Source organism: Pecten maximus, chromosome 8 (assembly GCF_902652985.1).
Source record: "Pecten maximus chromosome 8, xPecMax1.1, whole genome shotgun sequence".
NCBI lineage: Eukaryota > Metazoa > Mollusca > Bivalvia > Pectinida > Pectinidae > Pecten > Pecten maximus.
The window spans coordinates 6,627,779-6,771,957 of NC_047022.1; the positions used below are offsets into that span (position 1 = coordinate 6,627,779).

At 36.4% G+C, this 144,179-nt stretch overlaps 4 protein-coding genes across 4 annotated transcripts; all 4 read right to left on the reverse strand.

The window, feature by feature from the left end:
- Positions 1–25,311: 25,311 nt before the first annotated feature.
- LOC117332966 (protein PXR1-like) lies at positions 25,312–25,698 on the reverse strand. The gene has a single exon (XM_033892056.1). The coding sequence runs from the start codon at positions 25,696–25,698 to the stop codon at positions 25,312–25,314; it is 387 nt and encodes a 128-aa protein (XP_033747947.1).
- Positions 25,699–41,835: 16,137 nt separating this feature from the next.
- Positions 41,836–96,939, reverse strand: LOC117333730 (G-protein coupled receptor 161-like). Its single transcript, XM_033893154.1, has 2 exons — positions 94,205–96,939; positions 41,836–45,955 (listed from the first exon to the last, which is right to left on the reverse strand). Exon 1 carries the CDS (start codon positions 95,716–95,718, stop codon positions 94,216–94,218), a length of 1,503 nt encoding a protein of 500 aa, XP_033749045.1. The 5' UTR covers positions 95,719–96,939; the 3' UTR covers positions 41,836–45,955; positions 94,205–94,215.
- Positions 96,940–111,973: 15,034 nt separating this feature from the next.
- On the reverse strand, positions 111,974–135,748 carry LOC117333729 (sterile alpha and TIR motif-containing protein 1-like). The gene is made up of 9 exons (XM_033893152.1): positions 135,661–135,748; positions 125,476–127,334; positions 123,540–123,716; positions 122,883–123,007; positions 118,927–119,162; positions 116,079–116,202; positions 115,515–115,704; positions 113,961–114,082; positions 111,974–113,414 (listed from the first exon to the last, which is right to left on the reverse strand). The coding sequence occupies exons 2-9, from the start codon at positions 127,129–127,131 to the stop codon at positions 113,234–113,236; spliced, it is 2,811 nt and encodes a 936-aa protein (XP_033749043.1). The 5' UTR covers positions 127,132–127,334; positions 135,661–135,748; the 3' UTR covers positions 111,974–113,233.
- A 1,424-nt stretch (positions 135,749–137,172) lies between these two features.
- On the reverse strand, positions 137,173–139,977 carry LOC117332971. Its single transcript, XM_033892061.1, has 2 exons — positions 139,651–139,977; positions 137,173–139,069 (listed from the first exon to the last, which is right to left on the reverse strand). Exons 1-2 carry the CDS (start codon positions 139,975–139,977, stop codon positions 137,537–137,539), a joined length of 1,860 nt encoding a protein of 619 aa, XP_033747952.1. The 3' UTR covers positions 137,173–137,536.
- Between the last annotated feature and the right edge of the window lie 4,202 nt (positions 139,978–144,179).

Here is a 144,179-nt window from a genome sequence, read left to right on the forward strand (position 1 = left end):
TGAGGTCGGTTTCAGTTTCGTATGGTGGCTGATTTCTATGATTAGCGGGGCGAATTAATTAATTCGCCCAGCTGATCAGCGACCTCACATTTTCGTTATGTCGCGTTGAGTTGTGGCGTCTGCTGCGCCATAACGATCGGGGGCGAAAAGACGAAGATAATCGTTCTGACGGGGCGCCAAACCGAAACAACGAAAAGGCAGAAATCAGCCACCGAACTTTCGCGTTATCATTAGGGAGAAAATACAAATATACGAATCGGCTTTCTCAAGCATTCACACACACACACCACCGCATGCATGTATTTCGCACACATGGGAGTTCGTCCTTAAATTTCCATAGCTAATGATAGAAGGTTAATCAATACCACACCAGATCCGATAATATTGCGATAATCGATTAATCTTTGATAATGCGCTACAATGAGTGGGCCGCGAAAATTAATTAATTGACAGTATCCTCCTAATTTAAGTGAGAAATACTCCTTTTTACACCTTTGTGGAATACATTCTATGGCAATTTACATACAGCTACTTAATCCAGGGAGCTTTTGCAACTTAGCATGTCACATCGCCTGCTTTTCGTCCTATACACGGACTATTTTTTGTGACACAGCTTTAAACAGATTAGCGAAGAGATTAAACTCGGCAACAATACTTGTTTAAAATAATATACAAGTGTACAGACAACTTTTATAATATACACAATCGTAATTTTATGGAATATTTTGACTGTTATAAACGTTGAAAATAACATTCCTGCTAAATATGTACATTTACAGAAACAAAACAAAAACTGTAAACATAAACAGAGAGACTGAATACCGACATATAGTAACGAAACCTTAATTCTGATAAAACAGCGTCAAAATACGAATACAAGATTGATCGATTTGCATTCAGATCCTTGAAAAGTACAATGAAATTTAAGACCGGGTGTTTCAGAGATGGAACGTCTTTTGTCATATCGACGATAAACGCTAAACAACTTAACCATAAGGGCACTACTAAGTCGGCAAATCGATGGCAGAAATAGGCCACCATACACTACAGACTCCTCCTACTTACAACTCGATTGGACCTTCTGGGCTGCCGTATCATCCCGTCGTGCACGATCGCTATCTCCTTACCACAATATACGGACTTCTCCTTTTAGTGTTTTGTTTATAGTTATTACCAAGTCTTGTCATTAGCCGACTGGGACACAAACACACGTCAAGCTTTGTCAGCTTAACAAAGTCAGAAACACATATGAACTTGCGTATATTTACAGAATTAGGATTTCCTTTAAGAATGATTTAATGCATTATTTCTATAAAGTTGATGTAAACAATGATATACAGGTTGACACAAATATGTTGCAACAAAAATAGAGCATTTGCTCAGCAATTATATTTTTTAACATTTTAAGCTAACAATACTTGGTGAGAAAAAGGGGCCCCTGGAGGTAATTCCTATGTATAGGCTTTTCAGTGGAACATGTGTACTATTAATAAATCTCGGCCGCTGAGAGAATCTATTTCGGCTACTGCCCGTGACAGCATGTCGGCTGCAGTTGTTGAAAAGTGACATGCTAATCTGTTTAAGAGAAATGGACTCGAGACCTCTGTTAACCTTATCCGGGTAGTAGCTCAGACAAGAGGTCCATAGGTCCTGTATTATACGCAACATATTGACTGATATATATTTCTATTGACTACAAATATCCCCTAACTGCGCATTTATCAGATACGTCATCATAAATGACGTCATGCACAGTAAATCATTATTTCTACAGTCTATACAGGGTATAGGCCGTCGACACGTGACATCGATCACTCAAATCTACTATGATATCACTCATAAAACTACTTTGATACTAGAGTGAACATCACTCACACAAAACTGCTATCATACAAGAGTGAACATCCCTCACACAAAACTACTATGATACTCGAGTGAACATCACTCACACAAAACTACTATGATACAAGAGTGAACATCACTCACACAAAACTGCTATCATACAAGAGTGAACATCACTCACACAAATCTACTATGATACTAGAGTGAACATCACTCGCACAAAACTGCTTTGATACAAGAGTGAACATCACTCACACAAAACTACTATGACACTAGAGTGAACATCACTCACACAAAACTACTTTGATACTAGAGTGAACATCACTCACACAAAACTACTTTGATACTAGAGTGAACATCACTCACACAAAACTACTATGATACAAGAGTGAACATCACTCACACAAAACTACTTTGATACTAGAGTGAGCATAACTCACACAAAACTACTATGACACTAGAGCGAGCATCACTCTCACAAAACTACTGATACTAGAGTGAACATCACTCACACAGAACTACTTTGATACTAGAGTGAACATCCCTCAGACAAAACTACTTTGATACTAGAGTGAACATCACTCACACAAATCTACTATGATACTAGAGTGAAAATCACTAACACAAAACTACTTTGATACTAGAGTGAACATCACACACACAAAACTACTGATACTAGAGTGAACATCACTCACACAAAACTACTTTGATACTAGAGTGAACATCACTCTCACAAAACTACTATGATACTAGAGTTAACATCACTCACACAAATCTACTATGATACTAGAGTTAACATCCCTCACACAAATCTACTATGATACTAGAGTGAACATCACTCACACAAAACTACTTTGATACTAGAATGAACATCACTCAGACAAATCTACTATGAAACTAGAGTAAACATCACTCACACAAAACTACTATGATACTAGAGTGAACATCACTCACACAAAACTACTTTGATACAAGAATGAACATCATCACTCACACAAAACTACTACTTTGATACTAGACTGAACATCACTCACACAAAACTACTATGATACTAGAGTGAACATCTCTTACGCAAAACTATTTTGATACTAGAGTGAACATCCCTCACACAAATCTACTTTGATACTAGAGTGAACATCCCCCACACAAAACTACTTTGATACAAGAATGAACATCCCTCACGCAAAACTACTTTGATACTAGAGTGAACATCCCTCACACAAAACTACTATGATACTAGAGTGAACATCCCTCACACAAAACTACTTTGATACTAGAGTGAACATCACTCACACAAAACTACTATGATACTAGAGTGAACATCACTCACACAAAACTACTATGATACTAGAGTGAACATCACTCACACAAAACTACTTTGATACTAGAGTGAACATCACTCACACAAAACTACTTTGATACTAGAGTGAACATCACACACACAAAACTACTATGATACTAGAGTTAACATCACTCACACAAATCTACTATGATACTAGAGTTAACATCCCTCACACAAATCTACTATGATACTAGAGTGAACATCACTCACACAAAACTACTTTGATACTAGAGTGAACATCATTCACACAAAACTACTTTGTTACTAGAGTTAACATCCCTCACACAAATCTACTATGATACTAGAGTGAACGTCACTCACACAAAACTACTATGATACTAGAGTGAACATCACTCACACAAAACTACTATGATAATAGAGTGAACATCACTCACACAAATCAACTATGATACTAGAGTGAACATCACTCACACAAAACTACTTTGATACTAGAGTGAACATCACTCACACAAAACTACTTTGATATTAGAGTGAACATCACTCATACAAAACTGCTTTGATACAAGAGTGAACATCACTCACACAAAACTACTTTGATACTAGAGTGAACATCACTCACACAAATCTACTTTGATACTAGAGTGAACATCCCTCACACAAAACTACTTTGATACTAGAGTGAACATCACACACACAAAACTACTTTGATACTAGAGTGAACATCACTCACACAAAACTACTTTGATACTAGAATGAACATCACTCACACAAAACTACTTTGATACTAGAGTGAACATCACTCACACAAAATTACTATGATACTAGAGTGAACATCCCTCACACAAAACTACTTTGATACTAGAGTGAACATCACTTTCACAAAACTAGTATGAACGAGTTTTAGGAAGACGAACTTTTCGTTGAAGCCGTCGCCATGGATACCCGGAAAAATGTGGTCATGTGTATTATGAAAATCCTTTATCGTGTTTGCAGCAATAAGCACGGTACCATAAAGCGATGTTCCAAAATGGCAACCGTCTTCACAAAATAACAACTTTATATTTGCAAATTATTGTTTTGTTTGTTTTTTGGGGATTTTGATCCACAACAAATACAAATTGAAACATATTATTCCTCCACAATTAGTTCCATTTTACATAGAAATAATCTCTGTAATTTATAAGCAGATAAAGAATTTTTTTTGTTGTTTTTACCAAACAATCTTTACCAGATTTGTGAAGCTGAGTGGCCGAGTGGTTAAGGTGTCCCGACACTTTAACGCTAGCCTTCCACCTCTGGGTTGCGAGTTCGAAACCTACGTGGGGCAGTTACCAGGTACTGACTGTAGGCCGGTGGTTTTTCTCCGGGTACTCCGGCTTTCCTCCACCTCCAAACTGGCACGTCCTTAAATGACCCTGGCTGTTAATAGGACGTTAAACAAAAAAAAAAACAAAACAAAAATTGTGAAGCTTCACTGTCCCACTATCTTGGAAACAAGCAGCACGATTCAAAACGTTGGGCCGGCGTTACCGCTACGAACTCGATAAAGGAGCAGATTCCTGATTATGTAATTATGATTCTTATCCCCGTGTTGGTGTTTGAGTCGTACTTTGAAAGTTTATCAGCATGAACAAATAAAAAAAAAAAAAACTAGTCTTCAGTATAAAGTGAAGCAAATGTTGGCGAAATTGTCTTGATAATATCGAACGAAACTTTGTTGTTGTTATTGTTTGTTTGTTTGTTTGTTTAGTTGTTGTTGTTTGTTGTTTTTTTTTTTTTTTTGCTTTTGCTTTTGTTTAAAATTTAGATTGATTTCAAAATGACAATGCTAATCAATTACAGGTTGTGAAGATGTCGCGAGATATTTTGTGAGTATTCATAAGTGTACAAGAGGCAATATATATTGTAGCCACCAAATGAAAAGAAAGTTGGCAAAATAGTAGCAAAATAATAAATATGGCGATCTGCCAGCTTCCTGTTTGCAAAAAGGGGGGTCGTCTCGACGGCAGAAAACATCCGACTTTTGGAAAATGTTGTTGACTCTGAATTCAAGGCTGTGAATCACATGAACTAAATCGAATGATTTGAACGTGACGAATTGGCGGAACACTGTTTCGGGACAAATTTGAATTGTATAATGCCACTCCAGACCTACGCTTGTATTTTTACGTAAAAATACATTTTAAGACTTATTCATAACACGTGACACATTGACAAAGGAAGGAGGAGAGGACCGACTCGGAACAAGGCTGATCCACATACGGCCACTCAAGGCAGGTGGGCTGAGATGGATCTAAATTAGGCGTCTCAAGAGAACATGTGACATTTCAGACCGGATGACCCAAAATGTCAAGACTAAAATCTAGACTTCAATTTCAATACCATGTGACAGATAATATATATATCAATAAATGTAGACATAGGTAATGCTTTGTGTGGGAAGTATTCGAGTCTTATCAGCAATTTCTCTATTTAGGATTCTGTAATTTTTGCAAATTCTATCAATATGTCATCAAAAATAAAATTGAAAGACTGGGACAAGATTAATTTTGTCACATTGTACATTATCTTGCTTTAAACCAAAATCACTAATAATTGAAAACAGCAGATTGGCGTATATATGTATTTTAATTTTGTCAGTATCAGGGGTCACGAATTAAACTCGAAAAGAATCAGAAACATTTTGACATAAACCAGAATTCGTGGGATCTCGAGTTTAGTCATGAAAAGAGACAGGTTTGAATAACGCGACAATACACTGCAATTGTAACCGTACATGTTCTCAGCAAAATTAAAGTCATTTTCCTAATTCACGGTTTTCGTTCTATGACAACTGGCATTTAATGGAGACCAATGTTGTGGCGAGGGCTTTTGCAATGGATAATACGATACAACTGTATGGCTAATAGCTTTACTACCAACACCGCTTAATGGATAATAGAATTATTTTGGACACGGAGATACATTAGAAAGAATCGAGAACACCATGTTCTTGCGTTGTTATATCTTTTTTTTTTCTTTTTTTTTTACGAAATCGCCAAGATCTGTCTTCCGTGTGTGAAACACCACACCAAGTTCGATGAACTGACAAGGCGAAAGGCCGGTCCTTCTTTATCGATTGAGGTGGAAGATTTATGGAGTTGAATTCCTGCCACAGGCAATTGTGTTACTTAAAATAGATTATGCATTGTTAGACACTTGATCTCTATAACAGAGCTCCGCCGACGAGACTCCGTATTGACGGAATCTGGTGAACCGCTTCTGATTCGTGAACATCCGTACGTCTGGTTTTGGTGCATGATGATCAACTAGACACTGACTTGACCTTTGACCTTCCCAGCGAGTAGCATGGTGGCTGATTTCAGCAACGTTGTGTTGTCGCAATGGCGGAGGCGCCAAAGTGACATTATACGTCAATGCGACAACGCGACAAGACCGAAATCTAGGCATATAATAACTGTATTGATTTCTTATTCAAAGTACATGTACAGTTTGATAAAGTCAGGTATGATGAAACAAACTTTATTTATTTAACGGTTTTACGTCTGCGATTACGACATTTCGGCCTTTCAGCTGACGAGCTATTAGCCGAACAGCCAACTTACACTTATTCAAGTGGACAACACGGCAAAAGCCAAAGGGCGGAACTGATTTTTTCCCCCCGATCTTACGTTTAATTTAGGAATTCAGTCATTGATCCTACAACGATACGTAACACCTTCATTTCCTTATATTGGAGTTTCGATACGTAATATCCGCAGACAGTTTTTAAGTTTTAGTTTAAAATGATTTTGCATAACGAGATAACTGATCCAAATTCATAGACCCCTCTATCGTGTAGCTACTAGATTTGCGAATCAAACATTTACAGGATGTAGAAGTAGTTGTGAAAATATATCTTTAATTAACATTGTTAGAATTTAAAAAATCACTTGACATATGGAAAATCTGCAGATGATTTTGTTGTGTATGTTTTAGTATTTCCCCCCAATTTATATTTTTTTTTTTTATATTTTTATAAAATTTTAAAATTATCTTTCCACTTGTACGATTAGAATCGTACTACGAAGTTCATGGTTTTGCGGTGTCAATCAGCTGTTGAAGATTACAACAGACATTTAAACCATAAGTAATAAACATATGTATTCCAGATGCTGCATCTCTGACAAAAACTAATTACGATGGATTGAAAACAACAAAAGGCTGTTGTATATTTTAAATCGAAAATTAAAAGACAAAAAATCACCAAAAAAGTTATATGTACATAAATAAGATATGTATATATAAATGTATATACATGTACATGTATTTTAGACAATAACAGCACACGGACATTTCATTAGTTTGATTGCAAGTCAAACTGCATACCCTAATCTATTTTCCGTCAAATTATTAATAGTGTTTTAACTCAACACAAGCCTCACAGTAAAGGCAAATACAAGTTGGATTTTCAATTGGAGTTTTGTACTCACAAGCAGTCTGAAACAACAATTTTCAGTCTTGATAACACGAATATTCCATTTGCGACTAGGTATGACGGAAAGAAATCCCTACCTTTTCCTTAGTCCGTGTTTCCTCTGGCCCTTGCACCAGATTTGGGCATTCTGACAGATATCTCTATCAGGACTACAGGAAACTTGGAATCCTGACTTCGCCAATATGGCGTCTTGTTTCTGTGAAACACCAACATTTTGATTCAAATTCAAATAGTTTATCAGAGAGTCGTCGACATAAAACAATTTTGTTTTCACAACGTGGCATCTACATGATTGAGGTCACCCTGAGTAGAGTAACGAGAAACTGTAAAATATGAAGAAGCAAAAAATAATTGATTTATTATTAGATTCATAATATAAGCTTCTACGTTTATCTATAAATTGTTTTGGCACTATCCGTACTTATATCAGGATTCTGGCGTATAAAACATAATTTATCGGTATTACAGAGTGTAGTAACATTTTTGTTAAAATTTCCGGTTCTCTGGTATTAACACCGCTTCTAAATTTAGAACACAGAATCAATGTTAAATTGATGCTTGAACATTTGACATGCCCCTAGCTTAATTCGATCGGATTTTTCTGACATCTGAATTTCTAGCTATATGCTAAAATATAATTTGTTAATAAAATTGTCTACGTTTCAATTTAACAATTCAATTGCCTTCTTTGGAAAGTTATTGCCCTGTAATTTTCGCACGATTACTTTCAAAAGAAAGCAGTTTAAGACTAAGATTTCCGTTTTAATTTTTTTTAAGGATTAACTTTAATATGTATTTTTTTTATATTATGGAGGAATAACACAAAAAAAGCGGTGTGTGAGTACTCGTTTTTTTTTTTATAAATCCATATCATGAAATATATTTTCATATCAATCCTTTTAATTGAATCTATACCCTGCACAAAATAAATTATTTGATGAACTCTTTTCTCTTACAAATTATTACGCTGCTCCATCCGCCAATCAAATGCGACGTTATAAACGGCAACGTAATTTTTTACGCTATGGATAATATAAATTTCTAAGCCAATGAAAATGCTTGTTACAAACAAGATTGAATTATATTTTCCTATATCGAACCTGTATTCAATATTATCGCATTCCGAATTTAAATTTCCCAAGGTCAATGGGACCTGATCTTTTGACGTCACGATCACAGTCGACGTTCCCAGCGAAACTATTAAACGTGAATAAATCAACTCAACGGAGCAAACATATTAACCAAGTATACATGAACTCGATGGAACAATATTATTAAACAAGTATTTATCAATTCGACGGAGTAAAATGATTAAACAAGTATTCATCAACTTATAAACAGCATACATACTCAAAAAACGTAAACCTCATGTTATACGTGGCTCCCAATATTGATTCCCGGATACTCTATCGTGTCCTCAAATTACTCTGATCTTAACGTGCAAAGATACTGATTTATTGCTACTGAATGGATGAATGTTATTTGGTATATTTTGTCTGAATGAATTGGTGTTTACGATCCCGTCTGAACAAACATGGATTTTTCATTCAGTGCTTTCCGCTAGAGATTATATTCCAGGGGCAATGGAGAATCTTTTACTATCCAAATCACTTAGCTCAACTAGAAATCAAAATCCCCAGGCACTGGACTTCTCTGTCAATATACCTAATATAGAATCAAAATAAGTTACTGGATTGGCGCGTAAAGCGACCCTTTTCCAGAAATTTTGTGATTTCGACACCATCGTTCATGATATATTACTGGAAATCGTCTAGATCGAAAGATTTTACTTATCTTCTTGAATTCGGTTAACATCTTCTCGCGAAATCTTCAAAACATCAGAAAGCGGTGAAATTTTAGCTGTTCGGAAAACAGATGTCTAGCGCAGGAATCAAAAATAAAATATTGATAAGTACATGTATGTGTTATCAGCGACGATATTACGGGGTAAATATCTTTTCATTTTGGACACCATAGCTCAGATTTCAGGCTGGTCAGGTTTTAAAGGATTGGAGGCCATCTTGACAAACTTTCGTTAAATGTGTACTGATTGGCTTTTTAAATTCAGAAGTAATTGATACGATTTTTGGGTATAGATACTAGACACATTTGATGAATCTCGGTCAAAAACAACAACGTGAAAATACATTGTGCAATGACGAAGGTTTGAAGGCCCCGTGATCCAATTCACAGTCTAAGATTCCAACTTACAGCGAAGTATTCAACGTTTCGCTCCCGCGCAATTCCTTATACGGGTATATTGATCGAAGGCGACATACTAATTCCACTACTTGTAAACTCATATTGTTTTTGGAGCAGATGAGTTGGTGTATTTTCATGACACAGTTCCATGAACGCATAGAAGACAGATTGATAAACATGAAACCCTTGGTATTGAATGTGTATGGGAATTGGTTATCATATCATTTAACGGCTACTGGGGAAAATGTATTCAGTCGACTTTTGATAATCTGTCATCATTGATTGATTGCTGCATTACAACGATTCATAAAGAGTTGGTATTTTGCCGTCAGTAGGGAATGAACTTTCAACAGCCGAACTTAAGAAAACATTGGACAAGTCAAGAAGTTATCTAGCGTGCAGTCGAGAACATTTTGTTTCAGTCTCTAAAGTAGATATGACTTAGCTGAAGAGTTGCTCTTTGTTACGATATTGAGAGAACGACCTTTATATACTGTAAACTTACCTAATTTGGCGTACTAAAATTTTAGCGCAAAACCGAATTAAAATAATTAAACAGAGAGAACAATTAGTATCCAACAAATTCTTCAATATAAGGTTATGTTTATAGATAAACAACAATAAGCGCAATTATAATTTAGCGGAATGCTTCCAGCGCAAAAACGTTAAAATAAAATTACCACTAAAATTGGTACGTTTACAGTAACCCCCGTTGATTATATACGTCCTCCATAACATACTGTAGAACTTCGATCTGTGGTACAACATATTAACAATTTGGATAGGTGAGGAAATCCCTCCAGCCAAGGGGCCGCGGTGGCCGAGTGGTTAAGGTGTCCCGACACTTTATCACTAGCCCTCCACCTAAGGGTTGCGAGTTCGAAACCTACGTTGGGCAGTTGCCAGGTACTGACCGTAGGCCAGTGGTTTTTTTCCCCGGGTACTCCGGCTTTCCTCCACCTCCAAAACCTGGCACGTCCTTAAATGACCCTGGCTGTTAATAGGACGTTATTAAAAACAAACAAACCAAACCCTCCAGCCATAGTACATTGTCTTGAATCTACACTGTAGTCGAGAGGCGAAATATATGTCAATTCTTAATTCCAATGGATTATACATTATCTCATTATTAAAACATTGAGAGGTATGAATGACGTGCGTTGAATAAAGTTCATTGTACGTGAGGCCCTTACTTGAGGAATACATAGATTTAAACCCGTGAAAATAACAGTAAAACCTCGCTACCATTCTCTTCCCTCATTTATATACAGTAACACTTCTATATTATTTCACTCTTTTATATACAGTAATACCTTCGATATTATTTCCCTCGTTTATGTACCGTAACACCTCCGATATAATTTCACTCGTCTATGCACAGTCCCTCCTCTATATCATTTCCCTCGTCTATGCACAGTCCCTCCTCGATATCATTTCCCTTATTTATGCACAGTAACACCTCCAATATTATTTCCCTCGCCTATGTACATTCCCACCTCTATATCATTTCCCTTATTTATGTACAGTAACACTTTCGAAGTTATTTCCCTCGTTTATGTGCAGTATCACCACCGATATCATTTCCCTCGATCATGTACAACAACAACTCTGATATCATTTCCCTCGTCTATCTACAGTAACACCTTCGGTAGCATTTCCCTCGTTTATGTAGAGTAACACCTCCGATATCATTTCCCTCGTTGATGTACAGAAATGCCCCCGATATCATTTCCCCCGATTATGTGCAGTATCACCATCGATATCATTTCCCTCGATCATGTACAACAACAACTCTGATATTATTTCCCTCGTCTATCTACAGTAACACCTTCGGTAGCATTTCCCTCGTTTATGTAGAGTAACACCTCCGATATCATTTCCCTCGTTCATGTACAGTACAGTAACACCTCGATATCATTCCCTCGTTCATGTACAGTAACACCACCGATATCATTTCCCTCGTTCATGTACAGTACAGTAACACCACCGATATCATTCCCTCGTTTATGTACAGTAACACCTCGATATCATTCCCTCGTTTATGTACAGTAACACCTCGATATCATTTCCCTCGTTCATGTACAGTAACACCACCGATATCATTTCCCTCCTTCATGTACAGTACAGTAACACCTCGATGTCATTTCCCTCGTTCATGTACAGTACAGTAACACCTCCGATATAATTTCCCTCGTTCATGTACAGTAACACCTCCGATAGCATTTCCCTCGTTCATGTACAGTACAGTAACACCTCGATGTCATTTCCCTCGTTCATGTACAGTACAGTAAAACCTCCGATATCATTTCCCTCGTTCATGTACAGTACAGTAACACCTCGATGTCATTTCCCTCGTTCATGTACAGTACAGTAACACCTCCGATAGCATTTCCCTCGTTCATGTACAGTACAGTAACACCTCGATGTCATTTCCCTCGTTCATGTACAGTACAGTAACAACTCTGATATTATTTCCCTCGTTTATGTAGAGTAACACCTCCGATATCATTTCCCTCGTTCATGTACAGTAACACCTCGATGTCATTTCCCTCGTTCATGTACAGTACAGTAACACCTCCGATATAATTTCCCTCGTTCATGTACAGTAACACCTCCGATAGCATTTCCCTCGTTCATGTACAGTACAGTAACACCTCGATATCATTTCCCTCGTCTATCTACAGTAACACCTCCGATATCATTTCCCTCGTTCATGTACAGTAACACCTCGATATCATTTCCCTCGTTCATGTACAGTAACACCTCGATGTCATTTCCCTCGTTCATGTACAGTACAGTAATAACTCTGATATCATTTCCCTCGTTTATGTACAGTACAGTAACACCTCCGATATCATTTCCCTCGTTTATCTACAGTAACACCTCGATATCATTCCCTCGTTTTTGTAAAGTAACATCCCGGATATCATTTCCCTCGTTCATGTACAATAACCAAAACACCCCCAATATTTATTTCCCTCGTATATTTTCAGCAGCACTTCAATATCACGCCATTCGATTCATCACGTTTCTTTAAAACCAAGGTTAAACCGAACTATTCTAAGGTCACACATTGCTATTTTTCTGACATAATATGACACCCTTTACAACATTTGATTGGACAAGCGAGGGAGAACAAGCCGTACTTCAATGCTGATTGACATGTTGGTTTTAAATTACTGAAAACGATATCTGTCTGACAGCTGTATTTGACGGTTCAATTACACTTAATGTTTTATGCGTTCCCGCCAGACTTAGTACGCACAAACTTCGATCGCCACGAGGAAGATTTGTCTGTAAACTGGAACAGGCCCCGGGATGTTCTGTTTCAAATAATCTCGAGTTTTTTGTGTACGATGAAACCTTATTACCAGCTTAGCATGCTTTACAGCTAAACTGATTTAGCATGCTTTACAGCTAAACTGATTGCTTGAATTCAATGAAACACATTCAATAGATCGAAATTTGCGGAAGAGGGAAATAGCGAAACCATAAATTTGGACGTTGGTTCTGCGTATTATAAACGTCATAACCGCATAGGTACGGATTTTTCTTCTTCTTTTTACCCTATTCCTGGTAAAGAATTATGTTTCGTGTAAAGTTTCAGGGAATTTTATTTTTTTGATTATTTTTTGTTCGTGTGAACATGTATTAAAACAAACTCATATTGATATCAAAAGAGACAGATATTGGGACATGGCGTGTTTAAAATACCAATACTTTGTGCTAGAAATAACAGTGAAATCGATTTGGGGCAACATATTTTCGCACATAAGCTGCTGCTTGCGTGAAAATCATTCTGTGACCCGAAGCAAGGGTCGCCGGATGTGACGATACATCATAAAAGATGGTGATCGCTTCGCAAACATTAATTTCCGGTTACAAAAGAACGTAAGTCCATTGGTCGATTAACAGACCAATGAAATATGACGGTTTTCAAGTACGTCGGTAAATTACATACAATGGTCAATGTGTTAATCTCTCATTCTCTGTAACTCTTCACTTCTTTATACGATTTTGCTCCCAAAACGGTAACATTATTACATTTTTGTATTATTTTTGAAAAATTGATTATTTTTGTATATTTTGAAATGAAATCCATGCATTTGCATTAATCAACTTATTTTTCTAAGATAATCTCTGGTGGACAGCCATTGTGATTCACGGATCCATTGTAGTAGCTGGTGGCTAAATCACTTACCTTCACATGTAAGGCCCTGAACAGCACTATACAGAACAACCGCTCCACTTAAGGGGAAAATTAGTACATCAACATGATTTCAAAACCGTTTAAAAAAATACAACTAATACAAATAATTCTCCCTACCATTCCCTTCGTTAATGTTTCCATGCTAACTGTCTTTTGATAAACTTGATCTTATCTTATCTTAATGAAGAACAAAATTGCAGATTCAACATGATGGCAATGAATTATTAGTTGAAATCCGGACTTTATTTTTTTTTAGAATTTTCGCTTCCATCTTGTCCTACCATTTATCCTTTGAAGCTAACTACTCTCAAATAACCCAAAATTCTAGTTACACATGTATTAATGGCAATCAAAGATGCTCAATAACACTCTCCTAACATTGAAATGACCACTGGCCTGGACGCTTGACCGGGGTAGTCCTTGAGACATCAGTGTATAAAAATAAATCACCGCTTTATTTTATCGCGAGATTGTTCACGGTGTCGAGAACGAGGCTATAACAACGTGCGCTGCACATATAAAGTACACACAAGGCCGTTGTTTACATATCGAATATACGTGAACTGTGCCTATTTATGCTTTAATTTAAACATATTAGCTGAATATTAGCATAATAACTGAATAAAATAAACAAACATGTATCTTAGTACTTAATTTTAAAATGTAGAAGTATGCATACAACAAAGTATGGATAACATTTTAGATCGGTGAAATTGAAAATGTTCAAAAGTTAACCAGCAATCCAATAGACGTCCGGCAAAATCAGAGTTCGAGTCTGTTCCTTTTTCTTCTCTCGTTAAGTTCCAACGAATCATTTCCCTTCCTAAGGAAATACTCGGGTTTTGCCGATACGGTCCCTTTTACATTTCTTTTCGGCAGAAACTGCCTGTGTTTTCTCAGGCTCACGCATGCGGCGTTCCGCCATTTTGTATAGATTTATAACCCGCCCGTTGCATTATGGGACTATTTCGCATAGAAAATTGGTCTGTCGGACAAAGTAATTAATTTTGGGAATTTACCGGTAAACTTTCATCAAATACACATTTTCCTCCAGTTTTTGATTCGCAATAATTTGTTAGGTAAATATTAAGTCTGCAAACTGTAAAGAGCTCGAAATGTACACATTTCTTTGGAGTATGTGGCTTTAATAAACAAAATAATTAGTAAATGATCTGGTAATCTAGTCAACGGAATATTGACGATGAACTGAGGTCAACGAAAAGTCAGCTCGATGTCACTGGTCTTATGGGATGAACGTCTCAATATCAGCTCTCAGGATAATTTTCACCATCCAAACCTTTAAATTCAATTTTTCCATTGGTGAGTAATTCGTCACGCCGATGTCACGTGATCTTCTGTACACATAGGTGTCACGTGACTCACACAGACTATTTTAGTGTAACCTTCTATTAAAGCTTCAGAAAATATGTCAGAATTATTTCATTGAAAATCAAAGATGACATCTGTCAGACAATGAATAAAAAAAGAGAGCGAATTTCCATAATTTGTTGCCGAAAGCTTTCGTTCCTTCAATGAATAAAATCATATCAGTGATATTCCAAAAATAGTATCGCTGGTCGATTTATAGATAAATGAATACACAAAGGAAAAATGATTACTCGCAGGCGATAGAGAGGTTTATATGAGAATACTCTGCTATAAACACACATCGTACCACGAGGCATGGTGACCTCGTGAATAGCCCGTGCTCTCATGGGGTCATTAAATCAAATGAGGTCAAGGACGAACACTCGGTCCTCGATGGAAAAAGTATTCATCCCTTCGATATATCTAAATCGTCCATGAAAAGTCATGTTCTATCCCAACCACAACACTTTCCAATGTATTTATTCTAGTGTTGTGTTTCGCTCTCCTTGTCGAATAAGTCATGGATATATGTAGCCCGAGTTTCCTCTGACCCTGACACCATGTCTGGCGTAGGGCAAGAGCGCACTACCATATATGAAAACGTGGAATTCTCCGACACTTAGACCGAGTTTCCTCTGGCCCTGCACCAAACATGGTGTCAGGGCCAGAGGAAGCTCGGGCTATCCGATACCGTTTGGTGCCGCTAAGATTTTGGTACAAATCCAATAAAATCGCACGTGATATAACCCCTTCCTTACGATATATGGATAGACGAGATATATTTACCCCAAAACATCCAATTAGTTCCATATCGCTGTTTTGGTTCCGACCATATAGACCCTCGCGTAACGCTGGCCAAAATCTCACACTTGATTCAACGCCATATAAGGCATATTGCTTACTATGTAGGTCGCGGACATTCTAATCCGCTTATAATTAGTAAATAATGTATTTTTGCATCAACTATAACAGGTTTTGGGAAATAATAAACTTATAGTTTTTTTTTTTATTTACACTATGTCAAAAGAAAACAAGAAATATCTTTAAAAAAAGATAAACGGCATAGTTTTAATGCTGGTGGTTATAATGTAAAACTGCTGTTGCAATAAATTAACGAACTAATGCGTTTCAGAAATGATAATTAATCAGTTTGAATCCTTTTTGGTGATAATACGACTGTATTTGAATCATGAATAGGTTATCAATGTGTCGTTTAAAAAAAATACATCCACTTATTCAGCATGCATCAATCTTAACTTTGTTTCGTTTTTAATTGCATATCTGCATTTTGCATTTACCGTTACATTGACCAATCACATACTTTATCTTGACCAGTAACGCCACCTGTCGCGTCATATCCGGGGCCAAAAGAATAATAAACGGCTATGCCGAAAAAACAGAATAAAATATATTTGGTCTTTTCGAAACATTGCGTTCGATTTGGTTGATTAGTTGCACAGTGTGAAATCTTGACGAGAGTTCCGCGATGGTCTATTCAGGCGGAATAAAACCCCGATATGGGACTAATTGAATGTTTTGGGGTAAATAAATGTCTCATTTATCCATATTTGTAAGGTAGGTGTTATATCACGCCCGATTTTATTGGATTTTCACAAAATCTTTACGACATCAAAAGGTGTTGTAGAATATCACGTTTTCATATAGCACCGCGCTCTGGCCCAACACAGATATGGTGTCAGTCACGGCCAGAGGAAACTCAGGCTAGGATAGATCGGGCCGAATATAATACCGAGAAAGAGCCGAGGAAGCATTTTTGTGTAAGTGGTTTGGTTTTATCGCTGGGTGTTTCTTAGCACCTAATGGTAATTAAAGAAGTCTAAAATTAATGGAGGCACTCTCTTATAGTGCGATCATCATGTAATACCACAGCTAGACACGATTGAATAAAATGGTCACATTTTATCGACAACCCTGCGAACCAGTCCATATCACCAACTCGAAGCTGAATGGCGTGCAGTAATCAGTGAGTATGGTTATTTCAGAGACAAAATTGTTCGACTAAAGGCCAAAAGTGAGGCAGTGCGAAGGGAGACATTAGGAAGAAGAACGTTGGTTGAAGAAGAAAAAAGATACATCTCAGATTTAGTCGCCTCTTAGAATCATTTTCGTCAGTTAAATATTAGAATGTCAATCAGAGGTTTTCTTTTTGCTGGCATACAAGTACATACAGGAATTCGTAGTTTGATATTGAATTATAATAATGATGAAAAAAACGGAGTAACTTTTCGAAGCATTCATCGATCTACATGTAGATATGAAATCGACATTTCCGTAAAGTTAAGATATCCAACTATCTATATGCTGTTTTCGAGCTGTCATAGACCAATTGAAGTGAGGAAAATATTTCCCCCCGTTGTAACACGAAAATTTGAACCCACATGAATAGGGATTGGTGTGTTACAAGGAACAAAGGATATTTATAAAGATCCGAAACTAGCGGAAGTGACGTAGTGACGGAATTCAAACGCGAGGAAGCTATTCTGAAGATATGATTGAGTGTGTACAGGTGGGTGGAAGTCGTGCCTTTAACACAACTTGTATAAATATCTTTTATTTTAAAAATATTTTTAAAGCATCTTTCACAAATATCATATTCGATGCACGCGCTGCTCCTTGCATTCAACCGCAATTTCATTGCGTCAGCGAGATTCGTATCTATAGACTAATCGGTTTTAGTCACGGGAGCGCGCGCTTTAGGTCAATATCATAAAATAACGAAACGGACATTAAGGAGATAAGTAAACCATCAGTTTAGCTTCTTGATTAAATTTCCTGCGCGGTAACATGACGTAAAATTTGATAAAGTTGTTTACATGACTAAGAAACGAGAACTTCTCATCCAAACACTTACGTGTGAATTTGTACTAAAAACACCCAACGCACTTCAACGCAAACTTTAGGGACGGCTGTTTTATGAATTTACATGATAGAATGTTTTTTCTTTATTTAAAATACAACTAAAAGCAATATACATAGACTACAGGGATTTTTTTCATTATTTCGCTTTTGTTTCTTTTTATTTTCCTGTTTTATGAGGGGGTGGGGTGGAGCTTGGGAGGGGTGGGGCGTGGGAGGGGTGGGGTAGGGGGGGGGGACGTGGAAGTGTGGGGGAGGGGTGTTAGAGGATGTTGATTGAATAACAAACATGTATCTTCAAGATCTATAAGGTACTTAAACATGTATCTTCAAGTTTCTCCTGATGGAGATAAGGAGGGCATAATTGAGAACTAGTTCTTTCCAACAGAAAATTTTACGCACACATAAAATTCTGTCAAGCGACCAAATCACGCAGATATATATATAGATATAAATAAGAGTGTACCTGCGCAGTTATCGTGGGATATCTTTCTATTGTAAAGCATGATGTTTTTTTCTTTGTTTTGTTTGTTTGTTTTTGTTTTTGTTTTGATATTTTTTTTATTTTTTTTTTAACTTGTTTTTTTAATTTTTGTTTGTTTTTTTATTTGTTTGCTTTCACTTTCTCCAAAGCATTATGAAATGAAGGTCGTTTTTACCTTATCCTCACCTACTACTGACCGAGGCCACGCACAGAGATAGTATGAGCTAAAATATTGTAGTTCTTGCAATACCACTATAGATCACAATGGTCCGCTTGTACACTGTGTTTTGGCGACGGATTATGAAGGCGTTGCTTTAAGTCTGAAATTCAAATTGAAGACTATTTTATGAAATTGAATGTAAGAGAAAGAAAAATATTGTAAAATTCCGTACATCAATTTTGCATTTACCCGTAGAAGCGAGACGATGGGGTGGTAATCCTCGTAATTATCGAATTTGTCCTTTGTGTTCTAATGGTGTTAGTGACGCTTATCATTTTTTTATTTTTTAGTAATTATGAACTAGTATGCCAAATCAGAAAATACATTCTAAACTAGCGTTGTACATACCCTAATCAGAGAAAAATGAAAGGTTTAGTTTTTCGATATAATGTTCGTGCGCTTTCAAATGTTAGTAAATTTGTTGAAAGACTTGAAATAATTCCTAAGAGCGTATACGATTTGTTGTGTTCCGCTATTTGTAAAAAAAAAAAAAAAAAAAAAGCGCTTTTTATGTGTGACCTCTTGTAACACACATATTCTTGTTCTGAGTGAACAATAGAATCTGAAATCTGAAAAAATCTGCTTTAATTTAGACAAATTAGATAGGAATTTTACACAACTCATCCATGCACAAGGGGACATAAAGGCCATTTTTATTAATTGCTTGAATCGATTAACTTATTAGTTCGAACCTTTTTTAGAAATGTTTTTCCCGTCTGCAGTTGAAACAGAAACAGTAATCGAATAATTAACATTGTGTAAAACACTAATCATACAGTAAAAAAACAACAACAATCAAATGGCGTTTGGAAGTTAGAATATTCAGATTGCAACAAAGAAAGAATCGTTATATCGTAAGCAAGTATGGACTAGGGCAAACAGAAATACAAAGTAGATACATACAATGAAGCAGTATCGCTTTAATTTTTAATAGTCCCAAACCTTACGGAGAACGCTGCAAATGACAATACTGCAATCCCTCCATATACTGGTAAGTGTAAGACAAAATTTGTTTCATACCCCGATGAAACTAAAAAAAATGACATCAATGCTTAAATGCATGGATTAACCATCAATGTTTTATCTCATCAACTCTCATGCGGATTATTACTTAACTACAAAGAAATTGTTAAATTCCTAGTTTTGTCTGTATCCCATAAGCATTATACTGTTCATAGTTTACCTTATACAAGGGGATAAAACAACAATCTTCACTAATGAAAAAGAAAATAATATGGTGTATAATATATCAATATTGTATAATTGTTATCTTTCATGCTGATAATTAGCAGCTATACTACTTCTAATGTTATTTAACAGTTCCAAACCTTCATGAAGACAAGCCAAAACAGATCCAGATGACAACATACCCACAACTGATAAATCAGGGACATATGATACAGACAATACAGGCCAAGACCTAAGTTGGTTGGTTTGGTTTATTTTGTTTAACATCCAATTAACAGGTCATTTAAGGACGGCCTCCCGTGCGAGCGACATGCATGCGTGTGGTGAGTGCGTATGTGTGCTTTTGAGGCTGCGGTATGTTCGTGTTAAGTCTCCTTATGATAGGCCGGAAATTTTGCCGATTTATGGTGCTACCTCACTGAAGCATACTGCCGAAGACACCCAGCAGGACACCCCACCCGGTCACATTATACTGACAACAGGCGAACGAGTCGTCCAACTCCTAATATGCTGAGCGCTAAGCAGGAGTAGCAACTACCATTTTTTATGACTCTGGTATGTCTCGGCCAGGGGACAGAACCCAAAGCCTTCCTCACAGGGGCGAACGCTCAACTGAAGACCAAAAGTGAGGCATTGTCAAGGGAGACATTAGGAAGAAGAAAGTTGTTCAGAAAGAAGAGAAAAGATAAGATCCCAAATTTAGTCGCCTCTTACGATCATGCAATGGGGGCAGCAGGTACAATTCTTACGCCCTACCTGCAGGGCAGCAAGACCTAGGTGATGATGACACCGATATGTAAGTACATTAATTGAAGCATATACATGTACTAGATGATACAAAAATCTGTTTTGGTTCTCTACAAGCATTTGATGTATAAATATGGATATCTATAAATGTATGATATAGTTATATTCTAACAGACTATAACAGTGGAACATAAGGTTTCCCTTTTTGCAACTAGTTATATTAATCAGGATATTTTGCAATAAATCTCTAATCATTTACAAAGTTTATTGTTTTCAGTTCCTAATCAAGACCACAGCCGTGGTAAGTACTTGCAAGTCATTACGGTCATTTGTAATTAATAAAGACATAACCCATACAAATTGTGATTCTGTTTAGAACAATTTTTGCACGGAATGAAAGCCTCGATCCCTTGCACGTTGTTCATGCTGCCAACTCAGCAGCATGATATTACTAAATAAACAGATACTTGGTTAATTTAAAGCAGAATTCTCAAGCATGTACTCTATTGAATAAATGTATTCTGGTAAGAATATTATTCTGATTATAATTCTATAATTACAGTACTCTGTTCCAGGCGAGACAAGGAACAATGAGCCACTGAGGAAACGAAAAGGTGTGCGATTTATCCAGAGAACGCCGTCCAAAAATTCACTAAAGGCACAAGAAAGAGAAAAAGCAAGACTAAAGGGACAACTAAACAGACGAAGAAATGTTCTTTATAAGCAACTTGCCATGCTAGAAATGAACACTGAGTGAAAGGATTTTATATTGCTTAAATAAAACACTATGTATTTCCAATAATCTTTCCTTGTAAATACTTGTAAATTGTAAACACTAAAAATAAATGATCCCCCAGTTTTCATGTCTTTGACCAACAACATTTTTGGTAATTATACTTAACAAATAGATGTACATGTACAATAACAGTCAAAATTCGAAGATAAAACAGGCGATGAATACAAGTAAAATAGACCATTGACTATTCTTTAACATTTCAATTTTGAAAGCAATTGGTAAACTTATTGAAAGAAACTGGATAATTGGTATAAATACTTTCAAAAGTTTGAAGCCAGTTGGATAATTTTTTGTTTGATATACAAGGTATCTCAGAATAGATATCGTTCTTGATGTTGGTATGAAAATAATTTAATTTTGTATGAAACATGCATTTTCATTGGCTCAAATAATTTTGTTATACCTCCATAACAAAATGTTTGACGTTGCGAAATGTAACGTCATTTTTGATTGGCTGATGACGTTGCGTAATAATTTATCACAGAAAAGAGTTCGCCAAAGAAAGTGAAATATCTTGGTGTGTATAAGACGAAATTAAATTATAAGAATTAACATTAATTATTTTTTCTGTTATACAGTCATAACATAAAAAACTGGAGTGTACTCTCTTCATAAACCGCTTCGCGGTTTATTTAGAGTACACTCCAGTTTTTTCTGTTATGACTGTATAACAGAAAAAATAATTGATGTTAATCCTTAAATAAATCTTTTTAAACTTGTTATCTATATAGAGATCCTCATATTCAATTTGAGGCCCCCCAATACGTGCATAGCCTGCTCAAAACATGCTGATCTAATGAATACATTTAACCAAAGTTCTAAGTAGTCAATGACTCTTTTATTCATAAAATGATAATCAACAATCATATTTGTTTTGTAAATCCTAAATTTAATCATTCATATATCATGAAGTAAGGTATCAAATTGTTTCAATGTATTCAACTGATTGAAGCCGATATGGCAGCTGTAAGACCGTCACCCCCAAAAGTGAATGTCACAGTCTCAATCAGTATCGTGAATGGCCTCCACGTGCATTGATAACAGCTTGGCATCGTTGTCTGATTGACAAAATGAAATTCTGTATGGTGTTTTGTGGAATTCTATTTCATCCATCCACTATGTTTTGCTCCGGCTGTCCAAGGTTCTGTTGATGGCGTCTTGCCCTCATTTTCATATTCAAGAGGTCCCAAACATGTCCAATGGGATTACCAATCCGGACTTCGAGCTGGCAAAGGATGTTGTTGTTGGTCAACATTTGGTGGGAGGTCCTTGAGGCCTGGCAAGGGGCGTTGTCCTGGGCTAGAATCACAACGCAGTTGCCCCTGATATGCTGACCTGCAACTGGTTGTAAGACATCTGTTTGATACGAAGCCGTCGTTAAATTTCCTCCAATTTCGAACAATCTGCGTCTTTGCATGCATGGACATATCTCCCCAAATAATCACTGATTGCTTCCAATGTTGTCCCTCCGAATAACGCAGTTGGCATCATCCACTCACTTTTTCTTCTGTACCCTCCTTTGCGGCCATAAGCAGCTTGGAGAAGAATTTAACCTCGTCAACAAAAAGAACATTGACCCAGTCTGCTCTTTTGAATCGCAGATGACACCTTGCCAAAGCTAATCGAACAACACGATGTCTTTGAGTAAAAACAGGGCCTACCCTAGGACGCCGACATGACAAATTTGCCTCCTTAAACCGATTTCTCATTTTATTTATTTATAGTGTGCAAGTTTATTCATTATCAGCAAACGTTTATTTATCAAGTGACATAATTTTAACCAATAATAATTAAGACAATACACCAGTTTAATACCACGTGTGATGACGTAGACATTTAGAAGTTGCGGCGATGTAAAATAAAAGTTATCAGCAAATACTGAATTGATTATATGACAAAAGTATCATAATTAGCTTTGAGGTTGACAATCTTAATGATTCTCATTAAAATGAGTCTCATTGATTTGCAAAATATCAAGGACAACGGATGCTGGATCCAAAGATCTGTGGAAACTATGAATGTCAAGCAAACGCTACTCTCAATACCTTGACTTGACTCTCAATTCCTTCTTTTATAAATCATTAAAGAGCTATCTGATGTAATTCGGTTGAGGAATAGCTATCCATAATTACAGTAGACCAATTATTACACAATATTATATGTACATGTACACTAAATACATCACTTAAATTTCAAATCGCATTTTCACGTTTTTCTCGCTTTCTATTAACTACTAGATACTTAATTTTTCACATTAGACTCTATTGTCATTATGATACGATGTTGTGTTTTATCATGTCTATGCTGTTATATAACGTCAACCTATATATATATAGGTGTCAGATTTATATAAGTGTTTTGTAAGTGGTTTTGATGGCTGTAATCGCAGGATATGAATGCCTACGAAAGTTCCATCAATTTTAGATCACACAGGACACAACAGCCAGTTTCTTAATTTTGGGCAATTGTTGCACATAAACAAATATTTATTTACTACCGGCCGTATCACCTTCACACAAAGGATTAACCAGCATCATCTTTTTCTCATGTCTTCTACCATACATGTCTATGATTGATTCATAGTTCAGCTTGCCATCTCTATGGACGTGAAGCAACACCAGTGCATTAAGACTGTCCTTTCAAACTGTTGTTCGTTTTCCTGTTTTGGTGGGTTTCAAAGATGAATGTCCCCTCTGCACAGTTGCAGTCGATATTGGAACAAAAATGGACAACTTTAGCCTCAGAGACAGACTGATGTCACCACACCAGTTTAATGGTCTCAAAAGTCCGTTCAAATGATCCGCCGCCAATACTTAGTGCTATTGATCAACATGTTTTTTTGTGAAAGATGCTAATATTTATAGGGGCCCCCGATGGGTTTATCATAGTACTTGCATAAAAAAATATCTTGTTAACCGATAAACAAGTACATGTAGAGGACAAAGATGGTGATAATTCGTCTCTTATCAATGAATATGAAATATCGGTGCATATATTTATAGGATTTTTTCTTTCAAGTTTTGAAAAAAAAGTTACCCCCCCCCCCCCCCCCCCTTGAATCCGCCCACTGGTTGATGACGTTTATCAAGCTCTCTTGATTGCACACAGCAAAAACAGTTCATCACTGCAGTGGTTAGATTTCACCTGAAGATCTTGATGAGTTAATTCAAAGCTAGTCATCGCCCACGTAATAACATTTCGGAAAAATACAAACGTCTCGCGTATTATAGTGTTGTATACTGTGCAAAAACAACTTCCGGTGATTGACGGACACAAATTACGTAATACAGTACACTAGCATACAACAAAGTAGATAGATGCCGGATACTCGCGTGTTATTGACTCCATAAATCCATTAATACTTTCACTTACTATATAGGACAGTCCAGTCTAGTGTCCAGCTTGTCCAGGGAAATGCTTGTCTATAATAATCACTCTAAACAGGAACAATGATGATGTATATCGAAAGCGAGGCGATGTAACATCTCGCGCCCGGGTCCGGGTCACATTCTAGAACTAAAACTATAAACTTAATTTTTAATTTCAATAACGTTTTTTCCCCTAATATCGATCTTTAAACTTAGTTAAAAAGAAAATTTAATTTTCAGAGTTATGTCTTTCATTTGTCCCAACAGAACATTGTCTTTTTGTCCCTATGTAACTCTTTCTTTTGTCTTTGTCTTTCCTTTGTCCTCTCAGATCTTTGTCTTTCCTTTGTCCTCTCAGATCTTTGTCTTTCTTTTGTCTCCTCAGATTTTTATCTTTCCGTCGTCTCCTCAGATCTTTGACCTTCGTTTGTCTCTTTAGATCTTTGTCTTTCCTTTGTCTCCTCAGAATTTTATCTTTCCTTCGTCTCCTCAGATCTTTGTCTTTCGTTTGTCTCCTCAGATCTTTGTCTTTCCTTTGTCTCCTCAGATCTTTGACCTTCGTTTGTCTCTTTAGATCTTTGTCTTTCCTTTGTCTCCTCAGATTTTTATTTTTCATTTGTCTCCTCAGATCTTTGTCTTTCTTTTGTCTCCTCAGATCTTTGTCTTTCCTTTGTCTCCTCAGATCTTTGTCTTTTTGTCTCTATAGAACTTTTTATTTTGTCTCCTCAGATCTTTGTCTTTCCTTTGTCTCCTCAGATCTTTTTCTTTCTTTTGTCTCCTCATATCTTTGTCTTTCGTTTGTCTCCTCAGATCTTTGTCTTTCTTTTGTCTCCTCAGAGCTTTGTCTTTCCTTCGTATCCTCAGATCTTTGTCTTTCGTTTGTCTCCTCAGATCTTTGTCTTTCCTTCGTATCCTCAGATCTTTGTCTTTCGTTTGTCTCCTCAGATCTTTGTCTCTCCTTTGTCTCCTCAGATCTTTGTCTTTCCTTTGCCTCCTCAGATCTTTGTCTTTCGTTTGTCTCCTCAGATCTTTGTCTCTCCTTTGTCTCCTCAGATCTTTGTCTTTCCTTTGTCTCCTCAGATCTTTGTCTTTCTTTTGTCTCCTCATATCTTTGTCTTTCGTTTGTCTCCTCAGATCTTTGGTTTTCTTTTGTCTCCTCAGATCTATGTCTTTCGTTTGTCTCCTCAGATCTTTGTCTTTCCTTTGTCTCCTCAGATCTATGTCTTTCCTTCGTCTCCTCCGATCTATGTCTTTTTTTTGTCTCCTCGGATCTTTGTCTTTCCTTTGTCTCCTCAGATCTTTGTCTTTTTGTCTCTATAAAACTCTTTATTTTGTCTCCTCTGATCTTTGTCTTTCCTTCGCCCATTCAGACCTTTATCTTGATTTGTTTCCTTTATTCTCTGACACAGATATTATTCTTCCCGATGACATTCATTATTTCCCCTAGTGATTCCTCCCTTTTTGTCCTTTAAGCTATTCATCCTCTGAAATATATCGATTCCTTCCTTTATCTCCCGACATTTATCCCCCCAGAACTCCACAACACATGCTTCCGTTTCCACTTTGACCCTATTGCTGTCGTTTAATCTAGCGATACGTCATATTCAGATTTTGTTTTACCAAATCAAATATACTTTCATCTATTCTTCAGCTAATTCAAAAAAGTGCAGCCACAATATAATCAAATCAGAACAATCATTTGTTACACATAGGTTTTTTGTGTATTTTTTTGTATCTTTTTTTTTTTTTTTGTTCATTGTAGAAGCATAATACAATATCTGGTCAGTAATGAAATATCTACGTAATCTAATCTTCTCTCCCATCCCTACCGGATGAAATCAACAGCACAGACAGAAATATCAATAATCATCGATTCATTACCCGCCTAAATACCGTATAATTACCGAAGAAGTTTTCATCTTGTTGATAAAAATAGATTGGCTTTATCTCTTTGTGGTGAACAGGTAGTCAATAACCTTGTTTCTGTCGATGGTTGTTTAATGCACACGCGATTTTGACTGTTTGATAGATAATTCTCACGCTATCCCACGGTATATCACGTTTTCTCATGTTATCTCACGTTATATCACGCTATTTCACGTTCTCTCACGAAACTCACGCTAACTCGTGTAACCTCACGTTGTTTATCCCGATAAATAAGAAAAACGAAATAAGTATTTCATAACCCTCACTATCAACCAAGTTTTGCTTGGTCCTGTCTTTCTGGAGGAGGTGGGGGAGGGTTAAAACTAATAAGAACAAAACCGTTAGGTATCACATTCATATAAAGCAAAAAAAACAAACAAACAAACAAACTCGTACCTATATAAAACACGTGTATAAAAAACTTCGACAATACATATATTCACCTGCGAAAGAAACGCGATACTTTTTAAAATACGCATACTTTCTAAACATGTTCTTAACACGTGCAATCGCTCATCCGTAACGCACGGTCGATCGCATGGTTGTATTTAGCACTTTACAGTTGTGTGATCGCACAACTTTCCAAATACATCGTGCGCACATCGTGCAGACACCGTGCGCACATCGTGCAGATATCGTGCGCACAAATGTGCGATGTGCGATACAAACCGCACGACTGGGCGATGTAAACCGCACAGCTAACGATAGGTTTATTAATATTACGAAATAACTAGTTATACGAAAACATATATGAAAAAAATATAAATAATGATTTAAGATGGTCGCTATAATATATATACGTGCTACATAACAATTGTTTTCATTCATGGAACACATATGACCTGTTAGTTTTTGCCGTTAAAGTACCGTCCTTTTCTCTCGCAAGTATTCGTGGAACGTTGTGCGATCACACAACTGTTGTAAAAGTGACACTAAGGTCCATGTCAACATACGGTTAGCCATGTTGCATACTAACAATTAATCTAGTTACTTTTGTTTAATATCAACAGAATAAAGTGATTAATTGTCTTGTAAAATATCATTGGATTCGCTATTTGCATTGACTTTAATATTGAAATCTAAACCTAGTGCTCAGCGAATAAGAAAGCCCCTGGAGTGGTTATTTCTATCGACGAAATTGACATCGTGCCACGTCACCCTTTCAGGGACCAGGAACGCCCAATTGGTGAGTTGGAAGTCCGCGGTGCAGCCGACGTTGCAGGACGTTATTAGACATCGCAGTGGGCGTCCAGGAATGACGTCATTACGTCCGGACACTACAATGACGTAGTAAAGGAACAGATTCCATAAAGCCTGGAAGACTCCAGGAATTCTCAATACCAGGACCAGTTTTCTATGTCGTCCGACGTCTTCTACATAAAGCACGGCTGTTTCCAAGAGGCCTTATTGTGGACCAAGGTGGACATCGGGTCACAGACAGATAGTGATAGAAAAAGTAACGTCATTTTGCATCAAAGTCCAAGATAATTAATTGAGTTTTTGTTTTGATGTATAAGACATAAATAACAATGGCTTTATCAATTTATTTCTTATACGTTAGTCGGTATTTACTAAATCAAAGTAAAACGATATAAAACTCTTTCATTTAGTGTTTGTATTGTTGTTCACCATGCCGCAGAAAGTCAGTTTAATGCTGAAATGTTTTCTTTGGTCTCTTTAATGAATGTCCTTATAGCCATAATTGTAATGAAACTGAAAAAAGTTATAATTTTATGAATTTCATTTTTAAAACATGAAAGTATGACTATTCCATTCTGAGAATTTTTTTTAAAATTTAATTCAAAGATAGTTTATTGATAAACTGTACATGTAAATGACAAAGGGATAAGTCAGTGCGTTGTTTCCAGCATACTTCTCTCGTAAAAAAATGTCACCTGATGATAAGAAAATCTGTCATGAGGGCGTGATATAATTAGAATGGAGAATTCATAAGAAATAATGCATTTATATAATTTCATTAGAAATTAAAACATCTAAAAATAATTTGCCCATGTTAACATGTATTATCTTAAAAGGTTTCGGTGCTCGCAATGCCTAAAACGAAAGCTTGGAATGGATGTAAACAATTAGGAGAATTTTTTTTTAACTCAAAATAACAATATCAGAATACAAAATCGCATTCTCTGTAATTACCAAAGGTCTTTTAACATCCTGGCATTATCCGGAAAATCTCGAAAATCTCGCGCCGAACGATAAAGTCTGGATGTGAATAACGTAAGCTGTACGGATGAGTAACATAACACACACGTCGTGTGATTATGTGTAAAGATGTTAGCAAAATAGAAATTAAAAATAAAACCGGCTGTAGAGTTTTTTTTGCCCTAGACGAAACAAGAAAATCTACTTGCGGATGAAGCTGAGATATCACGTGTCATTGTGTTTAATTACCTTCCATGATAAAAGAGTTACAACCAAGGGAAATTATCTGCGGAGAATCCCAATTGTTGCAGCCGACACAGCTGGCAGGATTTAACTTCAAAGAAGCAGTCACCATCTCTCATGCCGTGCTGTATCTGAACCCTGTTTGAATTTTTACTCATATTTACACAGGAAAAAAAATATACACTGATATCTCGGCAGTAAATAAGTCATATTAAAATCATCGAGGCTCCCGAGCACAGCGCGGAATAATTTCCTAAGGATTATTTTCCACTGCGCTTGCGTGATCAAACATTAAATGGCAAGGGCTATCTTCTAGCGTCTAGCCTGTTTGATGTATATGTTCACACGGTTAGCATTGGCGTAAAATTCAGAACATGTTATTTCAATGTTTTAATTAATTATCGTGTTTAAATGGGTTTTTTTTCAGATTGTTCTATCCAATAAGGAGAGTGCTTAGACTAGACTTTGCGTGATAAACCCTTGTTACTTAAGTGATCGGACGGATGTTTCGCAGACCAATTTCGATACCTAAAGCAGACTATGCTGGCAATACATGCACGCGCACACAAACATTAACATGCTTTTAAGAGACAGAAATAAAATGAAGAGGCCACGTCAGCAAAATAGCATGAACTATTTGCCAAAATTAAGATTTCTCAACTTATCTCTCTGACCAACATACTATAGCTAAAAGTGAGTGCGTTTATGTTTTCCTGAAAATTACTCGTTATCTACAATATTGTTCTATTCTGCAAAGTTACAAGTATGTAGTTTGGCGCGTGATACATGTAGCTCAGTCGGTTAAAGCGCCACCCACGATATATCGGGTAATAATGGTACCCGTGTCGGTTTGTTTCTCGGGAAGCTGAGAAACGGGTCGGCCCTGCCTGTGATGTCGTGAATGTGTGATTAGGCGACTACCGTACATTGTTCAGTGAGGTAGTCACAAACTACTACAAGGACAGCCCGCCTTAAAACGGCCCTGGCTGTTCATGGGGCGATAAACCTAGCAAACAACCAAAATAGTATGTACCTACATGACAGGAAGTAATTTGACGAAAGACTGACGTTCTTCTTGAAGTAGGCGTTTTCAGACCCTACTACAATATATTATGAAATTAAAGTCGTTTAGCATGAAAAAAAAATGAAAGTAAACAAATTGATTTTTAATCTTAATATTTGAGTTTGGTGTGGTTCCTGTTTCTCTATCTAGACCAGAATGTGATGTGGTTCCTGTTGCCCTGTCTAGAACAGAATTTGATGTGGTTCCTGTTGCCCTGTCTAGAACAGAATTTGGTGCGGTTCCTGTTGCCCTGTCTAAAACAGAATTTGGTGCGGTTCCTGTTGCCCTGTCTAGAACAGAATTTGGTGCGGTTCCTGTTGCCCTGTCTAGAACAGAATTTGGTGCGGTTCCTGTTGCCCTGTCTAGAACAGAATTTGGTGTGGTTGCTGTTTCTCTATCTAGACCAGAATTTGAAGTGGCTCCTGTTTCTCTATCTAGATCAGAAATCGGCATTGTTTTCCCATCGTTTCATTTGACATACATTATCATGTACACCATTAATTGTTTATTTAATTTTGTCATTTTCGTCGAATCAGTCATTGAAGCCGTGGACGACGTGCTTACCACTAGGGATTGTTTCACTTTCTTCACTCTATTGAAACATAGGACTGTGTCGCTTGTATTTCCGGTTAAACGATCTTGAGTCCGGATATTTTCAACGTTTTTGAGCATTGTTAAACTAATCTGCTGGATTCTGCTTCCACATAAAAACGTACCCAAAAGAAATAAAAAATTGTCAGTTCCGACATATCACACATTAATCATTATTTCGTAAGATTTTTTTAAATTCTGACTGTTATGAAAGATCCAGTATAATAAAGTTTAATACCCTTTTTAATTTTGTAGGAGATGATGAATATGACTCAACACTATTTAATATAATCTCCTCTTTAACAAATGTATCCATGTATTATATCATATGTCCTGTACAATTTTGTATATATGTAATTATCTACACTTAATATGTTTACGAGAATAAAATCTTGTCATTGTCATTGGCAAAGTCGAGATGGACTTCAACAGTCGCCAACCCTCCACTTTTGCCTTTGTTTTTGTGTCACCTGCAAAACATGACGGACACTTTAGGATCATTTTGTCCGCCGACTGGCAACGGCGTCGGCGTCGGCGTCGCGTCGGCATCACATTTTAGTTGTTCAGACTTGTCTGGCTACCGTTTGCGACATCAATTTCTTGAATATAGTCATTTTCACATAAAAAAAAACTATCATATTGAATGGGGGGGGGGGGGGGGGGGGGGGCTAGGGAGGGATTTTTTTTTTTTTTTAATTTTTTTTTGTTTGGTTTTGTATTTTTGCATTAAAAATGTGGCTAAAATGTCAGAAATATACATAAATTAATTTTCTTCTTTTGAAGTCATACTGAATTTCTCAACCCCATAACTTTATAGCACCACGTGTGGTTTACTCGACAATATTTTGGTGAGGAATTAACTTTGGAATTCGTATCACTTTCTTTCATGATTATTTATGTGATAATTAGAACCATGCATTCGTATAAGTTGATATTGACCTTTAAGTTTAATTTAAGTCTATTTTTCAGTCCAGTGGCCGTGATGGCCTCGGTGGCCGAGTGGTTAATGTGTCCCGACACTTTATCAGCCCTAGCCCTTCAGCTCTGGGTTGCGAGTTGGAAACCTACGTGGGGCGGTTGCGTGGTACTGACCGTGTGCCGGTGGTTTTTCTCCGGGTACTCCGGCTTTCCTCCACCTCCAAAACCTGGCACGTCCTTAAATGACCCTGGCTGTTAATAAGACGTTAAACAAAAACAAACAGTCCTTTGTGAGAGAATACGGATTACCAGGACGAGCATACAATTCGTGCGATTTGGGATTTTGTAATTGAACCCCGGTCGATAATATGAGAGGTAAATTCAATTCAGTTTTATTCCAAATGTCTTACGGCCAATAGGTAGACATGGATACAAAACATACAAACTAAATACACGATTTGGAGAGTGATATCCCGTAATTAACGCATGATAATATACATTGTTATCACTTTCACCGTCGCGCATACAAACATATCATTCACGTTCGCTCACCCATGCAGAGACTGTCAGTCACTAAATACACGCGTAATCATAATAACAGTTATGCATATGCCAAATGTATATTTCATCAATAATTTTTAGATACACCAACATATATGCATTTGCATAAAATAATCACTCGTTTTCCACTCTGGCAAGTGCAGTTGACCACCCTAACCACATGTACTAGCCCCGTCGATCAATACACCCAATATAATCGGACATATCAACAGACGAGCCGAGTACACCCGTTCTTATGCCTAACAATACAAAATTGATTTACATTGGGCGAATGTGTTATATACAGCGGCATATTAGGGTCACTTCAGAAATGTACTTATCTTGTACGAACAACTTATTATCTTGTAGGTACAACTTATTATCTTGTACGTAAAACGTATTATCTTGTACGTACAGCTTATTATCTTGTTCGTACAGCTTATTATCTTGTTCGTACAGCTTATTATCTTGTACGTACAACTTATTATCTTGTACGTGCAACTTATCATCTTGTACGTACAACTTATTATCTTGTGCGTACAACTTAGTATCTTGTACGTACAGCTTAGTATCTTGTACGTACAGCTTAGTATCTTGTACGTACAGCTTAGTATCTTGTACGTACAGCTTAGTATCTTGTACGTACAACTTATTATCTTGTACGTACAGCTTAGTATCTTGTACGTACAACTTATTATCTTGTACGTACAGCTTATTATCTTGTACGTACAGCTTATTATCCTGTACGTACAGCTTAGTATCTTGTACGTACAGCTTAGTATCTTGTACGTACAGCTTATTATCTTGTACGAACAGCTTAGTATCTTGTACGTACAGCTTAGTATCTTGTACGTACAGCTTAGTATCTTGTACGTACAGCTTATTATCTTGTACGTACAGCTCACATATAAGTCATCTTTTTTATTTTTTCCGAAGCAATTTTTTTTTTTTTTCAATATATATATTTGTGATTTATTGGATTTTGGCGTTGACAGAAAATGATAAATCTCGGTATCCTATTACAAGAATCAATTCATAAATAATTGATATAAATGGATATTTGTCATAAGCAATTTTTCATTTAGTATGATACGAGAGAGAGAGAGAGAGATATGAGATACAACCAGTTTCCGCTCGAGACGTTGCTGAATTTTGCGTTATAAGGCCATGTCGACCCAAATAGTCCCACCAGACACCCGCGGTCTGTGGCTGGTCTGATTCGATTTTGTTCGATCGATGTTCATAATATGATACATGTACATGTAGCAAGAATAGATATTACTATCACAGAAGTAGATTCTCGGCGAGCGGTGCGCGAGGCTTTACGTTAAAGAGCGATCGGCTCATTAACCACGGTTAATACGAGTTGTATATATGTATTTCTATATATAAATCCATAAAAAGCTTTCTCCTATATTTCGCAGGGTCGCTATGATAGCATTCTTCCATAGAAATGATAAAAAAAACTTTATCTATTCAGAACCTCGGTACATTGCATCTTCCCTTTCAATGTGAGTAGTTAAGGTGTCCCGACACTTTATCACTAGCCCTCCACCTCTGGGTTGCGAGTTCGAAACCTACGTGGGGCAGTTGCCAGGTACTGACCGCAGGCCGGTGGTTTTTCTCCGGGTACTCCGGCTTTCCTCCACCTCCAAAACCTGGCACGTCCTTAAATGACCCTGGCTGTTAATAGGACGTTAAACAAAAACAAACCAAACCTTTCAATTTTAGCAGCTAGGACCCTGCAGTTCGGAACATCCGGGTTTTTTTCATTTTCTATATTGATGGAATGGATTTAGCCTTTTTCTCTCTCAGAGAATCAGCTGAGTTATTTGTGTCATTTTAACAGATAGTTTCAATAGGTGTTTTTGTATCTATACTTAATCAATCCAATGTTTTTGTCTTGCAACTCGAACTGGTATAATATACATGGAACATGTTTCGAAACTCACATCATCTATACGAAAAGTAATGTAAAAACGCTGGTCGATAGACTACATACCAGTAATACATTGAATATGGAAGTACAAATTATTTCTGGTAAAGCCGCCTCTGGCGATCAGGGGCAGTCCTTTTCATAAACTAAGACGTTGACAAATAAATTCCAGATTCGCATTAATGTCAAAAGTGTGTGTGATCGACGAACTCTCAAAGTAACAGTAGCTTTCCAAAATGACATACTTTTACCAAAAGGCATTATTGAACGTATAATTTGGACATCACATGGCATACATTCCCCATATTCTTTCTTTCTCTCTTTTTTCTTTCTTTCTTTAATTTTGTGTTAACATGTGTTTAAGGGGCCGCGGTGGCCGAGTGGTTAAGGTGCCCGACACTTTATCACTAGCCCTCCACCTCTGGGTTGCGAGTTCGAAACCTACGTGGGGCAGTTGCCAGGTACTGACCGTAGGCCGGTGGTTTTTCTCCGGGCACTCCGGCTTTCCTCCACCTTCAAAACCTGGCACGTCCTTAAATGATCCTGGCTGTTAATAGGACATTAAACAAAAACAAAACCAAAACCAAATATTAACATGTCTTATTTTCTTAAGAGTAGTAGCTATGCTTTCCGTCTTTTGAGTCATAACGGAAGTTATAAGGTACGCCGATGGTTTTCAAAATAGATGGTAATGCGTTAATGCATTGCGAGATTGACCAACATTTGGTTTGAGGCTTAATATTTTACCAGTATGTCATGTTTACAGAGAGTGCACATTGTTAAAAGATCATGATATTCATCGAAATCACATTTCACTAGATATACTCAGAAATACGCGATAGTAATTGGATGGAAACTAAATCACGTGGAATTACCGAAATACAACGGAAATACCCGACAAAAATGACAACATTTTGGGTTTGCCAAAAAGATGTAACACTTATACAGTAAATTAATACTATAATTTCATTCAATCAGAATCAAAAGGACATCCGGTATTTTCCGGTATTGTCCGGTAATATCCGGATCTTTTCGATATTATGTTTTAATTTACGTCATTATATCGGTATGATCCGGTATTTTCCGGAAAAGTCGATAGCTAATGTAGCCATGTGCCTTCTCATTCAATTATTTTATACATCCAACAGTGCTACTAATTCGCCGGATATGGGAATCTGAATTTAGTTATCTAAAAATTCCTGTTTAATAACAATTAGTAATGTATGGATACTCCAGCGTTCAAGTATTATTTTAGTGTTTAAGTCTTAATTCATCGATTTTTGTGCTGGAAGCTTTCCGCTAAATTATGATTGCACTAATTGTATTTTCTGTATATTTAAAGGCAAACAATCTGTATTTTGATATATTTCTGTATTTTTATTGTATTGCTAATAATCATGGTACGCCAGTTCGTCATTCCGCATATCTGTTTTGATTAGGTGATGCGCTAAAATTTTGACACGCCAACAATTCTTGAAGTTGAAACGGTTTTCGACTTTCTCAAAACACAAAACAGTTTCTAATGTTCCTTTTGAAATATAATCGTTTATTTGGAATGTTTCCAAAACCATGTAGCTCTGAATAGCGATACCAGGCATAATTTTGAATCGCATACTTTATAAAAAAAAATCGAAAAAGGACACCTTTTCCTTTTTTTTTCTTCGTACAGCTAAACATGCATGTCAAACTTGCAATTCTTAACACTATATATGTTTGTTTGTTGACGGCAGATTGGATTCAAAATACATCTCTCTCTCCCCCCCTCCCCCCCCCCCAACACACCCACACACACTCACCCCTCCCCACCACACCACACTTCATTCGACAAATAAAATCATTGGCATCGCCGCCAACATAACATCCATCACACCCTCGTTAAAAACTTCAATTAAAATTATTACTTTCTGAAGGAAAAATCATATGGAAATTAAGTCCAAACGAACTCTACGATCTCATAAACGAACAAGTCATACCTGGGAAACATATAAAAAATCTAAACCGAACTAAGAAGGATACAAGTTGAACAAAAAATACTTGAAGGTCACATACCATTTGATTTGATACAGAACATGTATAGACGTTTGGTAAAATGTTTTTCATGGAAAAATATTATCAAAGATGGAAATAAACCGAAATGAATTGAATACATAAAAAAAAAAAACAAAAAACCAAAAAAAAAAAACAAAAAAAAACAACAAAAAACCAAAAAAAAAACAAAAAAAAAACAAAAAAAAAAAAAAACAAAAAAAAAACCCCCCCCCCCCCCCCCCCCCCCCAAAAAAAAACACCACACACCACACACACTCACCCCTCACCCCCCCACACACACTTCTATTCTGACAATATAAAATCGATTGGTATTGTCGCCTATACAGTGAACATTCCTCACCCGCTCTGTGTTAAACTTGCAAAGTGTTAAAACTTTATTGACTTTCTGCGGGAAAAATCTATATGGAAATATAAATAGTATCCCTAAACCTGAATCTCCTAAGGGATGCATATTTCCGAAACTAAAACAGAATAGCCTTGAAAGGGTCACATGACCGATGTGTGATTTGATACAGTCATGTGATAGAGTTGGGTAAATATGTCTATTTCAGTGAAAGAAATGGACATTATCTATTAATGATGTGAAACAGTGTATGAAAACCCAGTGGAGTACACATCCTATTTTTCATATCCGCAGAAGAAGTGTTTATCGAACCGTTTGGAACCAATATTTTTTCTCCTGGTATTTATAGAAATGTCATTTTCTTTGGTATCGTTGACCGTAACGTCGCATAATTGATGAATGTACTGTTACTATCTCCTGTGAAAAAATGACCTTAATTCAGATGACAGCGGTCGAATTAGAAATGGTCGGCGTGTGAGATGTTTTCCCGATCTTGAAGAAACATTTCCACTGCTATTTTACGGATAAGAAAAGTAAATTCGAAATAAAATATTTACAAATGTAAAGAAATTGCGTAACATTTTTAAATCTTGAAGATTTCGACAGAAAGTACTACTAACTAAAAAAAAAATGATGAAAAAATGTATGCCACATAGGTGCACCAATATTCAATAACAATGAAAATCGATATAATGCTTGGGAAAAGCTCACAAATATGAATTTTATATGGATACTCAATAAAGCCACAAGACCAGGAGTTTCGGAATGATAAGCTAATGTTTGAGCTGGGAGACCTGTCATTTAAAATATTTAGTGGTTTTTCGTTTGCTTATTAATGAGAAATGATGTTTACTTTAAAAAACCTGTTATAAATAAGACATGAAAAGCAAAACAAACACAGAAAAAAATTTGAATTTAAAAAGTAAGCCTAAACGACATCATGACTGCAGCAAGCAGCAAATTAGATGAAATCCCCATTACCAGTTTTTTTTACACGCGTAGACATACCACAGTTTTTTTTTTATTCCAAGGATTATATATAATCTGCCCATCTCATTAGATAAAACTATCATGTATCTTTATTTTTCTTTTCTTTTTTCAAATTTGACTTAATATATATTCCGGTTGATGCAGTTTGCTTAAAGTCACAGGCGGAAACGATGTTATTTTTTGTTTTTTGTTTTGTTTTTTTTTGTTTTTAGTTCCAATGAAAACATACACATAAAAAAGGAATAGAAATTGACAAACATTGAAATATACTCAACAAATAAAAATGAATAATTAATTACCAAAGCGGATAAAATTTCGTCATTAGGGTAATATACCAAATTATGAAGATTTGAAACCGATTAGTCACATGACAGTCACGTGATCACGATCTAGTTGATTATTTTCAAACGTCAGTCAGTAAGGCGCTTGAGCCTTAAGCAGGATTACCATATCCGGTCAGAAACCGCAGTCGCGATAAGTCACTTAGGCTGTCGTGTTATTGGGTGATACTAAACCGTTCGGAAACGATAAAAAGAATATTGGATTAGGTCTCCGTGTTCTAAGATTTGTAACTTTCCCCCGTGACATTGTGATAAAAAAAGCCCAGGGAGAGGTTGAGGCGTGCGGTTGAAAACTGATCTCTAAGGCAAGGTTAAAAGGACGCTTAGAAGGTGAAACGGACGGACTTACCTAGTTACGTCCAGGACAGGCCCTGAGAGTAAACACAGCTTATTTCTCCGGAGACAGTCAAGGCAAATGATTCCGTTAACATGTGTGTTAGATTTTCCCTCGGATCAAGGTCATTTGTGAGTTTATCCGGGGGTCGGGATAACATCTGATCCTTGCGTATCCGAACGTCTCTGGAATCTCCAAGACTTACAAATTGATATTGCAACTTATATCATTAAACGTGAGTACTCGTCGACCGATATTGTTAATTAGGGATAATTTCGAACAAATTATTTTGGGAAGATCAAAACAACTTTTCCCGCGGGAGGGAATTACGGACATTTCGATGGAGCCATGGTGGCATATCGTGCCTGGAGTTGAAGTGAAGATTAATCTTGGGAAATGAAGGCCTTTTTTTCTTTTTCAAATACGAAAATGCGGCTAAGGAACCAGAGAATTTATCAACACAAAGACAATATCAGATTGAAATAAAGGCCGGATTCGACAGGAAATAAATATTTTGAAATCATAATCGGCCTTGTGTAATATTGGTTTTGCTATTGTCATGTTCCCATGAAACATATTTAAGAATAACAAAATTGTTTTTTTGAAGCCGAAATGTTCAGTCTGCTGTGTCGGAGACAGTTACTTTTCAAATAAAAAAACTATTTAAGGGCATAGCATACTGGATTCATTCCTTCCTGCTTTGATGTAAGAGTTATCTCCCTTTCGAATATATAGATAAATACATACGTATATATTTTGTCGTATTGCTGTCTGTGTGGTGTGAACCTGTTATATACGTTATGGTCAAACCTGGAATTTTTCTGTTGGACAAATATGATATTTGACCTATATTCATAAAGGTAAAATGTACCATCAACGCCGTATATTGCCTGTACACACATTTGTTCAAATAAGTAGGGCGAAAATAAATTTTGATGCTTTGTTTGTTGTTCAAAAATGGCTGACTTGTTTGTTCGAGGAAAAACTCACGGGAGAAGATAAATATAACACATCAGCGAAGATGCCCATATCAGTGCGTCGCGCAACCATGTTTTCGGGGATTTGAAGCTCACGCTTGGCTTCACACATTGCAACAGAATTCTATTGTCAGCGCATTAGCTATCATGGCCGCTTGAAACAAGAAGATTGGAAATAACACATAGAGAATATTTCACTTCTCGTAACACACGTTTCAGAATCTCAGCAATAAATCTTGTTCTTCCCATGTGTTCAATGCCTTTGGTATCTGTGTTTTACTGATGCGCGGATTTCCCGTCTAGACCACCATGCTGAGATATCACAGCCTAACAGGTCCCCTTAAACGAAGGTCTTGGCATTCTACAGCAATACCACACGTGACGTTGATGGTCACGTATTCTCGGAGATAATGGCGGGATTTTATTGGTTCAACACGTCGATAGGGTTAAGAATTGTTTGCTCGTGATGCAAGCATCATTTTTGAAAAAATCTATCCTCATAGCTTTTGTCTATCCTCTGATTATTGAGTTTGCATAGGAATGAAACACGAGAGCGTGTGTCTCTGTGAAAAAATATAGGAATGTCCATGCTAGAATTTATTATTTGTCTAGAATTGTTTTCCTTTCTTTAGGCAGAAAATGGTACAAAAACTATACCATCAAATGTGCCATAATAGGAACGAAGATTATTTATATTTACATTCAATTCTTGATCGCTAGATGCAATCTCATCGAGTAATGTTGCATTAATATTGCTCAATTTCAGAACAAATATTGACTTCTTATAGAAATAAAAAAAACGAAAAGAAAAAATAAATAAATAAAAAAAATAAATAAATAAAAAGAAAAAGAAACAATTCAAACTCGATAAATGGCTGATAAAATATTATCAAAGGGAATAGTACCAAGATTCTTTAGGGGGAAAATTAAGATATCCAATTCCGAAAAGGAATCATTATCGTCAACAAACACCATTTGAGAGTAGGAAAAAATAATCATCGTCATGATTATGAAATTAGAAGCAGTGACGTAGCAATGAAGCCTCAAAACATATAAACGTCAACATGGCAGAATTAATCATTCGTAATGGTATCTTGAAGACGTCTAAGTTCCTTCAGTCTTCATTGGCTATTTCAATAAAAACTCCCTCGACAGGAGAAAAGAATTGACATTGGCATTTTTGACATGTTCCCACCAAAGGTTATAGAAACTTGGGTAACCTTCAAGAAAAGAAAATTTCACAGAAGGAAAATATCACATAGCGGTTTCAAGAAACATTTTTAGAGTCTCTGATTTCAAATTCAGAGGGATTTACCGATCGACACTGTCATGTATTTTCTTACAATTTAAAGGTATTGCGCCATCGACAAATATAAAAATGAAGAACATTTTGAGTCCTAAAATGTAATGCTGTATAGTTGGTAATTTTTTTGCGGTTGATTTAATTTCGCTATATACGTGTGCTATTGAATACAGCGCGAAAATAAAAATCCAACGAATATAGATACATATTTATAATGTTATAGAAATATCTACAGCAGAAATTAAATTCCGGTAAAACAGGTCTGACTGGGTAATGTAACATTTCAACATTTTCCAGATTTTCCTATAAAAAATCCTAGTTATTGTCTCCAATTCAAATTGTCCGAAATATATACTGGTATATTGTGACGTCACACGCGTTATCAGACTACGGCATTGTTTGAACATATATTGCATGAGTAGATATACATTGTACGGTTTTTGTGATATAATAATCGTAATAACATTTATTTCGAAAGTTTGTATAATCAAAATTTGGTAAATCGAACTCCGATAATAACAATTCTATACAAAATATATTCGGACACTTTGAATACTCCAGATATCTCAATTTTTAAGACTCCATTGACTTTATACTCGTGATACATGTATCTCGATTATTACGACTTCGGTGACTTCAAACTCGGGATCTCGATTTTTTTGACTCCAGTGACGTCATGATCGGGATATCTCGATTATTACGACTTCGGTGACTTCATACTCGGGATACCCGATTATTACGACTGCAGTGACGTCATGATCGGGATATCTCGATTTATATGACTCCTCTGACTGCATAACCGAGAGATCTCGATTTCGGGGATTCCACTGATTCGTCTTAATGTATCATAACCAGAACACCTGTTAACAACGTCAGCATCCTGTTAAGATTTTGAAATTCGAAATTTCGCCTTCTCGAAAATAAATTTGTAAACTTTGCTTTTATTTTGGATGAAAACATTTCCAAATCAAGGAAAATGAAAAAGCGTCTTCAGAATAAATCCTGTGTTACATTTTTAATAACAACAACCACAATCATGTTTGTATAATGTAACAATAATTTATTTAAACTATCACGTGACTCCGATCACATGAACTAACGAGCCTTTTAACTACTAGCATTCATAAGTTAGTTAACAGTACAAGTGTTTAGTCACAAGTATACCACAACAGTGCATCATATATCATTATCATATTACAACGTCAAACAATTATCAAATATTCATCACAATTCATTATATCACATCTTGGTCACAACTTATTACAGTACACACCATTTAGTTATTGACAAAACCCCCACCCCTATAAGTCACGGTGGTTTCTCACAAACAAACCACCGCGTCGCTGAAGCAACACACATCACGGTGATTCGACCTTACATTTTATTATATCTATTCTAATATCTAATCTGATGCATTTATTTAGTAATCCTCTGGCAGTCGATACCTTTATCTTGGAACAAATAATTTAATAGCTCAAGAGAGAAAATCAAAAGAAACAAAAGTGCTCAATGAACGTGTACTCCTGTGATTAACACCAGCTATGTACCGGTCATCTTTACGATTTTGACCTTAATTAACATCAATTTGATCCGTGCCATTTCACAACTGATGACGATAAAAACTGGACACAACATGTACAGGTAGGCGATTTTTAACTACCATGTGAGTTAATATATGTCTTATCCTATATAATTCACAGTGAAAATAATGTTATTGAGATCAAAGCATTTAAGGTAACCTGAAAAAAAAGGTTCTTGATGATCCTTGTGCGTCCACAAACCATGCAACCAAGACTTATTGTACTACTGAAGCTATGTAAACGTGACTTATTGTCGTTCCGAAACCCATTGTAACGAGGCTTGTTGTCCTGGAGAAACCGTGCGAACGAGACGTATTGCCCCTGAGCGAGACTTGGTGTCCGTGAGAAACCATTCATTCGAGACTTATTGTCCTTGAGAAACCATGCAATAGAGACGTAATGTCCTTCAAAAACCGATTGCAACGAGACTTGCTGTCCTTGAGAAACCATGCCACCGAGATTGGCTTTCTTGAAAACCATGTGGACGAGAGGTGTAGTCTTTTAGAAACCATGTCACCAAGACTTATTGTCCTTGAGAAACCATGTGAACGGAGACTTATTGTCCTTCAGGAACCATGCAACCGAGACTTGCTGTTCTTGAGAAACAATGTGAACAAGGCCTAATGTCATTGAGAAACAGATTGTAACGAGGCTTGTTGTCCTTGAGAAACCAAGCAACCGAGACTTATAGTCTTTGAGAAACCATGCAACCAAGGCTATTATGTCTTTCAGATACCACGAGAACGAGACTTACTGTAAACGTGGTTATTTTCACGGGGGTTAAATTCGCGATTGATCCACCCATTTGTAGTTCGAGATAACGCAAATTGGTGCCAAATTATATGCGCGGGGTAGTTTTCACGATCGAAAGGACTCCGTGTAATAAGCGTGAATTTCCCCGTTTACAGTGAGAGACCGATTTAACGTGGCTTATTGTACTTCAGAAACCATGCAAGCGAGAATTATTGTCCTTAAGAAATCATGCGAACGCGACTTACTACCCTTAATGCCAACTAGAGTTATTCTCCTAGAAAATTCTTATAATCTCCACAGGCAATGAGATTTTATATCATTGAGAAACATTAGTCATGGGAAATAACAATGCCACAAAGATACTTACATCATCGTACACTTGCTTACATATTTTGATTATGGCAATATCACAATTTTGTAGCATCAAAAAATATTTCATCACGATTTAATAATTCAAAATTTGACAGTTGAAATAAAAGCGCAAAATTACAATGTTTATAGCTTGATGTGTTGTATGTACAGAAACTTTCATTTTTGATTCAAAGTTTCATTTTCAATCATCTTCGCTCAATTTCACAAATCATCCTACACATGTACGCACGATTAGTCTCATCACAACGCTTTACTGCTCATATACTTATCAAAAACATCATCAATTTGTATTACATTTTTAAAAATAACATTTTGATTTTATGTTAAAAATAACACATATATAATCTATTTTCACAGCCTTAATCATTTCATGATACGATATACACGTGAATGAAATATGTTCATTGAGAGGTGCCTCAGTGAAAAATAGCATAATGGTAAAATTGATACAAACTCAATATCTTTAGACCTCGATGAACACTTTTTATCATCAAATTCATTTTCAATTGTAACTGTAACATGACAAATATTACATCAATTTGAATGATTGAACATACGAAAACCATACAATTATCAGGTGGATTATGATATTTAGTTTACCTGTTGAAAGTGGACAGGGATGGATATCATATGAATTTAGGAGCCTGACAACTCTTAAAATCAACTTTAAAAACTTCTCCTGGTTAATAAGATATTTGAAATAAAAAATCGATTTGAGAGATTAAGTCTGTTCACTGAAGAACAGGAACTGCAAAACATATTTCGATGATTACACTTTTAACTAAATTCAATTATAAAATAATTAAAGTTCATATTATTAAAATTTCTGCGATTGAAAACTTAAAGTGCATGTGTACGGTTAAAACCTATTTTTTCATCAAAATCCCATATTATGTCGTTTTGATAAAGAGTTTAAATTCAGATAAGGCGTCAATTCTACTTCATTCGGTCGTACTTTGATAGTTTAAAAATAAGCATGCAGCGAATTTTAATCAAATTTTCTAATATTGAAGACAATTAAAATTACTGTAACGTGTTTTTACTTCGATAAAAAATGTTTTCAAGTTGGTTACCCTGCATAAAAAAGCAATAACAGATCTTGAGAACAGGATAGATGTCTTACATGCAAAATTAAATTCTCAAGAATAAAGTTTTTGAAGAAATCGCAAACCTACTGTAAATTACGACTAATTGCAGATAATAATGGATTTTATTTCATGCTTAAAACAATGCATTTGTGAATATTAATTCCACTGCGATTGGCTTGGTATCATATTTAGATAAGAGATAATGAAAAAGTTCAATAATCTTTGATTATTTCAACAACACAAAATCATTATTCCGGACCCGAAAACAATATGTACATTTTTGATTTCTTTTTTAAAAATTGTGTTGCTACGTTGTCATCCCCAAAGGGCTAGCTTTGAATCGAACTATTCATTTGCACCGTCATAGAGTCGGGATTTGTCTCCCTCTCCCCCGAAACAAATTCCAACTAACTAAGCATCCGGATAAATGAGTCCAGTTACCGGAATCGGTTTTAAAATTGTTTTGTTGTTGGATCAATTTCCTGTTACTCTCTGCCATACGCAGTACGATTGATGTTGTTAAAAAAAAGTTGTGTATTTGTGTGTTTATTGCAAAAGAGTACCCAATGAAAACATTCTGAGACGGACAATTTTGTCTTGAACATCTATTTTATCGCAATTAATTAAATAATTAAATTTAACATGATATTAAAATGCAACAACTATTGTTCAAAGTCACGTGCATAATGTATAAGAAAGCAAACATCCTTAAGTCTAAAAATATGGTATTTGTAAATTACAAAGAGTGTATGCTAGACGACCACAGTCAAGGGGGTTGTACGTATCAAAATATAACCGCAACGACATTATTTCTATAAAAGGCTGATATGACTTATTCACATCAAAGTAGATCACACCCTCTCTCATTCCTGTCACGCTCAGGGCCAGATATCTCATAGGGAAGCAGATGACAAAAATCAATTCCGGCGTCTGCTCAAAACTTATAGAAATCGATTTCCTGTCTCTGCTTATTCGAGGAGGATTACATATTGAATAGCTTCATGTATATCTTACGTAATTCATCATCGATCGACGTTCTGGTATCCTGAAGTTATGTGCCATTATGACGTCACATGTCATCGTGACGTCACATGTTATTGTGTTGTCATTGCCATTATGACGTGAGATACTTTCTGGCATCATAATTTATATCAGTGTTTATACATGATGCTCTTCTGGAGAGACGGTCCGGTTCCATATTCATTCAGCTTCCTACCAAGAACTGACTGTAGTTGTTCATTTCTGATCAAAGATGTGGAGAACCCCAACGCCCTCTAGTGGTCAGAGGTTGACTCAGATTTATGCATCCGCTTCTCTTTTCTGCTTCCTGTCGACTTCCGCTCTTGCACGTGCTCCCAAAATATATCTGAAAGAGACGAATACAGCCATTAGTAACACGGAAACTGTAATAATATTTTTTACTGTACATTTGAAATAAAACACAAATTGTTTGTGATGCCTACCTACGTATTGGCAGATATCTACAACCCCTCAAATTCTCGTCGCAAAGTGATAATCGAATGTCATTTAACGTACATCGTTGGAAAATGTGAGATAATCATTCATGGTTTTCCCGATATGCATTCTTTGTTTGAGCAAAACTTTATAAAATACTTCAATCAATTACGATCCCTTCGATTTTTATAAAACGTTTGAGACTGATGTAAGTTTTATAAGTACCTTAGGGTTCAATTTCATCATTTCGTTTGTATCATTTTATTTATTTTGCAGATGAATGATCTGATCTGTACCGTGACTCTGTCGATTAGATTTTACCACGAGATAACATATTATCTGATATAAGGAAAAAATCTAATCTAGGCTTTTGCTTTTATATTTTCTCATAGTTTTTGTGTGTACTTTTAAATGTGTCATCATTTCTTGCGTACATTTTATATATGTCATAGTTTCTTGTGTTCCTCGTGTCATTTATGTAACTAGATTCTTTTGAGATACCAATTTGGCTAAGTAGCATATATCCTTAACAGGAAATATCTCTAAAGATAATTTATCATGCAAACTGTACACGAATGCATTTCCTACAGGACGTTATTATATATCTATGTAGACTAGGGATTGGGGTTAATCAAGTACAGGCGATCACGAACGAACAGATGGGATAAATTCGAGACACACCTACAACATGAAATGTTTTCATAAATGAACAATTAGAATCCTTTATCCTAAATATACCCCCGGCCTGTTTACACTTGTCTATCTCTCTGGCTAGATCTAACTATCGTATGGATGTATTTTGTTTACTCTCAGCCGTCTGGTGAATAAGCAAGATAAATTTGTCGTTGATAGAGATGAGATACGGCACATGGGAAATACCGATCGTGAGTCAGCTAAAAAATGGGAAGCTGTTGACAGATCGTCGAATTATTTTACTAACAATCATTTGATTTAAACTCACAAATAGGATTTTTAACTGTCACAAATAACAGACGCTTTAAAATCTCGGACGTAAATGCCCTGTTTCAATTAACGCCCCCTCAGTAAGTTTACAAATACAGAAACTGTGGTCATATATGTCCACATATATATACCTGTTAAGTGGTGTCATTTTTAATTTTTATTTTTAGAAATCCCTCGCAATGATAATGCCAAATTTTGTGATATTTGTTATTTATAAAAATTGCTATATCATTATTTTATCTAATATAGCTAGTAAGTTTCAATACATACTGATATAATGGTCGTATGAGCGGCAGAATTCATAAAATTTTGTCAGAACATTTAATGACATTACATATTTCATGAAGACGTGAGCGGGATGGGTGTATTGCTCGCATAAACCCACACGCAAAGAGAAATTATCTGACCACTAAAATCTATTTCAGGTAAGTAAATCTCATTAGTATTCCAAATGCGATAGAACAATGTCTATTTCATCGATGGAAAAATTGTAATGAGCTTCCGAACACTTAACTTTATACCTTGACATTAGGCGTTTATATTTGGTTTCAGAGATAATAAGCTATAATTAGCGTTCATAACGAGCATGGTATCGGCTTAATCGAGATACGAAGAGATATGGGAAAGTGGAAGAAGGGACGGAGGATATCTATAGCAAGTAAATGAATTGATTATCGGTATCTGAATCACAGAATACCGATTCAATTTCATCCATTTTTCAAGGTACTTTATACGAGAAAAGATGCCATTATCGTTCACTTTGAAGATAAATTTTAATTTCGATAGTTTCAGCAATTAGGTGTAATTTGCAGAGACATTTGAACGACTTCAAAGTCGAATTTTGTGATTAAAGATTATGTTATTTTATACTGATTATTGTAAACTTTGATGTCTTATTAATTTTTGTTTTCCGTAACGTCGGTACTGAATGACTTGGTTCATTTTATTTTACAGCCAGGTTTGGAGGCGGAGGAAAGCCGGAGTACCCGGAAACACCACCGGCCTACGCTCAGTACCAGGTATCTGCGCCACGGGGGTTCGAACTCGTGACCCAGAGGTGGAGGGCTGGTGATAAAGTGTTGGGACACCTTAACCACTCGGCCATCGTGCCACACTTACTGTAGGACAGATGTTACTGTTTCGTTACGCCTTGAATTTCTATTTTATACTAACAATAATAATGTTTTCCTATCGTAAAAATCATTCCATTAAATTTGATATAGATGACGTATAAAATAAATAAATAAATGAAAAAAAAAATCACATTTCATTTTGTCGTTACTGTATGTCGAAAGTGTTGAAAATGGTTTTAAACGGCCTTGCCAATTTCCAATAGATGTACCCCCCCCCCCCCCCCCCCCTCCTTTTTTTTTATTAAGCGACATATGTGGGGGAAGCAGGAAAACATAACAAAATGAATAAATAAACACAAAATTGAAAATCAAACGAAATCTTAGTCCAGAAATGATAAATAAATAATGAAAAAAAAATCACTCATTTATTACGCTTAACATTTATTTTTGTTTGCTTACCAAGCAGGATTACTGTGTTTGGAGGTACGGGCCAATATCCTGTATGTACAACTCTCCTGCTAATTACATGGATGATTGATTTGTCAATCCAACGATCTAATTAATTTCACGATGCTGGATGAAGCAGAGTAGCGCGATAGGCTATCTGGTGACCCGGGACTTTTATTTACAGTGCAGAAAGGTCAAACGAAACGGGATCACGGGCGCCTTTATACAATCGTCCTGTAACGGCTATTTGTTAATTCTGGATTTAAGAATATTGATAATTTCTGATAAAGTATGAGATTGATATCGCTAATTGATTTAATGGGAAGCTGACGTATATGGGAATTTCAATATACCGAGTCGAATATAGGATTCGCTCTGCTTAAATAATCAGCCAATCAGCATGTCTCTCATCTAAAACGATTAGTCAATATCTTAGAATAATATATTTTTGAAACTCAAAGACAAGAGTTCCTCCCCCCTTCTGGACCACGCGTTTCGCTTATCTATGACGGTACCATGTGACACAAGACATTATATATATTATATATATTATCTGTGCTATACATATATATTTATATATAGTATATAAGAAATTTAAATCTGTCCTTGCGAAGGTAAATGTATTAAAAAAATAACAAAAAAACAGACTTTATATATATATAGACCGTGGGTTATGCATGTGCACCAAGTCCCTGTGTCACATATTTTGTATCTTTGTCGATAATGTTTAAAAAGTTAAAAAATCAACAAAGATTACCTTAATGCTAAATTATAACTTAAACACATTCGATATTTTATTTGAGGCTTTAACATTTTACAAAAGGCAAAAATTTTAATTTAAATCCAGAAATAGTCTAATATTAGTAATTATCGAATCTTGATGATGGGTGAAAAATGTTGTAATCCGCAGGAGTAGTCCCGGAAATCAAGCTGGATTGCGTAAACCTTATGGTTTAATTAATTCCATATTTTTTTTTGGATGCTTGGTAATTTTATAACAACAAAGGGATTTACATGAATTCTAATTATGCATTGCTTGGGAGATATGAAGACAGGAAAATAAAATCCTTTGTTTTTAATCTCTTCAGACAACAAAAACAAACTTTCCTAAGCAAATCAATAATGATGTTAGCTTCAAAAGGAGTTTACCTTCCCCAACTACGTTCACTACCTGAAGTTATGATTACGAGTTGAAGCAGATAGTTCTCAAGGGGGGAAATGAAATAATGTATAAAATATTAATATCCGATATCACCCTACTGAAATTACGCACAGTGCACAGGGACTTGTCACGAATTTCCAGTCCAAGGTCAATGTATTATATGGACCGTAGGTATGGTACTTGTACATCATGAGAGTGGTGGTGGTGGTGGTGGTGATGGTGATGATGATGATGATGATGTTTCCATCCTTGCTCTTTATTTCTAATTGAAGAAGAAGAAGAAGAAGAAGAAGAAGAAGAAGAAAAAGAAGATGAATGAACGATAATTATGTAGGGGCGATAATGTTTGTTGAATGTACAATACATATCCGTGTTTATCATTTCTAAGTAGTAATTAATAAATGTCCAATAAGTTAACAAACCTGAGGAATAAAACTGAATGGAATTGAAATTAATTTGAAGCTTGGATCACGTTGGCATTTTGTTTTTATATTTGAATCGTTTATGTTTGCATTTTCTGTACTTATTGCGCGAAGCCACATTATTAACAGCCACAACGAAAACATTTTCGCAATACATTTAGAGGATTATCCATACTTAGCGACTGGGTATGCAGCTTCGTCTTATTCCGTGATCAGATCGAGTCAAATCTCATAATTCCATTTACAATTCAAAACAGCACTAAGTAAACGACTGGTGGGATTTTCGTGTCATTTTGGTTTTCGTAAACAGCATGATTGCACTCTTCAATCTACATAAACCTTCTTACACCTGTAAATAGCATAAACGGATAAAATCTGTCGAAATTAATCATTAAGTTGCCATAAACAATGGAAAGTGCCCGGAAACTCATCGGCTTGGCTGCCGACAATCCATCGCTTTAGATGATGCATTTTATAGCACGCTTTTTCTCCGTCTGACATTTCTATCGACGTTTTTCTATTCTGCTAGACATTTCCAAAAATAAATCACTTTGAAAATTAATTCATGTTTTTTTCGTCTATAAGCTCAGAAACATATCAATATCGAACACACAATACATCATCACAGACCTACATGCTACACTAACGAATCCGTATATATGTATTTCAGTGTTTCAGTCAGTAGAGAGTTTCTCGAAAGAAACTATCAACGATAACATCATATCTTTCCCCGTACGGTGAAGAGATAAAGAGTCTATTCCACCAGGTCACGAACCCGTAAAATTACTATAAATAGATTGAAGCCGTCTATACGGGCAAACATTTGTCATAACATTGTGCTATAAATAGTCCAATGTTGTAGATTTCCCCAATCAAACGATGAATGCAATTTTAAATGTGACCTTTAAATTCGCTGTTAATTTTTTTTACATTTCTTTCTGGTCGATTACTTTACACAGATACATAATACGATGAATTAAAATTTGATTTAAGTTGTATCCTGCTGTTAGACGTTTCAGGTGTTAAAATCCAGATATAGGCATTATATTGAGGTGCTACTGTAAATAACGGAGGGCGTTATACAAAGGTTTTTTTCCGAATATGAACAAATGGCGTTATATCCAGATTTTACTGCATATGAATGAGTGGCAATATATCGATATATTACTGTATATAACCCAGGGGCATAATATCACAGTTTTACTGTATATAAACGAGGGGCGTTATATCAAGGTTTTACTGTATAAACGTGTGGCGTTATATCAAGGTTTACTATATATAAACGAGGGGTATTTATATAAAGGTTTTGCTGTATATAAACGAGGGACATGTATCACAGTTTTACTGTATATAAACAAGGGGCGTTATATCAAGGTTTTACTGTATATAAACGAGGGGCGTTATATCAAGGTTTACTGTATATAAACGAGGGGCATTATATCAATGTTTTACTGTATATAAACGAGGGGCGTTATATCAAGGTTTACTGTATATAAACGAGGGACATTATATCAAGGTTTTACTGTATATAAACGAGGGGCGTTATATCAAGGTTTACTGTGTATAAACGAGGGGCGTTATATCAAGGTTTACTGTATATAAACGAGGGGCGTTATATAAAGGTTTTATTACATATAAACGAGGGACATTGTATCACAGTTTTACTATATATAAACGAGGGGCGTTATATCAAGGTTTTACTGTATATAAACGAGGGGCATTATATCAAGGTTTTACTGTATATAAACTATGGTCGTTATATCAAGGTTTTACTGTATATAAACGTGTGGCGTTATATCAAGGTTTTACTGTATATAAACGAGGGGCGTTATATCAAGGTTTTACTGTATATAAACGAGGGGCATTATATCGAGGCTTTACTTTATAAACGAGGGGCGTTATATCAAGGTTTTACTGTATATAAACTATGGTCGTTATATCAAGGTTTTACTGTATATAAACGAGGGGCGTTATATCAAGGTTTTACTGTATATACGAATGGCGTTATATCAAGGTTTTACTGTATATAAACGAGATTTTAGTGTATAAAACCAGTGGCGTTGTACTGACTTATATACAGACATTTTAAATATATAAACGAGTGACGTTATATTGAGATAAATACAAACACATGATAATATTCGGATATCCTTTGTTGACCTCAATGTACAATGTGTTAGGAATGACTAACGGTACCGATACATTACGGGACTAAGGAGGTCAAAACACAAACACTAGTTCGTCACGAGATGTATACCATCATTGTTTTTATCTGTATCTAACAAATAATCTAAGGAGTTAGACCGTGCTAACTATTAGACCTCTTTTATGATGAAACATATCTTATCATTGCGCACAAGGAAAACTAAAATAACATAACATCACAGTTAGAAATACACCCTCCTCTCACCATACTATTGTATAATTTACCTATCGCCCGCTTTGCCACCTAAATCTGACCACCTCCCCAATTTTACCTTCCAAACCCAGATCACACCTCAATATCATCAAGTCTCATTTCTATCCGGACTAAATTCCAATGACCCTCTGCCCCTCCTGACCGTGGCCCGTACATTTCGTGTCCTACTGCTGCACCACCTCCAATGCGTACAGTCCCTTGTCCATTGTCCCCCGTCCTACCCATATCCTATGATTCCATCCCAACTCCCAGCAGCCGGATCCTCCCCATTGTCATTCCGACTGTATATCTTGACAACGGCGGGTCAAATCAATTCCCGAATACAGCCCTCCACAAGCCGGTTGTTTCCTGTGCAGAATCGATGGCATCACTTTCTTTATAAATCAAAGTTCCTATATAAATCAATCCTTCGAATACCAAGCCGGTATTCCTGGCAGAAGACGGAAATCGGGGCGACTGGCCTACAATTTATCACATGGACATCGACTGAAGAAATCAGCTATTGGAATGAGAACGCAAGAGATTTTTAGACGAAAAAAAAACATTATCTGTTACCAAAACTGATTATACGTATAAATTTATCAGGGACGTGATATCTACATTGTATACCCCTGTTTTTCTATAAATAGAACTTGTTATTGTTTTTGTTGTTGTTGTTGTTTATCACTTTCCCAAGAGACGACTAATGTGTTATTCCTATGGAATCAACATTTTATCGACTCGGACTCCTGGGGATCTCGTCTTCACAAGATATTAAATGTCAAACGGTGATTAACACGGCAAAGCCTTTCTTTTTCTGATGCAGTTCACTGAAGGTTGAAACAACGAGATATTTATCCATCAATATAACGTTTTATTAAAATTGTTCTTTATTTTTTATTTATTTCTGACGACTTCTGTTTTGTCAAATCCACAAATTTATCTCAATTCAATTTCAAGACTATCGTCAATGGTCTACAACTCCAACTTAAGACGCTTTCATTTTATCAATACAACTTATCATTATTATTGTTTTTATTCTTTATCTATTCTTGACGACTTTTGTTTTGTCAAATCCAAAAAATTTTCTCAATCAGTATTTCTTAATCAATTTAATCACAGGACTATCGTCAATGACCTACAACTCCAACTCAGGACGCTTTCATTTATGGCGTTCAAAGCGGTCGGGCCAAATAAGTAAATTGGTAAAATTAATTACGGACGGAAACAACTGATGAAATCTTTTTTATCACTAATATAGCTCTCCTATCTAGGCTTGACATCAAAATTGATGGGTTACGTTAATATATATAAATTGCTGCTCCACAATCAGTGTTTGAGAAAATGTTAACTTTAATAGTAGACAAACGGTCTGTTTTCATAGGGAAACAGTTAATTTGCATGTACGCTGATATGAGATGCATGGCAATATTTCGAAGCTAACATATTTACCTATTCAAACTATTTGATCACCAACAAATGCCTAAAAATCGCCTACATCAAGACCGTAATACCAATTCAAACCAAACTTAAGATGTCTGTCCTGTGGTAAGGAGCTCGCGGCGATTAAAACGTGATGTTTTCAAACTGAATGACGTCGCCAGTGAATTGGCGCGGACTATGTTAGGAGAAGCCTACTTGAGTGGCCAGAGTTGCTCCAACCTTTAATCAAAGGAGTATATATATAGCTATCTGTTACGCAATCAACGTTAGAAACGGCATCGGTAGCAGGGTGTTTATGTGTGGTTTCTAAGATCAAAATCGCTGAATTAGAAACAAGGTTGGAATTTTTTTTTCTCGATGTTTGCATGTAAAACGTACGCACTTGCACATCGGATCATTAACAAGATTGAGGACGATGGGTTCACGTGGCGTACCGCACGCTGTGAAAGAGTGATGGCGTTTGAGTGTCTTCGTCCAACCAAATTACAACTAGGCGAAGTAATTCTTCTTTCTCAGAATTTATTCAGAGGCGCAGTCCCCCGTGTATGGCGTCAAGGACATCAACTTAATATAGCCACTTTAAATTACGGCTGCCTATCTTGGAACCTAAGCCAGAAGGTAGAAAGGAACGGCAGATCAGACGAGAAAGGTCAGAGGTCAAGCGTTCAAACGCCGTTGAAATCATAAACAACACGCACGTAACACAAGTATACCTATTTGTGACGCATCTAATCAATAATAAAATGTGCCAGATACACAATGGGTTCTCGAACCTTTTATCGTATGTGTGTTGGATCGTCTGACTTGCATATCGTAGTTGTTTTCGTATTTTTTGTTCACACCCGGATATTCATGCAAAGCCACTCCGTCAACGTCAATGGGTTATATTATTAACACATTCAAGCTGTTTGTTTTCTTTATTAGAATTCAATTACATTACCAGAGAATGCCGGTTTGTTTAAGGGGCATCTAAACAGCAAATCCAGCCAAAACAGTTGATATTTTACAAGGCTATACATCCCTACTAGGGTGCAATTTAATAGAAATAACTTGATAACATTTTGATATGTATCATGTCAAACTGTGATCCTTGCTGTTGACATTCAATTTGTTCAGTAGTTCGTAAATTTCAACAAAACATGAGAAAAATGCATGTTTCAGGGGGACATAATTAACTCATATGTATCGCATTTATTGCGCAAAACAGTCATGTCGTTTTGCTCACTGGAGTCTTAAGCACAAAATAGGAGCATTGGTTTGGCTAGATTTGGCTTTATGATATGTATTAACACTGCTTGTATTTTGACCTTGAAATGCAAATGGCGGTTGTGAATAATATCAGACAATTATGGCGTATAAGAAGGTATTTCAAACGTCAAAAATGCTCTTATGAGATACTATAAAGAAGTCTAGACATGACGGGAAAACTGTTTTTAGGAAAAAATGTTCATCCGTTGAGTTTGGGGTAAAAGATAAATATTTCTGAAAAAGGCCCAAAACTCACCAGTTTGACAATTTGTCTTACAGTGGTCATTCTTACTATAATCAGATGCCTTAAAAGTATGATATAGGAGCATTTTTAATGGCTTAAATGCCTCCCTTTATGCCATATTTGTGTAATATCATCCACAGCCGCCATTTGCATTTCAAGGTCAAAACAAAATATGTGTTTATACCTACATAAAATAAAATCCGGTCAAACAGCAAACACATGAGCAATATAAAAAGATAGAATCATATGGAGTCCGATGCAAGGTTAAGACGTGTTCTAGAAGAGTAAGTGTATTCTTCTTGTAGTAAATAACCACTATTGAAGTCGAAATAAAGATGCGGACTTTATATGGCAAATTGCAGGGAATTCAATGAAGGTCACCTAAACCATTCCCTGGTATCCTTTAATGTCATATGAAAATTCGTGGTCTCTTCTGATAAAACTATCGTCACTGAAAGTCTTGCTGACTGAAATTTTGGCAACACTTTGACTTAATTTTCCCACTTTTGCGCACTAGCGAGCACCAATATTGCAAATAATGACATTTATTGAATTACGGTACCTTTACAACTTCCCATCAATATTTTGACATTTTTGGACCTATTTTGAGGTTTTGTCGGCCCTCTCATAGGTCTTATCACGATAGGCCCTTATCATTAACTTATGGTGCGATTTAATTCATCTTTGACGCGCTGTATCAAATTTTGCGTAAAAGGTGTTAATATCTTGTGCGACTTTGGTACTATTCTTAGATTATAAGCCAGCTAAACACCTTTGACATGCTTTCATATTGCGAATTTGCTATAAATAGTAACATTCTATGCCATATCCTTGTATTGTGTGAATTGATGTTTATTTTACCTGCTCAATAGTGACAGGCCGCCATTCATGACCAACATATGATCTCGCGAACTTTATGTGACCTTTGATTTGACCTTGTTAGTGTTTTACATAATCCGCGTGTCTCTCTAAACATATAGTACACAGTTTACACAACAAAAGGTAATTTATCTATACGATTATCGTAAACATTCAGTTAATTATTGATTAGCCTTCAGAGCCCCATAACCGTGCATAATATCCCTTCATTTGGGTCTTTCTGCCAGTACAAGGCATTCGCTATTGAATTATTCCAACCGACGATGTTACTAGTTTGACCTCCGTCTATCTATATACCAATGCTACATGTATATATATTGTTAGGATCAGGTACCTATATTGGTTTATACCGTCGTTATTACTTACTAGACCCTATCCAATGCTATATATATATATATATAGAGAGAGAGTATAGATCTGGAGAAATTCCCTATGCTCAGCTGTCGTATTTGTCCATTGAGTCGTAAATCAAGACATTTGTTCATACATCAAAACATGGAGTCGTTCACTAAAACATTGAGTCGTACATCAAAGCAATGAGTTGTTCATCAAAACATTGAGTCGTACATCAAAGCAATGAGTCGTTCATCAAATCATTGAGTCGTACATCAAATCATTGAGTCGTTCATCAAATCATTGAGTCGTACTTCAAGAAATTGAGTAGTACATCAAAACATTGAGTAGTACATCAACACACTGAGTCGTACATCAAAACACTGAGTCGTACATCAACACATTGAGTCGTTCATCAAATCATTGAGTCGTACATCAAAACACTGAGTCGTTCATCAAATCATTGAGTCGTACATCAAGACATTGAGTCGTCAATGTACCCGATCCCTTTCCTATTCACCTTCTCTCCGTAATTATATCGTGCGTGGTTGTACATAGGGCATCTGACACTCGTTGCCATATCATAAGGAGCTCAATAACTTGATATGCCGCATATCCAATTATTGAACGAGTTCAATAAATTTCATATGACACAGCTACGAGTGTAATATTATATTCATCACATAACTATTTTTATGAGAATATAAGCAAAAAACTTTCAATTTTTGTTTCTATATAAGACCGGCAAAATCCGGCTCGGATGGGACGTTTCCGCCTACCCAGTTAATCACGCGACGTCACATACTTATAATGACGTCACAATAGTGTTATTACACGTGTCTTACGATATTTATGACATGGCCGTATGACATGGCAGAACGGGCCAGTTATGTAATAAAGGATATTGTTTTATATTATGGAAACTCTGATATACACAACATTGGTCGCTAATGATATTCAAAACCAATCGCGACGTCATAGGTTTGGCTTAAATACAGAATAGTAATTTCCTGTGTCGCTTACATCCTTCAAAGTGCGATCTTGTAAATTAAATAAGCGATCAAAAGTATTACCAGATTTAATTGGACCAGTTATGAACGATGCGCATGATCAATAATGAAGCACGGGTTAAATATAGATATATTTATATATAGAAGCATATGCACGTGTAAACTGTTCTGACATTACCAGTATATTAAGGTGTTGTATTTTACGCCGACACCAGCGGCTCAATTTGAAAGGACAGCTTTGGCTATAAATGTCTAAATGGGGCTTCCCTCTGAATGCAGTACCTAATTCTGGTATGGAAGTGATAAATTTCTATTTCGGCTGTAGACGACTGTCAATTCAACTGTGATTATACGTCTAACGGGACTTTGACTTCCACAATAATAGGAGATAAGAATAGCAGGAAAGAAGGGTCTGTCTCATTCAATAAAATCTTATTGTATTCGTCAAGTTGAAAATGGATCGATGACGTAAGAATGACGTCATTGATAATCAAACAACACGGTCGCAAGCCACAACACCTGAACAGCATCGTGAACTAAAGATATGAAATCAGATTTCAGATTTATTTATTCACTCAGTCACGCTCATATTGTAAAAATAGAAAGGTAATTTTACAAAGAAGCAGCGTACAACATGTCTGGGCGCCATCTTGTATCTGATTATACAATTACAGTTATACAGTTATACAATTTCTATATATAGATATTAAATGAAATAAATACAAAATCATATTTTATGGAATAGATTAAGCTGTTGTAGTTCAGATGAAAAACTGACAAATCAATAACTCAAACAATAAGTTTTTTTCTAGAATGACAGGATGTTTAATTGCTACTGGAATCCAACACTAGATAAATCCAGATGGTTTAAATTGAGTATTAAGGTTCTTGTAAAACTTGATAAAACACTTCATAAAAACTCCTACATTTTCTAGAAATCTAAAAGCAATACACATTATGATACGAGCCTACAGATTACATATGGACAATATCACAAGATAATGCTGTAAAACAACTTATTTTCGCGGCTACTTAATTTCGCGTGTTCATGCCTAACGACTTTATTGCGGCAATTTAATTTCGCGATTTACTGTCATAAAAGGCCTACTGTACCTATGACTATAACTTTTTTCGCGGTGATTAATTTTCGCGAGTTTTAATCGACTGCGAAATACACAAAAAAATAATCGCACGCGAAAATAAGTTGGTTTACAGAAAGTCTTTCTTTAAAAATCTAGTAATTCGGAAAGCAGAATCACATATATCCGGGATCATTATACGGAATAAAATAGGTTGATTAATCATAATACAGCTTAATAACTTAGAGGGATCAGTTTTTCTGAGAAACGTTAGAATGATGCATGTATGGAAAGTGAAATATCTTCAGAAACATCAGCCTCTAACATAAGATAACTTAGGTCGTTGTAATACAGTCAAGAGGCCTTGCATGTTCAGAAAGTTAATATATGGATTACAAAATTTTCCTTTTAAGGGATGCCCATTCATATGCAAATTCGTGTATAATTCTGATTTCCAATTTGTCTCGTTACCATTTCCCATTGGAAACCAGGAAAAAGCTTAGAATGGTTTTTAAATGATAGAGGAATGGGTTGTCTGTGTTTAAAACTTTCCTTTGTTGGTGTTTGGCAGTGTTTTGTGTAGAAACATGAGCGGTATAATGCACCTAGCAGAGATAGTATATTTCAAAAAACCTGTTTAGCATTTATTGCATGTTTACAAGCCTGATTGAAATCGTGACGTGAATCCAGATAGCTATAAAATGCTAGTTAATCCTAAGATGTCACGCGCCCCTTAAAAGCATTTTGAAATTGTTAATGAAGAAGCGCGTGCATTAAATCTTTAATCTTTGTTATTAATAGATTTTCGACAATGTTGCATCTGCATACTAGTAAGTTAGGAAATTTCGATATTGTATTTTCTTCTTTAATATTGATTCGTTTTTCATTTTTGGCTATTTCTATCCGAATGGAAAATTCCAGCAATGCCAATCAAAATTTAATGACATAAGGATAAAGTGTTTTGAAAGTTGCAATACTAAAGCATACAATTACAAACCAGAAAGTCGTTTTAGATGAAAATTCTAACAGATTAAAGACAGATTATTCAGTTAAATATTGAAAATCTAGACATTGATGACGATCTCGCTCCAATCTCCTGAAAATTCCAATCAAGATATCCAACAAAAGACAGAAAGAATACATGATAATGCAAGTCAAGTTTGCCCATGATTATCATCAAGGGAACCGAAGTGATGAGGCTCAATTTTGGTTGTGAATCAGTGCTGTGTATCAATAGTGTTCGTAAGATCTACAAACAAGATATAAATCATGTTGAAACATTTACATTCCTCGGATGAGTGGTGATCAAATTCACACATAACCTAGGATGTATTTCATTTTATTTGGGGCCTTCCTTTCCTTCTGTAAATATCTGTGCTTCTTTTTTTTTCTTTCTATCATCGATGATTCTCGCTACGATTTTGTTTTGTTTACCTTAAATCCTCACTGGAAATCTTCTCGAACCTTAATTAGAATTACCACCGCGCTGTGTTGTCCTAAATTAGTTTTAATGCTTTGGATAAAAAATCTAAATTGTACCATGATAAGACATTTATTCTTTCGGTTTAGGCTGTAAACAGGATCTACCTAACAAGAGGCACAATGGACCTGATCATGTACATCTTGTACCTTCCGTTCGGTGAAAGATTTCAATATGCTAACCATTTATCCCAGTTTTGACTCCCGTGTGTCCAAGAAAGGTACAAGCCCAATTGTGATCACATACACGGCTTCTACTCACACGGGGATATCCCCTGTCAATTTCGGTTGAAATAAGTCGACTAGTTCTTGAGGAGAAGTATGAAATAAAATTTGGACGCCGAGACGAAGGATGTATTATATCGAATAAAGATCAATAAATAAATAAATAAATGACATTGCTAATCATTAAGAATAATAGCCAATGGACGTTCTTTTCCGATAAAAGGTGAAATCGCCATAGAAACTAGAAAACGTGTATTCTAAGAGGAACCTATAAATGCTGCCATGCTGTTATACACGACAGAAGGAATGGCATTGTTAGTCACAGTGGAAGAGTTAAAGACCGAATTAAATAAACCATCTCGTCGTGATGTTTGGCTCGCAAGCGTTCATAAATATGTATATTATTGTCTAAATGAGACATGAGTTCTCCCCGAAATGGTTACTCACTCAAAATCACGGCATTAGCATTGGCATCACAGATCGCCAAGGGTCATTTTAACGGAAACAGGTCCCGTATGCATACCAATACAGTTCGGCAAACACACACACACACACAAATCACACGAAACTCCACAGTTCGGCAACATCTAGGCGAATTTGCACTACTACGCTTTGAAACATGTTTGCCTCAAAATTAGACAAAATTAAAGAGAGTTCACAAAAATACGATTAACATGTAAAAAAAAATAAATGACATTTTGAAAACAAATACCTCATCAGCATTTGATTTCAAATACGAAATACTACACGACTGCTGCAATACCTATTTCAGTTAAGCAAAATGTCTAGCAGACGGCACAAGTCGGCATGCGGAGCTCATGTATAATTTGGGGATGTCTATTGATTGGAAGAGCTTTAGAATGAAGACTTGAGGCGGCAGATAATTAATGTAAGACCACCAATTACAAACATTACTTCTGCGCCTCCGTTAATTTGTTTATTCTCTAACTCCCTCAAGAACAAGAACCGTATGACCCTTCTATCCCACGGATGTTGTGATTTAATTAAAGATGCGACCCCCGTGTTAGTGTAAAGACAAAAACGAGTTAAAGATGCGACCCTCATGAAAGTGTAAAGACAAAAACGAATTAAAGATGCGACCACCCTGGAACAGATAATACAAAAGCTTATTTAGGTGTGACCCCATCGAGGCAGTAAAAGCGGCAAATGTTAAAGATGCAAACCCCGTGACATTTAAGCGAGAAAATAAGAAGTTATTTGACCATCTTGATATCAACAAATTCAAACTTATTCTTAAGATAAATAATATACTTAAGAAAACCGATTTCTCTTCTACATACAAAAGCGAAGGGAAATCAAACATATATTCGAAAATTATTGTACGTGTATATATAACAAAGTCATATAAACAGTTACTGAACCTTATGGAATATTAAGTGTTCATGAACCTGTTGTTATATATGTATGAAGTCAGCAGGATGAAATCGTTTCTATTATTAGATAATCATGTTTGAAACCGATATTTCGTGATGGAGTCATTACTTCAATTTGGCAGCTTACCAAACAAGCGAATATCTACTTTACTAGCAGTGGGGCTATTTTTAGACCTCTGCACCGAGTCAAAAACAGATGGACGTTTGTTAATTAGAAAGGTCTTCATTAAGCATCCAGAAACGCTCCACATAGCTCACTTCCAGTGAGTTAGATGGAGGTAGTTTAAATTTTACAGAGCTGTTATACTAATTAAGAATTCATTTTAAACAGCCTTCCCACAAAAATGTTTAAAGTCACGAACAGAACACATTCTAATTTTACTGAATTAGTTTCAGGCCAAACAGAGAAATATATTTGTTTTCTGTTTATCCCCATTACTGAGACCGTATGACCTAATTTTCCATTACACAATGTATTTAAAAGTTTTTTTTTTCATGCCGACAGACAATTTCGTTGGTGATTTATATATGAAAGAGGTACAACATGTCTAAATGGTTTATCTCTAAAAGTTTCGCCGGGTTTGAAATATGTAAAACATCTTTTTAAATCCCAATACAATTTACACAACACGCATACGTCTCGTTTGTGTTCGTTCCTTTTATTATGTGGAATCTGACATTGTATGCGGAAATGATTCCTTAACCTCCACACAAAATGTAAGTAGATCCCTTGAAAATGAAAATCGTAACGGATATGAACATTATCAAATTAATGAAATCACATTGTATCAGAAATATGTACTTGGCTAGCCTTTACCGAACATTCGGTACTGTATAGTTGACTATTTTCGCGGGTGATTTAATTTCGGAATATTCGCGGTCAATGAATATAACTCGAAAATAAGTAACAGCGAATATTTATATACCAACACAAATGTATACAAGAGTTTTCAACAACATACCATTTACGTGGTTTTATATTTCCGTGGTTGTGCGAAATTTGATACCGCGAAATACATGTAGTTCCTACTGCGGAAACCGCGAAACATTAGTTGAAGTATAATATTAGTCCAACTAAATAGTAAGACAGTCAGGAATCTCCTCATCGGTGGCAATGTCCTTGCTCTACCTTAAAGTTACAATCAAACCACATCGGATGTTCTTTATGCATAACCTCGGATGTGATAAATGTAGGAATATGTCAAGGAAGCATGTATTTTATTAGCCAGAAAACCATTTATTGCCGATTGGCGGAGAGGGGTAATACTGTCAGTGTAAATTTATCGAAATAATGGGTTTTTAAATTTCTATATGAGATAAACGATACTTTGTCTGTATTATCAATGCTTGCAGAAAAAAATAGTTCCCCACTTACAAAACATTCGAGGAGTTCCGAGTGCAAAAATTAATGAAGAGCATTTGTAATTAACCTGACCGGAAGTGAATACATTTCTGACGGGTGTGACCGAAATCTCTGAAGATACCAAATACTCCGTACATTTACTTGTTTATCAACTTCAGAATACCACCTTCTCACTTCAAAGAAGATATGATGTTTTTTTATATTCGTGTTATGGCGACTTAATTAAAGACATCAACAGCATCCAATCGTGATCATATGATACAGTAAATATATAACGATAAAGATGACGGATATTATCTAAAAGGATAATTACGTATATTCTAAAAAAACTATCACAGATAACTAATATCTTTATTGTTTTACCCTTACCGTTAAGGCCTTAGGATCCCCCGCTCGAGCCACCAGCATGTGCTAGATACGTACTCGATGAACCCTGAGTGTCCTATTCGTCGATTCACAGTGCATTTAGATTTGATTTTCTACTATTACGCGTGTGACACGTGGTTAAGACCATTCTCCAATCACATTAAGATACCAGTAAAGTACACATGATTTGTTTACGCTCTCTACATTCTATTTATATCTATTTTTAGGTATGTAGTTGAATCTGTATTTAATACGGTTTCTTACAGCATGATCCATCAATGGAGGTTAATTAAATTTGCAGATTAAAATATAAAAAGGAACGAAACGAAACGAAATAAAAAGAAATTGTGGAGAGATTCGCAAATAAACAGACAGAAATGCTTCTCCGATAATTCGGAGGGAACTGTTTAATAAAGAATGCTCTTCTTGTAACTTTGAATATTTGATTTCATCTTGCAGCCTGACCAAAACTTTGTGCAATACTTAAACCCAACGTTTGAATTGTACGGTACGGCCTCTAATGCGTTCGAGATGCATACATATATGTGATGAGTGTGTGTTTTAGGAGGTAACGTTTTTTTCTTAATATTTTCATTGTATCATGGATGAACAACGGGGATTGGGCACACGATTTACAACTTAACTGAAGCCCTTTCCCAACAACAGAACACAACACATACATATTTACACAAAATGACATAATAATTTAAATAAAGTGATTTCAATTAAATGGAAATTGGAGTTTAAAAACAGTAGGGATGGGATATTTATTAGTTTAAATGAAGGGAGAGAATGTGGAGGTTTCCTTCATTTACAATTTATTTCACAATTCTGAAATTCTCACAAGAAAGTTTTAAAGTATTGTTTTGAGACAGAGTGAGTGATCTTTCTCGACTCAGTTGACATTTGTGGACATAACACTATTCCATACTTTACGCTTACCCCTGTTTTGTCTCCTTGTGATAGCGCGGAACTGATGCTGACTTTATAGTGCAACCTCACTGAAGTATACTGCCGATATCCAGAAGGACACCCCACCCCTTTCATACTGGCAAAAGATGAACCTTATCGTTCATTGAAATACAAATTACGTCGTTGTTTGTTACGTTGCTTTTGATTGGTTATAAGGTTTGCGTAATAATTTCTTAAACGAAAGAGTCCGTTATATAAATTAAGAACTCGCCGGCTTGAGGTAGATTGAATTGAACGTATAAACCACAGGAATTTGGCACGAATAAAGAATTCAATATCCGTATTTAACTATGCATTATACGAACAGTGAAATTTAACGGAATCGGGCAGGAAATTCGTGTTAAGTTCACATGGTATAAGCTTTAATGATTTGAAAGTACTGAAAGCGAAACGTAACACATCAGTCTTCAAAATGCTTTGTGATGTATTTTAATATTACAATACATTTCAACATTATAATACCATAGTGTGAAAGAAATATTCAAATTTATATACATCAGCATTTCCAAGGATGAGTACGTATCTGCTTTCAGTTCTGTCTTACTTTTATCATGTTTGCGTTTGCAGTAAGTTTGCAGCTGTCGGCCATATTTTATGTCGATTACGAAGGATAAATGCTGATTTAAAGATTCTACCTCCTTCCCTCCCCTCCCAGTCTCCTCCCCCTCTTCTCCCAACATCAAATCTGACATGTACATCTGTCTACTCACGTGCTTTGCACGTCTAGGCAGACAGACTCGCCAGTTCATTGACGTTTGTTAAAATCCGGCGGCTATCTCGAGTGGTACGTGCTCAAGAAAATCCAATTGGGGGAGTTTAGCATGCAGATGACGATTCAGGAAGATAAAAGTCACGAGGTTTAAATCTGGTGGTAGCGATGGAGTAATTTTGCAACGAATTTAAATATTTCACTATTTGCATTATATTAATACTACGTCGTCAACTGTAAGGAATTTTAAAAGTGATATTCACCGCGTGACCTTTTATGACGTCATAACTTTTAAAACTTTCGAACGCCGACAAACTTTACCAGTACGTGATCGGTAGTACAAAATCTACGTTAAATGATTAAAATATAGATATATTCATTTCCTGGTTTAATGAAGTTGAGGGTATATGTGTTTGGGGGAGTTCTATGGGACGAGGAAGAAACTACGACTGCTGTTTGGCTGGCGTTGGGTGGGTAAGGCTACAAAGTGTTGAAGGGTTTACAAAAAAAAATTACAGATATATATGATGTGTAAGGCTAGCAAAGAGTATAGGAGCGAGAAGGGGTAGGATTGACGGCAGGGGCCGGGCAAGGGAACAAAATAAGAGATCAGGGTAAGAATGGCTAAGAACCCCTTTGTTGTGTAGAAAATTGTCCAGCTTAACTCTAACACACACCCTCCTCCTCCGGATTTCAAAAGTAAGATTTTATAGTTTCTATGAGATACGAGATGCAAGGGGATGTGGGATGGGGTATTGGGAAGGTGTTAAGTGGGGCTCAATAGGAGAGAGAAAGACGGGGTAAGAGGGCATTGCAGTCATGGGACTTGGGAAATGGGAAACCGAATGATAACCGTAGAAGGGGGAAGGGGGGGGGGGGGGGGGGGGGGGGCAGGAGGAGGAGTCTTTTCGCGGCTGTTAGCTGTTAAATAATTATAACACCATACATATATACACGTTATGACTGGGAGGCAAAAGCTATATTTGTCACACAAGTGTAGAGGTTACAGAGGGGGACTGTGGAGTTGGCGAGGGAGGGGGTATAAGAGAGTCTTCGTTTTATGTTAACGGCAGCTGTGATCCATAGCCATTAGGAGTTATTATTAGAAAGACAATTACTCTGAATGTGTTTCCGATATAGCGAGTAAAGTAGTGCACTGGTACATACGTTAGATGTACGGGGAGCTGGAGGGGGGAGGGGATGGGGGAGGGGGCGGAAACACGAAGAAATCATACGTAGTTTGCACTATGCACTTATTTACCTTTTTGGTCGACACATGGTGGGACCCAGGGTGAGGGGAACGATTGATTTTCAAACAACATGGAGTTGGCATTTTCCCATTGTAAGGAAGACGCATATATTTCTCTTAAAAAATGATTTTCGCATAAGCTTATTTTCACGAATAAAATGAGTAATGCTACAGTCTTATTTAACATTAATTCAACATTTGGTGAATTTATACTTCAAAATCAACTTGAACTAACGGTGTGCGGATGTATACTGTGGGATTATACTTAGTTCGCTTCCAGTTATTTTCGCGAAATAGAGCTTTACTACACTTACCAGGACATTACTCGCGTTCGACTTGATAAAATTGCTAAATGTCTTTCAATATATTATCAATGCATTTAATTTCTTTCTTGGACATTCCCAGAGATAAACATTTCAACATTAACACTGTAAGAACTCGATTACTGCTCTAGTCGAACCAGAATGACTTGTCGCGTTGACCTTTTCGCGGAATATTCAAAGTTGGTAGTTCCATTTGTGCACAGGTGTGTTAACAAACCAATATTGATTAGGAACACTACTGTGTCCAGCAGGGTGCTGTTTTGGACCATTCGTTTTTGTTACAATTTCATATTGACAACACACGGATTGTATCATTATTTTTGATGCATGGTTTACACATATTCAAGTAACTATGTGATCAATTATTCACATATTAACAGTTTTGTCGCCAAATCTATACCAGTATAAATACAAATGATGCAGCTAATGACAAGATTTGTTACATTATAAACAACTAACAGATATACATGTATATATACAAAGCACCTATTCCCCCTAAATGGCTATAGACTCGTCTGTATCTATATGCTAATCAAAGTTCAAAACGACAGGTCATTCTAGACGGACTATAGAAACGTGCTAGAAATGTTAGCACAAAAATGTTATGTAATCGGAAAAGATCGGAACTCTCCGTGAACTCATCGTGGAACAGCATGTCAAAACGTTATGGCGGAAATTACCGAACAGCTTTCCGATTAATATTTGGGCGCCTGACTGACCTTGTGATCAACTGTACTACTAAAACGTCGAATTTCACTGATACCGTCAGATTTGAATTCTGAAGTCTAAATACATGATTATAGCATGTGTTTATATCAAAAACATAATATGTATATCTGATATACACTAAATCGACGTGAATTGAGAGGAAACTCAAGCTATGCTATGTTTTTCGCTTAACGTTTACGTCATATCAATCAGAACACGGGCTTAGAAAGGGTATTGGGGTAACTCGAGAATATGCTATTGGGGTAACTCGAGATTATGATTTTTGGGTAACTCGAGAATATGCTATTGGAGTAGCTGGAGAATATGCTAATGGAGTAGCTCGAGAAAATTATATTGGGGTAACTCGGGAATATGCTTTTGGCGTAGCTCGCTAATATGCTATTGGGGTAACTCGAGAATATGCTATTTGAGTAACTTGATAATGTGCTATTTGGGTAACTCGAGAATATGCTATTGGGGTAACTCGAGAATATGCTATTTGGGTAACTCGAGAATATGCTATTGGGGTAACTCGAGAATATGCTATTGGGGTAACTCGAGAATATGCTATTAGGGTAACTCGAGAATATGCTATTGGGGTAACTCGAGAATGTGCTATTGGGGTAACTCAAGAATATGATTTTTGGGTAACTCGAGATTTTCTATAGACCGTGACACACTTTTTCTTCTATTGTCCCACAATGGTGTATCTTTTCGCCAAATGAAATCATCATGATGCATATAGCAACTGGCTTCATCGATATTCTCCAGGGGTGATTTTGGGTAAAAAGGCGATATGCGTCCCTGATATAGGTCGATCCTCTTATATGATGAAGTGAATGACTGGCTCTGAATTTTGTTGTCATTTCTCTGTAACCTTAAAGGGCATTCCTTCGTTTGAATAAAGTGTATGTCGCTAAATGAACCTTAATGGGACACATGTATTGTCCCCAAGTGATAAAAGTTATAATCTTTAAATTGATACAGCAGTTTTAATCTCTCAAGGGAAAAAAAAGTGGTTCAAATATAAGATCATAAAAATCCTCAATTCGACCCGAAGTATAACTAATTACCGCAAAGGCAGACGGTATTTGTGTGCGAAACCTCATTTTTCTATACATTTTGACGTAACTTTCATTACTGGTAGGCACAATAACTCCTTTAATCCTCATTCGGACATAGATTTTATCAATAGAAATTTTCCACGTTTCTGATGTCCGAACGAATGGGTGCCCCTTTAATAAATGCACCAGTTAAAGCAACAGAGTTTTTATCCGAGACCATCGAATAGCTACATTTACCATGACGCACCCCAGCTGTGTAGAATGGAAGTTTGCGTAACCTTGGAACGCCGACGATAAGGAATTGAGCGATTGATTGACAGTACGTAATCAATTTCATGTTATTATTTTCCAGATTAACAATAATGCAAAATTTGATAATAGTACTATAATGATATATATTTTATATCATGGTTATATTATCATAATAAATAATTTGATGACCATATATGGTCCTATTGTGATTTAACTTGCGATCATGGTTGGTATTGTTTACGCTAGTATCTTTTTTGACATATCATTTTGATAATTTAATCTTTCCGAAAATAAATATTCGAAGTTTTTTTTTATTATTTCCCCATGTTTTATTGTATATTCCCGCCAACTTTAACACTGATTTAGATATTGTGACTTTCAGAGAAATGGAAAAGAAAAACCTAGATTAAATTGTAAAAGTAATTGAGACAATCTATCCAGCCGTCTCTACCTTGTAATGCATAAATGAAGCAATCTGATTGGACACATGCTTTTGCAACACGACCCAATATAATACGAGGTACTTTTCCACATGAAAGAAAATAAATAAAAAAAAAAATTGATTTTACTATAAATATCTTTCTTGTATAGAAAACACGACAAAATGTATATATCTCACGGCTATCAGAACATACTATGACCTACATCTCTAAAAGTCACGCAAAAACAAACAACTTATCGGAGGGATCCGGAAGCTAGATACAAGATACTACACGTCCCAGGAATCAATCGGAACACCTCGCCTCCGTCTGCGAAAATGACGAGGAGTTCCGATTGCTCAGGAATGGATCTAAACCAATCGGAACCCCTCGCCATTTTCTCCGAAACTAGAAATTATTCGCAGGCGAGGTGTTCCGATTGGGATCTTAACCGGATGCAGTATATTAGTCAGCAAAAAATGCCGGACCGGAATCAATAATTACCTGCTCACTTATCGCGAAATTAACTATCATTAATTATTTCTCCTTCTGAGATTAAACCGGGCAATAACCTTTTATTCAGCTTGTCGAGTGGGCTTTTGTATCCATGATTTCATTAAGCGCAAAACATCAACTCCGAAATTCAGGGGGAAATTGAATTATTTTAACATGTTTTTTATTGTTATTCAATCGTACTATTTATTTGATGAACAAAATATATGTTATTAGGTTCGCCTTGAAATCCTGAAATAAAGCTAACAAGGAATTGATCGAAACTAGCCAGTGGGAACAATCAATAGACTGAAGCGTGTGTAACAGAGCTGGGTTACGAGGTAGGCCATCTCTGACCATTATGAAGTGGTATTTGTTAATAATTTATTTTCATCATTACATATTTGCTTCAGAGGAACTCGCCGCTACATTTTAAAACACGGCATCATACAGTACTATATACCAACCGGTCAGGCTCAATAAAGAACGGTTAGTTTCAAACATTTTTTTCCCAAAATTAGGTTTACTAAAATTCATTAGCATTGCATTTCCTTAGCCTATCTATGCTAATACTAATCTTACATTTTGTTTCAAAGATTGTTTTTTTTTTCACTGAATTTTATCACTACGCTCAGATATTTGACTTTATCCTAAACTTACCATCCTGTAAAGTAATCACAATCAATTTCCATTAATGAAATATACATCATAATTATTGAAATGGACATCTGCTTCCGGTACAGATGATTTCAATGTGGCTGTACGCCAGTAAAAGTCAGAAGTCAAGGATAATTTATTTTCTTTCTCCAATTCCAGAAAATGAGCCAAAGTACGTCGGTCTATTGTAGAGTGTTTAAAAGCTAAAATGTTTTATGTAAAATCTTTGCTCAAAATAAAAAGTGCCCAAACAGAGTATTGGTTACGTAGCATTCAATTATTACTTGGATTGTCTAAATTGTCCTTTTCACAATGATATCAAAAAATTGTATACTGTAAAGCTAGTTATTTTCGCGGGTCTAAATTCGCGCGATTTTAACTTAAAATGAGGAAATTTGATTTACACGAATTGAATTTTCGCAATCAAGAGATATGATATTATCTTATTTTCGTGGATTATGTCTCCGTGTTTTGTTTTTTTTTTTGTTTTTTTTTTACTGTAAACCGAAGTTAAGAGATGTAGATTCTTATTCAATGTCGCGGATCAAATTTAAGCGATCACGTCTATGCCCCGAAAATTTGCGAAAATATCATCCCCGCGTAAATAACCGGCTTTACGGTAACTTGAAACTTTTGTGCATCCATTCTCGTACATTAGGAAAAACTGACCGTATCGCTACCTTTCTTTATACATTTCCGTGTCGATGTTATTTTATTGCCTAGTTAGCCGCTGTTTAAGAGAATTTCGAGGACTGTAGGCTATCTAGTCATTATTTATTCATGTGACCTTCAGAAGAACTCGACCCCCATCTCAATGTCAAATAAATCACAGACCTAACTGTATCATCCGTCTTTTAAGTTAAGTGATCGAAGTTAATTTGTGCGTGCCCCAGTAGTATTTATAGCTATATACAATATTAAGTGATGGGCGGTCGGATAGCGCAATGGTAACACACTTTCCTTTGACCTAGGCAGCCGGAGGTCAATTACCCGATCGGGCATGAAAAGGTATGGGGTCACCTGCCCGATCACGTTTGTTTTCTCCGGACGTCCCGGTTTCCTTCCACAGTTAGTCCCCTCGCGCGATTCCATTCGGGCCAACACGAGTGATTAACATAAGTTGGTTTAACTTGTTTTAAACTTTTTGTAAAATTAATTAAAGTTAACGTTTTACATGAAGTGAACTTAGTAAGCCATATCACAGGCGTTAGTTACAGTATATTTTACACTGTTGGTTAGTATAATATCTATGATAAAGCAAACACGAAGAATAATTTTATTACATAATGCGTTTGATTTTCCTTAACTATACACATCAGTTATATTTTGAACTATTGCACGGCTAAATGACTATTGCACGGTCACGTGCGAACTATTTAACACCTGTGACGCTTTGGAATTTGGTCACGTGCGAACTGTTGAACGTTTCGGAATTTCGTCCTTATCTTTCAAGCGTCTAAGTCACTCAGATGTCAACACTGCCGACGACAGGCATGGTGACTTCTAGGCCTACAGGGAAGTCGAGATTTGTGTGATTCTAACTGTGTTTTAGTGATTATATAATAAAACAAGTATATCATGGGTGTCTGTGCAATAGTCCGGAATATTTGACCCCGGTGCTGGTAATTGACTTATGTTTTATTTTACATGTATTTGTATGATGTATATATGAACCAGACAAGACAACTTGTACCAAAGTCTTCAGCGGTAAACTCTATACTTTTTAATACTTCAATAAATGACTTCTCGTTTTCCATTATCTAAAAAAAGATAACACGAACTATTGTGTTACAGTCGGGTATCAAATTTAACACCAAAATATTGATTTCCGCGCAAAGACACAAACGTATCATTTGGCTTTTCAATAGACCTAAAAGAGCAGTACTTCCACGAATGTTAATTATCTCTACATCCCTTGCCTTCAGGTTCAATACGATTTCCTTTTGTTGAGCGCGTGCCCCAACATTCTGATAAATCAATCACGTTTTATGCGTAACATTTGTTTTCTGCGATACCTATTTAACACCTCATCAGTCATAATTTGTCATGATAAAAGTTGCAACGACTAAGTGCCGAGAGGAAGAAGATGAGACGAGACGTGTTCCCATAGACGCCGTCCTCCGGCAGTACGGATGATTAGACGAGAGGTGTGCCGATAGACGCCATCCTCCGGCAGTACGGAGGATGAAACGGAATGTGTTCCGATATCGCCATCCGCCGGCAGTATGGATGATGAGGGAAGTGTTCCGATAGTCGTCATCCTCCGGCAGTACAGAGAATGATAGAGGAGGTGTTCCGATAGTCGTCATCCTCCGGAATTCCGGAGGACATGATAGAAAGTCATCCGATAGACGCAATCTTCACGCAGTATGGATGATTATGGCGATTTTTTTTTCATAATAGACGTCATCCTCAGTACGGAGAATGAGAAAGAAAGTGTTGATAGAGACGAGATCGTCCGATAGGTGAAATGAAAAAAGGGGGAAAACAAACTAAAAAATGTTCCAATACATGAATATACTGCATTTCAAGTATTGTGCGATGTACTTTTCTCTTTTGATTTATACATGTATCTATGTCTGAAGGGAGACTCCGTACTGAATTTGGAATAACACTTTACATTTTCTTTTTGTCCATGACGTGTGTTAATTAAATCTAATCAGGCTAATTTTATTTTACGACTGTGTCGTTAAAATTATAAAAGTGCCACTGAACTATAACAGTGGTCTTTAGGGTATTGGTACATGCATAAATAAGAGGTTTCCGTTCATCTCCGTCCATAATGTGACCAAATCCGGAAATAGTTACCAATTACCGTTTTAAAGATTACAATGTTAACTCCACTGTCCAGATTTGTGTTAAATGTGTTACTGAGTCATTGTGACTTTTAAAATATGACGTCATCATCACAGCCATGGCGTTCTTCTAACATGATTATCAGCTGGTAACATTTCCGAAGATAATGGGGGCATTTTCGGAACGATTAAATTGCAAATGAAACAGGAGTGTAAAAATAATAAGTTCGGGCTTCCGAACTCTGGACGGATGTTGTAACCACTGAAGTGACATGGCCAACGGCGTTCAGCGCAGTCCAGCCCAATTTCGAATAGAAATCCAAGATGTTTCACGCATTTACCGGAGATCAATGTTCTCTTTACTGAATTCAACAGCAAAAACCCACCACATCTATTATGAAAAAAATTACCATGATGACATGTTTATGTCACCATGGTGATTTTTTTCATAATGAAATATAATAAATTACTTTAAAATTTAGTTAAAAATATATATCAGATTGTATATCCAAAACTATTCCTAGATCTGTATTTTTATATAACACATTTGCCCTTTGGCACCAACTCTGTTTACCTGTTGACGTAGATGATCTGATATTAACAGTACATGTTGTACATGATTATCTAATATTGTCTCAGGCTATATGACAGACGTCTTATGTGTTATCATGTATCAATCAATCCTACTCATACCTAAGGACTATATAAGGTTAGATATTGTGGTACCATGGGGTCGGTTTCCAGGGAGTCACTCCTGGACACTCAGTCCTGGGCTGGGCTCTCGCCCGGGACAGGCCAGTACAGATACATGTACAGATGTATGCTATATGTATGTTTGTATGATGCACATATATCTTAATAAAAATACCATCTAAGAAAGAAGAGTCATTTCATTATAATAATAGATATAAAAACATGGATTTGATGTCAAAACCTGTTAAACTCGGGCAATTCTTGAGGAAATAAAGGTAAATATGTTGATAAGAAAAACCAAATAGAACCAGGTGTTCCTAACGGAAAAACGTTTCTTTCTCCTCCGACTTATTTTTTCTTCTGTCTGCAGCGTTACTGGGAAATAACAACCATTGTTCTGACTGTTGTTAGTCGCCATTATCATTATCTTTGTGTGAATATAAAAAAAAAGTCATAACATCACCCAGAAGAGACCTCGATTTGACCGTTGAATCGGATATGTTTACGAGTCAACCATTTGCTTTAGGCTCAAATTGCCATTGCTCATCTTAACACTATTCGTTTGTTGGCATAATATATATAAATGTATTTACATTGGTATTGAAATCTGCTCAATAGTTTAATTACTGAAATGCCGAACAATCACATGCAAAGCAACAGTTCCGAGGTGCTCGCATGTAACACGATTGGTGATATTAGTTAAATGCCGAACTCATGTCTCGCGGGAACATAGATAAACGCCGACCTTAATTATGTCGCAGGTGGTGACCTTAGTTACTTAGATGCCGAACTCATGTCGTAGATAACACGATTATATACCTGGGTGACATATCTGCACTGATATTGGAATACAGACCTATTGGCGAAGGTCAAACTACATAATTCATTATATACGGTATCCGCTGGTCAATGTGTTATACCATGCCAATTTCAAAGGTACATCATGGATTTATCAGATGGAAATCAATTCCAAATGGAAAAGAAACAGCTCATATGTAAGCATGAATTCAGACTTAAATCAAACAAACGATTGTTTCCGGGTTCATGTCAGTACCTATCCTGAATTAGTCATATTAGTGTCAACATTCTAAATTCTGAAATACTGTATACTGTCATATACAGTAAATACTACTATCTGAGTATCAGTCGTCATGGTGATGGTTGTCATGGCTGAAATAAAATATTTTAATTTTGCAAAACCCTACAGTCCTCTGGGGAATCTTCATTGTGTTAATATTTGCTTTTAAAAGAATTCCGGACAGACCGTCGCTTATTTATAAATTAGAATAGGAGCGTTGTTCTCCGACTGTGATTGAAGCAGTATGCATAGATTTTATAGGTATATGTGTAAAACCCTAAGGAGGAATACTGTTCCATAATTTACGGAAATATTTAGTAAATTAGCATAAATGTTAACTCTAATTGGCTTAAAACATACAACAAAAAGCTTGCATTGTCTTCAGTAGCGGCAGATTTAAACAGCAAGACAAAACGTTATGATCTGTGAAGAAAGCTTCCTGAAGTTTATCAATTTTACATCTTCTACAGGTTTAACGAGATAAGCGAAATAGTCTTATCTTTACACGAGGTCAGCCCTAAAAGTCAACTTCGCATTGCTCTTTACAATCAGTGTCTTTTTCACGTACTGATCAAAGTGCTTTGAAATGTCACCTTCCCTTTAATAAGATGTCCTAATGATCTTTAATTCACGATCTAATGTTTATACTCCTGTATGTTCCGTCATCTCTACTTCAGAGAAGTAGCGTTGATTCCCAAGTAGCAATTGCGGAACGCCACCAGAACGAGACCCCCATTATCACGAGGTTGCAAGCGCATTTCAAAGTTATACCTAAGTAATATATCGATATAAAAATGTAGGTTTTTTTTATCTTTATTTGATGAGTGTTAATCAACCCTCATGAAGCTTCTAAAATGCCCAATACATACCAGGATAGGTCAAGATACATATAGATTTAAACAAATTCTTGACCCCAAAAAATAATTTGTTCATACTATTTCGACTTTTCCGAATGTGGATATAGAAGAAGATCGAAGTGAAGGAACGGTTTATCTTGTTTAATTTCTCTTACATCTTTGCTTTTTATTTCTTGTTTCTTTCTTTTAAAATCAAGATTGGTTTGGTTTGGTTTATTTTGTTTAACGTCCTATTAACAGCCAGGGATCATTTAAGGACGTGCTAGGTTTTGGAGGTGGAGGAAAGCCGGAGTACCCGGAGAAAAACCACCGGCCTACGGTCAGTACCCGGCAACTGCCCCACGTAGGTTTCGAACTCGCAACCCAGAGGTGGAGGGCTAGTGATAAAGTGTCTGGACACCTTGACCACTCGGCCACCGCGGTCCCTTTTTGAAATCAAGAGTTAGACACTTTAATTAGATGGCAGTATCTCTTGCGCAGGAAAGTGTTTAAAGGAGAAATGACATTTTCAAAGCTTTTGAAATAGTCTTTCTAACTGAAAACATTTATGTGATATATCAATTTTATTTATATATTTATATGACGAATATAAAAAGTTTCGATCGCGGTACAGGGAGGGAAAATGATCAATGATACTTGGTAACATTTTTATTTCTATTCGGATCATTACTGATGAAAACCTTTGTTTAATCGCGACTCATTGTCTCCTTGCCAAGAACATGATGTTTTTTGAGTGCACTATACTCGCCGTTTGAGGAAAATGAAATACGAATATATAGGTTGAAATAAAGAAAACCGAATTGGCATTCATTAACTGCGAAAATACGAGACAATGTCGATTTTTTCAAACACTTCAACTTTATGTTGATGGTACGACTTGCGTCGTAATAAAAGAATCACAGCATTTACCGCCACAATACCACTTCCGGTCGTAATAGCCTCGTTTTGGTACAAAAGTAAGTGTGCCATAAAAATCAAACCGGAAAACTATGCGTCATGTCTAACAGCAAATCAAACGGAATTTACCTCACTGTCTTCACTATTTGGAACAATTTAAAAGAAAACAGGTTCCTTTTAAGAACATTAAACACTGCACTAATACACGTAACACATTCGATTATTCTGCCGTTCAGTTCATTCGCACTTAGCAATACTCCCCGACGCGCCTTGTTAGATCGTCACGTTTTAAGACCCATAAACTTCAAAGAGAATTTGAGATCATTCCTGAAGAAGAAATCTATATTTTATGCATCGAGTTGTTAGATTATCAAAACAGGTGAGCATGTCTTGGATAAATCATGCTCGATTCATGTTTAAAACGTGCCATTTTATGCTCAGGAAAGATATTAAAAATAATAAAATATCCAGGTTTATATAGTACATGTATATGATAACTATTCAGTTCAACAAAATATGCAGCAGATACATTGCTATATCTTTAACACTCTATAATTAGAGAAACGGATAAATGTGTGTTTAGGTATATATGATCGACGCCAGCCATTACCAATATGAAAACAGCAACAATGAAAATATTACATTACTAAATCGGCGTTAAGCAAGAAGACGAAAAAGCACAAGAAATGATGCATGTTGGGAATTTTTGGAAATGGACAAATAAGTATGAGGATGGGACTAAAGGTAATGCTGAGCGTTTATTGATTAAATAATAGAGGGCTGTCACTGAGCTTTTAGGTACTTTATAATTCATGCATATAAGCAGGGGACATTATATCGGGGTTTCGCTGTATATAGGGGACATTATATCGAGGTTCGCTGTTTACAGGGGACATTATACCGAGGTTCGCTGTATACAGAGGAAAATATATCGAGGTTCGCTGTATACAGGGGACATTATATCGAGGTTCGCTGTATACAGGGGGCATTATATCGAGGTTCGCTGTAAACAGGGGACATTATACCGAGGTTCGCTGTATACAGGGGACATTATATCGAGGTTCGCTGTAAACAGGGGACATTATATCGAGGTTCGCTGTAAACAGGGGACATTATACCGAGGTTCGCTGTATACAGAGGACAATATATCGATGTTCGCTGTATACAGGGGACATTATATCGAGGTTCGCTGTATACAGAGGACAATATATCGAGGTTCGCTGTATACAGGGGACAATATATCGAGGTTAGCTGTATACAGGGGACATTATATCGAGGTTCGCTGTATACAGAGGACAATATATCGAGGTTCGCTGTATACAGGGGACATCATACCGAGGTTCGCTGTATACAGGGGACAATATATCGAGGTTCGCTGTTTACAGGGGACAATATATCGAGGTTCGCTTTATACAGAGGACAATATATCGAGGTTCGCTGTATACAAGGGACATTATATCGAGGTTCGCTGTATACAGGGGACATTATATCGAGGTGCGCTGTTTACAGGGGACATAATATCGGGATTCGCTGTTTACAGGGGACATAATATCGAGGTTCGCTGTTTACATGGGACATGATATCGAGGTTCGCTGTATACAGGGGCCATTATATCGGGGTTCGCTGTATACATGGGACATTATATCGGGGTTCGCTGTATACAAATAGAGGATTTTCTATCGAGGTTCCACTATAATGACATTTCGTTGTGTTGGATTAAACAAGACGAGAACTAGACAAACATCTATTATTGAAAGAACGATTTTAAAACGGTCGGCTTCTATGTTTTGTACCAGGAACATAATTGTCACAACAGGCATTTCGATTTTGCCAAAAACAACATTTTAAATCTCTTCAATTAAAATCACATTCAATGTTTCTATTGAGTAAAACTGCGAAGCTCGGGGAATTCTTATGTCATGTCATTTGTCAAAACATCCATTCCGATCCTGCGAATTTTTTTTTTTTTTTTTTTTGCGATTTAAAACGTTTTAAAGCCTTATATTATTCAAAGCTACGACATTAAAAACAACGATGTTTAGGGAATACCACACAAGCGAACTCTGATAAACAGCAAGTTTTAAGGGCTTGTAAGAATTTCCATCACATTTGAACCAGTGTTAGCCAAAGCCACATGCTTTACATTTGGTAAAAACAGCGGTGTTCTAGGAATAACAAACATGCGCCCTTTGACAGTAACACTTGTTTGCCGCTCGTAGACAAGGCAAGCCTTGAGTGGCATGCAACGCTAGGAAGGATGATCAATCACAATTTCTCCAGGAAGCTACTGGAATATTGACCGCATGGTGTGTATTGACATACATGTACATTGGTGCAGCGAATCTATTTCATGTTTTTAAAAATCCGGATTGGAATACCGGAGATACCAATTTAAATTACATCATACGATCTCTGTTCTAATTTATGACCGGTAAATATTAAACGTTTATGTAAACTAATATTATTTACTTCATTACCAACATGGTACAGTTAAATTTAAAGTACACATTTCGGAAGAAGCTGAAAAAAACTTGGTCTTGCAGGTACAGTATAATCCAAAGGCATACAGTCCCGGCCGTTTTAGTGAAAGACAAGACCGCTATCCACTGCTCCTCGCGGCCTCGTTGTTTGCTTTGTTAAAACGACTATAACTGTAAAAATCACAATTTGAAAATATTATCAGCTATGATATGTTTTCATGTAGCTAAGTCTTTCACTTAATTACGAGCAGTAGGCGTGTTAACAACCCTGTTTTTATAAATGCTCAAATCATTGCGGAACAATAACATTACAGTTCGGTAGATCCTTTTAGAACGCATTACAAACGACAAATTTTGGGGTAAACAGTGTTTAATGAGTATGAGATCTACAGGTATAGTAGCTTGAAAGGGTATAAGATCTACATATATACATATAGTAGCTTTAATGGGTATGAGATCTACAGATGTAGTAGATTTAATGGGTATGAGATCTACAGATATAGTAGTTTTAATGAGTATGAGATCTACAGATATAGTAGTTTTAATGAGTATGAGATCTACAGATGTAGTAGATTTAATGGGTATGAGATCTACAGATGTAGTCGCTTTAATGGGTATGAGATCTACAGATGTAGTCGATTTAATGGGTATGAGATCTACAGATGTAGTCGCTTTAATGAGTATGAGATCTACAGATGTAGTAGATTTAATGGGTATGAGATCTACAGATGTAGTCGATTTAATGAGTATGAAATCTACAGATGTAGTCGATTTAATGAGTATGAGGTCTACAGATGTAGTAGATTTAATGGGTATGAGATCTACAGATGTAGTAGATTTAATGAGTATGAGATCTACAGATGTAGTCGATTTAATGGGTATGAGATCTACAGATGTAGTCGCTTTAATGGGTATGAAATCTACAGATGTAGTCGATTTAATGGGTATGAGATCTACAGATGTAGTAGATTTAATGAGTATGAGATCTACAGATGTAGTAGATTTAATGGGTATGAGATCTACAGATGTAGTAGATTTAATGGGTATGAGATCTACAGATGTAGTCGCTTTAATGGGTATGAGATCTACAGATGTAGTCGATTTAATGAGTATGAGATCTACAGATGTAGTAGATTTAATGGGTATGAGATCTACAGATATAGTAGATTTAATGGGTATGATATCTACAGATGTAGTAGCTTTAATGGGTTTGAGATCTACAGATGTAGTCGCTTTAATGGGTATGATATCTACAGATGTAGTAGCTTTAATGAGTATGAGATCTACAGATGTAGTAGCTTTAATGAGTATGAGATCTACAGATGTAGTAGCTTTAATGAGTATGATATCTACATATGTAGTCGCTTTAATGAGTATGAGATCTACAGATATAGTCGCTTTAATTTAATGAGTATGAGATCTACAGATGTAGTAGCTTTAATGAGTATGAGATCTACAGATGTAGTAGCTTTAATGAGTATGAGATCTACAGATGTAGTAGCTTTAATGAGTATGAGATCTACAGATGTAGTAGCTTTAATGAGTATGAGATCTACAGATATAGTAGATTTAATGAGTATGAGATCTACAGATATAGTCGATTTAATGGGTATGAGATCTACAGATATAGTAGATTTAATGAGTATGAGATCTACAGATATAGTAGCTTTAATGGGTATGAGATCTACAGATGTAGTAGATTTAATGAGTATGAGATCTACAGATATAGTAGCTTTAATGGATATGAGATCTACAGATGTAGTAGCTTTAATGAGTATGAGATCTACAGATATAGTCGATTTAATGGGTATGAGATCTACAGATATAGTAGATTTAATGAGTATGAGATCTACAGATATAGTAGCTTTAATGGGTATGAGATCTACAGATGTAGTAGCTTTAATGAGTATGAGATCTACAGATATAGTAGCTTTAATGGGTATGAGATCTACAGATATAGTAGATTTAATGGGTATGAGATCTACAGATGTAGTAGCTTTAATGGGTATGAGATCTACATATATACATGTAGTAGCTTTAATGGGTATGAGATCTACAGATGTAGTCGATTTAATTTAATGAGTATGAGGTCTAAAGTAATAGTCGCTTTAATGAGTATGAGATCTAGATATAAATATATATATATCACAGTCCGCCTGAAGAAGCCTGAGAGGGCAGAAAGGCCTTGCGGCAAAGTCTGTTTTTTGTTATTTTTTATACATTCACCTTCGCAAGGACAGATTTCAATTTCTTATATACTATATATATATATATATATATATGGGGCAAAGAAGTAATTCAAACAGTGTAAACAATAAGGTTTGTTAAATTTTCGAGGCAACCGCCCCTTTATCAAAACACAAAAAATCACAAATACAATCACATAATATATATAAGAAGTACTGGAAATACAATAAAATACAATAAGAATAATGTTTTAGTAACTGGAGAAACCACAATGAACCCTTCGGCAAACGTGGGCCGAAGGCGGATACTAGCGTGACTGCATCATGTTCAAACACTAGAACGCTATGCGACCAACGGCAGACCTTATTGTTTACACTGTTTGAATTACTTCTTTGCCCCATATATATATATATATATAATAGATAATAAATTGTTTTTATCCTTACGGACGAATTATAAAAGTAAAATAAAAAACCAACTCTCCGTTAGCGATTTCGTCGCGTCATGGCGACTCTTCAGAATATATATATATATATATAAGACCAGCGGTCAGATAAACCGTTTAACCAATAGGATATGTGACACCATTAACACCAAATTTAATGGCATTTGCATGTGACGTTACCGACGTATATTTTAATGGTATCTGGATGTGACGTCATCTGAGTATAACGTCATTGACACAATACGAAATTGTATTTTGATGTGACGTCATTAATATAAAATCCAATTATATGTATGTGACGTCATAAACATCTGATTTTATGTCATCTTAATATGACGTCATTTTCCAAACATCAAATCTAATGCTTTCTGCAAATTAAGAGATGAATGATTGTTACCAAACACGATGAATTTGGCCGAATGTTTTTGTTTACTACGCATTGCCCACAGGGATGATAGACAGCTGTTATGGCCGCTATGGGAATGGACAATGGCACCTTGCAGTATAATTAAGGCTCTTGTGTGCTATAAATAGCTAACTGACCGAGAGAAAGTACCGGCAAAGTGCATTATCTGCCAGATCATATCAAGAGCGAATGGGTCAACCACTCTAACGCATTGCCCCGTATCTAACGAGAGAGAGCCGTACTGCCGATGTATTGGGTGTTAAGAGAAACACAATATTACAAAGTAAGGGGTTTTAAATAACACGCTTTCTTTCATTAATGATCATAAAAGGAAGTAAAAAAAGAAAAAAAAAAAAAAAGAAGAAGAAGTAGAGAGCTTGTCCCAAAGACAGGTTTGACTGTATAGAAAGGTGGTCTCTAAAGCAGGTTTGACTGCAGTTATAGACATGTGGTCTCTAAGACAGGTTTGACTGTATAGGAAGGTAGTCTCTAAGGCAGGTTTGACTGTGGTTATAGACAGGTGGTCTTTAAGGCAGGTTTGACTGTGGTTATAGACAGATGGTCTCTAAGACAGGTTTGACTGCAGTTATAGACATGTGGTCTTTAAAGCAGGTTTGACTGCAGTTATAGACATGTGGTCTTTAAGACAGGTTTGACTGTGGTTATAGACATGTGGTTTCTAAGACAGGTTTGACTGCAGTAATAGACATGTGGTCTCTAAGACAGGTTTGACTGCAGTTATAGACATGTGGTCTCTAAGACAGGTTTGACTGCAGTTATAGACAGGTGGTCTCTAAGACAGGTTTGACTGTAGTTATAGACAGGTGGTCTCTAAGACAGATTTGACTGCAGTTATAGACAGGTGGTCTCTAAGACAGGTTTGACTGTAGTTATAGACAGGTGGTCTCTAAGACAGGTTTGACTGTAGTTATAGACAGGTGGTCTCTAAGACAGGTTTGACTGTAGTTATTATAGAGAGGTGGTCACTAAGACAGGTCTGACTGTAGTTGTTATAGACAGATGGTCTCTAAGACAGGTCTGACTGTAGTTAATATAGAGAGGTGGTCTCTAAGACAGGTTTGACTGTATTTATAGAATGGTGGTCTCTAAGGCAGGTTTGACTGTATTTATAGAATGGTGGTCTCTAAGGCAGGTTTGACTGCAGTAATAGACAGGTGGTCTCTAAGACATATTTGACTGTATTTATAGAATGGTGGTCTCTAAGACAGGTTTGACTGTGGTTATAGACAGGTGGTCTCTAAGGCAGGTTTGACTGTGGTTATAGACAGGTGGTCTCTAAGGCAGGTTTGACTGTAGTTATAGACAGGTGGTCTCTAAGGCAGGTTTGACTGTATTTATAGACAGGTGGTCTCTAAGGCAGGTTTGACTGTAGTTATAGACAGGTGGTCTCTAAGGCAGGTTTGACTGTATTTATAGACAGGTGGTCTCTAAGACAGATTTGACTGTATTTATAGACAGGTGGTCTCTAAGGCAGGTTTGACTGCAGTTATAGACATGTGGTCTCTAAGGCAGGTTTGACTGTGGTTATAGACAGGTGGTCTCTAAGGCAGGTTTGACTGCAGTAATAGACATGTGGTCTCTAAGGCAGGTTTGACTGCAGTTATAGACAGATGGTCTCTAAGGCAGGTTTGACTGCAGTTATAGACAGGTGGTCTCTAAGACAGGTTTGACTGTGGTTATAGACATGTGGTTTCTAAGACAGGTCTGACTGCAGTTATAGACATGTGGTCTCTAAGGCAGGTTTGACTGTATTTATAGAGTGGCGGTCTCTAAGGCACGTTTGACTAGTTATAGACAGGTTGACTGCAGTTATAAACAGCTGGCCTTTAAACCAGGTCTGACTGTAGTTATAGAAAGGTGCTTGCTTTTGAAGGCAACTCCGTTGACATTTACAGACAGGTAGCCTCTCAAACTTAATGTAGACAGAAGAATAAAAAAAATCTTTCGAACGAATACATTTCTATAGATGTTAGACAACAGAGCATAAGGCTGACGAAAATATCCACATTATTAGCTGTTCATATGTAAATTTTATCGCCTGATCAGCATTCTTCTGTTGTGAATTTTAAATTATTGCATTTAATAACAAATGAATATTTGTAGACATAGTCTACAAAATCGCTTTTTAATTGATTCTGTATGTTTGCCAATAAGATACAGTACGAGAAACCGCCCATAAACTTATTAATATTTTGGTTGATAAGACAGGAAAAAGGAATTATCTGAAATTGAAATTGGAATCAATTGCAACGTAAATTTCAATATCTTGAAATCAATATAACTTTCTGCTACACATCAAAAAATCTGTATTTAATACTTATTTCCTATATAAAAAAAAGTCCTATTCAATTGTATGATTTTATTTACAATCTTTTAAATATAAAGGATTTTAAGTAAAATAAAGTTTAAAAATGTATTTGAAGAGAAATTCCAAACAATTGATTTTACAATACACATAATATAATTAGCTGATATAAGTCGATACGTTAAGCAGATGTAAGTTATAGGAACTTGCCTTTTATCCATTTGTCATGTTAACAATAAAATATCCTTAAAATCAGATCTGCAGATGAGCAGTCCGGGGGCCGGGGTCACACTGTATATTATTAAGCAGAAATTTCCATACGTACATTGGAGCCCAGGCCCCAGGGGCCCCGTAAATAAAGAATGTTAAAAATACGCGAAGCAGTAAAACTGGTTTAGCCGACACTAATTAGTTACCTGTTTCCTGGTAGATAAAAACGTCAGTTTCGGAAACCAAAGTATGGTTAACCTTTTTAACGATTTTTTGAAAATAAAAACTATATTCATTTCTTTTCTGTTATGAATCAACAGAGATCAAACCAATATAAAAACTTACTTTCTTTGTTTTTCTTGTGATATCAAAATTTTGATGCAAGACAATGTTATTTATTAAATTAAATTAAATATAAAAAAAAATTAAAGTGAAGTACACCAGTTATGACGGTGCGAAATCCCTGGGATATTCTAAATGGAAAACGAACACCGTTTGCCAAAACACGGAAATTCTTGAATCTGCCAGACGGAATCGGCAGCGGTCTGATTATATAATTCAAGTTGTACGAAGGAATATTTCATAAAATACCACGAAATTTGTGTCTTCGTTTAATTAGATGATAATTTGTTTCACTTTTCAGCTGAGAGAAAAGATTGCATGAAAAAAGCAACGGGCATGATAATACAGAACGTTGACTTTTACATTCTCACAGAATTTAGTTAAAATTCATAGGCGTCAGTAAAATGCTAAACAGAATATCTTGATTTAATTTACTTCACATTTTGCAATTTTACCATCGTCAGAAATTATAAATTTAGAAGCAAATGTTTTGTTTCCGGAAGGTGCACAATTCTAAGATGTCTCGTAAAATACATTACATATTTCACAAGCAATGTAGGAATCGTTTTGCAATGATATCCATGATTAAGTGTCATGCTCTCTTTGATAATGTCTTTCTTGAATTTGAATAAGACCATTTACTCGATGCAATTTGCATATAATTCCGATTAAAAGAAGAGCATTCGCAACTGATACGAAATACAAGCATTTGCAAGCGTAAGCCGGTGGTTTGGTATTCAAACTCTTTATAGACTGACTTTTAAATGTCAAAGTTCCTAGAAACAGCCAAACCAATTCAGACTTTCTATAATGTCAAATGAAAGTTTTATATTTCTGACTTTTGAGACATAAAGCATAATTATCCAAAGAAATACGATGAAACCAAATCTAGTATAACACAAAACGCCTAATATTGCACAATGTATATAATTTCTTAAAAAAAAAGATTGTTGTACTTTAGTTTCGAACTTTTTAAAGAAGAAATTATTTGGGTATGGGGAACAATGAATTCTAGGGAAGGAAAAAATAAATAAGGAATGGAGTATGTATTTTGATGTATCCCCTTGTGACCCCCCGAAACATACCCAACCTTCGAATTGGTACGAAACCGCTTGATACCATCACTCTGAAAATCATTAATTGTTTGAGGCTTCTGAAATACATTACAAAATTTATGGCTTGCATCTTTAACGCGAATCCCAAAGCACTTACATCAACAGACACGCGCTATGTTCGACTGTACAGGTCTATAGCTTCTAGAATTACTTGCAGTCAAACACCAGATGTTTTGGCAAACAAATAATTCTGGCATTTTGTTAAGATATATTACTCTATTATATTTTGGAACTTCTACAAATTTCAAGAACCTTCCCACTCTTAAACAAGCTCCCCATTCCTCTAATTGAAAATAATGGTGAAACGCTTGTATCAAAGTTTGCTTTTTGTGTCTAATACAACAAGAGGCGATTTAGACAATGTCTTTCCATTGGTTTGAAGAGCATTACGCATCGGTTATATCATCTGTTGCTTAAGTATTTTTCTAATTTGCCGATGATTTGACCTCAATGAAGACAACTTTGGAGATGATGATGATGACGGATTACAGTTTTTAAGTTAACAGAAATCACAAAAACAAAAATAACCTTTATTAGGTCACTAAAAATAGAACTTATCGCAAAGAATCGCACCAGTCATCTCGAACGGTTCTAAAAAGGTTGATGTAATTTACAAAATGAAGAATATGAGAAACAAATCATAAAGTCTGATGCTTCAAACTGAGCTTTTTAATTTATTTAATAGCACAAATTAAAGTTTGTTAATATTATTTTTCCTTTTGAAATAAACAAGCCCCACAACGTTGGATAAGGCCCCTGCTACATGTTTAGTATCACGATGAAGTTTCTTGCCTTTTAAGATTTTCCGAATGATTGAAATGGCTATTTGAATGTCTTGACCATTTTCTTTACTCGAGCAATTCATCGATTATTACTTTGACGTAAACACCTTTGATTTTCCATTGGTTCTTTCTTAATAAACCTTCTTTTGTTTAGAGAAAACATATATGACATGGAACCAATGGAAACAAATTTAGTGATACTAAGGGATTGAACTTAGTTTTCTGTAACTCTAGTTCCCTGCTCGTCACATGAAAATGTCAGCGTATTTTTTAACATCTAAATGTTCTCTGTTACTTCTCAGTGTGTAGGGAGGCCGTGGTGGCCGAGTGGTTAAGGTGTCCCGATACTTTAACACTAGCCCTCCACCTCTGGGTTGCGAGTTCGAAAACCTACATTGTACGTGGGGCAGTTGCCAGGTACTGACCTGTAGGTCGGTGGTTTTTCTCCGGGTACTCCGACTTTCCTCCACCTCCAAACCTGGCACGTCCTTAAATGACCCTGGCTGTTAATAGGACGTTAAACAAAATAAACCAATCTCAGTGTGTTCCCCGTTACTTTTCTGTTTACTCCTTGTTCGATGTGTGTTCCTTGTTACTTTGCTATACGTTCCTTGTCACTTTTTTGTGTGTTCCTTCTTACTTTTCTGTGGTTCCTTATTACTTTATACTGTTCCCTGTTACTTTGCTTTGCGTGCCCTGTTACTTTTCTGTATACTCACAGTTACTTTTGTGTGTGTTCCCTGCTACTTTTCTGTGTGTTCCTTATTACTTTTCTGTGTGTTCCCTGTTACTTTTCTGTGTGTTCCATGTTACTTTTCTGTGTGTTCCCTTTTACTTTTCTGTGGTTCCTTATTACTTTATACTGTTCCCTGTTACTTTGCTTTGCGTGCCCTGTTACTTTTCTGTATACTCACAGTTACTTTTGTGTGTGTTCCCTGTTACTTTTCTTTGTGTTCCCTGTTACTTTTCTGTGTATTCCATTTTACTTTACTGTGTGTTCCCTGTTACTTTTTTGTGTGTTCCATGTTACTTTTCCGTGTGTTCCCTGTTACTTTTCTGTTTGTTCCATGTTACTTTTCTGTGTGTTCCTTCTTACTTTTCCGTGTGTTCCCTGTACCTTTTCTGTGTTGTTCCTTGAAATTTTTCTTTGTATTCCGTGTTACTCTTCTCTGTGTGTTCCCTTTTCTGTGTTTTCCCTTTTTCCTTTTAATTTTCTGTGTGTTCCCTGTTACATTTCTATGTGTTCCCTGTTACTTTTCTGTGTGTTCCCTGAAACTTTTCTGCGTATTCCGTGTAACTTTTCTCTGTGTGTTCCCTTTTACTTTTCTGTGTGTTCACTGTTACATTTTGTGTGTGTTCCGTGTTACTTTTCTATGTGTTCCGTGTTACTTTTCAGTGTGTTCCGTGTTACTTTTCTATGTGTTCCCTGTTACTTTTCTGTGTGTTCCCTGTTACTTTTATATGTGTTCCCTGTTACTTTTCTGTGTGTTCCCTGAAACTTTTCTGTGTACTCCATTTTACTTTTCTCTGTGTGTTCCCTTTCTGTGTGTTCCCTGTTACTTTTGTGTGTGTTCCCTGCAACTTTTCTGTGTATTCTGTGTTACTTTTATATGTGTGTTTCATTTTCTGTGTGTTCCCTGTTACTTTTCTGTGTTTTCTGTTACTTTTCTGTGTTGTTCCCTGAACCTTTTCTGTGTATTCTGTGTTACTTTTCTCTCTGTGTTCCCTTTTCTGTGTGTTCCCTGTTACTTTTTTTGTGTTCCCTGTTACTTTTTTTTGTGTTCCCTGTTACTTTTCTATGTGTTTCATGTTACTTTTCTATGTGTTCTCTGTTATTTCTCTGTGTGTTCTGTAGTATGTGTTTCTTGTGTAAACAATATTCAGGAGGCCTATACATTGCGTACTATGTTGAAATGATGACGTAACTGACTCCCAAATAACGCCTAATATTGCTTTATGGAAAGTATTGATGCTATAAACAAAGTTAAATTGATTCTAAATCTAAATTTATGTGCTTAAAAGCGCATAAAGTTTACCTTCCTAGTCGTAAATTTAGAAAAAGTCGATTCGCTAAACGATATCCCGTAAGAGACTAAGAAAAGCCACCATGATGCGTGAAAATTACGTCATCAGTTATTTGGTACCTCTTTTGCACGCGCTGTCAATAAAATCAACCAAATGACACATATAAAATTTCAACTCTACATGCGACGTGGTGTAAAACAGCCCATCAATTCATGGTAATTTGCAAATTCTAAAGAAAGCCGTTTATTACACGAAATGTTTGGCTTCGATTTTTAATTAAATTCTTTGCTTTGCTCAGATGCAGGGATATTGATGCATTTTGTTGTTATGACATGTTGGTTGTAGCTTTGCAAAGTAACAAATAATTGTAACGACATTTGTACATTTAAAGCCTATCATGGATATACATGTTATCATGGAATCGCGCCATATACATGTGCATTGTTTAAAGCTAATTATCCTGTATGTAAGTTAATCATCTTAATGTAATTATCTTAAGATCAGACAGGGCGGTTCACTATTACACAAATACCAAACGCTGCATTATATATCTAACTAACATCGGGACTTATACCACAATCATCAACGAACTAGCTCTAATGTGCGCGCGTGTATCATAAGTATCGATAGTCACGTGACGTGAAATTGACATATCAACACGAGGTGATGGTATACAACTACGCCTTCGTAATTATTAATTACTGCAATCTCTTCATTAAAAAAACACTCAAATTTGATTGAGTCTACGATTTGGAATTTGAACTTGTCTATTTTTGTCATATTTAAAAAAAAATAGGGTTGGAATTTCCTCCGATTGCGTATCCACGATTGTAATTATCCTAGACAAGTATCGTGGCTCCATAGAATATTTACATTCAAGCATTGGAATCACACCCCATAAAAGGTGATCGGTTTTTTCATATTTCCTTTTGAAATCGATTGAAGAAAAACATATTTTCTTTAGAAAGGAAATGAGATTTCTGAAGAAATTTAAGTTGCCGATGTATTAAAATTGGACAATTTTATCGCGTCCAGGGAGCCTTGGAGATTTTAATTAATGTCGTTTTTTTTTCATTATTATCAGTATTTTTATTTTTTGGTCTTTGAATCATCATTCATTACACTAGAGACAAATGAAATGTTATGTACATTCTTGACAGTAAAATTATAGAGAAACACTGAGTACTCCGGAAAAGAGACCATACCCAGTCATGGAGGGGACCCAACGCGCTAAATGAACGGAAAACATCGTGAACAGAACTAAGGAACGCAAGTACTATCAAAGCGAGAAACGCCCTGAATCGATCAAAATCAAAATCAGCAAGAGATAACCATGAAACATGATGCGCCAAATAAAAAGGGAAAGCATCATGAACCAGGGACGCCAAATATAAAGGGGAAACAACATGAACCATGGGACGCCAAATATAAAGGGAAAACATCCTGAACCATTGGACGCGATATATAAAGGGAAAACACCATGAACCATTGGACGCCAAATATAAAGGGAAAACACCATGAATCATTGGACGCCAAATATAAAGGGAAAACATGAACCATTGGACGCCAAATATAAAGGGAAAACATCATGAACCATTTGGACGCCAAATATAAAGGGAAAACATCATGAACCATTGGACGCCAAATATAAAGAGAAAACATCATGAACCTTTGGACGCCAAATATAAAGGGAAACATCATGAACCATTGGACGCCAAATATAAAGGGAAAACATCATGAATCATTGGACGCCAAATATAAAGGGAAAACATCATGAATCATTGGACGCCATATATAAAGGGAAAACATCATGAACCATTGGACGCCAAATATAAAGGGAAAACATCATGAATCATTGGACGCCATATATAAAAGGAAAACATCATGAATCATTGGACGCCATATATAAAGGGAAAACATCATGAATCATTGGACGCCAAATATAAAGGGAAAGCATCATGAACCATTGGACGCGATATATAAAGGGAAACATCATGAACCATTGGACGCCATATATAAAAGGAAAACATCATGAACCATTGGACGCCGAATATAAAGGGAAACATCATGAACCATTGGACGCCAAATATAAAGAGAAAACATCATGAACCATTGGACGCCAAATATAAAGGGAAAACATCCTGAACCATTGGACGTCAAATAAAAAGGGAAAGCATATTAGCATCATGAACCATTGGACGCCAAATATAAAGGAAAAATATCATGAACCTTGGGATTCCAAATATAAAGAGAAAACATCATGAACCTTTGGACGCCAAATACAAAGGGAAAACATCATAAACCACGGGACGCCAAATATTAAGGAAAACAACATGAACCATTGGACGCCAAATATAAAGGAAAAACAACATGATCCATGTGATGTCAATTATAAGAGGAAATTTAAAAATTGACTAACAACGCAAAATGGGATCTTTCTTCCGTTATATAATAACGAGCACTTGTTTGACAAGATAAACAACTAGAGAAGGATTCAATCCTATTTCCAGATACCAATCTAACAAATTGAATGTCATTCGCTGAAATGGCACTGGAATGCAAATAGAAGGCTTTTATTCCAAAAATCTGATAAGGATGCAGTTCTGATTTATTTTGTCTTCTCCGTATCAGCGAAACACGACGCATCGACATTTACAATAACTTGTTTCAAGGACGCAAAACTATCACAACAATGTACATAATTTTTATGTGTTCTGATTGGTAGCTCACTTTTCAAATCAGTCTCATAAGCTCGGCAACGGAGCATGTTCAACAATTTGATTTCTTTAACAAAGAACAGATTGAGGCCTTGAAATGTACTAACATGTTTCCTTTACGAAACAGGATAAGACAAGCAAGCAGATATTTTCAAACGGGCAACTGTTTTACCGACGAGCGGCTTGGTTGTATAGCATAATAGACAAACTTATACATAGACAAAAGACCACCTGTTGTTAATTTCAGGCGGGGCTTTGTGCTCTGTTTGAAATACATGTATATCCCATGCTTTATCGTATGTACAACGTTAATGCGGCGAGTCAAGTCTCGCAGGAGTTAAAAAGATTTATTTTTACATGAGAAATTAAGAACGTATCGCTTTAAAGACTTCCTCGCTATTAAAAAAACTTTAAAGGCACAGGTAGATGACTCCGCCGAATAATTTTACGAGCCAATGTCTATGAACAAAATTATCAATACCTTTGTACCTGTGAGGTACTAACCGTCGTTCTGTTGAGTTTCAGAGCAAACAGTGGCAGTTTATTACGGCCATTAACAGTTTATAGTTTAAAGTCATATGATCTACGATATTCGCATGAAAAAATGTGTGTCCGGTTTTCAGGATTGGTTTGGTTTGTTTCGTTTAACGTCCTATTAACAGCCAGGGTCATTTAAGGACGTGCCAGGTTTTGGAGGTGGAGGAAATCCGGAGTACCCGGAGAAAAACCACCGGCCTACGGTTAGAACCTGGCAACTGCCCTATACGTAGGTTTCAAACTTGCAACCCAGAGGTGGAGGGCTAGTGATAAAGTGTCGGGACACCTTAACCACTCGGTCACCGCCGCCCCTTGGTTTTCAGGAAAACAACTATCGAGGTGAATAAGATATCTAACTTTGTTTTATTTCACTGCTATAATCGTCATCAAGGAGATATTGCCGACTGTTCTCGCCAACTAATTAATATATATCCTATCGATATTAATTACCTACTGACTTTCAACATAAAAATACATTTCTCGCATGATATTCAAGGTAACAGAAAGTTTCACGTATCATAAGTAATATCAATTGAAACAGACAATGCTTTTGTGAAGCCATGTCGTGTATCATATGCGTTTCAGATATTAAGTTTACAACTATCTTAATTTGTGAAAGCATGACTTGGTAAAACTGGTCGATAATTTTGCTTTAAAGGGGCATCCCTTCGTTTTAGTGAAGTTTAAGTCGTCAAAATTAAACTGACTGGAAAAATTGTATTTTTTCCCCAAATAGTAAAAATTATAAACTTTACATTAATAAGGCAGTTTTGCTCTCAGGATAATTCCTTCGAGTAATGAGTCCTGAAAATAAATTCTTAATTCGACCCGAAGTATAACTAATTACCGCAAAAACATAGGTATTTATACGATACGCCTTTTCCCTGTTCATTTCGGCGTTGAAGGCACAGACACTCATACAATCATAGTTCGGACATAGATTTTCTCAATAGAAATAACATATGTTTCTGATGTCCGAACGAAGGAATGGCCGTTTAATGTTATTCCAATGGTATCTTAGTGACTGGTTTAGGTAACAACTTAACTTGTAGTCAAAGATGTATGCAAATTAGTTATACCCGTAACCTATATAGGTCTATCGATTTGCCGAACTCTTGTGCTAATTTGAAAATCACTTATCGACAACGTGAAACTACGACCAATATACAATACTTTTGTTTGTTTGTTTTTGTTTAACGTCCTATTAACAGCCAGGGTCATTTAAGGACGTGCCAGGTTTTGGAGGTGGAGGAAAGCCGGAGTACCAGGAGAAAAACCTCCGGCCTACGGTCAGTACCCGACAACTGCCCCACGTAGGTTTCGAACTTGCAACCCAGTGGTGGAGGGCTAGTGTTAAAGTGTCGGTACACCTTAACCACTCGGCCACCGCGGCCCCTACAATACAATTACCAGTATACACTGCATCAAAACTAAGTATGATACATAGATTTTTCCATCTTTTCTTTTATAGCCCCCCCCCCCCCAAAAAAATCAAAAAAATCTTATATATTTTCCATAGTTTTCATTTAAAAAAAACTGGCGATTAAGACCAAAGCAATAATTGAAAATAAGTTCACTTATAGAATAAATATGGAACCTAACGAGGAAAAAAATTCCAATCAAATTGTATGTATCGGTTGGTAGTTGATCCTTTAACTACCAGAAACGGCTATATTTCAAATTTATATCTTGTAGTGAAATGCACGAATTTGCATTAAGTGAATAAGAAACTGACAAAACTTAGTAAATCCGGGGACCTGAAGTACACCAAACCCCCATTTACCCATCCCAGGGCATGTTGAACCATATACCCAACACCAGATGTAGCTACGCTCATTGACGCTATTGCCTCTTAATTCGACCCCCCGCGATGCCACTTATCTTTAACAACTTACCTCTACAACCTTCACATTGATCCATTATCCAGAGTGACGTCATCCTCCTCCTCCTCCTCCACATCGCCTTCTTCGTCGTCGATAACATCCTCCTCGTTGTCGTTATTATCCATCATTTTTTCTTTTTCTGTGTCAGACACTTTTTTCATGATCAGTATTTCACTTTTGACGTCATCAAAATCATTTAAAGATGGCGGCGGTGCGAGACAACATTCCTCATCTTCATTGGCAAATGCGTGACCATTTTGAAGCGTAAATGATCGAGTTTTACGAATATTTTCACTACTCTCATACTTTACTATATCTGATCTAGGAACACTGAGATGTCGAACCTGGAGCGACTGAGTCCTTCGTAAATGTCCACTTTGAGCATTTCCGTTTTGATGAATAGATTTTCTCTGCATTAAGGACATTCGGAACGACGACGATCTTTTAACACTTCCTTTACGTTTGTCTTTATAACAAAACAATTGTACTTTTCGTCTTGTATATCGTATAAAAGAATTTCGTAAAATTTTATTTCGTATACCATAGATGGCGCTGTTGATCATCGGCGCTGCCTGGAATAATGTCGTTACTATGGAAACCAACATAGGGTCTACCTGCCTCCTTCCGGCGGCAGCTTCCACTAATATAACGATTGAAAAGGGTATATAAGTTAGTGTAAAAGCTCCTACAAGCTGGAGGATGGTAAGCATAGCCTTTGTGCCCTTAATAGACGTCGATAGTGGGGCTGTAGCCTGTGTGTTAAGGGCTATAGGCGCCTGTACGACACATGCCATTCGAACCATGGTCGCGGCGATTCTGCTGCTTTGCGTTCGTGCTATGCGAAATATATGTGTATAACAATAGATCATAACAGACAATGGTATATAAAACATAGCACTTACTAGTATACCCACATACCATCGACTTAACACATCCAGGTGGTTTATAAAGCACGTGCCCGTTACAGGTGAGAAAATGTAGGAACTCCCGCCAAAAAGTGGCGGTAACGCCATTATGAATGCACTCACCCAGAACACAGAAAATAATGACGTCATTTTACGCGCAGTTGCCGTTAAGGAATGATGTAATGGCGACGCAATAGTTTGATATTTGTCCCAACTAAGAGCGGCTATTGTCCAAACGCTGGTCAGCGTAAAGGATGATTGTAAGAATCCGTACGCGTGACACATACTTTGACCACCTAGCCAATACCCACATAAGCTGACCACTCCAGCGTAAAGTGTGGTCAGTATGGACGAAGCTAACCCGACAGCCCCTAAGTGGACAAGTAATATATTCCTCACTGTACGTAATCTTCTGTTTGGGACAATAGCAACGATCATAAAAACATTAAATGTACTTCCAATGACAGTAAAAACCAATAGAAAAATCCCATGTGTTATTCCTCGACCCTGTGTACTCCAGCCCGGTGGGTGGGTCTCCCTGAAAGAGGCGGAAGCGTTGTAGATATTGCCCCAGAAAGAATAATTCACCTCCCCACTGCTGTGATGTCCAGGGACTGTCATAGCTGTGTGCGCCCCTCCTCAATCCCGGGGGTAAAGCAGGCATCACACGATGTGGCCCGTCCCCACGCGGTCAGTAAGTATGTATAGCTGCTTTTTCCCATTGATGGTTTAAAATGTCTATAGTAGATCTCGCAGTACGCATCACTGTTCAACATACGACGTACGGATCTAGCAATTAGCTATCATCAATATTCAACTTACGATAATATAATCTAACAACTTCCCACAGGAATTATATCGCATTTGTACTTTAATGACATCTATAACATTTAAATAAATTAAAAAATATGCTTTAAAAATAATAATATATACCTCTATCAACAAAATCGGTCCTTTTTTAACACATCAAAATATTTTCCTAAACGTTCACAGCGTCGACATACCTATCGGTCCATTCAGTATACGACGCCATTTCCGACGTCAACTTCCATACTTCGGAGGGTTTCGAAGACACACACCCTCGAATTTAAAAATCCGGAGCATGAACACAACAAACATTAATGTTGAGTGATATGTAACTAAACAAACTGACACTAGATTCCAAATTTGAACACACCATCGGGCTTAAAATTCCGGAAAAAATACTGTCTAATCCAATGTCAGCTACACAATGTCACAAGTATTTTATAGCATAAATATTAAATCTTAATGTGCTCTTGACCTCAAATCAGTGAAATGAAGAAGGAAGCAATCCGACGATAAGTCCGGATTCCAATTCCGGAGCGGAATTCCGGATTTTCTTTCCGGTGATGTAAACACAGAACGTTGTGTACTACTCTTCTTCCTTCGAACGTAAAAACTCACGGATATGAAAACTGTTACAGTGCTTTGCAGTGGCTCCTCTTGAACTCCACGTGTTCGTGTGCGGACAAAATTAAGTATAAATATATTTGTATACTGTACATGTATATACTATTGTTTATAGCGATGCTCCATGATCCAAGGGGTCCCATAAAAACCACAGTAAAATCCTTTGTTTCAAATCCCCGTCGAGTTTACATAAACTCATTATTCACATCTAAAAGCCATATACTGCTGAAAGTCCTCTTGGATATTAAAGCACGCTACGATGTAAACAATACTACGATAGCTCCACACTGACAGAGTCTCTCTCTAGCGAGTCGAGGGATCTATAACATTATCACTACTGGCAAACGACTCCATCGAGATGAAAGATTTTAACAGGTAGATCTCGTTCCGCACACAGCAGAGCGAGGGACGAGGCCAGTTACACAGTTGCATGCGAAATTTTACATGAAAAACTTGTAAGGAGCGAACCGATTTCTGACAGCGGTATCCAAACACGAGCTAGCGATACATGGTTCTCACTACACAAGTTACAGGCACGCGCGCCGGACAGAGGAAACTATTTTTGGCACCGCGCTGAGTTATTGCACATCCGTGTGTAAGATTCATTTTTACAGAACGAAAAGGGGAGTATTATGATTTATGTCTGTTATAACATGAGACGCCTACTTTGGACAGGTGTAACTGTCCTCTCCTACAAAAATAGCTCGCTCGTGGTCGTCCGGTCGCCTCTCGTTCCAGATAATCAACATGATGTTTTTTAATAATTTACAAAGTAAGTAATTCTATCAGATGGACGAAAATGTCTTTAATCTTTGAAATCTAAAAAAAAAAAAAACTCCTTTTTCGATAGAAATATATCCTGAGAAAAAATTGTATCACAGGGACCTGAGAATTTGGTGATCTCTTAGTATATTAAAACGTTTTAAGAGGCTAGATTAACATTCAGTGAAGATAACTCCCCTCCCTACCTATCAAATATAGCCTATTTTTACCGAATATGATATAGCATCCCCCAATCCCCCTCCCCAAAATATGTCCTAAAATGCCCTATGCACACATGTAGGTCAAAATATGTCCATAGACTGTAACAAATGTTCAAGTCACTGTGACTAAAATAGTTCCAAATAGACCCAAACAGTAGAAATTTCTCATGTCCCTGTGGTTTTAATAAGGATCGGCCTTACACATTGGTTCCCTCTCATGATTAGTTAGATGCATAATTACAGTCTAGCCTGACATCCCCCTCCCCCCCCCCCACCCCCCCCCCCCCCCCCCCCCCCCCCTCGGTCTCTAGAATATTATAATTATAAATACAATTGAGCTTCATGATTTTCGTCCCGTAGGGTATTTCCAACCAGTGGGAGATAATTTGGTGTTCGAATCTAGTTGAGCAATTAAAAAATTAGGAGCTGGCCATGGTAGTCAGTCTAATCACTGCCGGAATTATCTGCATCTGTAAGTGTGGGTAGGGGTTAGGACCCTCTTTAGCTGACAGTACCCTCCTAAACATCCGTTATCACATGACAATTGCTACCGAGAAGTCATTCCACTCGGAACATGTATATACACCAAAGGTAAAGACCCTTATTAGCTTATTGTATGGTCAACGGAATTACGAATGGTTATGATGTCCATTTCATGACGTCTTCAGAAAAAACTTTTTCCAAAATCCATAGTTGTGCCAATCCTCAATTGACTATGACGCCATACATGACGTCACAGGAAATTGACTGCGCGTGCGATCCGACACTTAGACTTCTAAATAATGTTTCATTATTTCATTTACTTTGTTATACGGTATCATTTTTTTAATAATCTAAAAGATGTTGCCATTCCTGAGTGATACATAGCATATTTATGACGTCATACAGCTTGTCTACTCCTACTCTACACTATGTAAATCTTTACAATAGGTGTGTACGGGATACCTTTTCCATCTTAAGTGCAAACAGCATTCTCGAATTATTTAGGGTGGACATAAATGTCGTTCACCCCTTAAACGACTTAAGTTTTAATTATCCTTCTTCAATAAAAGATAGGAATTTACAACAGTCGTTATAATCAAACCTAAATATCAAAAAAAGGTCTCGTGATTAGAAATCCGAAATTGAGAAAACATTGATACAAACTCTGATCTTCACTATATTGGATATTACGTATTGTGACTTTAATAACACATACTTAAATTGTAATCTGTCTAAAATTAAATTCTACTGTTCACAGAGCAAAGACCCTATCCAAACAAAACCTTAATTGTTATTTATCAGTTAATCCTTATTGACGTCAGTGTCAGGTGCCTGTCATCACCACCTGTCTTATCTTGAAAGACTTGTAAATTCGTTCTGAATTAAAAAAAAAAAAAAAAAAAGGGTGAAATGTACATCTCAAAAATATTCAGCAATGAAAACAAAGGCTTGTACAGAACGGCCATTGACGAGCCAGATCAGCGAGATACGGCAGGGACAAATCCCCCGGTGTGGTCAAGCTTTGGCGACACGTGCTCAGAGGTCAGCAGTTTATTGTGGTCAGTATCTGATACAAATCAATATCGATGTGAATAAATGATGATGTTGACCATCGGTTGCTAGATATAATCTGAATATCTATTTTTGATACTCAATGAAGGAAATTAAGATTAATATTTAACCTGTTTTTTTTTCTTCAGATTTCTTTTTCCAATCTAATTATAACCATTCGCTAAGTCTTCCGAGGTATTATACATTTGATAATCAAACAAATACTTTTAAACCCCCCTATTTTTTCTGGTAAAATGTATGGTGTACTACGTCATCAATAGTAGTGTACTACGTCATCAATATAAACGTAGAAGTCCTGGCCTTAGCTTCTATTAATTACGATGCTCTCAAAATAACGACCGTGGTAGTGACAACGGAACTGTTACCATATCAACAAGCACCGAACATCTCAATCTTTTATATCGCACACGGAATGGTTCACTTTATCACGTTACTGTAATTTTAATAAATCTTCGTCTCTTGAAAAACCTCGTATTGTATTTTTCTGCTGTCAACAATCGACATGTATTGGAAACAAGTCCTTTAATATCAAGGTAACCGTAGCAATTGAAAACTAATGATTGAGAATGTACGGACGTAAATATCCAGAAATGGGGAAAGAAATTTACCTTATTTTTTATTTGAAAAGACTTCGCTTATCGTTCCAGCAGCTGATTACATTGTATTTGAAGTTGCTGTCGCTGAAGATTCTGTTGGAAGTACATACATAAATATGTAAGTATCCCTGGTATCAAATTCCATTGGGTAGCCATGTGACTTAATTTAGCGCGCGCACTTCTCGCATACGCCGTTGTCTTGAATATTCGAAATTATGTGATCGCCACGACTTTTTTAAGGTTATTAGCTGTGTTAAAGTTGTGCTGAGTGCTAATAGGGGAAATTCGAAATCAGTGGTTTTTATGAAAAAAATCGGGCATTCGCGCCTCCCCATATATCACAGTATTGAAGCTTGCATCGTTAAGTTACATGTACGAAATCAGGACCAAGCAGTCGATAAACAGGACACACGTCACAGGGGAAAGAGTCTGGATGACAAGGACTAAATTATTTATCATCGCCATTATTACCTAACAATGGTGTCTGGGTGGTCAGTCCGGAGAGTTCAATCGGCGAGCCTGCTCTTTCATGGTCAGGTCGGTTTGGCCGTTGTAACCAAGAAACGGTTCGATAAAAACGCACTATATATTATTGCACATCGGTTTATTAAAAACTAATTCAGTTGCTAGACATTTTTTTTATCAGGCTAGTACTTTTTTAGTTGAAAATGTATTATGATTTGACATAGATTTTCGTTTGACGAACCTTAATTTCTTTGGAATAGTTTTTGCAGATATTGCCACTTAAATGAAAGCGCTCACTTATCACTGAATCGTTATGGATGCGATCCGAGTTGTGATCTGTTTGACCAGCGGTCATCTTGTTACTTATTTATATGAAGACTCGTTGCTATTCAGCCATACAATGTTCGACACGGCACCGAGAAAGACCGCTTGTCCTGAACGACCACTTCGGCGCGCGCATGTCCGTCCTAGGGAGCTGTTCGGCCCTGTGGCATAATTGATGGGACAAAATTCACCAGTGACACTGGCATCTTCACATCGCCTGAACAAAGCTACAACCGTTAAAAACTCTGTTACCTTTATACCAACTTTAACTGCATTTATTAAATTCTCTTTACACAAATATGATGTTTAAAGAAAACATATATAGCTATTTTAATAGAATGATAAAAATGCGTCAAAGTATTGGCCCCAAATGACTTAAATTGTCAATGAGCTGTTAATCATACCGTACGATGCAATACGTCAAAACATCAGTAATTAGCAGTAGTCATCGCCACTGTGGCGGGTTTAAGGTTTCCATTGTCCCAATCAATATATTGTGACGTCAGCAACATCACGGGGATTAGAATAGTATCATTAGATATTTAAGATAATGTCGTGGTCACAGCAACTTCGCTAGCCAAATGTGTTCAATATGGTGCCCTAGCTCCTTTTCAAAGAAAAAAAATGGACCAAATCTTCATTTTTGTTAAGAAATGCTATGAACTGTCCATAAGTTATTACACATATGATCGACCTGCGCTCAGCCACATACTACTTAATGACGTTGACCATTATATGGCCAGTCCGCTATCGACACAATGAGTCGCCCAAAACGACCCCCCTAACACTCAACGACAAAGTGAGTCAACCCAATTGGTCCATGACATTCACCAACACAATTCGTCGACCAAATCTGCTCCCCGCACTCAACGACAATGTGGGTCAACACAGTGAGTCGACCCAATCGACTCCGTGATAAGCAAGGCCGCTTTGAGTCAACCTAAACGTCCTACATTCACTGACAAAATGAGTCAACCCAGTCGTCCCTGCTGACATTCATTGGCACAATGAGTCAACTCAACTGCCCCGACATACAACGACAAAGTGATCCAATTCAATCGTCCTCCTGATACTCAACGATACAATGTATCAACTCAATCGCCCCCCCCCCCCCCCCCCCCCCGACACTCAACAAGAAAGATTGTGATTGCTATGAAAGTAATGAGTAATGTTATAAACAGTCTGCAAGCCTTTACACTGATGATCACAGATTATGTGACGAAGCTGACAATTATATGGCCAGACCGCCATATGCTTGGAATATCTCGTTAGTGAGGTGAAAATTATCCAAAGGAATAAATCGTAATTGGAAATGTATCGAATGCATTTGATGATATAACCATGGTGACATGTCCCGTATTGTTAGGACTCAGCCTCGTAACCTATCCTCTCAACTGCAGTTCACATGCGGGTGAATCCTGCATACAGAACAATGCATTCTTTTTCTTGTTAATTTTACAGAAGATTATTAGATCTTTTAGAATGCTAGCTATTTCGGAAAAGAATAATTATAGAAAAAAAAAACCAAAACAAACTCTTGAAATGAAAACGAATTTCATTTTCTGTTATAACATACAGAATATACAGATATAGTATACTTGTGATATCTTATTCAAATTGCGATATTTAGACACAGTTTTTCCTATAACAATGTACGTGTGATCACACCTTCGCTAGCCAAGGGCAAGGGTGCTCAGTAGGACACCCTCCTTGACTTTACAAGCCGGTAAAGGCCGGGGATCGAATTTGTTGACTCAGTTTGCGAGTGAATGTCATTAACCGATTGGGTTGACTCGCATGGTCAGTGAATGTGAGGGTCTAGAGGGTTGACTCACTGTGTTGTTGTATGTGAGGGTCTAGAGGGTTGACTCACTGTGTTATTGTATGTGAGGGTCTAGAGGGTTGACTTACTGTGTTGTTGTATGTCAGGGTCTAGAGGGTTGACTCACTGTGTTGTTGTATGTCAGGGTCTAGAGGGTTGACTCACTGTGTTATTGTAATGTCGGGGTCTAGAGGGTTGACTCACTGTGTTATTGAATGTGAGGGTCTAGAGGGCTGACTCACTGTGTTGTTGTATGTCATGGTCTAGAGGGCTTGACTCACTGTGTAGTGTAATGTCGATGGTCTAGAGGGTTGACTCACTGTGTTGTTGTATGTCATGGTCTAGAGGGTTGACTCACTGTGTTGTTGTATGTCATGGTCTAGAGGGTTGACTCACTGTGTTGATGTATGTCATGGTCTAGAGGGTTGACTCGCTGTGTTGTTGTATGTCAGGGTCTAGAGGGTTGACTCAATGTGTTGTTGAATGTGAGGGTCTAGAGGGTTGACTCACTGTGTTGTTGTATGTCATGGTCTAGAGGGTTGACTCGCTGTGTTTTTGAATGTGAGGGTCTAGAGGGTTGACTCACTGTGTTGTTTTATGTGAGGGTCTAGAGGGTTGACTCACTGTGTTGTTGTATGTCAGGGTCTAGAGGGCTGACTCACTGTGACAGTGAATGTCAGGGTCTAGAGGGTTGACTCACTGTGTTGTTGAATGTGAGGGTCTAGAGGGCTGACTCACTGTGTTGTTGTATGTCAGGGTCTAGAGGGTTGACTCACTGTGTTGTTGTATGTCAGGGTCTAGCGGGTTGACTCAATGTGTTGTTGAATGTGAGGGTCTAGAGGGTTGACTCGCTGTGTTGTTGTATGTCATGGTCTAGAGGGTTGACTCACTGTGTTGTTTTATGTGAGGGTCTAGAGGGTTGACTCACTGTGTTGTTGAATGTGAGGGTCTAGAGGGTTGACTCACTGTGTTGAATGTCATGGTCTAGAGGGTTGACTCACTGTGTTGTTGAATGTTAGGGTCTAGAGGGTTGACTCACTGTGTTGTTGAATGTGAGGGTCTAGAGGGTTGACTCACTGTGACGGTGAATGTGAGGGTCTAGAGGGTTGACTCACTGTGTTGTTGTATGTCAGGGTCTAGAGGGTTGACTCACTGTGTTGTTGTATGTGAGGGTCTAGAGGGTTGACTCACTGTGTTGTTGAATGTGAGGGTCTACAGGGTTGACTTACTGTGTTGTTGTATGTGAGGGTCTAGAGGGTTGACTCAATGTGTTGTTGAATGTGAGGGTGTAGAGGGTTGACTCACTGTGACGGTGAATGTGAGGGTCTAGAGGGTTGACTCACTGTGTTGTTGTATGTCAGGGTCTAGAAGGTTGACTCACTGTGTTGTTGTATGTCAGGGTCTAGAGGGTTGACTCACTGTGTTGTTGAATGTCGGGGTCTAGAGGGTTGACTCACTGTGTTGTTGTATGTGAGGGTCTAGAGGGTTGACTTACTGTGACAGTGAATGTCAGGGTCTAGAGGGTTGACTCACTGTGTTGTTGTATGTCATGGTCTAGAGGGTTGACTTACTGTGTTGTTGTATGTCATGGTCTAGAGGGTTGACTCGCTGTGTTGTTGTATGTCAGGGTCTAGAGGGTTGACTCGCTGTGACTGTGAATGTGAGGGTCTAGAGGGTTGACTTACTGTGTTGTTGTATGACATGGTCTAGAGGGCTGACTCACTGTGTTGTTGAATGTCGAGGGTCTAGAGGGTTGACTCACTGTGTTGTTGAATGTCAGGGTCTAGAGGGTTGACTTACTGTGTTGTTGAATGTGAGGGTCTAGAGGGTTGACTCACTGTGTTGTTGAATGTCAGGGTCTAGAGGGCTGACTCACTGTGTTGTTGAATGTGAGGGTCTAGAGGGTTGACTTACTGTGTTGTTGAATGTCAGGGTCTAGAGGGTTGACTCATTGTGTTGTTGTATGTCAGGGTCTAGAGGGTTGACTCACTGTGTTATTGAATGTGAGGGTTTAGAGGGCTGACTCACTGTGTTGTTGAATGTCAGGGTCTAGAGGGTTGACTCACTGTGTTGTTGAATGTGAGGGTCTAGAGGGTTGACTCACTGTGTTGTTGAATGTCGGGGTCTAGAGGGTTGACTCACTGTCTTGTTGAATACTCACTGTGTTGTTGAATGCAATGGACCATTTGAATTGACTCAATGTGCCGATGAAAGCCAGGGACCGATCGGGATTATTTGTCAGCTTCATTGGACTATTTATCAATACGGACACTTCTCAGCTAAGATAGAAAATATAAATTTTACACCTTTTGTCTATTATCTGTGGACATATATACATAACAGATAATCAGAAAAGCTGTTTTTCTAATCAGAATGTACAAATGTAGGTCGTTTCTGAACTGGATCACAACCAAAAATTGATGTTTAAAGGGAAGTAACTCGAATGTTTGTCGCAGAACACGTTAAACACTGTTACATGTACGAATGAAGAAGCACTTTTTAAAATCTAAAAGGATTTTAAAAATATTATGTACCCGAATCTCCCTTTGAAAATTATATCACAAAATGTTTTGATATAAAACATTTCGATTCATTAATCTGTACATTATCTCGGCGTGTTTCTTTCTCCGAATTGGATTATGTCTTTCTCTTTCACTCAAAAATCTAAATGCATTATTTTATGTATATTTTCACAAATTGATGACATGCGATTTGTCTGAATATCATTTATGCTGTGCGAACCAACTTAGGGGTGTATGCTTATTCACATATTAGAGTTATCTCCCTTTCATTAATCATCAGTTAAACAATTTCACAATTATCAAATCAACGTACTTTTAGGTATGGTATTTAAAATATGAATTTATGAATTCAGAAAAATATGAATTTATGAATTCTTTTTGGGGAAACATCTTGTCATACCCTTTTATACATGTCCGATGTATGTAACATTTTTTTTTTTTTTTTTTTTTTGAAAAGTAGACATGTTGGTGTAACACATCTTATTACATTTTTACCAGTGAAATATCGAAATTATTCATGCTATGCGATATTTGAATATAACCTTTTTTTTTTTTTTTGACCAATCAGAATATAGCTCTTAGTCATGTATAGGTATATTTTTTTCTGACAATTTCCTCAGTAATACCAAATATATTTCTCGAGTGTGGCTAATATTTTGATATTTTTCACGAGTGCTACTCGTGCTACATATACTCACTCGTGAAAATATCAAAATATTAGCCACACTCGGAAAATATATTTGGTATTACTGAAGACACTGTTAGATATCCTCTATATTTCTCAGACATTCCATAAAGTATTCGATTCTCTTGTCATTTTTGGTAGACCATACAACATCATTCCCAGTCTATTTTAAGTAGTTTTAAATCGCCCATAAGTAGTATATATGACTATACGTTTTTGGAAAGTTTCCTCGGCATTTTCTTCTGTTGTGTTAGGACTTCTGTATGCATCCAACATGGAGACAGTTTTTTTCCATGACATCAATCTAATTAAAATATAGATGCTCATTCTCACTACGTTACATGAGCATCTAACGACATTGCATAAGGGGTCACGTCAGGATGAAGGTGTAATACCAAATAGACCGATTGATCAAGACAAGAGAGGTGGAGGACGCCAAACCGGAATCAAGTTAATATTCATTTAGTAGAGTAAAGTTACAAAAAAATCTTATTGAATTATTCAATTTTTCCCTTTAATTTCAGTTTCCTATGTTTAGGACTTAACGTTTTTGTATCAAAGCTCATTTTAAACTTATCGAAACACTTTTAAGTCTATATTAAGTTTTTAAGTCTATATTAGTATATATATCTGGCATATTTTTTATTTGACAACTAATTTTGAAATTATTTGGATTTATTTTCATTTTCCCCATATTTTGTGTAAACGGTTGGATATCAAAACTAAGTTTTGTGTGCTATTTAGAATTTGCTTCAACCTCTCATATATACATATATCTTGCAAATTTTGTATATAAAATGCATAAATTTGGCATTGATCTTTTATGTCCTGAATGCTCTAAAATGTTAGCAATTCTGACAACCACCAGGGAGCTTTGTTACATCAGGCGTACCATTTTGACTTGTTTCTGATGCTGATGGTTCCTGCGGGGCGAACTGAAATTTCTTCCAAAGAAACAGGTCTTCTCATTTTTCTTTGTCCCACTTTAACCGACCGATTAATTGCGTTCCCTACCACATATAATGACTAGGTATATCAATTAGTGGGTTTGACTAGAACCATCACATTGGGACAGCATTCATAGTTTGTGTATAGATAAGCTCATATAAATAACAGTTTTTTCTTTCTTTGTTTTGTTTGAATGTTGTTTTTATTGTTGTTGTTTTTTTGTTTGTTGAAAACTGATGTGTACGCAACTGCATATTTGCGTAGAAACTATAGGCAGCTACGCGCCTGAATACGACTGCATTTCAATCAGGAATATAATTTTATTAATGTGTCCTTTGAAAAGATACATCCACTTATTCAGCTTGCATTCAATCTTAACTTTGTTCCGTTTTTAACTGCATTTTGCATTTACCTCTACATTGACAAATCACATACTTCATCTTGACCAGTAACGCCACCTGTCGCATCATTTCCGGGGACAAAATAATATTATACGTCTATGCCGAAAAATAGGGATAACGTATTTCTATAAATCTCTACGTGTCAATTCTAGTATGGCTTCTTCACCGAGTTATTTCCCCGGTCAAATTCAAAATGAAACGCGAGCATAACAAGGAACCAAGAAAAATGTATGCATGAAGTTTCAACTTGTGAAATCCAAGATATTTTTTATCAGACTCTAATTTAAATGGGCACTGCACATATCCCTTTAACCAGTTATTCAAATTCTTCTCCAGAAATACCATCTGTTGTCGGTCGGCCGGTTCGAATAACGAGAATGGGTACAGATAGTAAGAGTTTCCTCAAGGTCAGATGAATCTTCGGGGTGGCAAGCTAAACAATCTCAAAGAGTGAAACGAAGGGAAGTAACTCTAAAAGATCAGAATGGGAGGAAGTGGAATATGAAAAGTCCACCATCTGATGACGGTGAGATTAAAAACAAAAAACAAGACAATTGCTGTGATGTGTGTAAGCTGAATGTGAAAACAAAGTTCACTGGCTTTATTTTGCTGGAATACCTTGATATAATAATAAACATTTCATCTAAAACAAACTAAATATCAGTTAAAATTCATAAAATATTGATAAGGGAAATATAGACGTTGTAGAATGTAAACAAATCAATAAACTAGTTATTTCAACACAGGGGCCAGACTTGATCCATCAGAGAGTACTAATGTACATAAGAGTAAACCCTGTCTATACCGACCAGTACCAGAATGGAGAGAGTGTCTTATTACAGAGGTATAAGTCTGATTCATACAGATCACCGGTTTATACAGGTTTCAGGTCAGAAAGAATTATTGGTAGAAAGGTCAAGGTCATATCATGAAAAAAAAAAAAGATAGTTTATAATAAGAAATATAACCATCTAGCATGTTTATAATATGTATATAAAATCATAGAAATTATAGTTTTCTTGGTTGGAAAATTATACTTAAAAGGAAAAATATAATAAGCAATCAATAAGGCAAATATAAGCAATAACACCAACATATGACCTTGACCTGTACATTTGTCACGTGATCATTAAGTCATTGGGCCCTATGTAATAAAATAAATGAGACTTGAGATAATAAATATTGATTAGAATCTTGTAAAGTTGAATGCTTATTATTGCACAGAATATATAAATACTTTTCAAAAATAATAAAAGAATAAAAAATATAATGAAAAATACTGACTACACAAAAGTACAAAATGACAACAAAAACTTTAAATTTAAGTACTTTCTGGGATTTTAAAGAAATATTCAATACCAACTATTGTATAAACTGATAAGGCATAAAATATTCTGGTTAAATAATCAAAAAAATATTCAAAGTTTTTTCAATCCATGCACAAACATCAATTTCAGGATGTTTTTTGGGGGATTTTTTGCCCCACATTTTACATTAAAAATGCCCAGGATTTATAAACTGATTAGGTATAAAATAATCTCTTTGTTATTATTAAAAAATAAAACTTTTTAAAGTTTTCTCATGCCACTCAAGTAAAATCATTATTCATCCAGTAGCCATATCAATTAGTACCATGTTTTTAAACACATATTGACTAGCCTATCTAAAAATCAAAATTGATTTAGACATTTAAGGAATTAGAGTATAACATAAAAAACATTTTTGTTTTTCCCCCCCTTTTTTTAAACTATATTGCAGCTATGTTATATAAAAGTGCAGCCATTTTATTTTCTGTAAATAATGTAACATATTATTGACAGGGGCCGCGGTGGCCGAGTGGTTAAGGTGTCCTGACACTTTATCACTAGCCCTCCACCTCTGGGTGGCGAGTTCGAAACCCAAGTGGGGCAGTTGCCAGGTACTGACCGTAGGCCGGTGGTTCGCCGGGTACTGACCGTAGGCCGGGGGCTTTCCTCCACCTCCAAAACCAGGCACATCCTTAAATGACACTGGCTGTTAATAGGACGTTAAACAAAAACAAACAAACAAATATTATTGACACAAAGCAGCTTAGAATGATATGAATTATCCTTCTTCCATCACTCTATTTCTGTCTTCATATCAATTCAGCTTTTGGAGCACATAAAATCCAAGACAGACAAATGGAATGAATTTTCTCTCCTTCGAGGTCACATGGTCTAAATATGCTGTGTAACCATTAATAATGACATGATGGCTTCAGGACAGGATCTGACACCAACACTTCTCCATTCAAGATCAGTATTCTGATCAAAGGAGCTAACAAGAGGCCCAGGGGCCTTAACGGTCATCTGACTATAAATTAAAGACCCTTATACTATTGTAGTATGCATTCTCTGTAGCAGGTTTAGTGGCAGGCCATGGTGGCCATCCTGAATTTCTGACTGACCCAATAAATAACAACACTTGGCCAGAACCATCTCAGGATCATTTCTGGTAAGTTACAGCTGAATCCCACTGATGGAATTTGAGAAGAAGTTTGAAATAGGTGTTGTTCAGGAAAACCATGATTGCGCAATCATGTTACAAAATGGCTGCCGTGGCTGCCATGTCAAAGTTTTTACGAAGCCGAAAAATAACAACACTTTATTGGCTCTCCTTCCTTAACATCCTCACCAATTTCCAGCTCAATCGCACCAGTGGAACTGGAGAAGAAGTTAAAAATGTGTTTTTCAAGATGGTTGCCATGGTGGCCATCTTGGATTTCGGAACGGCCCGAAAAATAACAACACTTGGTCAGGATCATATCAGGATCATTTCAGGCAAGTTTCAGCCCAACAGCACTGGTGGAACTTGAGAAGAAGTTTAAAATGTGTTTTTCAAGATGGCGGCTATGGCGGCCATCTTAATTTCGGACCGACCCGAAAAATAACACACTTGGTCGGGATCATTTCAGGATCATTTCTGGCAAGTTTCAGCCCAACAGCACTGGTGGAACTTGAGAAGAAGTTTAAAATGTGTTTTCAAAATGGCGGCCATCTTGGATTTCGGACCGACCCGAAAAATAACAACACTTGGTTGGGATCATATCAGGATCATTTCAGGCAAGTTTCAGCTCAATAGCACTGGTGGAACTTGAGAAGAAGTTTAAAATGTGTTTTCAAAATGGCGGCTATGGCGGCCATCTTGGATTTCGGACCGACCCGAAAAATAACAACGCTTGGTCAGGATCATATCAGGATCATTTCAGGCAAGTTTCAGCTCAATAGCACTGGTGGAACTTGAGAAGAAGTTTAAAATGTGTTTTTCAAGATGGCGGCTATGGCGGCCATCTTGGATTTCGGACTGACCTAAAAAATAACAACACTTGGTCATGATCATATCAGGATCATTTCAGGCAAGTTTCAGCTCAATAGCACTGGTGGAACTTGAGAAGAAGTTTAAAATGTGTTTTTCAAGATGGCGGCTATGGCGGCCATCTTAATTTCGGACCGACCCGAAAAATAACAACACTTGGTCGGGATCATATCAGGATCATTTCAGGCAAGTTTCAGCTCAATGGCACCAGTGGAACTTGTGAAGAAGTTTAAAATGTGTTTTTCAAGATGGCGGCTATGGCGGCCATCTTGGATTTTGGACCGACCCGAAATATAACACTTGGTCGGGATCATATCAGGATCATTTCAGGCAAGTTTCAGCTCAATGGCAATGGTGGAACTTGAGAAGAAGTTTAAAATGTGTTTTTCAAGATGGCGGCTATGGCGGCCATCTTGGATTTCGGACTGACCCAAAAAATAACAACACTTGGTCGGGATCATCTCAGGATTATTTCTGGCAAGTTTCAGCCCAACAGCACTGGTGGAACTTGAGAAGAAGTTTAAAATGTGTTTTTCAAAATGGCGGCTATGGCGGCCATCTTGGATTTCGGACCGACCAAAAAAAAATAACAACACTTGGTCAGGATTATATCAGGATCATTTCAGGCAAGTTTCAACTCAATGGCACCAGTGGAACTTGAGAAGAAGTTTAAAATGTGTTTTTCAAGATGGCGGCTATGGCGGCCATCTTGGATTTCAGACCGACCCGAAAAATAACAACACTTGGTCGGGATCATCTCAGGATCATTTCTGGCAAGTTTCAGCGCAACAGCACTGGTGAAACTTGAGAAGAAGTTTAAAATGTGTTTTCAAAATGGCGGCTATGGCGGCCATCTTGGATTTCGGACTGACCCGAAAAATAACAACACTTGGTCAGGACCATCACAGGATCATTTCAGGCAAGTTTCAGCTTAATCCCACTGGTGGAACTTGAGAAGAAGATTGAAATGTGAAAAGTTTACGCACGGCGGACGGCGGACGGCGCACGGCGCACGACGACGGACGAAGCATGATGACTATAGGTCATCCTGACCCTTCGGGTCAGATGACCTAAAAAGTCTACCTCAAACTCCTCGGAATAGTCACCATGTGAAGCTCTGCTCAGGTGTTACAATGACCTTGACATCTAACGATGACCTTGACACGAATAATAGAGCATGACCTTGGCATTCAGCTTGTGTTGCAAGGTTACTTAGTACACAAACCACAATATTCAATAAGTTTATATACACCTGTACTAATATCAACACAATGATAATTAAAACACCCAAACAAAATATTACCAGCAATGACAAAACAGTCTAAACAAGCATTGCAGTGACTTGATATTTGACCTTTTGACGTAACCTTGACCTTGACTTGTTTTTATCCATATAAATTATGCATGCTTAAGTGATCTTTACTAGAATAAAATTTGATGATCCCATCTTCTGTTAAGTATATCCTTGAAGCTTTGGCCATTTACAGCTATATCAGTACACAGCACACATACAAAACTGGGTTGAGAAATTGACTGATCTTTACTAGAACTAAATTTGATGATCCTGTTTGCAGAAATCAACTGATCTTTACTAGAACTAAAGTTGATGATCCTGTTTGCAGAAATCAACTGATCTTTACTAGAACTAAATTTGATGATCCTGTTTGCTGTAAATTACCTCTTTAAGGTGGGTACATTTCGTGTCATTTACAAATACATCAGTTTGTATATTCATCAAAGAATATTGGTATTATAGAAATTATTCAAGAAATAAATGTCTGAGCATATTTACAGAGAAAGAGGAACATATTTATATATAAACAAGAGGCCTAGAGGGCCTGAATTGCTCACATGGTTAGTTAGGAATTAAGGCGAAATTACTATAAATTACCTCACACCTAGCAAGCTAAAAACAAGTGGTACTCAATGGCACCTAATAGATCTTACATATTGTATACAATTGATTGGAAGATTTTCCATGCAAAAAGTGAAAAGACATCTATGCAAATCAAAGATTTTTTTGTTTTTGTAAATAAATGACAAAAAAAATCTTGAAAAAGGAAACAAACAAAAATGAATATCACTGGGTGAAAATAAATCTCAATATTGTAAATCTGACATAAATATAAATAAACAAATCGTATTAATATATTAAATCACATACATGATCAATATCAGAAAATGCAGCCAGCTCCATAAGTTATTGTCAAAATAATGGTAATTTGTTTTTGAAAATGTATTAAATCTTTGGTTCCTGTTTGTTCAGTTTCATCTAAAAGTTAAGTAGGACTTTTTTGTATGAAGCAAAAATGATTTTTAATATATACCAATCACATGACCTTTTTTGTTTTTTGTTTTGTTTGATGTTTGGGTATGTATACCGCACATTAGTAGAAATATTTCCTTTTTTGTATGAAGCAAAATTGATTTTTAATATATACCAATCGCATGACCTTTTTGTTTTTTGTTTTGTTTGATGTTTGGGTATGTATACCGCACATTAGTACAACTATTTAAACAAGAGGTTCAAAGTCCTGCATTTTGAAAAGTGAAAGTCGTATCATAGCCAGTCGTGTCTTAAAAGCTAACTGTTTCAAAGGGAAACTGTACATTATACATTATCAACATACAGCATGGTAGCATGATTTAGATTTCATCGAATCATTTCGAAACATAATGGTTTATCAACCAATCACAAAAAAGCCTACAAAAGCTGAAGGCTGTATTATAAGCCAATCACAAAATATGATTTTTTGGCAAGCCAGTTGTTGATAGGCCACAATCACTTATTAGCTAATCACAATATACATGTAGCATGACCTTGAGCTGCTCTGAAAGCCCAGATCACATAATCAGCCAATCACAAAAGAGCATGATTAACATATAGTTTAACTGATGCAAAGGTGAAGGTCATATGATCAACCTATCACAATTCAGTAGGAATCAATTTGGTAAGGGTCAAACACATGTGAAATATACAACGTTAGCCAATCAAGTGAGATCAGATTATAAGACAGTTCTAGAGTTGAAGGTCGTCGTCGGTGGGCAATGTTTACGTAGTTGCTATGTTTACAAAGGACTAGTAGGGCTTGTGCTCTCACTCGAGCTGTATTTACAGGGCCCCTTCACAGGACCCTCCGTCGAAGACCCCATCTGGAATAAGGCAGCCCTTTTGCTCGATGTGTTAACTTCGCCGCGGAGGAACTTCTCCAGTTTCTCCACGCAGGCATCCTGGTAGTCGTGTATCCACCTGAAAAAGGTCAAGGTCACATCAAAGTTCATTCAGATAAAAAAGTTCCAGGTCACATCAAAGGTCATTCAGATCTAAAAGAAAAGAAGGCAAACATTTGAAAGGACTTGTTCAATAAAAGTCACAGATGTCAAAGTTTACATGGGTCAAATGTGACATCAATCAAATAAATGTCATAGTTGTGAAAAATGGCCCCTGAGAGATTGGACAGACTGAAGCTAAGGTTGAAGGTCACATTAAAGGTCACACGTGACAATTTAGGTTATATACCTGTAATGAAAGGTTACATCGACTATAGTCAAACTTGTGTAAAATAAAAAAAAGGTTAAAGGTCACAACAGTCTAAAATTACACCAGTAAAGGTTATAAAGGTCAAAGGTGAAACATTGGTGCAATTTTCAGAGTCTCACAAGACATGAACAGGGTTATGGATATGACTTCAGAATTTTATGATTTAATTGCAGAAAAAAAATCAACAAGAAAATTCACTTTTATCATATCCATCCAATCTAGTTTGATCATTTGTAGAACAATCACCATACTTACCTTATTCCATTAAAGAAAACAATCTGTCTCATGTCCTCAGGCAGCATGTCGGCCGGCGGGAAGGTGAAGTTGTCCATGAGTGGTATTATGTTACATCCACTGTTAATGGCTGCTACTATCTCCTGAAGAAACAAACGCATCTGATTGGTGGATTTAAAGAAAAGGCTCATTTGGCCTGCTTGTTCACAACCTATTACAATGGAGGTTTTGTTAACTGCTGAGAGAGGCAGCACATTTCACAATTGAAAATGTGTCAACTATTCTAATATATTAGCAAGCCAATCCCCAAACCTGACGCTGTGCAGATTATTTCAAGGATTGAAAACAAATGTAAAAAAAAACAAATACCTTGAAAAGTATATATGATTATAGCTAGTTCCACCACTAAAAGGACAAATACAAAATCCTAAGTCATCAATCCAAATATATATATATATTTTAATAAAAATGCATGCCAACAATTATGAATATTGAGCTTAACAAAAGTAAGTTCTGGCCATACATCTATTTTCAAATAAGAACAGTTAAAACTTTTTTTTTCAAATATTTTGTTAAAAAAAAGAAACTTGTAGATTCAAGGGAGATTTTGTACAGCGATCACTCCTAAAGTAATTTCCAATAAAATATATCTACATGTACTTCAAAATATGTAATAACTTTTAAAACTTTCACAGATGGCAGATCAAGCATTTGTCAATCTAATATTGTAATTCAAGGAATATTCATGATAATATGAATGCACTCAACGTTCAAGGCGAAATTAAACTGTAATTATAATGGAACTTTTCAACTTAATCTTAAGTAAGCTTATAAATACTTTTTTATGACAACCTTTAACTTTGAGTTTTCATCATGTGAAAACACTTCTTCATTGGCAGTTGAAGTTTTTGCCATTTGAAAGTATTATTAAAAGACAAAAGGTAAGGACTTTTTCTTTTAATTCTTTTTTTCTTAATTGGTTTTCTAAATTTAGCACAGAATTGCCCTTTTATAGAAAATTTATGTACATCTCAAGTACATTTATTACACATGTTAGCCATAGTCATCAATATTTTTAACACTGAACACAAACAAAGCAATTAGTAGTTATTATTAAAATCTCCTTTAAACAATTGTTTGTAAACAACCAATAAATATATCAATAAAAAATAAGATAAATTATTTCTTGGTTTGGTAACATTACAAAAATATGCGAAACAAAAAATGTGTAAACTTTTACAGAAATTTCCAATTAAAATGCCTTTTTCAAAGTTGTCATCAATGATCAATTTAATTTTTTTTTATTATTATTTTCGTTCATGGACCCACCATCTAAAAGTGGAACATGATAGAATTTCTTTTGGTGAAATGAATTATCTATCCACTATATATAGAAGACAAATTTTGAAGCTCATAATTTTGGAAGGTGGTAATAGCATTAAGTATCTAATTATCACTTTTGGTATCGTATAAAGAGATACTATGGACTATTCGTGATTTTGATGGAACACAATTATTCTTTGTCGGAGATGTAGAATATTTATGGAATGAAGTCATGTCTGTTTAAAACCTTACTTTGTGGACCCAGTCTTTCTGGTTGTTGTCGCCGATACATCTGTCCAGGGAGTTTGGAGTCAGAACAATGATGAAGTGTTTGGCCATTTTAACACTACTCAGAAGCCCTTCGTCAAACTTCCCAGCTCGTAGTTTTTCAATGTCAAGGAAAACCGAAAACCCTCGCAGCTGAAGATGGACCTTTAACAGACTGCAAGATAAAAATGTGATAAGAAAGGTACAAAGATACAGGTATCATAATAATTGTGAGCAATTCATGACCAGTCATAAATCTGAAACCAGTTTAAAAATAGTCAGTTTTAAATTGAAATATTTTGAATTATCTATTCATATTTCATGATTTATTAATCTATTTATTTTAAAATAATTATTCAATAATGTATTTTTTTTCCTTTTTATTTAATCAATTGTTTGTTTTATTTCTTTCTTTTTCTTTCTTTCTTTTTTATTTCCTTTTTCTTTCTTTCTTTTTTGATTCATTGATTTGTTCATTCATTCATTCATTCATTCATTCATCAATCCTGATTCATTGATTCATTCGTTCATTCATTTACTTAAACAAACCTGGCAAGTTGAGATCCGTTGGCACGCCGATAACTGATGAAAACATCCATGGAACGGGACATGAGACTGACGTCAGCCGAGTCAATACTACACTGGTCACTGTATATCTGCAGTTCCTTCATGGCTGTCAACAATTAAGGATACATATAACGCCTTACTATATTTCCCCCCTTTACAAAAGAGCTCCACTCTATAAACACTGAAGCAAATCTCGTTAAGGACTCGCACAACTAAATAATTTACTATATGTTATTACTAATGACACCATCCCTTTATTTGCTCGTTTGAAGTTCAAATGATGTGAAATTTATATCTAATTAAAGTTTGAAGTTTTTTCTATTGCATTAATGTTGTTATTGTATAGGTTTAATGGCATATACGAGCACACAGGTACTCTACTCCTATAACATAAGAGGCCGCTGGTCGGCTCTACGGCGCCTGTCAAATGTATCTCGCCGTGTAAAACCTCTAACATTGTTGGAGTAACAGGTACTCGAAAGACAGTCAGTAACCCTGACATTAACAGTGCACTGGGGAACCCCCACCTGGGGAATTCCTGTCTTTTTACACCTCAATCCTACGTAATTCTATTTTCAGTAGGAGTGTATATTTTTGATTTCCCCTATGCTCTTTAATTCTCATACATAGAAAGTACCCATTTCATATGTTATTTAATCAGGAAAACAGCTAAAAACTTAAGGAACCAATTTTCCTCAGGGACTTGGTTCAGGTGAAACACCAGCTGATTGGCTGATTTAGTTGTGCGAGTCCTTAATACTGTTATCATATTCATGTACTGGTCACTGAAATATCTAACTATTTACTACAAGTATATCATAATGGTCTAAGGGCAAGTAACTCTTATTCTGGATAGTTGTAATGTTTTATTTTCATTATATTAGTATATACTTAGATCTTGAAAATATGAACCGGAAGTGGGTTTTCATGATAAATGGTTGACTTAAGTTATGAGTGTATTCTCAGCGTCCTTTCTGCTGCACAACATATCAACACATCATTACAGGGTTCATACGGATTTTGTCAAACCAAATTCAAGGCTTTTTCAATGTCTTACTTAAATATTCAAGGCCCATTTTACCCGTCATCTAAGTCATCTTGAGAGGGAACAAGAAAACAAAAAGGCAACTTATAACTATCCACTTGATCAAAATACAACTTGACATGGTAATTATCAACATCTGTAAGGGAGGCGCCATAATAAAGACAAAGTTGAATCCAAATGATCAGTTGCCAGGGTTTCACTTATCCTAATGAAACCATAATATTCAAGGCTTATTCAAGGCTTTTTCAAGGCTGTAAACCAATTTTCAAGACTTTCTCAAGGCCCAAGGTGAAATTCAAGACTTTCTCAAGGTCCAAGGTGAAATTCAAGACTTTCTCAAGGCCCATGCTAACCCTGCAATAGTATAGTTTTGTGGTTTGTTACTTGTTATTTGAGCCAAGCCTATACTTCAGGAGGTTTGCAATCTGTCATAAGAATTCTGCTGGTCTGAGTTTCCTTCACACCCTCTACCAGACATTAGACATTTAGATGAACATTTGTCTATAGTCCAGTAAAGGTATATTATAAGGTTTGATATTGTTATGCACTACTTTTATATATATAATGTACGTACGTCACTTTCAGGCCAATCAAAATAAATTTTAATTAAATTTTATCCAAAATATTTTTAATCCTGACATTATTCTAATTGAAGAGATTCTATTCCTCAAACTACCATGAAAAATATTGCTTCTTTAGAAGTGGATATGCATGCTAGGAATCTATCATCCAAGTTCTTTGATTGAATGGTTTTCACCCTGTAAGTCTAACAAAAATAATAATTGACAAGCATGCTGGGTATTGTTAAAGCAATATTGTCCCCTACTGGTCTTCGCTAAAAATAGTAACAAAGACATTGAAATTGACCAAAAAACCCTTAAATTCGACGTTGATCGGTAGCTACTCATACTGAGGTTACATACTAACTTTCACAAACATATCTTGAAGTATGGCAGAGAAAAGTGTGGAAAACTGAGTGGACGGACTGACAGACAGACAGAAGGGCCAAAGGGGGAAAAACAGACGGGGAAGAAACCTATAGTAGGTGTCACTGGAAGGGGACTAAAAAGTAATCCACCAGTTTCAGTCCAGCAGCCTAATGTTTATGTCAGACCCCAACATGTTATTTGTTGGATAAAATTGTATTAAGGCCAACAGCTCTGTGTGATTTGGTTTGTTTTTGTTTAATGTCCTATTATATAATTAACAGCCAGGGTCATTTAAGGACATGCCAGGTTTTGGAGGTGGAGGAAAGCCGGAGTACCCAGAGAAAAACCACCGGCCTACGGTCAGTACCTGGCAACTGCCCCACGTAGGTTTCGAACTCGCAACCCAGTGGTGGAGGGCTAGTGATAAAGTGTCGGTACACCATAACCACTCGGCCACCGCGGCCCCTTAAAGGGGCTCTGTGTGAATAGGCCCATTTCATTGTACAGTTTACTGGTATCTCCCTTTGACAAAAGTAACCATTTTCATTGTGATTATCTCCCTTGGACATCCAACAAATGTCCAAGGTAAATTATCTGAAAATCACATAATCTATGCAGATGATATAAAATTTTGACATATATTTTGCACCAGCTAGAAATATCAGTATTTTTTCTTCCATAAAAAAAAAGGCCAAACCAATAATTTCAAGTCATACTGTGTATGTAACAGTTTTTTGAGTTCAGAAGAAATGAGCAGCTGAACAAAAGAACAGTTAAAAGGCAGAATCAAAAGTGAATGAAGAAAACCACTATCATGATGATTGGATATCGAAATGTGGTGTAATGTCATTCCCACCTGCAATTTTCTGCATGATGCGTTTGCGATGAATTCCATTGTTGATGCCGCAGTCCTGCATGAGTTCATCATCACAAACATGGGATAGATATCTTTTATCTAACCCAGATTTCATCATCTGGTACATGTATTGGCGATATTCTTGGTTCATTTCCGATAACCAATCATCGAGCCCGCTCTGGTCACATGACTTGTAGTCAGCAGACATCTTTAAGTGTGTCAACTCACGCAGGAATCTAGAACACAAAAGATCTCTTCAGAGGAAAAACAAAAGAAACAAGAGCTGTTTGAGAACAGCATAGCTCGTCTCGCAAATGTTTGTCAAAAAATAATTAAAATATATTAATTGGAATGGTTTCGTAAATTGCATTAATAATATTTATATTGTTTACTTGATCAGATTGTGTTTTGTGAATTCATGCAATTTTCAAAACCATACCAATTTGTATGTATATAAATTATTTATTGACAAACATTCTGGAGACAAGCTATGCTGTTGTAGATTGAATGAATATATTAAATACAAATGTTATTGCTTTTGGACATATTTCTTCAATTTTTTTATAAAACATTATCCTTATGAGAGTTGTCTCTCTTGAAAAATGTGGACTGGTATAAATTGTCTAATGTGACTGAGCATTTTCACATTGTTTTTTTTTTCAGTTTCACTCCAAGAAGGGATAGTGTAACTCCATAGGGACTCTTTTACCAAATATCAGGAACCTAGTACAATCATAAAGTGATGTGTTAATAGCTTTCAACATTTGCACAAAAATTCAAAAAATCTGTTTTTTTCCCAAAAACTCTTTCAGTTTAACTCCGGCAAGGGATAGTTTAACCCCCACAGGGAACCTAATACCATGCATTACTATGCCTTTCAACACTCACAACATAAACTTAACACAAAGATTTAAAAAGAAAAAAAATACAGATTTAAAAAGAAAAAAATCCAATTTTTTTTTTAAGTTTTACTCCAGGAAGGAATTGTCTTACTCCATAGGGACTCTTTTACCAAATATCAGCACCCTGGTACAATCATAAAGTGATGTATTAAAACCTTTCAACACTTGCACCAAAAACTAAGTACAACATTTTTCAAAAATCTGGTCTTTAAGTTTAACTCTGGCAGGGGATAGTTTAACCCCCACAGGGACCATATTAGCATACATTACTATGCTTTTCAACACTTGCACCAAAAATTTAACATTTGAAAAACCAACGCTGACGCCGGAGTGACAACATAAGCTCTCACTCTTCTTCGAAGAGACGAGCTAAAAAGAAAAACAAGAATTCTGTGCAATCAAATGCTGTAATGTTTACTTTATAAAGTAACTTGTAATTATTCTAAAACAAAATTATATACATGTATCTGAAGTTTTTGAAAATGTTAATGAGAGAAAAAAATCACCTGTTTGTTATGTTAGGTACTCATTTGATTTTTGAAGAGCGCTGGTGTATGAACCAGTTATTGGAATCTTAAAATTACTGAAGGACTTTGAAATCTGTATAAATCACCATTTTTTAAAAACTAGTGTGCAAAGCCTCAACTTATATCCCACCGCTGCCACCAATTGCAGCATGGTAATCACTACAGGACCATAATGACTTTTTGTGGTAGTTACACTTTCTAAGTAAATGAGCTGGAAATGCTAATGTTTTTATTTGGATACCAACATCTACGAAAAAGAAAAAAATCTGATGTCTTGGTTTTGTTCATTCACCGGAGCCCAAATACAAAGTGGAAAATCAACAAAGATGCATAAAATATTAAATAAAATAGATTGAAATAAATTTTGAATCAATACTACACATAAAGCCTGGCAAAGTCTCATATTTATCAAGAAAGACACAAGAACAACAACATGCATATGGTACCTAGGAATATATATGTACAGCATGAAATTTTTGTTATGTACAAACAAACATGATTTTCATGGTTGTTTGAGATTCGTGAAAATATATACAACAAAATTATTTAAAAAAAAAAAATAAAAAAATAGACCTCTCTTGGTTTTCATGTGATCCGAACAAAATATGTACCACAAACATTTCTACATTTGATACCAAGATACCAAGAAATATTTCATATTGTGAGGAATAATGTACATGTAAAATTTTGCTTCCGTAATTTCAAGACACCATATTTATCCGGAAGTAAGCCCCTGCCCACAATTAAGACCCCTACCATTAAATAAGCCTCCTTCATTTTTACAGAAATGGTAAGCTGAGAATGGTTTACAAATAAGCTGTCCCCAAACTTTAAGTTTTCTTAATTCAACGGGAGGGGGCCTATTTGAGGATAAATACAGTACAAAACATTTACACTAGAGAAGGGAGCTTTCTTGAGGATAAACACAGTACTATACTTTTACACTAGAGAAGGGAGTTTCCTTGAGGATAAATATGGTACTAAACTTTTACACTAGAGAAGGGAGTTTCCTTGAGGATAAATACGGTACTAAACTTTTACACTAGAGAAGGGAGTTTCTTTGAGGATAAATATGGTACTAAACCTTTACACTAAACGAAGGGGGTTTCCTTGAGGATAAATACAGTACTAAAACCTTTACACTAGAGAAGGGAGCTTCCTTCAGGATAAATATGGTACTAAACCTTTACACTAGAGAAGGGAGTTTCCTTGAGGATAAATACGGTACTAAACCTTTACACTAGAGAAGGGAGTTTCCTTGAGGATAAATACGGTACTAAACCTTTACACTAGAGAAGGGAGTTTCCTTGAGGATAAATATGGTACTAAACCTTTACACTAAACGAAGGGAGTTTCCTTGAGGATAAATATGGTACTAAACCTTTACACTAGAGAAGGGAGTTTCCTTGAGGATAAATACAGTACTAAACCTTTACACTAGAGAAGGGAGTTTCCTTGAGGATAAACACAGTAGTAAACCTTTACACTAAGAGAAGGGAGCTTCCTTGAGGATAAATACAGTACTAAACCTTTATGCTAAGAGAAGGAAGTTTCCTTGAGAATAAATACAGTACTAAACCTTTACACTAAGAGAAGGGAGCTTCCTTGAGGATAAATACAGTACTAAACCTTTATGCTAAGAGAAGGAAGTTTCCTTGAGGATAAATACAGTACTAGACCTTTACGCTAAGAGAAGGAAGTTTCCTTGAGGATAAATACAGTACTAAACCTTTACACTAAGAGAAGGGAGCTTCCTTGAGGATAAATACAGTACTAAACCTTTACACTAAGGGAGGAGGCTGATTTCAGATAAATACGGTACTAACTTTTACACTAGAGAAGGGAGTTTCCTTGAGGATAAATACAGTACTAGACCTTTACACTAAGAGAAGGGAGCTTCCTTGAGAATAAATACAGTACTAAACCTTTACACTAAGAGAAGGAAGTTTCCTTGATGATAAATACGGTACTAACCTTTACACTAGAGAAGGGAGTTTCCTTGAGGATAAATACGGTACTAAACTTTTACACTAGAGAAGGGAGCTTTCTTGAGGATAAATACGGTACTAACTTTTACACTAGAGAAGGAAGTTTCCTTGAGGATAAATACGGTACTAAACTTTTACACTAAAGAAGGGAGTTTCCTTGAGGATAAATACGGTACTAAACTTTTACACTTGAGAAGGGAGTTTCCTTGAGGATAAATACGGTACTAAATGTTTACACTAAGAGAAGGGAGTTTCCTTTAGGACAAATACGGTACTAAACTTTTACATTAGAGAAGGGAGTTTCCTTGAGGATAAATACGGTACTAAACTTTTACACTAGAGAAGGGAGTTTCCTTGAGGATAAATACGACACTAAATTTCTACAGTAGGAAATCATGAGGGGGCTTATTAGAGGGCTTATTTGAAAACAAATAAAGAATACATTGTCAACCACATTCTGTTTTCCGTAAATTCAAACCTGTGAAATTCACTGCTCACCGACTTAAAGATCCAAGTAGGTCATTATAAACCATACCTACCGTTTCTGTGTTATTTTACAAGTCATCCCAATGCTGTCAGCAAGGTCGTCTTTCGTCATCGTCAGGAGTAGATCGCCATCTACCTTACATCGCTCAAAGTCGGCTGTCAAATTCTTGAATCCAACCTTTTCAAGAAATGCAGATAAGACTGAATACCAAACAAAGATCACCTGATTAATAACATCATATCTCTTTCAAGCTTAAAAAAAAAGAAAAAAATTATCTGCTATGGTGACTTGACGCCGTTCAGGTTATTAGTTGCTGAGAATTTGGTTTCCTTTGGCAGTGACGTTTAGATATGATGTTATTTAATACAGACTTTCAGGGGCAGTAATCACCTTTAGGTGAAATTGAGATTTGTATGTATCATACAATTGTATTACAAAATTTGATACATAGTCTGATTTTCTGACACACTTTAAGTTGTTCAAGGCTACAATCTGCTATTTCTTATGAAAGACACTTTATACTGTTCAGTGAGGTATTCACCAACTACTACCACGAGACCCCGCCTCAAAATGACCCTGGCTGTTCATGGGGTGATTAATTACCGAGCAAACAAGCAAACAATCTCCTATCTAACTTTTTGAACTTTTTGTGTTTGTGTTGCATTAGTAGCATGGACGCCTCCGACACGTACAATATACATGTACTTACTTGAACCACCCAGGCAGAAACATCGGCCACTGTCCACAGTGGCACCTGTTGAGTGAGTTTATGCGGCAGCTCCTCGCCTATTATCTTCAAAGCCTCACCTGCAAGTTTCGAAACGGTGGCATTTGGACTTCCAGCTAACTTCCTAAGTGGTTCTATGGCCTCTATCTCATAGAAAATCTGCAATACAAATACTAACTCAGTAAACATGTATAAAACATCTTCTCCAGATTGGTTTGTGTGAATGTGAACAGACTTGTACATCACAATCAGTATTGATGATGTTTTGGTGGTTTTACACTCCGACAGCAAAGTTTATTCACAAAAAAAAAACAATAATGATTTTACAAAGGACCAATCTAGGTTTTTCGAAGAAACAACCTTTTTTTTCAGATAGAGGAAGGATTGTAGATGTTTTAGGGGCTTTTGACAATTGTCATTTAAAAGTAAATATTGTCATAAAAAATACAGTTAACAAGCAATTGTCTTGTAAATTTCATTAAAACATGATCATGATAATATTGAACTAAATTGCAATTTCTTTTTACCTTCATAATTGTATATTAAATTAAAACATGATGTATACAGAAATTATATGGACTATTATGAAAAATTTTGTACCTAAACCACCAAAACTGAAAATTTAAAAAAATCTCAACAGGAAAATTTTGTAACAAACAAACAAACAAAAAGAAAGCAAAAAAAAAGAAAAAAAAAGTGACAGCCATTTTCTAGCTTCAAAAGGGGAAATATTTAGGAATTTTAACTAACAGGAGGATTGGCTCCTCTGTGTGGAAACTGCCTATAAACGATCTTTAACAGTATTAAATTAAACCTACCTAGACTGATCCTTGTTTACTGTTTATTAAAGTATTATTTACATATTTGATGTTTATTAAAGTATTATTTACATATTTGATTGATTCTCTGTACAGATTTATATAGTTATGTACATGTACATGTATACGTAATTACCAGCAAATTCTTGAATTATATTTCATATCCTCTGCTTAAACATATTGTAAGAAAACATTTTGAAAATATTTGAGAGAGTTATTTAAGGACAACTGTCAATTTATTTTCATAAATCAAGGGACAACAACTCTGTTACTAAGTTTGATGACAATTGGATAATATTTAAGGAAGTTTTCACATGGCAACAGCAGAAAACAAATTTTTTCATTAATCAAAGAGCCATAACTCGACCAGAAAAAATGGCAATCACACTTGGCCTAGCCCTTAAAGCATTATATAACCTTGATATCAAGTTTGAAGAAAATCTGCTTCAGTCATTTCACAGAAATGGCAGAAAATGCCCTTTTTAGTTAATAAAGGGGCCATAACTCTGTCAAATAAAGTCACCCAAAAGAAGCAATCACACTTGACTGATGAGCCTTCATATATATATATATATATATATATATGGGTCAAATCCGCCTTCGGCCCACGTTTGCCGAAGGGTTCATTGTTGTTTCTCCAGTTACTAAAACATTATTCTTATTGTATTTTATTGTATTTCCAGTACTTCTTATATATATTATGTGATTGTATTTGTATTTTTTGTGTTTTGATAAAGGGGCGGATTGTCTCAAAAATTTAACAAGCCTCATTGTCCACACTGTTTGAATTACTTCTTTGCCCCATATATATATACTGTAAACGTACTTATTTTAGCGCAATCAAATTTTAGCGCATTTGCAGATTTTAGCCAGTTAGCGCAATGATGAATTAGCGCCTCCACAGAACTTTCTATAGAAATAGAACGTACAAAAAGTAATTAGCGCAATCATAATTTAGCGAAAGCCTTCCAGCGCGAAAAGCGCTAAGATAAAATTACCGCTAAAATATGTACGTTTACAGTATATATACTTATCAATACAGGATAAAAAAATACATTTTTTGTTTATAGAGGGAAGAAATTCAGCATACTGTCACCCACCTCTCTTTTATCCTGGTCACTCTTGATACCAGCCTCCATGGCAAAATGAAACGCTGCCAAAGCCTGCGCTTCCTCCCTCTTACTGGACAGGAGGCCTGCCAACCTCTTCAGCCATCCTCGGGATCGGCCATGACGATGCGACAAATCCATACGTGCAAATTCACTGGGATTGTGACTGTTGATGAATGGCAGAACAAGTTCCAGCGTGCCAGAATTCAGCACATCAGCTTCAATTTCCTTATTAGCAACCAAAACAGAAATGGCCAGGCAGGCATAGTAGCGTACACTGTCATCATCATTGAATGCTAGAGGGAAGAGCCACTCAGGCACTTTATTCTTCGCCATGATTTCCTGGTTCTCTGGGCCGCCATACAGAGCGAGATTTGCTAGGGCAATGGCGCAGTGTCTCAGGGTGAGTCGGTCATTGCAGCGACACCAATAAAGCACGACATCAAGTCCTCCAAGTTTAATCAACCGAGAACTAGCATCCTCAGATGTCTTAAACAGACTCTCAAGGATTCCTGTCGTCACGCGTGCCATTTCAGTGTCCCCCTTTACGTCAATTGTCATCTTGACGACAATGTCCAGACCGATATCAGCGACCTTGTGTCGGTTGCCAGTGGTTAGAACCTTCTCCAGGAGTCGAGCGGACGATCTCAGTAGGTCTCTGGACTGTGATTGACAGTTCTTAATGATGATGTCTAGTAGCTTCTCGGACTTGATGATGTCACACAAGCCATATGCTAAGTCCCGGCCGTAAGTTGGAATGGCCCATACCTGTTCCATCATCACACACAGCTCTCGGAGGGCATGAATCTGTTCCTGGACTGATCCCATCTGCAATTGTTTCGTCTTCTGTCGTAAATTCTGCGCATATGACTGGAAGCTCGCTTTCCAGCTGCTTTTCGAAATTTTACTCAAATGTTCTTGAGATTTGTTGACCTTCATGACCTTTCGTGCCATTCCTGTCGTAATGAACGCCTTGTCCTCGCGGATAGACTTGAGACTGATGTGGGAGCCACGAGGACTTCTATCCTCACTTGACGTGCTCTCCATGGAGATAGACCTTTCACTCAGACTAAACTTTCCACATTCGTCAGTTTCATCTTCCTGTGGGATTGTCTCGAGGTGGCGTCCTGACGATGTCCTTGTCAGCAGATTCGGAGTCCTATCACACAGATTTTCATATGCTTCCGCCTTGGACAAATCAAAATACACCTTGGTACATTCCGAAATATTGTGTTGACTTGACATAGCTCCTTCACATCCAACTTCCTCGGACGATTGGGTAGATTCCAGGTTCATGACATCTCCTGAAGGATTCTCCAAGTTGTGGATAAGGACAGCCTCGGACTGGGAGCGTTCCAACATCCTGTACGGATCAAATGATTGCTGTCCTTCTTGTTTATTTTCCGCTGTGTTAAAACCTGCGGATGAGTTAATCCTGCGTACTGGACCTACCGTATCACTATCAGAATCTTCCTGGTCCGCCATAGTTTTTAAAATGTCTGGATTTTCACCTACATATATACTGCAATCTTTAGTACAGGAATCTATGCTGTCAGAGGAGGCCACTTTCACAGATGTTTTCTCATCCTCAGCCTGCCCGGAAAATCCGACCGCTCTTTCTTTACCATCTTCACAGTCGCTGGACATGTAATCGCTATCATTTGGACGGCAAGCTCCCAAATTATGGGTCAAGCATTCGAAAAGCTCAATGGTGGCAGTATGTTAAGTCTAAAGGTAAAATTTGCAGTTCAAGGCTCTGATGAAGAATGTATGTTTTACAGTCATGTCCATTAGGTGTGGCCAGCTCTATAACAAATGATGACTTGCAGATCTATCGAGGTCTTGTTTTCCTGAAAAAATCATAAAAAAGTTCAACATTTTATTCAACCATCGATGGAATAATGTGTCAGGAATCTCAAAATACTGAAATACCAGTAGCTGTATTTAACATTTACATTGCCCGAGGGAAATATGTTGAATTTATTGAATTCAGTAATATTAATACTGAAATCGTAGACTGCCACCTATAGTGTAGTCATCAAAATTAATATAAACAGATAAGTTTATATGCATGCGTAATTAATGCAGATACATAGATACATTATGCAAACATGATATGTAGAATGTTCAACTTTTTATAGTCAAACTTTGTTAAATGGATACTGCAATCCAAGAAAATGCCTCGATTAAACTGCAAACTTTATTTATTTTACAACAATTGTGAAACAAGATATACCAACTGATAATAATCACACTAGCTTGTTGGCCTGTATGAAAAGCAAGTGATCATGAGGGGGTCTTACTATGAGAAGAAACTGACTTGGTCGAGCAGGTGACCTTATATATATACCTTTTCACGTCCGATAGGAGAATCAAACCCTGCCCTCTAGGTGAGAAGCATGTGTGATACCACTGCATCACCCAACCACCCTGAATACATGCTAAAAAGTAAGTAATTATTGTATACAGGTTTGTATTCAAAATGTGCAGGCATGAGCTGTGCAATTAAATTTAAATCGCTGCCTCCAACAGGGATCGAACTCGAGACCTCTACCCATGATAACTAGTCTTAAAACGCTCAACAGATCGAGTTAAATAGCAGATCTTTCTAGCTGAGTGGTATGTTTAACTAGTCATCTTTACCACAGGGGCTTGCATACAAAATGTAAATAAAAAAAATGATATGGCAGCTGGGGTCTGTGTACAGTGGGAAGTACAGTTCCCCAATACACAGACCCCTGTGATATCAAATTTTTTCGGCATAGCCGTCTAATTTGGTTTTGGCCCCGGATATGACGCGACAGGTGGCGTCAAGATGAAGTATGTGATTGGTCAATGTAGCGGTCAATGCAAAATGCTGAATATGCAAATATTGTGACATATACGGAAACAAAAATGGCTTCCAATGTGAATCGACTGCGGTTGAAAACTATAACAGCTTCCACAATGAAGAGAATAATAGGAAAATGGGTCAAACACAATCCTAGAATTAAACTTGGGAAGCAGTACAATAGATTGTAACAGTTCAAACATGAAAACAGCAGTAATACGGACGCCGCTCGTATTCTGCTTGATTGTTTGATAGTAGGTCATGATAATCTCGGTAATATTTACACAAATACAGTCTGTACCAGTACATCGCTACTGTCACTATACTATATGAACAGTGTTTACACTTATTTACACATAAATATGTGTGCCGTAATATTTACAGAACGTGTTATTTAACATTTAAACCACTGTGTATAATATTGTTATCCAACTAACCCAGATGGAATATAGATATCGCCTTGTAAACTATCGTGTGTTTGTGTTGCCACAATTTCTAAACAGTCACGTAATGATCTAAAAATAATTACCACGCTAAATTTAGAGGGGGATTCCCAACTAAATCGAGTGGTCAAGCTGGACATAGGGATTGACTGTGAACATTGGAACAGCACAGAAACATAACTGGAAAGGAACAAACCGCGTACATTCAGTGAAAATTGCGTTTTATCACCAAAAATGATTCAAACTGATATAATTTTGTTATCCGTGCTGAAACTGCGCATTTATTAATTACATCGTAGTTCGTTAATTTATTTCACCAGTAGTTTTACATTATAACCACCAGCATTAAAACTATGCCGTTTATCTTTTTTAAAGATATTTCTTGTTTATAATTCACATGTTCTATGCAGGTGCCTGCATGGTGTTTACCAGAGTCTCAAGTACCAGTTAAATGTTTAATATCTTGGATGACATTTTATCTGCTTCAATTAGTACATATTACAGGTTTCAATTACTATAGGAGTTGACATTTATTCAAAAAAATTTGCAAAGATTATACATGTACATATCCAGTATAGAATTTCAATTTCACAACACAAGTCTTTCTTGATACATGTTCAGCATATTGAAAATAAATTCTGAGGCCGTCTTAGAATAAGTTAATGTACTTATTCACCTCTAATTTATACGATTTCACTTGGAGGGTGCCTTAAGCATGAAATCAATACAATAATTAAGATAAACTGGCAGAGGCACATGTCTGTACATATGTAAGTATGTGACTGCATGGTGCATAGCTATACTGTACAGCTTAATACTAGCTTTGAGAGAGCTAATTATCGACTGAAATTTTAAAACCTCATTCAAACAACCTGATTTTGGTTGCAGGATCAAAATTTGCTGTTAATTTACCATTAATCTTTAAAAAAAAAAGTTTTCTTACTCAATTTTTTAATACTTGTTTATAATCAAGGCTTTTTCTGAGGGCTTTTTGAGGCCATTAATGGGCCCCATTCCCAATTGAAATTATTTCCTATTTAGGCCAAATTCCCCAAATTAGCAGTTTACTCCTGAAAGATCTTTCCCAATTCACCAATTTTCTTCCCAAAATGAGGCAAAAAGCCCCATTCCAAACTTGGGACAAAAGCCCTGATAATTAATGTATCAGAATATGCGAATTCCCAGTGGCCCATATATACGTGTGAAAAGGAATAGGTTGGTATACCGGTATTTTTTGGTGGTTTATGGCCTATCAAATGCAACGATTGACCAAGACTTGAACTTGTGACCTCTGAACTCTAGATGACCTTAATTAAGGTCTCTAACCATTTGGGCCTACATGTACCAGCTGGCCACTAGGCACTGTACATGTGCACGTGAGACTAGTTCAGTCCCACTACATTTGTATTAACACCAAAAAAAGGTTGAAGAAAAATGACATTTCCTAAATTTTTCAAATGCTTTAAGCAGTAGAGAACAAGATGCATGTTAATCAGGTTCATCACCTGTTAATTTTTTTCCTATTTGTACAGATGAAAATTTTGTCCACCATCTTGAGATGGTGATGATCCTATCAGAATTCTTTTGATGCTGATTATTAGTGATTAGCAGTAATGTTTTAGACAGAATATGTCTATTTGCATGGAGCCTTAGTGAGTTTAAGTGAGGCTGATGATGAAATAAAAAAATTTCGTCAAAATTCTTTTAGCCAAGATATGTCTCCCTGTGAAGGGAGCCATGCCCTCTGTTTATACAACATCAGGGCCCGTATTCATGAAACTGTACTCATGCTCAAACTCAAATTTTGTGCTCATGCTCAATTCTGTACTCCGGTGAGAACGTACTCAAAAAGCGTATTCATCAAACTTTCTGAGAACGTTCTCAGCTGAGTACGGTAACTAAGAGAACTCTCTAATGTTTGGAGTTTCGTTTCGTGTATCGCGGGAATACGCGCACCTGTCCTCGGAGCAGACGACTAAATACCGCAAACGGAATGGCGGAACCCAAAAAGAAAAAACCCACATGGACGTCCCTTGAAGAGGCCACACTGATCCAAGCAGTACATTCAAACGAGAATGTACTGTTTGGATCACTGTCCGGACCAGGTTCACAAAAAATATCCCAGAAGAAAAAAAGAACTTGGGATGAAATAACGGAGATGCTGAATTCGTAAGTATGATATTAACAAAAAAAAACAACAGAAAGCAATCACCCTGAAAATTGATACTATAGTGGTATGTTTATGCAGATCTCATTTGCCCAATATTAATGATACTTCCGACAAATTTTCATCTAAATCCATTCAGTCACTCAAGACTAGTAGCAAACTTGTTAAAGGACTAAAGGACGGACAGACAAAGGACGACAGATGCAGCGCCATGGCATAATTTCACCAGTGAACAGTCTAAAAAAACAGTAAATAGTATCTGAGGTCATTTTGCTGGAAGCTGTTAATTCAAAATAATTTGTGATAACATGTGTAATATAAAACATGAAAATGAAAATAAACTAAAATTTTGAATGGTATACGTTTGTATGTAGCTGTTGGACTATTGCTAGCTCTCAAACCCGTGATGATTGATCATGAAATTTAAAAAAATTAACGCGCAAGCTACAAAAATCTATAGCTGTCTTAAAATTTTGATGAAATTCAATAATGATGATTCAATTGAGCATAAAGGATCAGTTGAGATTAAAAAAATGGACAACAGAATCTAATCGGGAAAAGCTTCAAACCTGATTAAACTTTAGTACAGAATCAATTTCTCGAATTTTAAAAAAGGAAAGTAAGGGAGATAACTGGAATATTTTTTTAAGTATCCAATAGATAAAAATCAAATCAATCGAATAAGAAAATGATATATATATAAATTATAAATAATTAATTTTCCATTGTTTGTACGCAGAATGCGGCTTTCTGATTGGTTGAGATTTTTTTTCATACCACTTTGAAAAAAATTCCGAGAATGGCGCGAAATATGTGACGTCACAATACGACAATTGACGTTGCATATTGATTTGAGAAAAAGAATCCCATATAAAACCAGTAAAATTGTACATAAAGCATGTTTTAAATTAGGAAATTATTTTCAAAAAATTAATTATAAGCGTTGATGTCAATTATTTTTTTAGTTTCATACTCCGATGAAACTAAAAAAAATTGACATCAATGCTTAAATAAATGAATAAAAGGCATCATGAATGAAAGTCATATTGGTAAATAATGCTTTTAAAAACTTTAAATGAACGTCATTTAAAATTGGGATTGCTTCGATCATTAGATGAGTGCATGTGAAAAAAAAAAGTAAAAAAAAACAAAAACTTATTAATATAAGGGTACACTATATGATATTGACCGAAAATATACAAGGATTTACAGTTAACCCTGGATACTGTATAGTTCCCAGGGTATTTCCGGGAACACACCAGAAACATCAATACATTGGTATATAGCCAGACTATTGATTTTTACGACAACAAGAGTATGGGGATACAAGGCAGAGCTATACATTTATTTGTAGTTTAGCAAAGGAAGCTGTATCACAGCTAAGCGTTTCATTACTTTACTGGTGACAGGGCAGGAATATTTCTACTTAAGATACAGACAGTATGGGATTTAGTTACACAAGTACAGCGCACTACATCAGTTTCCAATTAGGTGTCAAAACACTAAATTTTGTACACCATTGACTGATAATGGATGATTTACTTTTAGTTTATTAAATACAAAACGTATCATATATTGCCTAAAAAGGTTGAAAGGCACACATGATTGAGGAAGCAATCAAGTGCTCTATCTTATTTATTATTATAGTTTAATTAAGTTTCCATAGCTGTTGGAGACAAAATTAAATACGGTACTAAATCTTAAGCTGGATTGTGGTCGGATGACACAGTGGTAACACACACTTGCATTTCAGAGTTTCACCTAGACAGCTGGGGTTTGATTCCCTGCGTAAAAAGGTATGGGGTCACCTGCCCGACCATGCAGGTTTTCCTGTTCTCTGGTTTCCTCCCACAGTAAGACCTGTCGCATGCTTCAATCCGGGCCAATTAACAAGCAAGATTCATATAAGTTGATGTACACAAAAAAAATGTGACTTGTTTTGAAATTGTTGTAAAATGAAAAAAGTTTAAAACTAACAAACTTGCTGGATTCAGAAGATGCACCTCTTCTATAATTTCATTTATTTAAGTTGGGTTCTTTTAGAATCTCTCCAACTGGACAGTTTTCTCTTTTCATAAGTTACAATGTATTGAAAACAACTCACTGACAATATGGTGCATTTTACCAATTGATAAGAGTAAGTCTAAAAGATTACTTGCCTGATATATGGTCTGAGTCAATTTTAGAAAAATATGTTGCAATGATCTTATATTTATTTAATGAAGTGACCTTTACAGTATTAAATTGTAAGACATCCATCATGAGCACTTGACAATTTTTTATTTGTTGTGGGTTTTTCACCCGAGTGATTATAACACTCTTTAAATGCCAGACTTTTAAAATTGCACCTTTAAAGATGAAGCCAGAAGTGGGAAATTTCAAAAGTTAAGGTATGATACGAACACTCCAACAGCCGAACATGTCTGAAAGTAAAGAGCATAAGGTCACCTCACCACCTCAGACCAGCAGGAACTTTCCTTTAGCCTAGTGGTAGGATGTTTGCCTTGAGAGCAAGAGGTCACTAGTTTGAGTCCCAGCGTATGCGCATGGGCAGGGACATTTTTCAGTGTACTAGTACTCCTTCCTATTACAGATTTGGTAAATTGTTGCCATCACCACTCCTAGTAATATTAAAGCTCTAGGAGATTGTAAAGCTCCTTATAGCTAAAGAACCTGGTTCTGGTTGGCTTTAATTCGGGGCTGAAGACTTTGTGAAAAATGGAGAAGTGAGAAAGTAGAGAGAAATATATAGGCAATCTATAATATATAGCTAATCAAAATTAGACTTGTAATTTCCACTCCTCTACGATACACTGCAATTACAAGTCTAATTTTAATAAGATTGAATATGTAAGTAACCTAGCTTACTAGCTCATTTTAAACAAGCCAATATTTCCCTTTAGAGCTATATAGTGGTAGACTGTTTGCCTTGACAGCGAGCGCGAGGGGAAATTATATATAAGTTCGAAACCCGGCACGGCCCAGCACAGTATTCATCGTAACTCCTTCCTTTTACACATGCAGCTGATGTCAGATTATATGTATGGCATAAAAATCTCAATATAAATGGATTGTTCTCAAAACATTTTCAGATGAAATATAATATGTAACTAGCAGTTATAAGAGTATACGTACCATATCTGAAAGGAGACAACCTCAAAGTCTTCCATACATTTTGAAGTAAGCAGTCTGTCATTGGTACAAAATAAATCTTAAATTTTCTCTACATTATTTATATATAATTAACCAAACAATAAAAGACACTTGGGGAAGAATATGGTATATCTGTAGCAGAACTGGACCGGGTTGATCTTCGGCAACCAGGTAGCTCAAATATATTGGTACAGCATCCGCCTAGTGTTCGGAGGTCCCGGGTACGAACCCCAGTCTGGCAGTGCATTTTTCCACTCCTACTACATTTAATGTCTATGACCAAACCTTGTTTCAAGTGAGGTGAATATATACTTGACAAGGGGATACCCGAACCTGGGTTGTGAGTTGTTAGGAGGTCTTCGGAGTTGAAGACTTTAAAAGGGAGGGAAGACTAGAAGAACTGGCCCTGATTCGATCGTCGATAACCAGGTAGCTCAATTGGTAGAGCATCCGGTTAGTGTTCGGATGGTCCCAGGTTCGAACCCCGGTCTGGCCGTTCATTTTTCCACTCCTATATATACTACATATCTATTAAAACCTCCGTAAAATCACCCGGTTTTCAGATTCAATATCAAGACTAAAATGTAAACTTTGTTTTAATTAACTATGCATGATTGCAAAAAAGTTATATCAATTCAACTTATACTTATCACACTTTTTGGCCCTGTGGAAGCCTGCATGTGGGAGGTACACTAAATGTTACTACGTGCAGTATGTATACGGAGAAAACCCACATCGTCATGCAGGCAGGTGACCCGGTTAATACCTTTTAACGTAATTGTAACAGCTAGGAGAAGCAGCAAATGTAGCAGACCGGGGTTCGAACCCGGGACCTTCCCACTCTAGACGGACACTCTACCACTGAGTTACCTGGTTGCCGATGATTGACCCAGTCCAGTTCTGCTACACTCCTCCCTCCTTTTTTTCAAGTCTTTGCCCCCAAAGATCACAAGTTCGGATATCACCTTGCTAAGCATACTCCCAATGCTTTAAACAAAAGAAGGCAAGCTCGCCAATTTTGTAATAGGAGGAGAAGAAAATGTAGCAGTCAGATAGGGGTTCGAACCCGGGACCCTCTGAACTCTAGAAGGACACTCAACCACTGATCGCTACCTGGTCGCCGATGATCGACCCAGTCCAGTTCCGCTACATAATAATGGAGAATCAAACCCCTGCTGCTGTCTATAGATATATAAGTGAAAATGAAAATGTATTACCACTGTGTCACACTGCCACACAACCACCCTTAAGCTACCCTGAACTATCTCTACTTTTACATATTTGACATAGGGCCATGATAACTAAGTTTATGGGATTAAATTGGCCAGAAATACACACATATATATAAAGAATTTATATACAGCTGTCTCTGGCTAAATGATCACACAAGACTTGTTACTACCTGACTGACAGCATCAAAAATTGTAGACATTAGCAACCAACCCAAAAATTGTTGCCAAGGCTTGCTAGTAGGATGGTCATTATGGATACTATCTATCAATATCGAATAATGTATTGCGTATCATGGTAAAATTTATATATATATCACAAGATAAGATATACACGTCTTGAGAGGTAGTTACCGTGTCTTTTAAGAAATTCGCCTGCAGCTAGGCCAACCTCTAGTCCATCTTCCGGGATTCGCATCCGCAACATCTGACGTTTATTATTATTTACCATCAGACAGTCCATTATTCTGCAGGTAATAAAATAAAATATCTTATTATGTCATAAGTTAAAAATCTATCAATTTACGCATAAACCTTGGCGTATTATGATTTGAATTATTATATTTATATTTTTGCATAACAATAAGAGTTTCATTTAATATTAAAACGTAAAATCATATCGAAAATAAATAAAACTATTTATTATCATACCCCTCATTTGGACGATCACAAAGTATATTTTCCCCCATAATGCCCTTTTCAAAATGGTGCAAGGCAAGGTGAAAAACAAAACTTCGCTTCCAAGTGGAGCAAAGGCAAAAAGTGGACATCATCACAAGAAAGCTGGCACTAAACGAGGAAGTATGTTGTAAAAATTGTAGCTGAAAATATTTGTGCATTTGATATCCATTATTGTATAAGAATGTATTACTTATCCACAAAACGGTATCACCACAATGTGTAATATGTAAACAAATACGAGTTACCTCCCTTTAGTCGTTAGGCCATGTGCACCTGCAGAAATTAACCAAAAATTCATAAATTGTTATCTTATTTTAAATTGGTCTGGCGATTTATGATAAACACTATATTGACTCCTCTGTACCGGTGATATCATGAGGTATTCCAAAGGAAATATAATTGTCATGTGATCTCATTAGGACTAATTACATATCATTATTTGGGAATAATCTCTGATTACATACATATGGCTGATATACCATAATTCAATTATCACATAACTGGTTCATTATTTAATGCAAACATATATACAATGTATGATAAAAAAAAAAAAACATACAACTGATGCTGTAAAATCTGTAACTTGTAGCTATATATAGTTATTTCTCATGTTTGAACCAGTTATGTGATAAAGAATTTCTGCACATCGCCACAAGTAACTGTGTCGGATATGGGTTTGTGAAGTTCATTTAAAAAATCATAAATAATACTCCATATCGAATATAGCAACTTTAGTAAAAATTAAGAAATATGTCTGTGTACATGTTACTTAATAAACCTATCTGAAGCTTACTTCTTATTGAACTATGAATTTTGACCTATCAACATTATTTTAATATGTTGATAAGAAAAATTTTCCGTGATGATTTGCATTTGTTCTCCAATTATTTTGATTGGTCGATGTAACACTAATCAGACATATTTCTTGATTTGGTCTCAATATCTATTCAGCTGCAGTGACCGAGTGTTTGACATTCTACGCTGGATTGGTTCTCCACCTCTGGTTCATTAGTTTGATATCCACATATACAGCAGTTTGAATTTTAATACTAGTTAAAGGTCTTTGGATTTGAAAAGTTTTGTCCCGGGAGTACCTGGTACTCAAGTTGTCTTCCACCAGCAAAACCTGGCACATCCCTAATGGGCCATGTTATATAGGGCCAAAATAAAAGTACAACAAATATACTTATTTGGTTATATTTAATCAACATTAATAGAAACAACCACAAAGTTCTTTTTTTTCTGAATGCCTTTAATCATCCTTCAAAAATAACCAAGTATCTTTTGACAAAGTATAACCCAAGTGTTTGTTGTGAATGGCTTACACACTAGTTATAGAGAGAACACATATTCTCATTACATATATATTATCAGTAATTACATATCATAAAATTAATCCCATAATAACTTAATCAAGCACAAGCAATTACACATTGATACTAGTATCACTATCTATAGTATATTATAGTCTTTATAATATGGATACTGAGCTGATGAAAAAAGGCTTTGTCTGACGTCATCAATATGTTGAAAATGATACTGAATTAAGTCATTGTTCTTTCCTTTTCTTTGTTACACCCTTCTTCCTGCGGTTTCCTGGTAAACGCGAACAGTCAGGACAAAACCACTTTCCTTTAGGAAGTTTCGACTTTGTCAGCTTAAGGCATGACAAATGAAACCACTGATAATTGCAGTTCTGGTTGTCACATGCTACCATCGTATCAGTTTCCCCTTGCTGACAGAAGCAATATATGTCCTGTCTGTTTGCATCAGCGAGGTTTGATTCTCCATCATTTCTCAATGACAGCAATGGTGCTGTGTTTATTCGGGAGTAGAATTTTCCAACTAACTCTGGCATGATAGCCATGGCATGGAAGCTAGCTGCCTTCTCTTTAATTTCCTCCCACAGTTCATTGTCCGGTTCAATTCTTTCAATGTGTACTTCTCTCTCAGTCCACACAACAAAGTCTGCATATTCTTTCCCACATAAATGTATCTGAGTCTGTACCTGATAGTAGTATGGATGTTGTTTCTTTAATGTTTTACGTTCACCATCTGTTTCTTCAAGACATGAAGATGCTCCAGTATACATATCAAGGCTTGACGAACGTACACAGTATGGGCATTTGATTTCCACAACTCCTTCTCCACAGCAATCACATGACACAGTTCCATCAGGTGAGGCTCCAAATAAGGGGAAGTCTGGATTTAAAGTTAGTCCAACTGCCTCAACCGCAAAGTTGTCATGAAGAGTTTGTAATGCTTCATTATAGGTTTCCCTGGCAACCTTTTCATGAGTACATCCCCAAGATGTTGCAGTCGAGGTAAATTTTGCTGACTCAGGATTACATACCGCTTTGATAAGGCTTTCCGAAGGGGCTGCAGGGCTGCTGTGGCATACAGAATACATCCGAGATGCAGTTATTCTACCACTTCTGAAGCGGTTCCACAGTTTACTTTGTGCCTGCTGTCTGGTTGCTTTCTCAACACTTTCAGCTTCCTCCTTCGAAACTTTGACATTAATGTCCTCACAATATTTTAGGATATCACTAAATGATGACTGAAGCATGTCCTGTCTCAACAGTTCAGTCAACATCTTGGGAAACTGTTCATCCAACACTTTTGGAACAAATGGTGCCTGGAACGCTTGCTTTACAGTCAATATTGCAGACTGAGCCCCTGTTTGGCTGAGTTTCTGCAGGAAACCCCTGATTTCCTCATCAGTAGGCGGTTCCACCTGTTTGTGTTGCATAATCCCTCTTTTGGATGATGGTGTGTCACTGAACTGTGCATCCAAATTCTTCTTCTTTGACTTTGCAGATGTAAAATCTATGTCTTTAATTTTTGCATATTTTACACCTTTCACTGATGCTGGAAGCCAGTACGCTTTTGTTTCTGTGACAGTTCTTGCCTGTCTGACTTTAAATGTAGCTTCAATTGAAAACAACATTGCAGCGATATGTGTACATGCCTCTCCCAATCCAGCCATGCAGTTACAGTGTGCAGCTAAAACTTTTCCATCAGTTTGGATGATCACCCATGGTGCCAAAGGTTTTTCGTTCAGACGCTGTGAATGCATCACCTACAAACCAAACATAAATAATTAATCAGATAGAATATATATACAGGGACATATCTACATTAAAAGAAAAAAATACAAGAGCTATTTACTTCAAAATACATAAAAGTTTTGTTTTTTTTTACTTTTAAGAGATTAATATAACTGATATAAACAAATGGTTACATACAGTACATATATAATATCATACATCTTTAGTGACAGTAACGTTAACTGTTTCCATAATTATAGGGCTGTTGTGAATTGTTCAATTAAAATATAAACTTTCACAAAATGGCAAAATATATACACTAGATCTAATGAATGAAGGATTAAATTGAACTTAATTATAATAATTAGATCTATACCCCAGGAGACTAGATATTTTAAAAGGTTTGGATTTTCTTTCATGTGTGATGAGCTGATTTTGGAAAAACATAAAATAAATACAATATTTTTATCAATATTTCCATAAAATTCTGTTGCCATTTAAGTGAGACATAAAAAGTTATTTTAACATGAATTTTGGTCAAGGCTTCTTTAAAAATTATATGAATTATTTTACGAACACGTTATCATTACTCGACTCAAAATCGTGAACTTACCCGTGCAGTGTGTAGACAGACGCCATTGATTTCACAAACTTTAACATCCCGAACCCATCCGTTGACAAACTGGTTGTACGCAGCCAATCCTTTGTAAGATTTTATTTCCTCGTGGGTGTATGCACTTGCTGTGTATAACAAAAAGAACGAAATGTCAGGGTACGTTACGCCCGCCCACTTGTCAACATCCTGTGACCATCTTTCTTTTGGTAGAGTGTACGGGTCTTCATTTCCAATCAAAGCCAACTTATTGTCGTATCTCTGTTTTGAAATAGTGTCCAGTGTGTCACGATACGTCACTTCGCTTCGGGGCGTCTTTTTTTCCATATTTGCTCATTCATTTGTTAGAAAATACCAGGCAATTATCGGACAATATTATGTCAACAAACAATGGCGAAGCGTGACCTCCAATATGGCCGCGGGTCACTGGATAGGTCGTGGCAAGTCACGTGACTGAAAACTATGTATATTTGTGTAACTGTTCCATGTCTACAGTACATGTGATCGTTTGTAATTTACCCGTGTCTTGATAAAGGGGCAGATTGCCTCGAACATTCGACCATTTACTTGTCTGTACTGTCGTTATTACTACTTGACAATTAATTAATTATAAGTGATATATAATGAAATTTTATATATGCTCTAAAATCTTGTAATAAATCAACATTTTCCCAGTTCCTGGCAGTGCATTTTTTCAGATCTATACAATTTTTATACAGTTCAGATTTTTGGTACGAAATATAATTAATTGCACACAACTTTGCACGTGCGACCCGTACATGTACGTAGCAAACACTGTTCATCGTTTTCATTAATAGTAGAATTGTTTGGGATACAATTTTAGAGAACTTCACCTGGTTCTGGATCGCTGAACATAATATAATTACTCCAGTAATTACAAGAGTGTAGTGTCTTCGATATCATATATTCTGTGACTTAATTTATAGAGTTATATAGAGTGTAATATGATATCTTTTTGCTTTCAACTACTTTTGAGTCATCTGTTTGATAATGCAATGTAGGTTTTTATTGGAATTAATCAATAGTCTATCAATTGCAAGATATGAATTATATATGTTTCACTCAAATGTATGCCCCTAACTATATATAGGAAAATGACAATGTTCTTTTATCTTTTTCAGTAAAATTCATCAAACCTAAAAAGACAAAGTTAGTTGAAGCTGCAAAATTGAAAAGGGTAATGTATTTTGTCAGTTAAATCTTGTTCAATGTTCATAAAAGATAACTTCGTACATCTGATTTTTACAGTGACAGGTATAGGTAAATTGGCTTTATAAGTAATTAATAGAAGGGAGCTCAAGATAGCCCTTACAGACTGTAGCAATCTTTTTCTATAAGATTATATTATAATATAAGATTATTATAAGAGTTTTTTAACAATAAAATGCTGAGACTCGTGTCATCAATCTCCTTTTACTTGGAACATATCATTTTAATAAATAGTTATAATTAGATAATTCACCATGTACAAAAAGAGGTACAAAGATGTATTATAATTCACTTATTATGGGACATATAATGATATATTTTTTGAAGCTTATGTAAAAATGAATATTTATATTTCCACTTAATTCAAGTCCGGCGTAGGAATACATTGGACTATATTTTTTAATTCCTTTTTCAAAAGTGATCATATTTATATGAAAAAGATTCCATTAAAAATAACATTTGTTTTAATTCGTTATTAAGTTTGTTATCGAAAGAATTCCTGAAAGTAATAACCATTTGTAGACGAGTGATGACGTACATTTTGGTAAGTTCTGTGGTAGTCCCTATTTATCAAGGACAAAATATTATACAAAAATATAAAAAAAATATAAATATAAGGATTGAATAAAGTTATGTTGAGGTGTATTGGGGTATAAACCTCAGTTCATAAAATTTGTCTCAAGACCTATTGAGGTTTATACCCCCATCCATACACCTCAACATAACTTTATTCAATCCTTAATTGAACCGATATTGATTATTTTGTCCCTGAAGCATTTGATTGACTAAGATCTTGTCTTGATCTATGATGATGCTGTAACCTTTATATCTATATCTTAGTAAGGGTTATCTCCCTTCAATTTTGTATTTAAAATTAGCGGTAAATTAATCAATGATGATTTTGAAAAGGAAATAGTCTAGTCATAGATTTACCAACACTTTCAGAAATTTTCTATCTATTATAGATAGAAAATTTCTGAAAGTGTTGGTAAATCTTTGACTTTGCATATTTTTGTAATGTTGTTGAAGCAAGAAGTAGTTGATTTTTTATTTTACTGATATATCCATTGGTTGTTTATAACCGATTAGGACGATTGAGATATATTAACAACTGTTGAAAACTTTGTTTGTGTTCACTGTGACTTATTAGGTTCATTTCTGCTAAACACATGTACAATGTAATTAAGAGCCATGTACTTGTCTTTACCATGCATCCTCAATATACTCCAGGAGTTACGATCACATACCCTCTCTTCACCCAGGGGTTAGGATCGCATACACATACACATGAAGACAGTGTATGTGATCCTAACACCTGGGTGAAGACAGCGTATGTGATCCTAACACCTGGGTGAAGACAGCGTATGTGATCCTAACACCTGGGTGAAGACAGGGTATGTGATCGTAACACCTGGGTGAAGACAGGGTATGAGATCGTAACACCTGGGTGAAGACAGCGTATGTGATCCTAACACCTGGGTGAAGACAGTGTATGTGATCATAACACCTGGGTGAAGACAGGGTATGTGATCATAACACCTGGGTGAAGACAGGGTATGTGATCCTAACACCTGGGTGAAGACAGCGTATGTGATCCTAACACCTGGGTGAAGACAGCGTATGTGATCCTAACACCTGGGTGAAGACAGGGTATGTGATCCTAACACCTGGGTGAAGACAGGGTATGTGATCCTAACACCTGGGTGAAGACAGGGTATGAGATCGTAACACCTGGGTGAAGACAGGGTATGTGATCGTAACACCTGGGTGAAGACAGGGTATGAGATCGTAACACCTGGGTGAAGACAGGGTATGAGATCGTAACACCTGGGTGAAGACAGGGTATGAGATCGTAACACCTGGGTGAAGACAGCGTATGTGATCCTAACACCTGGGTGAAGACAGGGTATGAGATCGTAACACCTGGGTGAAGACAGGGTATGTGATCCTAACACCTGGGTGAAGACAGCGTATGTGATCATAACACCTGGGTGAAGACAGCGTATGAGATCGTAACACCTGGGTGAAGACAGGGTATGTGATCCTAACACCTGGGTGAAGACAGGGTATGTGATCCTAACACCTGGGTGAAGACAGGGTATGTGATCCTAACACCTGGGTGAAGACAGGGTATGTGATCCTAACACCTGGGTGAAGACAGGGTATGAGATCGTAACACCTGGGTGAAGACAGGGTATGTGATCCTAACACCTGGGTGAAGACAGCGTATGTGATCCTAACACCTGGGTGAAGACAGTGTATGAGATCGTAACACCTGGGTGAAGACAGCGTATGTGATCCTAACACCTGGGTGAAGACAGTGTATGAGATCGTAACACCTGGGTGAAGACAGCGTATGTGATCCTAACACCTGGGTGAAGACAGGGTATGAGATCGTAACACCTGGGTGAAGACAGCGTATGTGATCCTAACACCTGGGTGAAGACAGGGTATGTGATCCTAACACCTGGGTGAAGACAGCGTATGTGATCCTAACACCTGGGTGAAGACAGCGTATGTGATCCTAACACCTGGGTGAAGACAGCGTATGTGATCCTAACACCTGGGTGAAGACAGCGTATGAGATCCTAACACCTGGGTGAAGACAGCGTATGTGATCATAATCCATGGACCTTAAGTAAAGAGAGTGTATGTGATCATAACCCCTTGAGTATCGAGAATGGTTCAAGTCGAAGTCATATGTAATTTTGAGTGCCTGTGCATATATACATGTACATTGTATATAAATACTTGGTGTCTGTTGAGCAGAGAAATTTACCATACAAAACAGACTGCCATATATGTACACGTGAAGATTAAGTCCCTAGTACTCTGCATGAAGTCAGAAATAGTTGTAATTTGATCGTTCTGATTTACTGACTTCATCAGTTGTTTATCTTTTGCAGGGATTACAGAAAGCCATCAACAGTGATATAGAACACATGGTCTCCATGAAAGCAGTATCAACAGAACCGAAACAGTTCCACATCTTTAAGCCTGAAGCATCCGCCTCATCCTCAAAATCAACATCCGCAGCAAAAAACAGCAAAAAATAAAATGCTGAAAAAAAAAAAAATTGTGATACTCATCTTTTAATTGGGTCTATTTCTACAGTGCCAAAGCGATTTTAATCAGGTTATTCAAAAGGTACCATATACATGTATTTATATAGTTAAACTCATCGAAAATATTATTTTTAAAATTATTATACTGGACAGGTGTAATTGTGAAATATAAAAATATAATGATTAAAGATAAAATATTATCAAAAGATTTACACAGACCCGTGAAAAACTATC

Coding starts and splice junctions, on each gene's coding strand:
- LOC117332966 (XM_033892056.1), bottom strand. CDS start 25,698: ATGAAAAATAAAAATCTGAGGAGACAAAGGAAAGACAAAGATCTAAAG.
- LOC117332971 (XM_033892061.1), bottom strand. CDS start 139,977: ATGGAAAAAAAGACGCCCCGAAGCGAAGTGACGTATCGTGACACACTG. Junction 139,070..139,650: donor TCTGTCTACACACTGCACGG/GTAAGTTCACGA, acceptor TTTGGTTTGTAG/GTGATGCATTCACAGCGTCT.
- LOC117333730 (XM_033893154.1), bottom strand. CDS start 95,718: ATGACAGTCCCTGGACATCACAGCAGTGGGGAGGTGAATTATTCTTTC.
- LOC117333729 (XM_033893152.1), bottom strand. CDS start 127,131: ATGTCCAGCGACTGTGAAGATGGTAAAGAAAGAGCGGTCGGATTTTCC. Junction 116,203..118,926: donor CATCATGCAGAAAATTGCAG/GTGGGAATGACA, acceptor AATTGTTGACAG/CCATGAAGGAACTGCAGATA. Junction 113,415..113,960: donor GTTTTCTTTAATGGAATAAG/GTAAGTATGGTG, acceptor GACCTTTTTCAG/GTGGATACACGACTACCAGG.